Here is a 144,179-nt window from a genome sequence, read left to right on the forward strand (position 1 = left end):
GTATTGTCAACTCAGTAACCTATGCCGTGCCCTTGTGTTGCACCATTATGCATTTTTTTCCCCCCGCAGTAATTTTGTTGAAGACCATACAAAAAAAAACGCTTTTCATCTGAGCTCTCATGTCCCCACCGATGTGTAATACAAAGTGACGCCCTTGAAATCAAGAACATATTTCAGAAGATGTACCAACCCTGCATAGCTTTTGTGATGCATTTAAGTCTGAATCAGGGCTCGAGACAGAATCGCGCTCAATGGTTCCAAACAAAATGACAGTGAGCACAGTATCTGGTCTCCCTTCTGTTTGACGATGGTAACATCATGAAGCCTTGAGCCTCAGAGACACATTTTATATATTATCTCTATGCAGTGGGCCTTACACAAGAACACATGGACAAAAACCGACATAGGCAGAAAGACAGTGAGACAAAAATCATCCTGTTTCTAACCTTTTCTTAAAGCTCTCCAAATGGGTATTTAGGCATCACAAACATAGAAGAGAAGAGTGGGCAAACAGGGAGGCTGCCCTGGTCTGACCTCACAAGGAATGGGATGACTTTGATATTCCCTGGGCACACGACACAAGGTACTCAGATTAAAAGCCTTTTATTCACCATGACCTTTCCCTCCCCGTCTTTCCTGGGAGAAATCTTCCCTCCTTCTACTGCCATCTCAGTGACAGGCTATCCCCACCAAAACAAAAGGCCAAGTGGTGGGGTGACACAAAGTCAATATGGGTGACTTGTTCGCGTTTGAACACATTACACAGTAACCTCTGTGTTATTGTTGTTTATATACCACCAAACATATAGAGGAGAAAATGCAATCTGCGATGGGACATGTTGATTAATCGCCATTGTTCAGATGCCTGATGCATTTCTAACTAAATGTAGATTAACCTTATTCAGTAATGTCAGTTGTTTGTGTGCATTTGTTTTTTTGTTGTTTTTTTTTTATCTGAGCTTTCAAACTATGTATTGACATTTTCAGTCTTCAGTTTCTTGGTTTCGTTTTGATCATTTACATTAAACTATAGGTACTCTATCATCTAGTGTTCCAAGGTTGACAAGACCCAGCATGACACATTCCTGATTGAGTTCCAGTCTCCATCTTTGTCCCAAACACTGGCCATTATCACCTTCTCTATGTGGACGCGACCTCTCGCCCTCAATATGTCATGTCTACGGGCGAACATGAAACCGATGCGTTCCTTAATCTTATATTTGGCTGCTTTATGGTGCAACTACAGCTCCCATGAGGTTTTGACAGCCCACCAATGTCAAAGGTTTAGCTATTGACCACTGGACTAACAAATACAACAAAAATATAACAGAAAATCCTGCCGCAGCTTCTCAGAGTGATTGATTAAAACCAAAGTCAAATAAATTGATCTATAAAGTGGTAAGCGAGGGCGCTGGTTGACCTGTGGCACTGTATTTGGTCACAATTTGTACCTGTACTTGAAGTCCAACTGAAGTTAAATTGCTTGTCTTAAATTGCTGCTACACCAAATTGGTTCTGTAAATCACTTGTCCTGTTTTTCAGAAAAAACAAAAGGAAGAAATATATTTTTTATATTTTTTGGTTTCATGTTGGCACCCCCTAGTTTTGAAGGAGACCCATTATGCTTTTTTCGTTTTTTCCTTTTTCTTCAGTGTTTTATAGGTTCTTGTGCATGTGAAATATCTTGAAAGTTAAAAACACCAAAGTCTGCATCAACAAAAGCTCCTCTCTCCCACAGATAACACTGCTCCTGAAATGCCTCGTCTGTAGTCCCGCCTTTAATTCTGTAACTTTGTGACATCACACTACATCACCATGTCATACATTTGCATAATTTATGCCCTGGCATGTAAGAATTGATGCAGTACAGCTGTTCTGTTGTTGTAAGCCGGGCTGGGTCAGGTGTGTGTGAGCTGACCGATCAGAGCAGACTGGGGGCTCAAACAGGGCATTACAGGCAGAGGGGGAATACAGTGCTGCAGCCCCTGGCCAGTATAGAAGACAGATGTGTTTTTTTCGCATTAAATGTAAACCTTTTCTATGGGTAACCAAAATAAAATCACAAACCTGAAAATAAACATAATATTTCTCCTTTATAGTATACAGCTCTGTGATAAAAACACACAAAGAACTATTAACCATTTAGAGGCAAACTCATTTGCTAGCATAGAGGGCAGCCTATATAGCACTGCATCACATTTTCTTCACTGGAAGGGCACCATAGAGGGTACTTTGTTATGTTTTCTTGCACATTGGGCCACCATAGAGGGCAGTTTATCATGCTTTATCTGCCATAGGGGCATTCAAAATGGTGCTTTTGCTGTTTTTTTATCGAACAGGAAGGGCACCGGGGGCGGGGGGTTGCAGCCTGATACACAACACAAGAGTAACAGACTTGAACAACAGCAACAACCACATTAGCTCGCCCGCACACATCCAACACACATCGTGACCTGCACCTCAGCTTGTTGGACGTGCAACAACATAAACATTCACCGGGGAAAAGTGTACCGTTAACTTCAAATTGCAGACGAGATAGCTAATTAGCTGCTCAGCTTCAGCATATTAAACAGCGTGTACACTTACCTGCAAATGTCACTTTGGTCCGGTTAGATGCTGTTGTGGTTTTTTACTCTTCAATACCACTAACAACACGCTGAAGCACTAATTTGTTTACTTTGTTTCTCGTTCTCTTAGGTGTACAGTAACACCTGCACTCTGGCAGCTTGTTAGCTGCTGTCAATCAATCACAGACACCGATTATTTTTGACTACAAAAGGGGGAACAACAGATGTGATTTCAACCGTACTTTAAGGCACTGCTGTCTTCAAGGTGCACCAACAGAAATCCTTGGGTGTTTAATAGTTTAAAAGAGAGATGATGAATGGAGAGACCCAGGTAGACACATTCTTCTAATCATGTTTAGTCACACTGCTGCAAATGACGGTAATGTTTTGACAGCCCCCCTTCTTATGAAAGTTACTGAAGTCAAATATACTTAAGACGACCACAGCAACTCTGCCTTTTGAGGTCGGAAACAAAACGTAAAAAAGAACACTTGCATTATTTATGAATAAATCCCATTAAGTTGGCTTGCACTTGTGCTGATGACATCTTACTGTACGCTCACTCCTCGACCTTTTACCCGTGCTCAGAACACAACCATAACTATAATGGCAAACACATTCAAGCACATACTGAAGCAGTACAACTAAAACCTTACTCAGGAATACACTGTTGATAATAAGAAAATAGAGGTTTTATGATGCAGTCAAGTTAGGACAAAGTCCTCATCAATGCTAATGCAAGATTGATTGAAAATGCTGCCTGTAATAGGTCATTTTCATTTCATAATTTATCATTACAATGGCTTAAAATTATTATTATGAGCATCAGTCCATTCCTGTTTGCTGTTATGTTTAACATATATGGTAAAGTGCCACAGGATGAATATATTAGTCTGCAAAAATAAATCACAAATGCACAACCACAAACACACTTAAAGCCATCATATCTCTCTCTCTCTCGAACACACACACACATGCACGCTTCCTCTCTCTTTGGTGGAGAGATAAAACATGGAATATAATCATAATAATTCGATTTTCGCACATTAACATGTATGTTGTTCCCCTAAATTCATTACGGCTGCGCTTCTGGCTGACGGCTTTGTTTGTCATTGTCCAATTGGTCCATGCCACCCGCTAGTAACTTTATCTCTCAGTCCAGCTTTCCATCCACCACGGCCAATTCCTCTCTCCCTCCACCCACAAAAAACTGCCCTCTTTGCACAAGGCCCCCTCATTCATTCTAATTAAGCCAACTGAAACTAAATAGCAGAAGCTTTGTTTACAAGGGGCTCGCTGTGCTCAGCAGTCTGTGCACGGAGGCACTCGTCTTTACAGCCAGTCAGGGGTTTATCTAGAGCTACACTTACTGCTTACACTAATTTATATTTTTGTTTTCCTTTCTATTTACTTCCATATCTGCCACTGTGGGGCTGGGTTGCCTTCACAGAGGAAATTTATCAATCACATTAAAACTATAACCAATGTGGACTGTTCCAGCACACATTCAGTGAATGGTGATGCAGTAACATCATCACAAAGCAGGGAAAACAGTAACGCCAGGCAAAGTCATTAATGGAGTTGGTCTGAACAAGAATAAGCAAAATAACATTGCTATGAAAAACAGATTTTTAATTAAAGACTGCCAGGCAGGTTCAAAGAAAACATCAAATCCTGAAAATCTCCCTGACGACTTCACACGGTTGATAAGAGATCAAACACCAAAGAGTTCGGCGCAATCCGTTTCGTGCCACCCTTTGGTATTGAGATGAGTATGAAGACAATATCATCATATCATCATATCATTTCAGTTGACAAACAAGACACAAGAAGGTTTGTGAAAAACAGTGTATTCACCTAAATTGTGAAATTATGCTGAGGCTCAATTGCCTGGTTGCTAAATATAGTTATGCACTGTTAAGCCCTAAAAAACTTAAGTATTTTGCCATAGTTTACACAGAAGGACCTATTATGTGCAGGTCATTCATCAGGGGGTCATTTCTCTGGAAAATTTCAGTTTTAGACACTTTGTTTCCTGCTAAATGGTGACTTCTTAAGAATGTAAATCATGACAGAGCCTCCAACACATCTTGAGCTTTATCAATACCGAACTCTGAGTGGCTACGCTAGATAGCAATAACATTGCTTAGCTTTTCTAGCTAGTGCTAACTAACTAGTAATCAACAGGTTTTTGCAGGGCTCTGTCAGCATTATGAAGAAAGGTATGGCTGCACCAATTCTTATAAGGGGGGGACTTCATCACAAGTATGTCTTGATACATCTCACTCTGATGATACTCGCACTTGTTAAAGTACATTCTCTCTACCAGATACTCATTTCAGCTGAATCCTTGCTTCACCAGCTTGTGACGTATTGAAATGCTTTTATTAATGCTGCTGCCATTATTGTAACAAGTGGATATAAATTATATACAGAAAAATACAATACCTAATTGGTCATATAATATAGAAACGGTGCAATTTTCTTAGCTACCCATCATGTTAAATTAACTTGTTGATCTTTTATAATGTGCCATGTCTGAGTGAGTAAACTGTATGACTGTCCAGGATATTTGGTTCCTATCTAGGTACATTTATTCATCCTATGTGTTATGTAATTTTAAGAGATAAGCTTGAGGGCGCTGACTCCAAAAAGACCTTCCACCACGCAGCCAAAACACTGCACAGTGAAGGTTTTGCCAAACGTTAGTTACATCAAGTTTCATCAGGTTTGTTACATCGAGTTATGACATAAAGAAGCGATTAAGTCTGGCTCTGGCTCAGTCCATTTTCAGTAAAAGCAATAAACAAATAAAGTGCTCTGAGAGACCAGCATTAGCAGTTAAAAGAGAGCTCGGGGGACAAAGATGAGAAAACTATAATCTGTTGTGGCAGCATGCAGAGAGCCAACCCAGAAGAGAAACAAAATCCAATACCTGTAAAGCATTTAGCTTTTGGCCAATTACACATCAGCTTGATCACCAGGCGAGAAGCTCAAGAATAAAATGTTCAGTACCTACCGTCTTAACCCAACAGTTGCTTCTAAAAGCAAAAACATTACTCTTGTAGGTTACTGAAAACAAAGTGGGGTGGGTTGGGTTGGTGGATCAGCAGTGCACTTACTTATTCCGGCAGTGCAACGCAAAAATGATGCATTGCCCACATAAAATCCGAATACGAGGCAATACAAAGTAAGGATGATAAGTGGTGACACTTCCTGACATTATGTTGTTTACCATTTTTTCAGGAAGCAAATGTAAAAGGAACAGGTTGCAGTAAGTTCTTCTAAAATTAACCACAGATTAGGTGGTTAGTTGTGGCTAAATAGGAACAAATGCTGCCTTCAGGTGCACCTTTGGAACAAATTATACTGTATATATATAAGTTGTTACATGAATAAAAGTCAGAGCCATTTCCTATACTGCTCCTCCAGTCAAGACACTTATCAGTGATTCTTTTGCTCTTTCACGTTCAAATGTATGTCACAGCCTACCTTTATGGCAGTGAGAAACGCTCTGTTTTCAGACACCACTTTGGGGTATCTCATTTGAAAGATTGACTTGAAACATTCAGTTGGAGCACCCCTGACAACCTGGCAATTTAAGATGAGGAGACGAGGAAGGATATGTGGAAGTGAAACTGCTCCTGAAGTGGGACCTGTTGTCCTTTCCCATCCAGTTGAGTCTGTTCTTGGTGGGGTTCTCCATGGGTGGCAGTCTTTGGAGGTGTTCTCTGCACAAGTAAGGAGACCACGGGGAAGTCTGGGGACACGCTGGGTTGTTTACTTCTCTCAGCTGGTGTGGGAACAGTGATGGATCCCCAGTTGGGTAAATGGATGGATTGACGTGTGTGCAGGACTTATGGATAAGAAGTGATTTATCACAGTGATAAGGCATTTATGAAATACATAAAATCCTTTCAGAAAGTGCAACCACAAAAATATAAAAACTGACTGGGTTATAAGGGGAAGTATATTTTCCAAAATATCAAAAATGTATGGGCCTACCTGGTTTACATCCAAATATCCCTCTAGCACCTTGTTAATTTTAATGCAAGTGAAGCTAGCACTAAATCACAAAAAGGAAACAGGCAAGAAAACCATCTATTTTCTCTATCTATAATATCTGTAATTTTGGTCCAAGTTTAATTTTGTGAAAACTGAAAACTTGCCAACTTCTTCCTCCGCATATGAATCTGCATTTGTTGATGGTGTGATTTGTAAGAGGTGGCCAGAATACATATCCACTTACTGCTGCTCACTATGAACTCGCTACTCTTTCTACTCTTCGCTGCAGGGGAGGGGGGAACACGGCTGGACACCAGTCTGGGACCGAACACAGCCTTTAAGACCGACTGATGCCTGTTTGAACACTGGGGATAAAGTATGGAGACTTATTAGACTTAGTAGCGAACTCGCCACTTTTACATCTCCAAGCTGGAAACTACTTGCCTCTTGCTGTACAGGACTGGAGGGGCTAGCCTGTTAGCATGCTAACTTCAGTAGATATCTCTTCAACACGATACACTGTACATTTTATAAGTTGATTTCCTATAAAAAAGTCAGTGAACCGCTTACCTCAGAATTACCATGTTGACTGTTAGATTTAAGTTGTACGAGCTACAACATTTTAACAACTTACAATTATCTGTGTACTTTACTCTGTAAGTGTACTTACACCTCTTTGACATGACGTCAAGATTGCTGTTTCTTGTTAGTTATTTTTTTGAATGTTTTAAACCAAAATTCTGGCCATAGCTATCTTAGAAATTGCTCACTGAAAGCAACAAAATGAAACTTCATGGAGAACGATTTGATGAAGTTCATTGTCTCATATACATCAGTATTTGACAATGTGGGGATGAGACTCAACAATCAACTATCTTTCTCCATGTAGGTGCTTAAATGTAATTATATAGTAGGTCCTGTGTCGTTTTACATCACATTACAGTGAGCGGTCACATATCCAGCCTGCAAAAAGTAACAAGCAATTATTATAATGACAAGTCATTGCAGATTTTACATTTTTATTAAATGACACATGTTCAATAGTTATTGGCATGTAGGAGAGCAGGGAGTGGAGCACAAGGAGCAAGCATAAAAGAAGAAAAAGCTGTTATATCACCTCTGAGGTGTTTGGGCCACACTTCAGCTCCAGGGGTGTCTGCATTTTGAAGGAATGGGATTTGCTTGGAGCACACAGCGCTGCCTATAAGTTCAAGGATTACCCCTGTCCAGGCTGCGGATAGTCAGTGAGGTGTGGGCAAGTATATGGGTGCTTGTGAGAGAGCGGACGTCTCAGTGAGAGACGGGGGGAGAGGCTGAGCCTGTACACAGTCTAGGCGCGTGTAAACAACCCTGTGTGCAGCACAGCGCCTTAGGGTGTGAAAGTCTGAGGGAGAGGCGGCTTACTCCGACTAGCTTCAGTTATGCTCACATGTAGCTTCCCGAATTCAACATGCCCTCAAGGCTTTAAAGGCTTCCTGTCAGGATCAGTCACAGATTTGTTAACCTGATCCTAAGAAAGGTATTTAAATATAGCCAAATGGCAAAGTGAACAGAAAACAGTGTGTATAAATATTAATGTTTGGTCCAACTAACATCATTACGGTGGCACTCTTTATATCTGGCCCATGTATTTTCTAAAGGCTGCAGCATGATGGTGCAATGCAAGTTTCCCATGCTTCTACTCTGCATTACTGATTTCATACAATCATTTCTGAGCAAATTTGCTACTTTGCTTCACAATGAGGCTCATTGTCTTCTTCTGCTCATAGGCAAGTCAATCAGTGCATTCAGAGAAAATAAAAAATATAGCACCATCTGGTGGTGGCCATTGTTAATCCATTTATCAGAGTAATTAAATGTAATGGGACATTTCCCTGCAGCCATTCATTATGCAGTGTTACCACCAGCAAATCTCACATTATAATGAAAGCTATACCGGGATAGTTTATCTTTTTAATTTAATCATCATTGCCGGTCAACTCTACACAATCGACAGTTAGTGCAGTACTTATGCAGCGCTCAGGGACATACAATTAAACACTTGACCTTTACGGTATAAAATCATATAAGGGTCACCGTTAAACTGAAAATGTTAAGGCTCCTACGACTCACATTTTCCTCCCAATCACATATGCATCTTCTTTATGTGTTGTTGATGTATTTCTTATTTGCATTGCACATTTCCTGTTTTTTTCAGTTTTGTAAAGCGCTTTGTAAACTTTTGGTTTTGTGAAATGCTGTTTAAATTAAGGATATTGCAGCACAGGGATTTGAGAGATAGAGATTTAATCCATAGATCGATATTAATCCATAGGATTTAGGATGATTATTCTGCATCTCTATAGTTATTTTAATCAATGACTCACAGTCATGACCTTTCCTTCTTCTTCTTTATATGAGGGGAATTTTATTGAAGGTTACAGAACTCGACCGTGCCATTGCTCCCATTCACCTCCCAGTGATCTGTCTATTCATACCAGCTCAGCTCATCTCTCCTTGTCTAATCCCCCTTTTTCTACGGCCTCTTTTCTCTGTACTTCTTCTGTTGCAACCATCTTATATATTGCAGCATTGGTTGGTTCAAAATGAAATCTGCAAATTTATACATCTGTTGGATATCTTCAACAGCAAGAAGAATTTATTCAAATGATGTTGAAACTATAAAAAGTAGGCAGAACATACAGAGGGGATGTTGCCGCTTTGGCTACTGTTGAGCAAACTGGTGTTCTTGATATATGTTAGAAATGAAAACAGTTGTCAAGTAGACATATGACTCTTCACACAGTGTTCAGAGCATGTATGAACTCTAATTGGGTTCTTGTTCCGTACCAACACATCAACATACCGAATGACTGAATAGGTCGAGTGCCAGCAAGTCAAAAAACAACATATGTCACCGTTCCCAAAACAACATGAGTGTTGCAGCAGACCAGCAGCAGGCATACAGGCCTTTTGTCGCACACCACGCACCGTTTAACCCGACCTGCCACACCTCACCTCCTCCTTTGCAGCCATAATAATTACTACGGCCACTAGAGGTCGCTGCCTAACAAGAAACCTAAACATGGGTCATAACAAGGACGTGCTGTCCCATGCTACTATAATAACTGTTAACATTTTTAGAATATGTGATGGGTTGATATATAAAAAGCGACTTAATAAAGTATAGTCAAAGAAGTATGCATAATTCATTTTCTTGGATTTCTGTTACCAAGTTACCATGACTTAATGTGACATGTTCACACTCACATTTATTGTATCCATTTAATGATGAACATCAAGTCAGCTGGATTCCAGATACATAAAAGTTTATTTATGCAACTGTATCTCAGAATGTTTGTTTAATATGTAAATGTTTGCATCGTACAGCCAGTTTGAACAGGTACAGCTCTGCTTTCAGAGAGGCTGAGCAGATATATGGGTCTGAAATAGAGTTCTATAACTGGAATCTAGCGAATTTGGTCGAATATCAATTAATTGCGAAGCAATTGAAAGCATTCCTTAAATTAGAATCTATTAAGTTTGAACTTATCACAAATAGTGTGATCCAGTGTGATTTGATCATTTGACGAGCAACGGGAATTCATTATACATCTTGTCATGATTTAGTTCATGCTGAGTAAATTATCTGTTGTCTTATTATAAAGTGATACCTAAATGTGCTTGATTTGCGAGTGCTGTTGCTACATGTGGTGCAGTGTACATAATGTGGGAAACGAAAGAGCTACTCTCATTTGAAAAAAAAGCTCCAGAAAATTCTCAGAAAACATTGAGCCATTATATCTTTGGACAAACAATTCTAATTCTAATTGTTAGCCTACTTAGTGATTTCAATTAACATTCTTCATTATATCGTAGGTAAGGCTATGAGCTGACGAGCGCCATTAACAAATACAATCTACAGTAAATTGATTAAGATAATTAATTGAACTCATTTTAGGTGAGTGAACAAGAAGTTGTTTTTCTAATAGTCTGACTAATGTCTAACACTAATGTGCTACTGACTCTGCTGCCCTTGAGAGCCTAGCAACACACCATGATGTATATGGTCGGGAAGTAATTCCTTGGTAACAATAACACGGTACTTTTCTCCCCTTTGTTCTTCCAAAAAGTCTTGAACATTCGTTTTTTTGCAAAGACAGAATGTTTTTGGAAGAAATCACAGCTCCGTGCAATACCGCTGTCTGTTTATTCACATATAAACACACAGACTGTATGACACTGTCAAGAGAAAAGGAGAATCTGTCTCTCTTACCAACTCACACCTTAGTTTTTATAGAACAGAGCTGCGAGGACCGCTTCTGCCCTCAGGTCGTTGTTACATGCTTTATGCACAGATAACAAACACATTTCAGCAGGCACAATTTTGCAGAAAAGAACAGATTTGTCTGGAGAAGTAAACAACCTGAAGAGGCAAACAAGAAAGCACACACACAAAGAGAGAGACACACACATAATGCATTCATTGCAAGGCCAAATGTTTCCATGGTCATATTTGGAGGTGATGGCAGCCTATAAACATGTATTGTGTGCCTTGGCTCCAGTCATGAAAACACGATTGAATTTGTGTATAATAAAGGAAGACCCGAAAGGCCATAGATGGACAAAAACATTATTATTTTCATCATTTCGCCCCAACAATAAAGGTTATATATGACTCATAACACCATTATAGCGAGATGGTTCCTATTGTTTAAGATCATTGTGTTTCAGGTCACTCATGAGTCAAGGTCTGCTGAATCAGATGAAAAAAGAAAAAAGACAGACGGAGATTACTTTGCTGCATTATTTGGGGATTTGAATAAACACGTTTTCACAGGGAAGAACAGGTGCCGCGTTTAATTTTTTAAACACCAATCTGTGGGAGAAACTCAGAAAGTGACGACTTTAGAAAAAGATGATTAAAAAGAAATTGTGGTGTAATGTAAATAATTGTATTCTTCTTTTCCATCACACCTCTGAGTAAAATATTTTTACTGACTAGTAGTTATGCTATATATAATGTAATATGTACACAGTAGGCCACTGACAGGGTGACAGGGAGTCTAGTATGTACTATATATATAATTACCCAGTCATTTTACTGCTATAAAATAAAATGAACGGTAAGCAAGTATTTTGACATAGGGGGATTGCTACTTTGAGGATCTGATTACTTTTTTGAGACCTGACTATATGATAATGCTGTGTGAGCAAAGCTGCAGTCCGGGATTTGGGGGCTCGTTGTTCTCAAGGTCTTAAAATATCATCTTTGGAGTCAGAAACACTTTTGATCTTGGTTTTAATCTTGTGTCCCCTGGTGTGGGCTACACACTGACAGCAGGCTGCATGCCCATGATACACCACTACAATCTGGCTTTTATGTGTTCAAACTGTGGTAAACTGTGAGATCTCCTGTCATTATGCCAAGCCACACTGCACCAGGGTGTCCACAGGGTTGGGTAGTAACGGATTACATTTTATATAACTGTACTCTAATAACTATAATTGGACCAAATTACATTTGAAAAAATGTGCATTTACATTATAGTTACATTGTCAAGGAATACTTGATGACGCTTTTGATTATGTCTTTAAAATACGCCAATTTTAAAATTCTAGACGTTTTTTTAATAACTCATTAGTCCTCTCTTAATGATGATTTATGGATAATGGAGTTTTTTTTGTCTCTTTATTTACAAAAAAAAAGGGAAGATGAACATTTGAGTTAATGCTCCTTTTGCGTTACAAAAGCAAAGTCCTCCATGCTAAGACATTTTTAAAAAAGCTGCAACAGTTAGACAAAACAAGCAACACACAGTACACCTGAAGTATATTGTATATTATAATATTTTCAAAAATATTCAGATTAGAATTTGTTTTGTAATCCAGTGGATAACCTTTCTAATTATTTTTTTTCCATATAATTTGTATTTAGTAACTGACAACAGTTCATAGTAATCAGACCAGACCCTGCATGTACACTTCTTGGGTCCTAACAACATTTTCCTCTCTGATCTCTTTACGATGTCAGCTCTTACGCAGGCGTGTCATCAAATCAGGAACACAGTTCATCTCACCCACTGAGGATGTGACAAGTCAAGTGAAATATCGCAGCAATGGTAGAAGACAAGATTAGTGAAATAACTAAGCCTTTTCCAGCCTAATCTCCAGAATAAATGTTGGCAGTGAACATTTATGGAAACCACAGATGTGTTGAAACTTTCCTTATGTTGCAACTTTACGTTTGTTAAGGTCGAGTTTTCAAATTCATGTTTTTTTTTTATCCCAACGTCTCCTTCAAAATATCCAGGGGTGTCATGCTTACAAATGTTGAAAAGCAGTCTCGAACGCAGCCTTCTTGCATAGCATAACTCCACCACCATCCCCTCTGCCTCCTGATATGAAATTCAGGTCTAACACATGAACTTCATATGATAGAAATATACATATACATGGTATATATGACACGTACAGATGTCAACCTATCAGTGGTTTGCAGCAGTGTTAAAAAACAACATTTTATTCTGCCGACTGGGCTGGCTTTGTTCCACGACTTCAACATGAACAATATTTTATGAAACCTTAGGTCAAACACAGCTTAAATACAGTTTATCCTTCATTGTTCTTTTCCCCACTGTTCTTATTAATACGTTTTAGAGCGTGTTGTACTCTGGCTCTTTCTTCTGTGTCGTTGCTCTGCCAAGTGTGCCGCATTTTATTCTATGATGTTACTTGTCCTGGGAGATGGCTGGGTATCCTGGGAGTGTGATTTTTTCCCCCCATCAGTACATAATGCTAGAGGTTTAGCCACTGCAATGTCAGAAGGGTGGAAGAAAGACAGCAAAAAAACACCATGAATATTTGTCATATTGACTTTATTAAGATAATTTCAGACAAAACATATATTTCTTCAGAGACAACATAGACTTACATGACATCAGTTGAGTACAGTCTCAAGAAATAGACCCATTTTAAATGGTAAAAGGCTGCCAACTCCAGCACAAAAATAAGACTGCATTTTATAAAGCAGACATTCTGACATGTTGTTAAGGCTGCGGAGTTTGCGGTAAAAATTCAGAATTTGGAGATTATTAGGAGACTGGAGGAAGAATCCGCTCACGTAGGCACAGTTTTTATTGTACACCTACACACAGATGCACACACACACGCAGTGCAGTACATATACCGTGTACATGCACACACAGACACACACATTTCCTTGACCGTGTCTGTGGAGGAGGAGGAAGGATTTTGTCAGAGCGAGGGGATCTGCAGGGTTAACAAAGTGAATTAACTGACAGCCTGTCTGATTTTACTGTCAGCCCTCAGACAGAACCTGGTACTAACAGGGCTGGCATAACAAAGGTACAGAATACTTGATATGTGGGGAGGGAAATGTGTTATATTCTCACCATTTGCTAAAATTAAATTTTTTGAAAAAAATTCACACTAACTGCAGCATTTTCACAGTTTTAATTTGGAATCTTTGCTGCAAACAACAAGTGTCTGAGTGTTGAATATTTAACTGGGAGGCTTCCCTCCGGTGAGAAATTAGACAATACAATGTCAGGATGTCAGTATCGGATGAGATATGCTGTGTTTTTTGACAGCAGCGTGAATCTAGGGGAAAATGTCAAACGGGGTAAAACCAACAAACCAAATGTACTGTCTTTGACATGTGATGTGACACGTACTGTCTGTGGCTACAATGCTAGAATGAAAACAATCAATACTATACAGAACAAATCTTACGCATTGGATAAGTGCCATTATTAGGTATTGTCCTAGTTCTCCATATATGTAAAAGAGGTTAAGAAAATGGTTCAAAGTAAGAATATCATACAACACTTACAAAAAAAAACATGGTAAAAAAAAACTACATATAGACATTAAATACAAGTTTAACTCATCATATTGCACAAATACTCAAGTGGGAATTTGTACTGGCCCTCTTTGTTCTGTCTCGACACATTTACACAAAGAAAATCAGGAATGCACGGAAAAATGCACGCACACACGGAGTGAGAGAGGGGTAATACGCTACATGGCTCACATACAATGAGGACACATTTTACAAATGCAGAATGTTTTTGAGATTATATTCGAAGGTGAATAAATTATCTGAACAATCCAAATCAGAAGGTGAGTAACTATTGGGAGTGTGAATATATATGCTTCAGTGTGTCAAATGTATATGAAGAAAGGTTTTAACATCACAAGTTTGATGCTTGTGTCAAAGCTATGTGCTGTGGATACAAATCACCACAAGACTAGGCGAGTGAAGGGAATATTTTTAAAGAGGTAAAAGAATGGCAATAAAAAATATAAAATACATTTACATTTGTACATTGAAACAAACAGTGGGTTCACGGATCAACCGTCGCTCTGCAGGTGTAGCCCTCATGGAAGTCCCCATTATGCATCTATGCAGCTTTGTCTAGCATTAGCCCTGCAGTGGCTGATGCAGCCTATCCAATGTTGACAGCAGAAGTTAATCATTTTGACAATAAACTCAGTTCATCCCAAAATTAAAAACACATGTTTTTCTTCTTACCTGTAGTGTTATTTATCCATCTACAATTTTGGTGTGAGTTGCCAAGCTTTGGAGATATCGACCATAGAGATGTCTTTGTTCTCTCGAATATAATTGAACTAGATGGCCAAAAAAGTACATTTGAAAAACTCAACGTCTCTTTCCAGAAATCATGACCCGGTTACTCAAAATAATCCACAGACCTTGCTGTTAGCAGTTTCATGTAGGAGCTACTTTCTTTCCGTACCACGCACATGTGTGTGCATCTACTCACGGATAAGAGGCTAGCTTACTGAGCTTGCTATTGTTACAGCTCAGCTGAGGAGGACGTCATTAATGCTTACATCCCGTTCTGTTATGAGGTCATGAGTAGATGCACGCTTCCTTCTGCGACGTGAAACAAAAGAAATAGTTCCAGCATGAAACTGCTCATAAAAAACATCTGAGGATTATCATGAGCAACGAGGTCATGATTTCTGGCATCATTTGGCCTACATTTAAGAGGAAAAATATGTATTTTTGATTTTGGGGTGAACTGTCCCTTTAAACATGTCATGTGAGGCGGAAGTTGAATTTTTAAAGTAGTCATCATCAGGTTAAAGCGCAACTGATTGACCAGTGTTTAGTTGCAAACAGCATATACAAAATGTGGTCTACTACTATAAGCTGCTGTTGGTTATATTAAAGAGTGCAGATTGGCTGTATTCAGAGCTGGTGGCTTTTATGGGAAGTTAAGGAGGAGCTTGCAGGTGTTTTATGGGTTTAGACGTATAGAAAATGACCTTTAAAGAGTCAACATGTCTGAGCTTGCCAAATTTCACTTGAAATGGTCTTTTCTAGCCTGTTGGTTTAAAACAAACATTTGCCTTTAATCTCACTTGTTTAATTTCCGACTGTGTGAGAAATACTAATTAAATGGTCATTTCATTGTGGAATATTTTGGCTGATTGTTAGTAGCCCTACAACAAATTACAGTTTCTAGGAGGTGGCAACACTTCAGGGCGTAGCAGGAATCAAGGATTGCTTGTCATCAAAGCAAAGTCTCTGAATTCATTTGTGATCAATAACATTCATTAAAGGTCTAAAAATTCTGTTGCTTCGGGGCACTCATCTCAAATCACAAGATAGAGCTGAACCCTAGTGTCTGGCTACATTTTGAATGAAAAGAGGTTAATTATGAGCAGACAGGTTGGACAATTTATACTTGCTTCTTGGCCATCTTCATTTATAGGAAGAGGTATGGTTCACACACCATAAATAGCTGCTTCTAAGTCTGCTGATTGATGATTAAACTGGCCTGAAAACACTGAAATGCAATATATCAAATTGCTATGTATGAAATTGATGGTGAACACTGTGGTTACAACAAACTGTCACAGTGGTGGTGGACTTATTACAGATTCTGGAAGAAGGAAAAGTACTGGAATTCCACCTCCAGACAGACTATTTTGGGGAAACTCCACCCTGTAGGCGTTGCTGTATGAGTGGCGCTTAGTTCCATATTTAAGTCTGACGTCTGAAAACTGATGGCGCTAGCTTCCTCATTAGGGGCACATTACTCAGCTCTGAATACAGCCATGTGTCTCTGCACGCTCTACTGTACATTGCAAGAGTGATTACTTCTGAGCTGATATATATGAAAGCACTTTTTTTATTAATACTTCAGAATGTATTGCTACCTTTGGGTCATAAATGTGATTTGGTATTGATTTTGTTGTTATTAGGTCATCAAGTATATTTCTCTGTGGAGAAAAAACTTGAAGGCCCTGATACAGCTATTGGATAGCATTAAAAATGGCACTGTATCTTTGAGAGTCAGCTACAAGGTTCACCAAGTGACACAAGAATATAACAAAAATGGAAAAAGGCAGAAAAAAGATCAATTCACCAGAGAAATCCAGTGTTAAGCTTAAACTTAGCTCCAGACTTCAAAATAATAGGAGGTAGCTGTTAATCATCGACCTCGAACTCCAATTAAGACAAATACCCCTTGAAGTGAGCATTTAATTGACTGGTTTGAGATCCTTTTCAAACCCCGAGGGGTTGTTGATAACTTTTTGGACTGACCTAGCCAAAGGCCGTTGGTATTTTTGTAGCTTAGATGTGAATGCTAAAAAGCTTTTCATCTGTTTTATCAAAGTCGCTCTTTTGGCTGGTTTGTCTCCTGTCTAACTATTATTGTGCTGCCATCACACAAGCACAATTCATTGAAAGGAATGCAGTGAATTTCCTGTTAGCTCTTGGGGGATATGGTTTGTTTTTCCTGTTGCTGGGAGCCAATTTTTTTTTCCCTCTTGCCCTCTTTAACTTCCTGTCTAGGAGCTTGACTTTACAGAGAGGCTGCAGAGGTGAGCGTCAGAAGCCATTGATTAGACTTCTGTTATCCGTCACCCAGCGCCCTCCCACCCCCATCCACCGTTGCAAACTCCCAGATCACATCCATTTCAGGCTTGGTGTGTCAAAGACGTGGGTTGTGCTTTTTAATGAGAATCTGAAGGGGGGCAGGGAAGGGAGAAATGCTTCTTAAAAAGCATTACTAAAGAAGACAAAAGCACAAACCCCGTATAGGTGACTTTGAGGGGAGATGGTGGCCCTGCTGGTGGTGGAGATTAACATAATCTCATGCCATGCTGCTAGTCGGTGTGCTCTGGGTGCTTCCAATGCTCGCGTTGGCGCTGCTGTTCTCAGAGGGGGAAGGGTTGGTGGAAACAGGTTGTCGTTTTGTTCCTGAGCACGGACATCCTGTAGAAAGATGAGAGACAAGCCAATAACATGAAAAGAAGAAAAAGAAAACAATCAATTATAGGTGTCATTTACACTGGGGACACTGGGGACACCGGGGACATGTCCCCACCACTTTTTTCAATGGCCAATTTTGTTCCCAGAACTTTTAAACAGGGATGGGCATTTCACACTGATCCCCATATTACATTGCCTAAAATCACATGTGTTGAGGAACGTTTAAAATGTCTCTTCATCTCAGCCCTTAAATGCCCACCACTTTTAAACACAAAGTGTTGGAGCCATACAAAGAAAAGCAAAATTCCTTACCGGGAAGGTTTGCTGCAGTTGAGCTGATGTCAAGTCCTGTTGGGTACCCTGAATTAAGCAGAATGTGATCATTTCAAATCCAGGAAAACATCAATTCAGATATACAGTATATTTAACCAGGAACTTTAGAGTGTTAATTATACGCTTACCTGTTTTAATTTTGATAAACCACAGCGCACCAATAAGTAATACTCCAATCAGGAACCCTCCGAATGCAATGCCCAGAACACCAGGTAGGCCAAAATCAAAACACGGTGGGCCTGAAACATATACATGAAAAAAACATTGTATGCAAGCTTGATTTAAACAACAGCAATCACAACAACCCAAGTCAGAACTGATGATTAGAACTGAATGCAGACACAGCACAAAATCACATTCACAGAGACTTGATATGTTCTCGATACACAGTAGGTGGTCAATCATAGTAAACAGTCACAAGTTGTCGACGCAAGTGAGTTGAGATTTTATGATACAGTGGCACATCTTGCAGAGATATATAATATAATATGTTTCGGTTGGGTAACAGCAAAAAGTTCAAGGATTGGCTCTGATCCACTAATTTCTCCAGAGAAGCCAAGCAAGCAAGGAGTCAAAGTTTCGGTTGCCAGCAGCAAATTTTCTTGCAGTTTAACAAAACACCCAGACAGTTGTTGTACTGTGTGTCAAGTGAACACTGTGTTCAAGTGTACAAGATGTGGGAGTTTCCTGTCATGCAAAAAATAAAGGTGTGTGTGTGTGTGTAAATATCCCACTTTCAGCTACATAAATATGTAATGACTTTTAGACCAAAAAAAGGACGATTTAATTCAATCAATTTAATTGATGACACACTACAGTACAGTCCTTATACAACTCTTTCCCCTGTCCTAGTTATCGTGACAACACAAGCCCATGTAGTAAATAACAGTCATTACTTTAGCAGGGTTAGACCTCAGCCCAGCTGAAATAAAAAAGTTATTTTGCCCTATCATTATCGTTAGAAATTTTAATTTACAATCAAGTTTGGCATTGCTGATGTTCTTTGGGCATGCTGTGTGCTGGCTGGCCCCTCACAACGTGCTTCGCTGCTAACAAACTTAATAAAAAAAACATAAAATCTGACGCCAGCAGCAATAAAAAATAATTTTTCCCTCAATTCAGCTCTGAAAGAGTAAGAGTACAGGCGAACACTAAAGCTCGCTGAAGCCTCTGACATGCAGGGCTGTGGCACAGACATACTGCTGTAGCCCGGCAAGGCCATCGCACAGCTTTGCTTCACTCATTGTGGTCCGGCAAGGCCACGGAAGGATTACCTTGAGGCAGACTTCAATTCAAGAAGGCTGTATAATAGATCATTCACAGTTTCCCCTTCACTCAGACATCGCTTTAAGCTCTTCCAACATCATGATTGTACAAACTAACTACTCACTGGGCAGTTGGCCATCTTTGCTTCTGATTTTTAAAGCTGGAAAAACATGCCAGATATTATTAAATCCTTGTGATCCTGTTGTTCAGTTTGGAAAGTTATAATTATTATCTAAACTTTTATGTCTTCAATATGCTCTGTACCTGACCAGGCTGTTGTTGAACTGTTTCCAGACAGAGCCAGTGTGCGCGCTATGTGTTGCATATAAAAAAAAACTGTGCCAACGCAACATGGGTTTTCTTCTCCCCTTCTTCTGCTACCTGTAGAGATCCTCCCACAAGTATCCAGAACATTTGGAAGGAGCTAATCATCACCTTTGCACGAGTTTCTCTCACCTGCCTCTGCTGCCTCCTGCCTCCTGGTGGAATGTGCTTGGCTAAGAACTATACTGGTTTCATACAATACAGCTTTCCTTTTTCTGAAGTGCATTAAAGAGACGACATGAGGAACAGAAGACAGCATGTTTGTTTTGTAGAAACTTGCCACTGCTCTGTGTATTGTGTGTGTTTGAATAATTGTGTGTAGTGCAATTTAATGCTGAAATCAGAACACACATTTTACCTGAACTGCATGGACATTAAGAAAGCCTGATGTTGTACATGTGATTCCATGAAGTTGCTTTTTTTTTATTTTGTCAAAATGAAGACTACATGCAGTACTATCCTGCTGATAATTGATTAAACAACACCAAATATTAACTGAATTAAATATGAATCAGAGCACTGAAACAGTGACATCTTGTGGGCATTTGAACCGACTGCAATCCAGACGGCCGACCTCGTTTGTTGATCTCTCAGCAAGGAACATTCCTTGACCCCGAACGGGCCAGAAACATCACAGAAACTTGAGCAGGCTTTCTCTTGAGACGTTTTTTTTCTGTAATCAGTTGCTGCGTTGGTTTGTACCAAGTGAGGCTTTGACAGCAAAGCTGAGTAAACAGGAGCAGGAAGCAGAAGCTCCAGTGCAGGTGGAGAGGAGGATACAGACAGCAGGCCTGTGCTGTGACTCCCTGGAGCCCTCTGTACGAAAACTACAAAACAGGAATGATTGCTGAATGGAGCACTCAGCCCTTCCCAGTGAAGCCTTGTGACAGAATGCAGTCTGCTAGTCCTGCTGATATAACCCTTGTATCTCTGACGCTGGGCTAATGAAAGGAACCCTCATAAACAGACATACCAAACCACCATTGTTCCTTTACAGCTAGTTCGATTCCTGTATTTCAGTAGTCTCCAGAAAAAACATCTCTAATTACGTACGTTAAAGCATAACAGCAAAGAGGAGGACAAACAGGACACAGGAAAGCACGGATGAGTAGTTTAGTCAGCTTCCTCAACACTTGCAGTATGCCGCAACCTTCATCTCTGGAGGATAAAGGAAGCTTAAAAAAATAAACAAATCCATTATCAGCTTTACAAAACAATCCCAACTAACTCCAGGTGATCCCCTATTTAATCAACATCCACTTCCTTTTGTCTTTTTAGTCACAAACTAAATCATTAGAATGTTCCTGGAGATTAATCGTCTGGCTGGAGACTATTCTTTCTTTGAAGAAAGACATCTTTCCTCGTTTGAGTCTACTGTGTTGAATGGTCCAACAATAGCGCAGAGACCAGTGGCTGTGTTTGCACAGCGTACACAGTCAGACCCACTTGGAAACACAAAGGACTTCGCCCCCCTCCCCTGAGGGCCATTACTTCTGATTGTGGCCACAAGGTCAGCCTGCAGACCTTCCTAAAGGACGAGGCCCGGCCCCACAACCCCTTACTGGCTTCACTGCATATCCTGAGTTTACTGCTATGACAACCGACCGCGCAGCACTTGTCGTGCACTGAAAGCAACAATAGAAATGAAAATTATAGCAGCAAGTGGCAATTCAACGGCCGAGCACCAGACTAGCAATTAAGTCCTGAGGGCAAAAAAGGAAATTTCAAAAGTTGCACAATTTAAAATGATTCTGAAAGTTCAGACAGAGAATTACATTCATCTTCATGGTGAAGGTTTGTAAAGAGCGGACAGCATCTGGACAACTAGTCCTACAATTTTGTGTCGATCAGGACATTTTTGCATTCTGTATATTGATGTGTAAGGAATTGTTTTTCGGTTTGTTTGTTTGGGTTCTTTTTTAATTGTAATAAATAATAAAATCAGGACCAAGCTAACTGACAAAGGGATCACACACTTGATAGTGTTGTAAATGTCTGTATAGCTGTTGAGAAATTAAATGTTGTATTTGACTACTACGAACCAACAGACTGGGGCCCAGTTACCTAAGAACAATTTGAGATTTGTGCGTAGACACTGCAGAAATCAGTTGTTAAAAAAGACAAGACCAAGGTTGGGGAAGGCAACATTATAAATAATATGAATAAGGTTTGCTTGACTCAAAAAGTTTACTGATCCATATTTTGGAGTTTAAACTGAACTCACTTGGTGGTGGCAGACATGGCTGTGTAACCTCCAGATTCCTCTTCACTCTTCCTCCATCTCCACATTTCTAGTGAGGTGGTGAAAGAGCAGAAAAACTGATCAACCTCAATACACAAACCAACCAAAGGAAAATTGTTTCTCATGTTATGTTTTCTTAATGCAGAGGGGTTACATTTCTTTACTAATTTCTATGTAATGTTTTATTTATGAATAATAAACACTTTCATTTCACATGGTCTATTTCAAGTATGAGCAAGAAGTAGTTGATTAACTCCTACCTCACTGTAGCAAAGTTTGACGGCGCATTCCAGGTCCCACGTGGTAGACGTCAGCTCCTGGAGCTGATCCAAAGAGAAGCTGAGTCGGGTGCTGTTAGGACAAGAATTTGAGGAGCAGGCCTCTGGTATGAAGGGCAGCTCTTTGACTACAGGGCATGGGCTCTTGGAGTGCACAAAGCACTTGAAGACCTTGATGTTCAAGGCAATATCCCCTAGTGTGTGCCCTGAAATCTGCAGGAAACAGAGAAAAGATCAAATGAACTGCAACAATGAATCTTTCAAATGGGCATCAGCATTGAAATGTCTTGGACAGACTGACAATTTTATAAATTAGCTACATTATCCACCTTATCTTTAGCAAATTGTGAGCAGGATTTGAGTTAGGAGATGTGAAAAGGGGTAGAAAGGTTAGTTACCTCTGCATAAATCCTCTTGTCGCTCTGCACCTTGGTGCTAGGGTCCAGGGGAGAACGGTAGTCAGGGGAGGTGTACAGCTGCATCAACAGAGGCATCTGCTGAGGGGCATGAGTTGTATTGGGAATGACTGGCGTCGTTACTATTTCTGGAACTGAGAGAGAAATGGCTGAAATTAAAAAATAATCAACGAAAGATAAATCATATAATATTGATTTGAATTGCTTATTAGAATTAAAATAATTGGCCATGTTTAATGTAAGATTTGCTTTCAAGCGTGTTTTTTTGTATGGTACTTTTGATTGATGTGTGTTGTTAATCCTGTTAGTATTTGTGCTCAGTAGACTTGGAGTTGGCTCCTTAAAATGCAGCGTGCAAGCTCAGCTTTAACAGAGCAGAATGTGGAGTAACAATTTTTATGTCGGTAGACTATATTTTTTGTTTGTTTTGGTCATGTCCATGGAATAAACAGTTTTTTGCTCATTACCCTGTGTCTCGTCATTGTATATTTAACCAAGGGGAGTTATTAACCTCCAGAAGTGCTGAAGGAAAGTGGACATCGTAGACTACTCGAGTCAGAACTCTTTACAGAAGTGGCAGGGAAGGTTTTTAACAAGCTGCCAAGACACCTTGTATGTTTAATATGTTGGTTGGGTTAATGTTCTTTCTTTAATTTCTAGCACCCTTAATGCAGATAGCTGTCATTTACTGGTCACACTTTGCTATTCTACCTCTGTTTTGAGGTCTATCGCCCCCTCAGGACAAAATCAAAGTTTTTAGGATTTAGCAAAAACAGTTAAACTCAAACTGAGAACTTAAAGAAAACTAAAAAGGTTTCATTTACATTGCAGCAAAGCACGGCACATTGTGTATGTAAAAGATTAAACTGAATGTGATAATGATCATGATGATGATGTGATAATGATTACTGAAGCAGTCATTACTTTGTGACATGAATTGTGTATGGGCTATTGCTTTTTCCATCTCCTCTCTTTTTTAAAAAAAATGCCCTTGTCAAAACCAAATTTCGATCTCTTATCGTCTTACCTACTGGGTCTTCTTTTCCGAGAACCAGTAAAATCGTAGAGGCCTCTGGCATGAGTTCAGTATAGCTGGTGAAGGTATTGGCTTTAAAGTATATTAAAGCCTCCCTTTGTACACTCTCTGCAGTGTCATTGTTCACTGTAAGTTTTGGCTGCAGTCTATGTTCCATGGTGGGCAGCATGATGACATTGTTAGACTGTAGAAAGAGACGAGTTCAAATGAATCACTTAGAAACTGTCTTGTGCAGGTAGTCACTCAATAGAAAGCACATTTTAACAGGCATTGTTCGTGAGAAATCATTTAACTGTAATTTAGTCAGCTATATCACACTACAGACAACAATGTAAGCGCACAGACTGGAGTCTTTATCCTCTCAATAAATCGTATCTCACATGTGATTGTGGGACGATGAAAATGCTAACTTTAACAACTGGAGTGTGTGTAGGTGTAAGCTTACACCAAACTGGGTGTGTTGTAGGTTGACGAAGGTCCATGTGGTGCCCTGAGGGCCTCGCAGAAAGACGCTGGTCCTCTCACTGTCCACACGAACAAATACATTGCTGCAGAATGAAGAATCCGAAATTACAAGAGAAATTTCTTCAACAGCAATAGCAAAACAAAACATACGATGTGATTTCTTGTCAATCGCAAAGTTTACCAAATGTTGCCATTCTCTGGAATGTTTATGATGTGGAGCTCAGGTTCATTGCTGGGCATCTGTGGGGAGCAAGATTTGAAGGAGCCAGCCAAAGGCTTTGTTTCGATCTTCATAAAGTGTTTCTCGAGTGCATCTTCGCTTTCTAGGATGCAGTCCGGAGAGCCAGGTTTGGTTCCTGTAAAACCACAAACATTAATTTCCATCATTGTTCATTCATTGTTCGCAAAACAAAAATGACATTCCAGTGGAAATTATAAGCAATAAAATTACTTGTGCATGCATAATCCAATATAATAAAGAAGACAACAGCTCCAAAAAATTGACAGCCAGCACTTCTGTTTAAATACTTTATTGTGGCAGGGAGGTAGTGGCTGCAATAAGCAATAAGCCATTGCAATTGAAGCCTATTTTTTTCTATTTATTGAACAGGGTACTTTCACTGAGAGTGATGCTCTAAGAGTCCTGTCCAGCACGGCTGGTAACAGGACTGACAGTTTACAGCGTTTTACTCGGTAGCCAGCACTGGGGAGCCATAGGACAGTGTACAACAGGAGACCAAACTGCTAGGGCAGCCACATTAGCACCTTGTCTTCTCCAGTATGGAGGATGTTCCAAGAGCAGCCTCATGAGAGTGCATGATGCTCAGCCTTTGACCAAATAATGGTGACAGATGGTTTACGGGTGCACCCTGGTGCAGTGCTCAAATTGCTGCGCACATTTTGTTTCATAACACTATGCTGGAAATGGGGATGATACATGTTTCCCAAAGCACTCCATACAGTGCCATCACACCATTTGCAGCATTTTGAGCCCAAGTGCATGAGTGTTCGGAACATACTGAGCACATGGTGGTGGACACAGTGGAAGTGGATCATGTCCCAGGCCTGGTTTGAGACATTTTTCCACGATTGAGATTTGTTTCTATTAGAGTGCATCGAGAGGTGATTAAAGTTCAGTCATTAGTCATTATCTACTCATCCCCATGGTGATGGAAATGTTTGTTTCGTAGTCTGCAAAACATTTCTTGTGCTTCAAGGCAAGACAGCATTGCAGCACTCTCTTAAACAATTGAAGTAGATGTGTGGCTTTTAAAATGTAAAAAAACAACAACAAAAAAAACAAAAACAAAACATAAATGGCTCCATGCAGCTTGCTCGGGGTAATCCAAGTCTCCAGAGGCTCAGAGATCCCAAAGTGATTTGAAAAGACACCCACTTCTTGTATAAACCCACCCACTTCAGATTGAGTGCGAGCTTACGCTTTTAGCTTAGCACCTAAAGTGAAGATGGCGGCATCTTCTGAAATCAATATGGGATCTCTTGGCTTCAGGAGACTTGGATTACACCAGAGTCATTTTGTGTTTTTCTGCATCATAAAACAAGTCTCCAACTGCTTCAGGTGTTTAGGAGAATGCTGCGACACTGAATTTAAATTTTTGGGTGAACTCAACCTTTAACCTCACTGCTACTGTCCATAGAAAGAAACTACCAGCTCTTATCAACGTTCTTTGAAGCCTACAGACGTCTACAATAATTTTTACTTTTAGTTACTACATCCTGACTGGCTTGTAGCTGGACACCTCGAATTAAAAAGTAGTTTCCTTAACACTGCTAAACAAACCTCTTTTCCGCTGGCTATAAGATGACCTGAATTTCAAATCACAGACATCCAAGTAACCTTGAATATCAGGATTTTTTTCTTCAACGAGCCTTCAGCTTGGCAACATCCAGCTGTGTATTGCGCAGACTTTTTAAACGCCTACAACAAGGCCTACGCAAGTTCACCTAACACCCCATTACGGGCCAAGGGATACAACGAAATAGCGATGTACTGTAAACTGCTCCTCTGCTTGAGTAATTTGAATGCCCTTGTGGACTATGAGTCAGTGAAAACACGAGCTAAAATTAAGAGTGGCTGAAAACACAGCATTTCATCACAATTTAACCAGCACATTTAAAATGGGAAAAGAGCAGTATACAATTGCCAGACAGGAACGTTAACCTGTATCGCCCCACAGCTGATAGACCTGGAGAAGGACAGGCTTTCATAAAAACAAAGATTATAATATAACTCGTGCAAAATACTGTTAAAACAAAAAAAAAACCTTGGTCATAAAAGCAGCCACCACTATTCAGCATCACCACTGCTCACTTTTATCAAGACCCATGTCAAGAGCTCTGCTTTTGCTCAGACCGCCCTAAGGAGGCTTTGTTCGGAAATAATTGTGCTTGCATTGAGCATCCCACTGCTACTGCTGCTGGCAAAAGCAGCAAATAACATCCTTATTGTCCAGCCTTCACTCATGCCATGAAAGCTCACTTTAAATCATAGTGTTTCTGTGCCTCCATCTTCAGCATCATTGGTCATTTTTCCACCGCTTCCCATTGCACATTTTTTGTCACATGCAATGGCAGCATTGAGAATGTTAAGCTCAGTCCCCCAGAACTTTACCTTAAGAAGGCAAAGGATTTGCACTGACTACTTGAGATTTTTGTGAACAGGCGGATATTTGAGTTTCAAACATGCATCATTATAAGAGGTTTGCGTAGCTTTTAAATCAGCAGTAGAGCTGCTTATTTTGGAATTTACGGTACAAAATCAGTTTGGTTGCAAAGTCAACGCTCCACGTTGGTGCTTCATGTGCGTAAAATTGCTGCTGTTATTGCTCATGATGTTGCTTGGCTCACTGCTGTGTATGAAACAGGATTAGAGGATTAATTTTGAGAATTGTCATACATAGACCTGTGCTAATAAGTATCAACAGTCTTAGTACGTACATGTAAAATGTGATACGTGTGAGTATGGATACAACATGGATGGAAATATTAAGTGAGGAACTAATAGCCCCTAAATGATCAAATGCAAGTTGTCGATTTCTGGTCAGAAGGCATAGCTGGGCTGGAAAGTAGGAGTGCAACAGATCACAAAACTCACGGTTTGGAATATATCACTGTTGTGAGTCACAGATCAGATTAGTTTTAAATATGCAAAAGAACACATATATAACTTTGCTTTCCATCTGCTGACCATCTGTAAATGGTCTTTAATTAATTGACACCATTCAAGATGTCCAATGTTAAAATAAAATCTTAAATTACATAAAAATTAAATACTTAATTGTTAAATTAAAGTGGACAAATGACCCCATTGATTAGCCGGAGGTGTCATATCATGACTAAGTTATTGAATCTCAAGGTAAGGTATTCCTGTCACTTCACATTTTGCTGTTTTGGTAGTCTGTCCAACGTGACAATACTGTAAAGTAATTACATTATTATGTTTTGATAGCCGTTTGTGCTTATTACATGACCTTTTAACACGAGCCAAGGCAAATAGAAAAGAGGTTGGATTTTTTTTTTAGCCCTGCTTCCTTTGTTACTTTATGGTGTTTACAAGGTTCATTACTAGAAGGTAGGTCAGTTCAATTTATATGAATTATTAAAGTTGAAATACCCCCTGCCCCCGGAGGTCTTTCGAGTGGACAGCCTGTTAAACCAAACTCCATTCAAAAAGCAGGTGTTTTAAATTTTGCAATTAATCAGCAGTTCACACGCATGCTGAACCTTGGTGGTGGTGGTGGGCGGGGGCGTATGGGCCAAGGATCAACTATGTTCCATTACACCGCTTGGCAGCCCCAGATACAGTTTTAAGGTTTATTACATTATATTTTAAACAAGCAGAGGAGCTTAAAGGTGCACTATGTATTTTGGGGGAAGGAATTGTAATCAGAAGAGAAAGATCTTGATTGATTGATTTTTGTATGCCTAAACAAACTAAATAAACAAACTCTCTTCATTTTCATGACTAAATAAACAAACTGACCTTAAAGGAAAACAAAATTTCATACTGTTTTACCTTGTTTATATGTGGCGGACCCTGCCACCTTTCTAGCTTCAAACAGCGTTCTAGGGACCTTATTTTCCTCTAAGAACAGCTTGTTTATTCAGTTATGGAAAAAATAATTGTATTATTATTTAATTCATATTGTAAATATCAAAATCCTGAGTTTGAATTTCTTCTCCAAAACTACACAGTGCCCATTTAATTGAAGAGAGTGACAGTGTTTCTCCTCAGGTGTTATAAGAGGTTGCTTCCTCTTGGACATAATACATGGGATTTTTAGAATTATATATTTTATAGAAAAGTGAGACGGCAACATACTTCAACAGACTGTACATTCCCTCTTCCCTTTTGTAGGAGAGTGGACATATGGCAGCCGATGCTTGGCTAACACACGGATACCATATATCAAAACAGCATGGGGTCTGGTTCTGTATGTACAGCAACGTAGGGGGGCTGCCTTTGTTGTCACATCTCTCTGTCAACTCTGTAAATGTTCTGATGGACTGAGAAATATATTTTCTGGTTTAAAAAGAAAAATGTTAAAAGCAGCATATTTGATTTCTTCCGATTTACCCATCATTGGTTGAAAAAGCTGTTGTATATATTAAGACTTACTGAATAACAAGTATAGTTTTTCGGCCCTTTGGCTAAAACATAAAAACCCCAAAAGCCTGACAGAATATGCAGACATTGCTTTTTTAGACCAGCGTGGTCTTCATCACAGCACAGTGCTTTCTCAGTGATTTCATCAGAACACACTTAAGATAAGAGAAGAGGTTAGTAGGCAGAGAGAGCCCTGGAAACAACAGTGCATCCATCCTTGATTACAGACTCGCTGCTGAGTTATGTAAGCTGGAGCTGTATGTGTCGCCGACTGCAATTACTTTGCTCTTTTCAGCACCAGAAATATTGTCTCAGACCAAACAAAGATGCAGATAGCATATTCCAGATAAGCATAGTGTCAAGGTTGATAAATCTTAAATACTTTTAGGCGAGCAGGAAGTCCTTCTTTATGATGGAATCCTGTAATGCTCTCTCACTATGACCATACATTGTAACTGACTCCTTCCAAACTGGCGAACACAGCCCACAAGTAATAAAAAATATTTTGATAATATAAATAATTCTCACCATTTGTTCCTGTCAGTGTTACTTTCATCAGATTTCGGATTGTTGTGAATGAAGTCACACCCCCAAACTTCTGTTTGGCCCAGTCGACCAGCTCTACAACTTCAGCGGGCATCTCTTGCTTGTGGATGTTGTTAGGATGTTGATTAGCATGTATGCCAATTTGGGAGTTGTTGCTTACCTGAAAAGTAGAGGCCAAGTCAATAAGCTTCATTAAATACTACTTCCAGAAAGAGAACAGTCACAATCACCTACGTTCCAAAATGCACGAGTCTGTCTGTCACCCATTGCTACAACAACACAGAATTGAGTGAGTCAGCTTTATATTTATTTATATTTACCTCATGGCTGCTCACATTTTGTCATATCAAACATGTTTGCCCATCCCTCTCATTCTCCTCTATTACTCCACCCAACTCTCCCTCTATTCTCTGAGCAGGGTCCTGTTAAAAAGAAATGTTTATTATGGTTAAGTGTGCACGAGCCCAGTTGCACAACCCTGTTGGAGCCATGGTCTTTCCTTTGCTTCCTGAGTGGGGCCAGGAAATGGGACCTTTTTTAGCTTTGTGCGTCACCACAGTCGGCTGGAATCTGGCTCCATACAAGGTATAAATATATACATCCATCTCATCGACTGGACAACGCTGTTTCCTCGTCTGGGCCAATGGGAAATAATGGAGTTTACATTAAGCTCCACATGAATAAGAAGGCAGGGGAACAGAGGAGTGGATATTGTCTACAGTCGGCTTTTAGACAGTTAGACATATGTAAAAATGTGTTTTATTTCTGGCTCAACCTTCAATGTATCTTAATCTGTACTGATTTGTCCTTCTCTTCTTCAGCAGTCCAAAGGGCTTAAGTGGAAAATAAAGTGTTGTATAAGTACTGTGCCTCTTCATTTTGTAAACACTTAAACCCACTGACACAGTCCATTCTGCTGAAGGAAGCTCTTCAAACTTTTATAGGACAGTACAACGAGATCATTGGCCAGAAATACTTCTGGGAAATCTTCTATTTCAAGTGCAATTTTAAATTCAAATAAACAGAGGTGCAGACAGTATGATGGGCCTAGTATTTTGATACATGTTTGAATTATTTAATTGATTCATTTCATCAGCTTTAAAATCTACAATACATGGAGAGTGTGACACATAATTACTGGATTCTGACTCAACAATTATTCAGCTTCCTTTGTGTCATAGTCAATAGTGCAAGTGCTGTTGAGATGGACGTTTGAGGAAACACAGCTCATAGCATTTAACCAAAATGATGAAAATAGAAGCGTAGTGTATGCTGAGTAATTTTAGAAAGAACTGTATTTTCTATGAGTCATCCTGTTCATGTTTATAAAGTGTGAAATGCTTGTTGAAATAACAAAAATCTCCCTCCTGACCTGTCTGCTATGTGTGACTACTTGCGTGTGTGTCCTTGTGTCACAAAGCAAGACAGGAAAAAAAAATGTTGAAAGCCAAGTAAGCCCGAGGGAGTTATCAGCCTTTCTACATGAATATTTGATTGATGCAAGATCAAAAATAGTGTGAAGGGAAACTCCAAAAATAAAAGAGGGAAAACCAGTCACGATAGAACCAGGAAGACGGGGAAGGCCTGAGAGGACAGACGGGAAGAAAAAGGGAAACAATAGTCGTCATTTTAATGATAACAGTGGAATTGACCTTAGATTAGTCTCCATGAAATCAGTTCGATAAACTCAAAGATGTTTTCAGAGAAAAGCAAATCTCGGTCTGGAGGATATTACAGAAAGTTCTGATGATACTTTTTTTCCTGTAAGATTTCCTTGCAAAGGATGTATGAGTTATAGATGCTAAGCGGAAGGTGATTTATTTTGAAAATTTACCAGATGCTCTATGCTGTTCCTGCGTCTAACTTCCAGCCTGGCTTGATCCACTCTATTCGGCTTGACACGGGTGCACCCTATATGTTATACTAAATAGTGTGTTAAATACAGTAAAATACCTGTGACTAACAAATTGCTAATATACTGAACAATAAGTCAGAAGAGTCAGAAGACGTTATGTACAAAAATCTTGCTGTCCCCATGTTTTATTTTTTGTTTTGCTTTTTTTTTGACAACCCTGTGTACTGTGATTGTGACACTGTGCCAAGCTGTCAAGCCAGTGACGTACTTTCTCAGACGCAAAACAGATGCTGTTTCTCTTGCACTGCAATCTGCAGTAAAACACCATTATCCCCCAGTGATACTGCTCATCCCACGAAAACATCCTGCAGTCACAGGCGATGTTGTCCAGGCTCTCGACAGGACATGATACAGGATGTGGTGTCACGCTGCTGTCAGCGTATCACTAACTGATAACACTCCTATAAACATTTCATCATTGTGAATGATCTGCTGTGGTTTTTATTCTATTTATTTATGTCTATTTTTAGGTGTTAGTCCATCATTAATATCTGGATTTACAACACTGGTGACTGTTTTACAAGCATTTTCCAGCTTATTAAAGCTTCTTTCAGTGGTTTAAATCCGCATCAGTACAAAATAATTGACAAGTAGGTTATGAAGACACTAAGCATTAGTTTATCTTTGCTATTTTGTCACTGTGAAATTATTTTTGGGTGATAAAGTGGTAAAAAAGAGACAAGGCTTATGAAAAGTCTTCCAAGTGATGCATTTATGTGCGGGAGGAAAGCTCTGACATGTGAGAGTTAGCTGCCAAACAGCTTTGCACTCATGAGCTATTTAGTCATAAGCTCAAACATGGAAGACAAACAACAAGCTCTATCTTCATGATAGTGGCATGAATTAAGGAACCTCTTAGTTTTTAGAGGTTACCATTTGGCAGCAGACTGTCAAATCTCAAGTGTTCCCAGGACGACAATCCAAGACTGCGAAAGGATAAAATAAGTTTGCGGAAAGAAATAAAACTGATAAAATGTTCATTGTGATTCTTCCTCTTGAGGAAGTTTCAACTGTCATGATGTACTGATATGAAGTGACTGCCTGCAAGGTGAGAAAAACACATTAATCATTGCACAAAAGTGCAACTTTGACAAGGGAAAACCAAAATGTGAAACGAGGCAGACAATGGCTCAACAAAAGAGCACAGAAGGCTGAAACTGCTTACTTCATGAACCGGTAGGCTTTGGAAAATGTTAGTAATAATTTGGAATCAATTGTGTAGTAGGGTTCTTTCTTAAGTGGTTTAACCAATGTTATTATAACTTTACACAAGGTTAGGTAAGGTTCTTTGTCTGCAGAAGCTGTAGTCCCATGTCTTGATCACAACTGACTCTGATCAATGTTTTTCAGTAAGAAATTAGGTTTTTCATCATTAACACATTTAGAATTAATAGTACACTTTTAGGTGACCTCATTTATTTGGACACCTCAGTATTATTTCCTATTTAAGAGAGGCTATTTAGTTTGGTGATAAAAGACTGCAACATATTCTAAGAATGCCTTTATTTCAAAACCAAATTTAAGGACTTGGTGGTTTGTTTTAATAGCAATATCTTTTGTTTTATTCACCTTGTTAGGTTCACACCAATGCAAATTTAAATAGTCTGACACACTGCAATAACCAAACTCTGTCAACCACTGCAACACTTAACAGTATTATTTGTCTATTTAATTACACACTCAAGCGGGTGAATAAAAGTTGTTTTGTGGCCTCAATAGATTTAATTCACAGATACAATCTTAGAACACTGTGTTAAAGTCAGAAACTCTAATTTCATTGGAACATTAATTCTACAGCCGATTCCACCAGCCCATCTCGTTTCTGGCCACCCTTAAACTTCTCTCACCGATTTTATGGTGTGGATAATAAACACACAAAAACACACAAACTGCCTTGTGCACAGCAGCCACTTGGGAATATCTATGGAAAGCCAATACTGTCTCTTAACAGGCTCGGAGAGCTGCACAGCTGTGGCAGTTTGACTGTATGTTCAACAGCTGGCACTTGACAGAAGCTAAGTACAGCTGGAGAAAGCGCAAAATTATACAATACTGAAAAAAGAACCACTTAGACTGTTGTCCCCACAACCTGTTAATTTATTATGATTAGTTAGTACTCATAAAACAACCTTTTGTATCAATAGCAAGTTCAGTAATGGAATCACTTACAAAAGTGTAACATATCAAGCTAATTTATTCTCCCTCCTCTCCTCACACATCCGCCCATCTTGCATCCAGGAAAATGCCGGGTGTGAGCCTGAATGTTGTAGAAATGTAGAAACACAAAGAGGTATTACTTACGTAAATGTTAACACCGGCGTTGATGTTGCATAGAACATGGGCCTGGTTTGGAGATGTGAGGATGATGTTCATTGGCGTGGCATTAACCATCTCCAGAGAGAATATCATGTTCTGAGAGGAGACAAAAAAAATGACATATTCTAACTAAGTTACTTTAAAATAATCCCAATGTACTGTATTTAGTTAATGAGTTCACAACATCTAACTGTGTATGAAAGCCAGAGGGTCCAGAGTTTATGATTGTGTTGTAGGAGGTTGTAAGAAAGTTTGGCAGTGCTGTAAATCTCCAGGTGGAACACTGGGACTGATTAGGAACACAAAGAAATGGTGTGGCATAAATATCCACTCACCCCCATGAAGCCATCCATATTGGAACTACTGTGCTGCCTATAATGAGTTTTTGGTGAGTGTACCATGCTGTGTTTGCGCTGTGTTAGACAAACAAAGGGGTAAAATAAAAAAAACTAAGACTTTATGAAATGTTTTCAGTGGTTTAAACAATACATTTTGCCGTACTTACATAATTGTTAATTGTGCAGCACAGTGTAGGGATACATTATGCAGGATTTTTCCTACCATTATATGCACAGCACCAAGCTTTTTAAGGCATGACCTACGCGTGTATGTGTATCAATTTTGGAGTGCATCAAACTTAATAAATGACAGATTCATTTATTATTTGCACTAGCTTTTTCCCATTTTTGTACACGGATGTGGTAAAACACATGGAAAAAACATTATGTGAAATTTTCCACAAGCTTCCACAAGCTGTGCAGTCCACTCAAATGGAAACACATGTGACAGGCTTCGTTAACATAATATTTTACTTTACTGCCAAGATTAAAAATGAAAACGTTAGGATATAAACTTTACAAAATGTGAACTAAAGTGTGGGACTTTGGGAAATCAATGAGCCCTATATCACAAACAAATGTACAAAGTACTAATAATAATTATTATGCCTTTTTCGCACAGATTTCAAAATCTGCCAATATGCCAACTTCAAACCAGCATTCATTTTGTCTGTAAAATAGAATATAACAATTCCTCTACATGCAAACCTCCCCATCTGGCATGGAGTATCATTAAATGAACAGACCTCAAGCAGACGGAGCAGAGAGACATTTTGCTTGCAGCACTTAGTTTAAAAATAGTTCCAACTGCAATTTAAGTTTGATTCCATTTCTGCCCTATTGCAAAAATCAGTGGGGGGGATGTGACAATTATCCTTATTTTCACAACTGTGAAATGTCAACACATACACCTCTCCGGAAAAAGCAGTGCCTGTCATTTCAGGTGGGCTCGCAAAGACAGACAAGAAGCTGTCTTTGCTGTCTGCCTTCGTATTGACAGAGACATTAATGAGGTAATGCAGCTTGGTTCTATTCTTGAGTATCTATGCAGTCAACAAGAGGAAAAAGTCAAAAGCAGATCAAAAGGTATCAGAATCATATATTTACCTGATGTGCTGTGAGTTGCATGTTTTATGAATGTATGCTTTTTGTCTTGGTAGCATTTAAACTATGTGATAAATTACAATTTTGTGTATTTTTTTTTAAAAAAACATGCAGCCCAGTGTCCTCCACAAATAGCTGGTCCTGGTGGTATTTACATACTGTGTATAAGACCTAATTAACATAATTTAGCACATAATGTAATACCTCATTAACCATATTTCCAGCTGAGGGAAACACAATGGCGATGTGATTTGCTAATCACCACCACAGTCACTCTATGAATCAGCCTTAATTACCATGCTCCACATGTGCGTTGGGTAGTGCTGGTACCGCTGAGTTATGGATATAAGTGGTGGTGAGTAAACCTTTTCACTGAGGAATAATAAGTCTTTGAGTTTACAGACATTTTTTTCCAAGGTTGTCTTAATTCAAATAAATCCTAGTTCTAATTACTTTGACTCTCGTAATAGCCCTAAGATAATTGGGTTTAGAAAAGTAAAAGAGTCATGGATTTTATTTTTTTTAATTTTATGACTCAACGCATTAGAAATGAACAACAGCTTTAAAAAAAAAAAGAGCTTGGAAATCCAGTGTAATGCTTTTGTGGGAACTTAACATTCATAAATACAAATTTCTGCTTTCATCCATCTGTGATGCCTTTTGACACCAAATACTTTATTCTGTTTATGTGAAGGCGGATTGTTTTCAGAGCCAGGCCTGCTGGGTAGACAATGAGCATGCTGGGGAAACAGTGTGAATTCCTAATATTAAATTCATTTACTTGCTACCTGATGCTACCAGAGCTTGATCCAAGAGAATTATGATGAGCTCAGGCCTGTGCTATGGAAATTTTCAGACCAGTGCGGAACAAATTAGGTCTAAGGAGACCATCAACAAATTGCCTGTGAGCAAAGCACAGATGCATTGGAAAAAGACGCTTGCACGCCCAGTGCCATGGACAGAGATCTGTCATCACACACACACACACAGACACACACAAACCATATTAGCAATGCCTTGTACAGAGTGGGCTTTGCATAATGGCTGCTGCACCTCATAAATGTGTTCAGTCCTCTCCTTTAAAATATTGGCCAAAGGGAGCACTGCAATCCCAGGTGAATACATGGTGACATTTGTTACTGAAAAAACCAGGAGGCAGCATCATCAGTGAAAAAGACCTGCTCACTGGTGCCTCGCTTTTTGTTGTTGTTTCAACATTTCAACGAGACACTCGCTTTCCATCCCCAGTTCAGAATTTATAAAAAGACATAAAAAAACATAAGAGGGACCGAATTATAACCTCCAACAAGGAGGTTGCGTTTTTAAAGGTGATGGGGATCCTAAACCTGATGAGCTCAAATTACAGTTATAGTTGGTTTAAAATCTAGAGTGATACAGGGCTATTGAGTTTGTTATTGGATCAAATGGGTCTGTGGAAACTTGGCGGAGGTATGCGCTCTTCAGAATGCCATTCTAGTTGAAAACATGAGTCTCTATCTATCAAAGAAACTTTGCATTGTACTAACCCAATGTCTTCCCAGAAACACCACCTCAGTTTCACCTGAATCGTGTTGCATGACATGCAGTTAATGAATGAATGGCATTTCCTATGGAGTTCATTGTGCCTCACGCAGAGATAACTCAGTGGTGTTTTCCTTAAATACTCTTTCCTAATGAGCTTCATTGTCTTTGTAGTCTTGTTTCCCTCCCTTCATCCTTTTGTGACTTTCATTCTTTCATTTTGAACTCCCAGTCCTGACTGCCTCTGACCCTGATCACTCACCTTTGCTACTTTTGTTCCTGTGCTTTCAAGATACAATTGTTTTCCTCTTCAGACTTTTTTCTTTTTTCTCAAGAGCATTTTTTGAAGGGCCTTTGCTGATGCAGTTTCCAGTTATTCTTTTGGCTCTCTCCCTTAACTTGAATTGGCTCCGTTGGTCTAGTCTCGGCCTTGTGCCAAGAACCCGACTACCCAAGCCAGTGTGTGACATCAATGGGCCCTGTACAAGCAGCTCCTCCCTATGAATTCTCCTGGCCTGTGGCAGCCCCTTGATGCTCCCTTTATAATTCTCTGTGCGGTCAAACTGTGAGAGTAAACTGTCTCTGGCAGGTTGTAAATCAGTATAAAAAACAAAAGGGATGGGGAAGAAGGTGATAAGAAAAATTTAGAGGACAAAGGAGGGGGGAGGCGAGCGCAAACCTCCCGTCCGACTGGACAGTTTGGCAAGAGATGAAGACGTTCGCCTTCCTCTGTGTTTACAAGAAAAATCTGCTCTAAACAGACAGTCAAGAGCAGATAAGAGGTCTGTGTTAGGAGATCTCATGTCTACTTTCTTCTTTCGTTTGATAACACATCCACTCATGTGCCCACATGAGAACAGAATGTGTTAACTCTGTACAACATCCATTGCGTCACACGGATCCCGAGCCAAATTACTCCCACAAACCTCACGCCAGTTTACACTATTTTAGAAGATAACTTGAACAAACTCAAACATTTTGCAATGAAATGTCTCTTTCCCTCCTCTTCCACACAACATAATGTGTCTGGTTTTACTCTTCAGGCCTTATAAGATGACTGGGAGAAGCATTTCCCTCCTAATATGCTTTAAATCTGTTTAGTCATCAAACTGCTTTTTCTTCAAATTTCCAGTCCATTAAATATGCTGTAACACTGCAGTCCATTAAATGAGACTAAAGACTTGGCAAAAAGCAGCAATATTTATTCCAGTAACCCAGTCTGTGCGGGAAAAGCTCGACCTGCTTGCATAATGTTTGCACTTTTACTTAAAACTAAGTAAGGAAACACATCTCTTACAGACCCAGGTGCCAGACACTAAATGTGTCTTTCTGCAACATCGAAACTAAACTTCAGTATCCTAAAATGTCAAATTCAGAAGAATTAAATCTGAAAGAAAAGCCCTCATACTGTATAAATCAGCTTAACTTGCTGGTGAAAGTTTCCCTTAAGAGAAAAATGATGACAGGATTCTCGAAAGCTTTCCAAGAAGAAACCGAAGGATTTATAGAGGTGATGGATTCAGGCATTGTATTGCACTATCCTGTGCTGGTGCCTGAGCCTAGACTGCACATAGCACATCTGCTTCCCTCCTCATAATCACTACCAAATGAGAAAGAATGGCCAACAGAGTGAAAAATAAAAAGAGACAATAGACAAACAACAGTTGCTTAACACACGTTATGTGAAAGTACTACATAAAGAAGTCTAAGTGAGAACAAACAGAAGAAGCAAACAAACAGAGCACACTGATAAAGAGATGACTAATGTGAGCTGACCGACAATGTTGGACAGTGAAAAATGGAGTCTGGCACAACAATAACAACATATAGATTAAAAGTTTGCTGGAGTTACTTTCCGGTGTCATTCCCTAAAGCTAAAAGTTTCACAATCAAAAAGACCCAATACACTGTGTGCAATTATGGTCTGTGTTTGTTTAGCTGAAAAAGGAATTTCTTTAAACTCACAGACAAACTTGTGGAGCTGGGTTGCCACAGAAGCCTGTTTAGCGTATCAAAAAAAGCTGTGGCACGCTGACAAAGACCATAGTTCTGTTATGTCTGGCATCTGTTAAGGGTTAGTTAGTCATCCTGCTGATAAGGGTTGGACATGTTGTGTATGTGTTTACATTTCATAGTGTGTGAGGAAGGTTTTGAAGGGCTTATTTATTTAAAGGTTAGGGATAGAGTTTGTGCAACAACAATATTAGGTGTACAACAACAACATTAACCAAAATAACGTGAAAAGAGTGCAGATTTAGCAATGGACAGCTAGGAAAAAATTATTCAAAATTGACGCAGCAAAAAAATATTCTTTTTTTGATCAACAGATTCTTCTTCCTTGTCAAAACCTGGAGCCTACAGACCCAACAATGCATCTCAATGGATGACATTTCAGGCAGAGGTTCAGGTGTGTTATGCTAGCAGCAGCTAATTGAGCCTTGAACCAGTGTGCCACAGAGGTCCATAATCCAAGATTTTCATATTTTTTAACCTGTAGCTCAAACCGATGATGACTTAAGTGACATCACTTGAGGTGTTTTATTATATAGGACTCTCCCTGGAGCCACAGAAAGCTTTGTAAAATTTTGATAACATATACAGTAGTATTTCCTAATACCTATAAACAGATTTTAATGTGTAAAATTGGCTCCCGCATACCACCAAAATCATATTACATATATGTCGCTCCTTCCTCATCACCTCTTCTGACTCTAGTTTATCAGCTGACTCTACCATTGTGCACACTAACCTCTCATTAGGTCATTCTGAATCTGCCATATTTCTCCTGCCTGCCAACTAGCAGTGTTGAGTCAGCTCACCACATGATCCTCTCATCTGCCAGCTGCTCCTTGTTTGCGATTAGCCTCAGTATAGAAAGAGGAGAGCTATCAGTCAACCTCTGCCAGCTTATCCATGTTGTCTTAGCATTCAAGCCGTTATATGCCTTTCCACAGCAGAGATTTTGACTCATCATAGTTGGAAAACCACATAACTGTTCCATCTAAGTGTCCCAGTTGTCTACGACATTGTGATAGTGAGCCTAGGTGAACAATAGCAGGGCTGCAGTCAAATATTTTTTTTTTGCTTAGGCAGTTTCCTAACTGGGTAAAATGACCCAAACATATCTGACTGGCAGCCATGATAAGAGCTGGTCAAATTCTCTAAATGCTAAGGAAAGGTGCCACAGTGCTTCCTTTCATTTCTCCTGTAGCATAGATAACACTTGACGATAGTATTATGAAAGGAAAGGCGATAATACAGGCCTTGTGTACTTGCAGTGTGACTCTCTTGGCACCAGGGTTGTCTTTTCAAGTCCTTATGAATTCTCATTCACATCTTTCCTCGACCTCAAGACAAAGTATTCAGGAGGACATAGGATGTCTTTTTTTTTTTACCATTCGACAGCGGCCAATGACCCTGAAACCAAAGCAGCTAAATGCTTACAGCTTTTAGCACCTGTGCAAAAATGTGAACGACAAAATATCTCCTGTAAAAACAGCTGTTTCTGTTCAGCCTGTCCATGTTCTTCTGATAATTCCTTCAATCTATTTAAAAGGTTTACTTTTGTACCCTTGTCTCCACCATATTTCACCAGCTTCTCCAACTCCAGCTTTGATTGTAATGACATACTGCATGCAATGGGACAGAGCTCCCAGATGTGAACATAAAAAAAAATTGAATTCAAACATATTCCGCGTGTTTGTAACGATGAGTGACATGTTCTATTATCTGAGAAAGGTGTAAGATGCATAAAAGGGGAGCATGTGTTTAATGCATGAACTGACAGAAAGCTTCTTACGTGTGACTAGACTTGACATATTGTACCGTCGTCCACTGAAAAGGATGATTAATTAGCTGATGAGAACACACCCATGACAGACACTGGTATTGGATTTAAATGACAAGTGAGCTGAATTGTCAGCTTGACAGATAGCTGTGGCGTAGATTGTGCAGCATTTTAAATTTCTATGTTCGGTTGCGGTTCAGCTTTCCAATTATTATCTGGTCTGCTGAGAAGGTTTCATTTGCCTGCTGAATTTGACTGCTACCATGCATGTTAAGCAAGTAGTAAGGGTGCCGCATTTGTACTAAAAAAGTGACTTACATATTATCGTTCCCTGTCATGCAGATTTTTCACGTGTTCACATTTACATAATTAGCACTAGTAGCTCAGCGGCTCATTTGTATAACCTTGACATGCTTACCGCGGTGGCAAAGTTCAGGTTAAGGATGTGGACCTCTGCCTTGTCCTCGCTGATGAAGCTGCTCCAACAGCCAATTTGCATCTCACTCATGTAGACCCACGGGCTGCCATCAACTTTCTTTGGATCACATGTCTGATGTGAGGCTGAAAGAGATCAAGCAGAAATAGTTGAGCAGTGTCAGCAGCATAAAATCAAGTTACACTACATAGTCTCTTTCCTTGACCGCGCAAACTACTGCATAGATCCAACACTGTGACAGATTCCTTGTCTAAAAGAAGCTAAATTTGTTAGTAGTCATTGTGAAAGCTTGTCCCTGGTCTCAGTGTATGGATGTAAATGTGTGGGTAGGACTACATTGTTTAAAAACCAATCTGCCGGTTTAAGTTTATCAGACGTGTCAGGATACCGGGCTGCAGTCATCCATCAAGCCTGCTCACTCTGCTCTCTGCTGCGGGCCTGCTGTTTAACCTGGGGATCCGTGTCTCTAGAGGCTGAATTAATCGAGCCGAGGCTGTGCGGTCATGGATGAGGTTGGGTATAAATGCCTGGTGTTTGACCTGGGCTATGTGTGTCTGTGTATGTGTGTGTTCTATTGTGTTACATTGGAGTGAGTGTGCGCATGCACACGCTCAGGATAACCTGTCTGAAGTTGGCGGGGACAAAATATTCTTCTGCAAACTTCCTCTTTCCTCAAGGGGAACAGTGAAGAATACAGTGTGAAGGGTCAGATGTCTTTTCTAACTCAATCAGGAATCTCTTTCCCGGCCCACCTCCCACCTTTTGCTGATTAGACATGAAAGGGTCTGACTGGGGCATCCTGTGGTATTGCAGTCCTGTTGGCAACTAGGGATGGGTATCCAGTAAGGACCAGAACTAAATTGGTATCCCCTGAATCATCAGTACCAAAATATTGATAACCTTCAAGACAAACGCTGTTGCCATCCGTATTTATGTAACATTAATTCGTTCTAACATACCACAGCAGGCATTTTCAATTTCCTATATATAAACTGGAAATCGATTGAAATGAGCTGACAACTTCGATCATCAAAGAAAAATATCAACACTTGGCACAAAAAAATGGCACAGCTAGCTTATCGGTAGCCTGCAGCTGCACTTCCAGACACTTAACCTGAGTACACGAAGATGATCAACTGACTGGTACCAGAGGTACCAGAAAATACTTATTTGATTTGTTTAGAAAGAGGAATAGAGGAAACCAAACTTTCTAACAAACTGAATTTCTATCTTTTCCTGTTTTTTTGTTCAACCCCTGAAGGGTGGTATTTTTTTGATGAACTCTTGAATCTCTAGTTTTGATGAATATTATTTGAACTTGCTAAACTAACTAACTGGCAAAAAAGCCCCCAGGAAAAAGTCAAGCTGTTGTTTTAAAATATCCCTGTCTGTTTTCTGTTTTTTGTTGTTTTTTTTTAAAATGTAAATGACAGATCAACTGATCAGTTGATCTTAACAAATTCAGATGAGAAAGTCTAACAAAGGGCACAGCCATTAGTGCTAAAAATACATTGTGAATTGAAAATAGCATCAAATTGTGACCTTAATATCAGAACTCATATTGAATCTTGTATATTGACAATCGTGTGCCCCCCTACAATTTACTAAAACTGTAGTTGCACCCTAATGAAACAATATACAACAAATACGACATTCTATAAATCTCAAGCAGTGCAATGTGTTTAACTGCTTTAGCAGCACTGATGCTGATGGGCAAAACTAAAAAAGTGTCTCTCCTGACCTCGTCAAGTAAAGGTGACGCTCGTTATGGTTATAAAAATAAGTCTGTTGTTACGTAAGGAGACCATTATCTTCGGCTTCAAGCATTTCAAAATTATGTTCCTGAATTTGCTATGGATGTCAGTCAGCAGTCACTGTTTTGTCAGTGGATTGCACAAGTCAGACGCCAAAGTCCAACCCATTCTCCATTTCTAGAAGTAGTAAAATGACAGTGGAAAAAAACAGCAGAATGTATCAGGGCTGTCAAAGTTTAAGGTAAAGGATTTTACGACCCTTTACTACAGGGGAGTCCAGTTGGTTTAGGTATGCTCTGTAGTAAATAGCTGGATTTACTCCTCAGGATAAGGCCTTATAGCCACCCACCTCTCATGGGATCAGTCATAACCACTCTGTCCTGCGCCTGAATATTAGATAAGCCTATCTACAGTAAGATGTATATACGCAATATACGCTGAAGCATCCACCGTGCATGCCTCAATCACCCTCAAAACAGCTGGTCCTGAGGCACATAAGCGAGCAAGTGTGATATCATGACAGAAACAACTAATTTAGTAAGCAAATGCTGCATGACATACCGCTCCACTGACTTTTATGATGTATTTGGTCTGTTTACCCAGCAGGACGCAATCCCTCAGAGAGGAGATGTGGTGTAAAAGGAACTGATGAGAGAGAAAGAAAGAGGGACAGAGAGGGAAGAGTTAAAAGGAAATTGCAAAGTTTGGAAGGTCAACAGGATGTGCCTTATTTAGAAGCGGCACTAATCAAAGACCTTGGTTGAGGCAATGTCATCACTCGCCGTTGAGCAGAATGGACAGAGATAGAGATAAAATGGGATAGAAAGTGATGAATGCAATGAAAAACAGAAAAAAAAGGGAGCTTGAACATGTTACATAATCAGCTCTTTCTCCTGTTTTTGTTGTCCCCCACAATGAAATCTGGTTGGTGTTATGGACTCTTATTCATTTGTTCAATTCATAAAACCCCTGACCCATGATACCACTGATGGAAAATAAGTGCTAATGGGATATTATTTTAATTGGATCACTGTTGTGTAATTTTTTTAGAATTAGCTTTTATTAGCTTTATCTTTCGTGTGTATCCCCTTTTCTGTGGGAGTCAAACTGCCCTTTCGTACTATTTTACAGTCAAATCAAGGACACATTTGTCACTAATTAGGGGATTGAGGGGGCTGTAACATTCTTGGACCAGCTTCATGGCTTCTTTTTCTGCTGCAGCTTTTCTTGCAAATAAAGATGGAGAGCCATCCATGCTTCTTTGCCATCTCTTTTTCCCTCCCTCACCACAGAGGTCAAGGCTGGTTTCCTGTTATTCTGGCCCTCTCTGTTGATGTCTGTTGCTCAATATCCACATCCATAAAGTTGTTTCTCTCTTGTTCTGCTGTGACAGAGTCAACGGCCCATGACTGTCGCCCGAGAGGTCTCGATATAAATCAAACTGACTGCGTAAGACTGGGCGCGTGTGTGTGTGAGTGTGTGTGTACATGCATGTGTCACTGGTCTCCTCTTTACGAGTCACTAAAGGATATGAAGAACATTCATTTTGCCCTCTTGACCCCGGAAATGCCAATGGCCTCGCTAAGCGGTCTGCTGGTAAATGAGGTATAGAAGAACGATTCCATTCCCTGTCCTCTTTATCTACTTATATCAGTCCCCTGCATTTTCCATTCCATGAGAAGGCATGTTTATGGATGCTGGTGATTTCCATTTCGATGTTAGGTATAAGGGGGAGATGTGATAGAAAACATTAGGAGGCATAAGGGAGGGCAGAAAATGGCCTCAATTCATGAAAAGTGCATATAATCAGATTTGATCTTAAAGTCTGTGTTAATTCTTAATGCAAATTCCATTTCCGTAATTACACACATATTAAATTGGCATCAATGCCTAAGTAGACTCCTGCTAATTACCGTATTAACAACACTATATAGCCAAATTACCAGACTTAATAGGCACTTTGTTTTAACTGAAAACGTATTAAACATATTATAGCAAACTGATCAAATGCTTATGAAATTAAGACCAAAAGAGTGTGCAGCCAAAATCAATAATGGACAATTTGCTGTTAACGAAGCAGTCTTTAGAGAAAGCCCTTTTTTGTGGACCGTGCCAATACCTGGGAGTCATGAAATTACAGCATGGTGTGCTTCAAACTGCCCTCTGCAGTTCTGCTCGTCTGCAGCACCCTGGAGTCACAACTAACAAGGAGAGCTAGTGCTCCCATCTGGTGACTTCACATGTCCAGGGTCTGTCTGCTCTGTCTTTCCTGACCCTCCAGGGCATTCCTCAAAAAGATAGGAGACTAGTTCACCAAATCACAGACATCCGTTTTCCGCATGTGTTCAGTTGTGCATAGTACCATTAAGACAGAACCACTACTGTGACCATTTTAGGGCATATTAGGGTCAGCTTGACATTAACTATGCTCTGCTTCCATCAGTCAATTTTGCTAACGTCAGCATGTTAGCAAAAGTGTGAACTGCACTTCAGTCTTATTGATGTGGAGCTTACCCTTATAAAGTACAGCTTACATTGAGTCCAGTATAGAGCTAGTATTTACAGTAATATTGTTGTATTGTTGAGTCATTCCCATTCCCCCGATCAACAACATCCCTCTTAATGACTCTTGGTGTGCGCATCAAAGTGTGTCTCCATTGTCTCAAAATTTAAACCAAGACACTGAAAAAATGTAATTAATCCAGGTTGCCAACCTGAACATCCTAAATTAAGTTTCACTGCCCATAATTATGCACCATAGGTGCACTGAGGCCAGTATCTGTGCTTGGGCATTGCTGGAGTCTTGGTGATTAATCATTATTAGGGATCAAAGTAAACCTACACAGTGCTGACATCCTGTACTTCTCCTTCTTCTGCTGATTTTTGTCCCTGACAGAAACTGCTGTGACATGCTAATTGTTACAAATGCAGTACACAAAACTTCTCTGGAAAACTCCAAAAATGGGACAGACAAGAGGATTCCCAGACTGTCCAATAATCGCATAAACGAACATGTATATTTCAAAGTTGGGTGACCAGATGACGAGATGATGACGTGAGGCCAAGGTGTTATGTAGCTTATATGAGCAGTGTACTCACGTTTCCATCCCACAAAAATTACATTATGCTAACAGACCATAATTAAGGATTGCATTCACATTGTTACACACCATGTTAACATTATGGTGCTAAGAAAAATTGAATAGTGAGAAGTCACATCATAGTTCTTGGAAAGGATACACTGTGGCTCCTGACTGTCTATAACCTCACAAAAAGCAGAAGTTCCTAAATGTTAAGGCACGAATACTGTATATATAACTCACTATATTATCACTTCTCCTTTTAAAAATATATTCTGGAGTGTCAGCATCTCATTGGTCAGCAGAAATTAAAACGACCTCAACAAAATTTTTAAATGAAAGAACTAAACAAGAAGTGACTTCTTGGAATAGGCTCATTTTGTCAATAAAATAAAAGCACTTGGAAATTTGGACTTGCTGGATTGTAGATTGTTGGCTGCAATTTGCTGAGGTTACGTTTTCCACATTTACAGTGTTTTACAGCCTATGTGCAAATGATGTATTTGATAGAAGTGGTGTATGAGATTTGCTGTTAGCGCTACCGCCAGGACTGTTTATGTTAGCCTGCTACGTCTGCAAGTAAATTAAACATCTCGAGAGGTGCCAGCCTGTCTGTACCAATGCTGCCTCATCTTTGAGCATCGGTGCTGTGCCGACATCGCAGAGTACTGACAGGCAGTGGTGAGGCCTTGAATTTTAAATTTCTATCACACCTTAACTAAATGTTGATTTAGATTCAAGGGATTGACTACCTGCTGCCCAATAACTAGTGGCCTTTTTCACTCCCTAGGCGAGCAAGCAGGCCAGCTTGATTTCATACCCTGTCTTTCATGGCCTCCCTCATTGTAAGTCACGGTGGAAAGGAGCATCAGCTACTTGCCTACAGTTTAGATGCAAAATGAATTCCTGTACAACTTGAAGCTAGAAGGCATGGCTGCTTTAGAAAGAAAGAAAAAAAGGGAAAAAAAAAAAAAACAGAAGGGGAAACCCTGACAGCAGACAACGTCAAGACCAACTGTCTCCCTTGGTCCCCCGGGGTCGAGTAAACTGTTTGTGTCCAGGGTCGGACGACGGAGTCATGATGGGGAAGGGGGAGGGAGGGGTCAGCGGTCCTATCAGAGTTAGTCGGAGAGGGAAAGGGGAGCTTCAAGGCTGGCTCGAGTCTCTCTCTGGACTTCACATACACACACACATACACACACACACCTATTGTCCCTGCGTTTCCGCAACTGCAGATTGAGGCCTGACCATCCACAGGAAGGTAAACAAGCTCTTATCAGTGCTCTGCAGGGGCCTGCACTGTCCCCTGGCCTCTCACCCCTGCATACTACACATTACGCACACCATGCAACACACAAGCTTCCTGACCATCTCACCTCCCTCTCCCGAATCCCGAAATTCTATCAAAAAGAATTTTGCTGATTAGTCTTGTCAGTTTTAATGGCTTGAGACTTTTCGTGTGTGTGCCTGAGTGCCAAGTCCTGTGTCCAATGTTTGCTGGAGAGGAACTGAGGATGTGATAGCGGGTCTGGAGACAGCCTGTCTTCACACTAGCTCTGTTTACACCTCTGGGAGCCATTCGTCCGTCGTCTCATCATTGTCGGAAGCCAGCTGAACAACAAGTCCAACAGTGGCGTATGGAAGGTCTATGGCTCACTTCCGCCGTTATTCCCACACTGACTTTATGCCCAGTCTGCTGCTAGTAATTAGCCACTCCATATTGTTTGTCAAGCTGTACCGATTAGTCGGATAATCGATTAATCAGTCTTAAGAAAATTACTTGCCAACTACTTTCATAATTATTCGTTTCAGTCATTTTTCAATCAAAAATATCAAATGTTTGCTGCTTGTCTTTGTCATTAATGAGAGTAAATGAAGAAAGATTTTTGGACTGTTGGTTGGACAAAATAAAAACGGCAATTTTTTGGTATTTTATGGACTAAACGATTAATCATGAAAATAAACTGCAGATTAATTGACGATGAAAATAATTATTTGATGCAGATACATGTGATCATATGAGATGTGGTTCTTTGTAAGCAAGCAGCAGCTGCAGGCATGAAAAATAAACCATCATTTTTATGCGGATGCTCTTGGGTGATTTGTTTTATTCCAGACACCATCAGTTACTGGATAAAATGTGTCTTTTCCATTCACTTATGTGGTTACTTTTTCCTCCAATACGCTGACAGAGCACTAGCAAAACACAATTAATCATCTGAGTGTTAATTGGCGGATAGACAGACTAATTTAGCAAGTTTAATGCTAACTGCGAGCAAACCGCAGCAGATTGAAGCGTTAGAGATTCATTGCACAGTGGTTGCTCCCAATCATTCAAGATTAATGTAGCCTTGCACAACATATGCTTCATGTAGAACCAACACAGATTAGCCCGTTTTTCTCGACTGATTTTTGCCAGTAAATATTAATGCTTTCCGACATGAGGGCGGCATACTAATGAAGGCGCTGTTATTTTTTTATATACATATTTAAAGTGAGCGAAGTCAAAGGTAGGTGTTTCAAGTGTAAACAAGAGAGACGACACACCACCAAAGTGCACTACGTGGGATCAGAGAAGCTACGACTCCCACATCGATTGACAGGTCTTTTAAAACTCCCATGCCAGCCAGACAGCCAAATATTTGACTGATGCCGTTAGTTTGTTCACATCAGAAAAAAGAAGAATTTTCTATTATGACCGGTTGAGAAGCAAAAAAATTATATTATTAGTATGATTCCTCTGTAGTTCAAAGAGTACAATTTTATCCATAAAGACAACTTTAAATTTATATGGTCACATAAAACTTGCTGGGCTTCTACGAGCATAAACGTTTTTGATTTATCTCATTGAGAGATCTATGAGATGGCTTCAAGTTTATGATTTCATTTTCACTATTTAACTAATGGAAGTGTCACGACTAGGGAGAGTTGTTTGACAAGTGTAACTTTATTCCCTCCAGAGTCTGTGAAAAGATTATTAAGTACCCCGTGTCTGACTGTTGGATTTGTTGTAGTTATAGTGTATGAGCAGATTAAAATAATCTGTCAGATGTCTTGAGGCTTTTTTTTTCTTCAAGTCACATATTCCGCTTTCTGACATATCACAGATACACGAGCAAAATGAAAAATCCAATGTCCAAGGGTTTTTCTCATTGCATCAAACATACACACAACGTGCACACACAGACACACACAGAGACGCACACAGTCAGACATCAGAGAGTGATTTCAGCTCTCCGAATACAGATTGACCGGTGTGGCACCTGAATCAACAGGAAAACTACCCACCCAGTGCTTGAATCAAAAGGTTCTGCCATAATACAACACTGAGCTGCACACAGCACTGACCGTTTTAGAAATCAGGTTATGTCTAAGCAGAAAGATCGCATGTTGTCCTACATAAAAATGCCATGTAATTGCATTAACATTTACTATTATTGGTTTTGCAGGCATTTCTTAGGCCAACAGAAATGTTCAAAGCAAAGCCTCTTTCTTCATAAGTATAAAATCATGACATGAAGTATTTCACAACATTTTAGGTGAAGACATTTTGTTCATAGCTAGTCTGCCAGGGACTGATTAAGTGGGTGATTCTGCCCTGCATAACATTACCCTCATTAATCAAAGTCACTCGTGAATAACGTTTTTTAATAAAATGAAGACATACGATTTAAAACACTTTCCTGTTTTGCCAAAGATCCGAAACCCTCCCAGAAGTCTCTTTAACCCTGCACCTTTGACTTAAAGTCATAGGTGAGTCCGCTGACCCATCAAGAGTTTTCCCTCCGAGTTCTGTCCCAATGTACAGGTACATTTCCTGCGTTTGTGCAGACCCCAGCGTTGACCATTGGCAGACAGACCTTAAGATAAGAGTACATAATGCCATGCCTTATCTGCGCAGACAGCGGGCATGTTGACATGAGCACAAGTGGTCGCCATGCTGACGAGGCGTTTATCTTGCCCACGACTAATGAGCCATTCGGTGCTCGTGCAACTGCATAATGAAAAGCTCTGGACCAGAGGGCGCAAGAAGTTGTCGTCACACAGTGAAGATAGTCAGAGAGGAAATTCAACGGTAATTAAAATCAATTTTTGAATGTAGGTGATGTAGATTTCGATATATGGCATGATTAACCAGAATAAGGCTGGTTGGTTGGTTGGTTGGTTGGTTGGTTGGTTTTCAGCAGGATTATACATGGAGGAGACCCCATTCACTTTTGGTGCAGATCAAGATAAAGGGGTGAATCCAGAAATGTATTCGCACCTTTTTTTTGGGGCGGGGGGTTCTTTTTTGGATGTTTATCTCTGGGTAGTTGATCGCAGCAGCAATCATAAAGCTGGTCAACCTATTGGTGTGCATGATATAGCCTATAAATATGGGTGTGGTTTTTCAAATATTTTCTCCTGATGAAGATCAAAGTAAGATCAAACCGTTCAACTCTTGTGGCATGTAGTAAGTGTGCAGGCGTTAGCTTTTTCATTTCAGAAGCAGGAAAGATACAGTGAGGAGCCATAATCTGGAATTTGATCTATGATGGTGAACATTTTAGATTCCTGAACTTTTCACACATACTTCTGCACTGCTTTAAGAACCGACTATTAAAGCAGTGCTGGTGTGCCATTTAGAATAAGATAGGTCCAGTTATGTAACATGGAGGTGAAGATCAAACACTGTATAAGATATAAAAGAAAGGGTTATCGTTTTGAGATTTTAACCCCAGAAATTGTCTTTTCTGTTTTCTGCATGGAGACACTGTTTTTACACAATTTAACAGAAACCAGTGTTTTTGCAACGACAGCCAAAAATATGTTTCTGGTAATAGAAAGTGAAGAGAAAAATAGGGAGATATCACAAAAGAGCTGCTGAGTGTGCAGCAGATTAGCCAGAGTCCTTCTAAAAGAATAATACTGACACGAGAGATTGCAGGATTTATCTGTTTTTTCACCTATTTTCAATTATTCACAATATAAACTGAAAAAAAATCCCAGGTTTATTTCAATATTTAAAACAGAAAGAGAACTACCAATACTGAAACAAATCCCCCCCTTAGCATTATTTATCACCACTCAGAATTACATGCCATTCAACTGTGTTGCTTTTGGGATGCCACAAAAATCATTATGTATGTGGCATATATACGATAAACAGTCAAGTGTTAGCTAGTGAAAGTCATGTGGGAACACACAGAGAGGAACATAGTGTTAGTGAGGCTCTCTCGCACTGCATTCTGTATTCAAACAGAGGAAAAGCAAGGCAGTCAGAAATGGATTGTTATTTGGGAGGGGCATAACACTGGAGGAGATTGAAATCGGTCTGAGGCAGCGACAAGTGGTCGCGTCTCCCTGCCACCCAGTCTGACTGCAGGCTGAGCTGGCTCACTACAGTAAAACAGGGGAAGTGGACTGTTTTGACTCTCAACGCCATTTTTAACATGACGTTTTTTCTTTTTTTCTTTTGCTTTTGACTTATTCCACTACAGCATGCCTTCTGAGAAACCTTTGTCATTTCCTCCCATTTATTTTTGCTTTGTAAATCCCCCAGATATGTGGTGTTCTGTCAGTGTGATAAAGTCGTTTGTTAGTTAAGATAATGTATCATTCTCCTTTGTGTAATTACTCATAGTCTTTTATTTTCACTTTTTCTGACTTATAATTTAACTGGGTCTCCATATCTCCCCTGCTTTATCTCTGTCTTGTCCTTTTTCCTATCTCTCTGTTTTAATCCCCTATTTACTTCTCTCTCCCCACATCTTCCCTCTGAACTACTTATCTGCTCTTTGACAGTCACATAAATTTGACCCCCCACTCCCTTACTGTCTCCATGAATCAGTCTTTATGAATTCTGTTATCTCTGTTTGTCTGTCTGTCTGTCTCGCTCCCTTTCCCTCTCCAAGATTCATTTTCAGACGGCCCTCCCCTCCTTCTCCCGCGGCTCGCTAATCACTTTTGTGCTTTTCCTTCAGCCCGTGGAGGGAGACTCTGGGGTAGGCTGAAATGCAGCAGGAGGTCTGGCAGTTAACATCATGATGCCTGGCTCCCACTGGGAAAGTTGTTGCAGCAGGGGGCATATTCAACACTACTTCCCTGCCAGGAAATGCCAGGCACACAGTGGATAAAATCGCTGAATACAAAGACTGCAGCCAGACGCATAGATAATTGTTAATGTGTCCAACTGCTTCAGTCAGCTTAAGTGGTAGCGCTTATTGTGGTTGCCATTATAAAGTGGTCTGGATATCATATGAAAGTCTCTCCTATGGATGTACTATACAACCATCTTCCATATAATAAGCGGCACACACAGACGCTTAGAATTTCCATTTTGATTTCCTTTAAGACCCATCAGCACGGCAACGGTAGCTGAGAAAAATACATAAAGTATGCTAAAATTCTACCTCAAATGGACGCCCCACTGACTTTATGCATGAAGATCAGTTAACTCATCATGAGGAGCACTAATTAGCCTGTGAAAATGGTTACATAATGTCTTCTGTGTCTCTGGAGGGGCTTTGTCAAGTGTGAGAAAATAACTCTGATGATGTCATCGGAGTTATCTCGGCTCGGACTTGGAGACTATACATTTATAACGGAAAGCTTATGTATAATACACTGAGGATGTATGGTTTGTTTAACATGGGCATTTATCAGGCAGAGAGGGTCTGATAAAATACACTGTACAGTTGCATTATGGGAATGTTAGTTGTTTTAGAGCTTGAACTGTAAAACAAACTAAAAGTCTTGACTATTCTTTCTTAATCTGTCCCCCAACTATGGTTGAGGAAATCGCTGCAGTAACCCTTTCAGAGATGTCTGAATGTATTTGGAAGTAAATCATGTACATTGCCCTGCCTGAGGCAGATGTTATCACATCCATAAGGCACCAAATTAAATAAATGCCTTAAATGCCTTAAAACGGAATACAGTGCCAGGAAAGTGTTGCAACTGCCTAGGAGCCTTGAACAAATAGAGTGAAATAAACAAGATTTCGAAGAGTAACATCCAAGAAAAAGAAAAAAAGAAAACAGACAGAAGCCAAGGACAAAAGGTAATCCTTCAGCATGTTTTATTAAAAGGAAGGAGGAAGGAGAATGAATACCACTTTTTCCACAAAGGAATCAGCTCCTGTATGATCCTTGCACAAACAAATACCCCCAGTGAAATGACTAGAGGGATTTAGACAAACAGAGTAAACCTAAAGGCTGGACAGGTTTAAGGCCTTCAAAACAAACAGCAACATTTTAAACACAATTAACCTCACAGGGAGGCAGTGTGGTGGAACTAAGACCAATGTGATGTTGTCTGTCTTGCTGGAGCCTGACCGAAGCCTGTCCAGAGATTATGGACGAGCTGTAAACCAGAAAGACGAACCTGACTGATCCCAACGTAGAGGAAGCTTTAATAATCAAGGTGATGGGTGAAGCAGGGGTGATATCTTCTACGTTTGAAATGGAGCAAGAGCTGATGAAAACGGGATCTCGTTGTCAAATTAAGAGCTGTTTCTTGGTGATTGTTTGAACTGGCCTAACAACATAACCACAGTTTCATTCAAAGTTCACAGGAGAAGGCTGTTTAACATCCAGCATTTCCCATCGACCTTAAGAGTCTGTAAATGTTGCAGGATTGGTCAGATTTTTTGGAAGATCGTGGAAGTTTATCTCGGGCTGCATCAATACTAATATTTCCAACTATAGCCATGAAAATAATATATTACTGACAAACTATTGCCAAGTAATGTGATACTGTTGAAAATGCACAATAGCAGTTCCTCCATTAATCAGCCTGTCATCACTCTGCATCAGTCCAAAAATTAATAAATACATGACAAAAGCCATGTGGGTTGCTCCAAGGAAGAATCAAGTTTCCAGTTTCAGGAAATGAAGCAGATGAGTTCCAGATTTGGACTTAAACATCATCCTCTGGCTTTAATGAGTGTTTGTGGTTAGAATAATATTTAAATAATGCTTTTAGACATCACCAAAGGATTTCAAAGCTTGACATCAAGGGGGTGATGGAAGGTCAAACATATAAAAAGTTTCAGTAAAGCTAAAGCAAAACTGAGCTCGGTTAATACACAATATACCATGTCTGCAACTTGCCAAGAGTGTCATGGGATTTGCCACAGGCCTCAGGCAATTTACTTTTACTTTTTCTGTGTTTACTTCTTCTTTCGGAGAACTTTCACATCATTTCTGCTCCCCCAGCCGCACACAGCTGGCGAAGACCCTTTTAAACAAACAGACCTCGAATCACACTGAATATAATAATACATGGGAGCTGTAGTATTTCACAGCCCCTTATTTAGTCTGGGAATGTGCAAATTTGATTTCCTATAAAGTACACTGATGGCCTCAGTGTGTCACACCTAATGTTTGTGCTTCATTTGTTCCGACAACAAAGCAGGACTAAACCCAGGAGACAACATCAGAGAAAATGACAAATTAATATGACAATACTGGACTGCATAATGATGAATAAACAGCGGCTGAGACGGAGGAACTCATACATGTCACACCAATGTTTTGATTAATGCTTCAACATTCGGTACACAGGGTCAGAGTAACCATGCTGTCTGAGAACAGTGTCACAGCTCCCTCTGGGTCTAAACCTAAAGCTTGCAGTAGCAGATGCACAAATAAGAAGAAGAGAAAGTCTTTGCAACCTCTTTCAAGACAGAAAAAAAATGATAGCGGATTTAGGACTGTGTGTCACAGGGGCAATTAAAGCCGAGCTAAACAGCTCCTTACAGACTCCACCAGCAGACAGCGAGACTGGTCCCCTGCGGTGGAAGCTGCGTGAGGTCAACTCTACACAAGTCTGCCAGTTGGCCAAAAAATACCCCTGTATCCCTGCCACCAGCACCCCTGCTGAGAGGGTGTTTAGCACTTGTGGCAATACTGTGATTTGTCATATAGTAGGTCAACACAGAAGCCAGATTCAGCGACTGGGCTTGTTTTTCCGGCGCATACTCTTTTAACAGTGATGTATGCTCGCCAGGGACATTTCGCCGTATTTAAAAAGCAAGTTGGAAATGCCAACTTGCTTTTTCTGATGTATGTTTCTCGACACACAGTGTTAGTAAAAGGTTACTTGTTATTTGTTATTTTACCTTCAAGCGCAGCATTGAAAAAATGAACACAGACGACCTCATTTTGCTGACAGTTGATGTCAAATCTGTGTTACACAACAGCAGGGTGCATTCTGCTTTCCTGTATGGCATTTAGAGTCTGAGGGAAGTTGTACTTGTACATATGCACTCAGCTATCAAAATACTCTTGTAACAGAGTTTTCATATGTTATAATTTAGTGGGTGCATTTTGGGTGCAACAGATGTCAAACTAAATCTTCCTCCTGGAAAAAAAACTAAAATACTCCTCACTTTTGATACAGACATTTTTTAAACCATATCAGTACATTTGTAATATTACTCTGAAGATATCTGCACAAAATAATAAATAATTTAGCATTGTTTTATTACTTGAAAAACCATGTGGCCACCGCAAAGGCCAAATTGCTGCAGGGAAGTGAGAAGCAAACACCCCGAAGCAGCAGCAGCATTGGTAAGAGTGTGAGGCTGGATTACTGCCTGAGGGCATGGGGAGGGTCTCAGCTCCCTTTGCCACCTTGTATGGATTACAGGTTTGAGTTTGCTGTGGGCAGCCACAGGCAGTCGGTGGAGAGAGCGTCTGAGGGGGCCAGCAGAGGAAGATCACATATAAATCAGTCAGTGCCCCCACGTGTTTTTCTGGCTTCTTTTGCCTGGACTGTCTTCCAATAAATTATTCTTTATCGCTAAAATCTGAAGAGCTACATGAACAAATGCGTCCCAAAATGACTCAGTGGTTTCGTCTGAATGCCATTTGGAGCTATATATGTTTTGGATTCAGCTCTTGTGTTATGATATTTATTTCCCAACTCTACTGTTAAGATATTGCATGATGTATAATCATTGAGTTACTGTAAGAACAAACTAGTTTTCGAGCCAAAGAGATTTGCACATAACCTCTCTCTACAGACTGGTTGTAAAAATCCTGATTTAGTGTGCAAGAGGAAAACACCAGAGCATATATAATATTCTTTTATGTCTTGAGGATAAAATGATCTCAAAACCCAGGACAGGACAAGATAAACATCTGCCTTTGAACTTTACATTGACAGAAATATGCCCCGGGGGGCTCAAAATTCACTACATCTAATGACCTATGGTCTGTTGTCTTAGATCACACACTTCAATAAAAGCATGTTTTGGCATGAAATCCGGTAAATACTAGATATCTAAATTTCAAAACACTACATATCAGCAGAGTAGGCTTACCAGAGACTGCAGCAGTGATGCACAGAAGCAGGGCAAACCGCGCCATGTGACCCTCCATCTCTGTTAAGTTTGAGTCTTGAGGTGTTGGAAGAAGCTGAGTCTTGGTCTCTGGGGTGTGAAGTGCTGAAGGTTGAAGTGTCCTCGTCTAGTTGCAGAGCGGCGATGACTGTGACGGCGGAGGAGCAGACAATTCCAGTCTTTAAAGGTCGAAAAGGTGAGGAAGAAACAAGAGGAAAGGCAGGAATCAGTGAGGAGATGTGATGATGGCTGATAAGGATGTGATCAGCCGCCAGTCTCATACTAGAGAGTGTGTTGTCTGGCAAAACTACCTCCTGTGTCATGAAAAGGTTACAACACACATGTATTCTCGGATGAAGTAACTAAATAATTGAGAACACATGGGAGGTGTTGCTCAAATGTCTTAAATTCCTTCGGTGGGATGACAGGATTGTCCTCCTGAGACAAACCCCACAATATTTCTGCCTGTCTTCCTGGTGCACAATGAGGGTCTGGACCCAAAGGGTTATCTGGTGGTCACTAACTTCTGGCCCTGACTGTTTCAGGAAGCACTACGGCATCGCTTTCTTTAAATAATACCACAATGCCGAGATCAGATAAGAAGGAGACTGCTCTTGTTATATGATTCATATAGAGGGGAAAGGAAGAGCCTGTGTAAACTGTTTATGCACCTCCAAAGGAAAACAAAAAGTCACGTTATTTCCACCCAGACTTCTTACTGTAAGAGGGAAATGTCTCTAACTAGCAACAGAATAAATAAAAAACTGTACTTGGTAATAAATAAGACAGGCTTCATTTGTTAAACAAGTCCTCTAATAAACATGATAATGGAATTAATGATGCGTTCAAGACCGCCACCCCCTGCGATATCAAGCACCATTTACTGTCATTTAACCTTTGCATCAGCTAGTCAATTCAAAACGAGACATAAAACTGACTTGTCGGGGATTAAAAGAGTAACTTATGGGTAAGTTACTGCCCTCTGGTTTGACTATCAGGGAAATAAAACATCGCTCAGGCAATACGAAAGTGAAAACAAAGTTGTAAATCACAGCACGTACCTTTTTTAGATAGGGTGGCTTTCTCCAATAATGTAGGCTTTATAATCCGCGGGAGAGCATGTGGCTGCTTTCAGCGATGTAATGTGAACGATGTCAGGACTTTCCCAAGTTTTTGTGCTGGCTGGGCGGTGCAGATTTACTTTTGCACTCCCTCCCACCACCGGCCTTTTTTTCTCCTTTTTCCCTTGTCAATGCTGCCCCTGTCCAAGCATTGTCTCCTCTGGTCAACACAGAGTATATTAATAATACGTTTAAATATCGGGTTTTATATTAATAATATAACCGTTTAGCTGCAGTCTTTATCTATTGGTATAGTTTAATGTAGTTTCTTGAGGAAGGGATATGCAAACTAATAAAACAAGTGGTAATACATGATTGAAAATGCCAGAATTAGCCAAAAGGCTATTTTTCAAAGGCCTTTCAAAATATTTTTGGCTTTTTATTTTCATAGTCTTCAGTAGATGGCCTACCTCTGAGTTACCTGTCTTTGAGCTGGTTACATTAGCCGTCCGAGCAAAAATGGTAAACTCGTGACATAGCTAACGCTCTATATCCTTTTTGGAGAACACGCAAAGTAGCTAATAAAGAAATTTGACTTGTACATTTTACAAAATACGCTTTCTAGCTGAGTTGGCTAACGTTAATTCTAAGTGAGAAGATCAGTATCACTCCAATATCTGTCCGTTAGCTAAATAAAAAGCTATCTTACTCACAGTCAGGAGGCGGTTGACGTTAGCTTTTATGTTAGTTAGCTTTTGAGCTAGCTAGAAGCAGGGAGAATTTAAAAAAACAACTCAGCTACCCTGGCTCCGTCGAAAGATTAAAAAAATAATCCCAGGCCGACTTTAGTTACAAACTATTCTAACTTTAACTTTACAACTTGCACATTTATCAATTTATAGAAAACGTGTATAGTAATTGTGTAGTAGGACACTTAGTGGTGGCCTGGCTCTGTTCAAAGATTAAAAATAAAATAAAAATCCACTTACCGCTGCCTCAAAAGCTCACTTAATACCACGCTGTATGTCATTTGTTTGTATAAATGATTTAATGTCAGTTAGACAGTTTTAGAGGTGTTGGTAGATGATTTTTTAATTTTTTTTTTAACCTGGGGCAAGCTAGTCTAGGCCTACGAGAAGCTAAGCTAAGCTACCAGCTTGCAATTTTAGCATAGCCAAAGACATGAATGTGGTATTGGTCTAAAATAGGCTGAAGCATATTTTCTGAAACGCTAAACTATTTATTTAAATCGAGAGTAACAGTGTTGTCCCAAAGTGGAAAATAAAAAATTATCAAATAAGAAAAAAATAACTAATTAAATTTTGTTTTTTAAATTGCTGTAGGGCATATTTAGGGAAGTCATTACTTAAAAACCTTTTTTTATGTATGATAATTTGTGTTCTACGTGTTTTCACAAGCTATGTTAGTGTCACAATATCAGTCTGCCCCCACATACAGGAGCGATTGTAACAACTCATATAAAAGCGTCATATAAATACCAAGGACCACGATAAATTAATTAACTTAGCAATTTAATATTCATGACACACTATTCCCAGTTAGCCCAATAGCCCTAGTTGAAAATGTGCAAAATGAAATGGCTTTTAAATCTGAGCTTCAAGTGTGAGACATCACTTTTTTGCTCTGAATACATTCTTTTGTAGCAAATCATAGTTGTACTTTCCAAAGTGGACTAACATTAGGATTTTTTGAAAAAGGGTGGGTCTTACCATAAGAGACATGAATTTTGTGGAAGCACCTCATGAGTCATAACAGTTTAATTTGGCATCGGACTGCGACAGAACAACGGCGACCTGTAGCCTGTTAGTAATATCCTAACATTGTGGTCACAAACGTTCTGTCTGATTCTCTTCGAATCATCGGCCCGGCGAGATGGAAAGTCAGCAGGAAACGTGAGCAGGAAACGTCAAGGGAAACACCACCTCTTTCTTTTGGATTTGTTGTCTTCCTCTCTATTCTTGGCCGCTTCTGTGTCATTATTATCTGTTAAAATATAATTGTGATGTGTCATGTCTGTGTTTGATGTGTTACCTTGGGCAATAGTTATTATTTCTTTGTCAGAACTTGATTGTGAAGTGCATAAATACAATAATATCGTAAAATCCGACCCATTACAGCGTACATAATTGCATGTGCATGTTTCCAGAACCCTTACTGGCTTTCCACCTGCACATCACACGTGACACATCTGCTACAGAGCGCAGTGCAACACGTGTCTGTCTCTGTTGTGTTTGCAAATTAACTGACAGCAGCACTGATACTGAGGAGAGCAGTCACCTCGATGAGTGTTGTGATTAGTGTCGCCTCTCATGTTGCAACCTGAGAAGAAGGTTCAGATGTTGACTTGAATGTATTTCTTCTTTCCTTCAACAGCTCAGGACCAAAATTGTCCGGAGCTGTTGTCATGGTTTCATGATGCTTCACTGTGAAAGAAATCATTTTGTGGTACGTACTTTAATTTCCATTTGTCGACATAAATCCCATTCAACTACTACTGAGCTTTTGTGTGCCTCTGGGAGGCAGTCTCAGTGTAATTACGCTGCCAATAAGAAAATTATTCCCCTATTATCAGTTAAAGGTCAATGCTGCACTTTATGGTCTACTTACACAATGGATGCATTGTGTAATGCATAATTTGAAGATCATAGTAGGTCTGTTTTAATAGAAATTATTCACCTGTTTTCCGTTGCGGTTCTGTTCTTTGGTTATTAAAATAGAAGAAGACCATATTCTGCCCCAATTGCATTTTCAAGTGTAATTATGTTGGCGCTGCTGTGGCAAAGACAACTGGATCATTACTGTTTTCCGACTAACAACACAGTGTAAAACATGAGTAAATTCATTTGTTTAGTCTATAATGGAGATGTGAGAGCAGATAGAAATGGTGCCAGGCTCCCAGCCTGACTGGATCACTAGTCAGCCTTAATTTTCCCAGGAGATTTCGTGCCCGGTGGCAGACAAAATTGCATACTGAAAGCAGTGTTTATAGGAAACCAATCTAAATGTTGATGGTGTCATTTTTCTGTAGCTATTACATTGTGCAATAAACATTTACTTCCAAATGATTACATTAACAAAAAACCTGTCTATTGCCAGTATAATATGTAAATAAAGAGATTAATTTCCCTAGAAACGGGAGAAAAATGCTCAAAAGCCTGACTTTTTTTTCGTACTTCAGCACCTGTTTTCTGCCCGCACACAAACCTGCAATGTCTGAAACGTGCCTGACTTTGCACTGTGGAAACAACAAAGCTATTTAAACCACTTCATTATCATTTCCCTTAGTTTTTTTTTTTACCATTCATGCACAATTAATTGATGCATTTCTAAGATATCACCACATCTGCTGGAAACCAAATGAGTAAAAGTTGTCACCAGTGGAAAGAGTCTGATTTTTGTATGTGTTCAGTCAGGATTTCATTTAATAACAGTGTATTGATGTCTACAACAATTAAGCTATTATGGGCTGGTAGACATGGCTTTTATCTGAGGTCCTCTTTACACTTTTCACAGGAGTTTTCACTCATTCTGATTAGACCTCTGCCTAGGTTGAAGTTGGGTGGAGCTGTGAAGGGAATTACGTGACATTACCGAGACTGCCTTCCAAATCTCTCCTCGCGTACTCTTAGTGCATATAAATTCACCCTCTGCCATTCTGTGTCGCCGCCAGTGACGTCGTGAAACAATGATGATTCATAAGTGTCTGAAATCGTGATTTATCGCTCGTTATAGAGTAATGAAAAACGAGTGAGCGAGGGTGTGATTTCAGACACACTTCTTAGCAAATGATAAAGGTGTTAAGTGAGAAGTCGATAGAGGGTTTTTCACCGGAGGCATTTTGACTTGTCATAATAGGAAAACTCAGTCAGCAGTGACATTTAGGATGGCTCTGTTCTATTCAAGTGTCCCAGTAAGCCTTGACAGAGTGAGACTGAATGACAATGTAGCCAAATATCCATTGAAATTTAGCACAAATTTGAGCAGAATTTCAAGAAAGTCAGAAAATAAAATGCAGTTTGATGTGCGTTTCTGTCCGCTTCTGCTTTGCAAATATTAGACGTTCGGTGCACGAAAATTGGTTTAAGGTTGACGGTGCTAATTCTCAGTTCAGATGCTGTTAAACCACTGCAGAAGAAGGAGAAATGTGATGAAGCTTAATGTGTTATTTCATGTGTTAACCTGAGGAATTATGGTTAACGGCTACCATATGCACCCGTAGGTAAAGACAACAGCCAGAGAGAACAGGGGCCTAACATTAAGAGGTCTTCATCAATCCACAGCACGCAGATCTGATGTTTTCTTCTTTCATCATTTCTCTTCGTCTCAATTTTTCAAACTTTTCTGCCTCATCACAAACACTTTTCTGTGATATTTCAACTTTCAAGGTTTTTTATGCAGAAAATGTGAATGCTCGTGGAAACAGGTGAATGGAAACACACTTTGTAAGCCAATATGAACAATAGCGCTTTTCAGTGCAGACATTCTGACTTGTCATAGCAGACAAAGCACTGGTGACACAGTGTGTCCCAGTAAGCCATGCCAGTAAGTCAGCATGTATAATACCAAAGCGGTGGAACTGGCTCGGCTGAATGGAATGCAATAATTACCCGCCGGTGATGTTTTCATATTGTCAGTCTGTGTGCGTTTGTGTGTCATCCTGGAGCCACCTATTGTAGCATTTGCTTCCACAGGATAATTCAGATTATTTGGTGCAGTCATGAAACTCTACGGGTGTGGAGGTAAGATCAAGATGAAGGCCAGGTTCAATGATGGGTGTAGTCTGTCATCTCCATGAGTATTGAGTACTAATGTAGCAATGACTTTTGAGTACTCATGATTTGGAGCGTGAACATGTTGACAGACATCGCAAGATGCTCTCTAGTTTTTAACGTTATCATCCTGTCCTTTTCCCGATGACACGCCAAACTGTCTGGTGTGAAAAAAGGTATTCAGGAGCCTAAAGAGTGGAAATTAAGTATAATTCAGGCATCATTAATCTCATTATTTAGATCTGTGCTTTTGTGATATTGCTAAAATGTTTTACTTGAAGCCCACATTCCTGAGAGGAGGTAAATAAGTACAAACATCTGTGTGGGTGTAGCATGGTTATGTGGGACCACTGAAAGTCAGAACCATGAATAATTACAAAAGAGATTTGTGTATTTGCTTTGAACTCGCTGGATGGTGCTAGTAGTGTGTGCTGTGACCTGCATAATCTGCCTAACAACCTCCCAATCCTTTTACAAAAATGTTTCCTATCATAGTTTCATAATCATCTTTATTATCTGTCAATTAGTTCATCTTGATGAAAGCCACAAACGAGAAAAAGCAAAAGTTTGTCTTTGAGGTGCAGCGTTTATCTCCGGCTACGGCACCGATTGTAGTTTGTGTGGAAAAAATAGACCGGAGCAAAGAGTAGACACAACATCCTCTCTGCACCGAACAGACTCGGAGGAGTCATCATTCCGTCAAATCAACTCTCCACACAAAGTCTACTGGCAGAACAGAGCAGCGGCATAAAAGAAAAACACACATATGAACTATAACAATGCTACAAAAGAGTTTAGAGTTATTACAAAACACACACACTGCAGTCTTGCCATCTCTGTTTTGGCAGCATACTGTATTTGTGTGAACAGCAGCGCTGCACAACAGGAGGGCAGGAACAAGCTTTATCCTCTTCACTCGCTCTTCAGATAGAAAAGAGCTTTTTTTTCCAGTTAAATTTGTTCCTAATCCTGATTTTGAAAAATAAAAGTTGAAAGGAGTGTTTGAAGTGAATCAGAGCGTATCTGCTTTCCCATATACTGACTCTGCGATCCAGGAACACACTGTACCTGCAAATCACAGGAACGAAGTGCAGCTGCAAAACATGACAAAATGTGCCGTTACAAAATTCAATGCACGTGAGTCACAAATATGTCAAACAGCAGTCACAACTAGTGTGATCGCACTGATAAAAGCTCTTTATCGGCATCATCAGTAAACGGCTTAATTTAACTAATAATTCACGTGCACATGATGCTAAAATCGAGCTTGATGTGTACTTGAACTGTAAACACTCAACAAGCCTAATCTAGTTAATCCACAATTGCAGATCACAAGTGCTTAATGGCTAATTGGACTAATTGACGTGTTAGAGTGCTATAACATCCCACAGTGCTTTAACAACAGTCGTGCAGAAAGCCTTGTTTTGTCAGATTAGTTGATATTCTGCTCATTGACTCTGTGAACTTGCCTTGACCTCCTTCCTTCAGGCAGCGCGAACAAAGAAACACACATGGGATCGTACACTAAGTAGAGACAATTTCACTGTACTTGTACTCCGTGTTACTTAAATGATTGCAGTCCTCTAGTAGTTGACATGAGTTGGATTTAGAGGCAAATGTCACGGCTGGTATTCAACCGTGGCACTCCATCACATCTGAGGCTGGCCAAAGGACGCTTCTACAGTAGCACTCTCCTTCAATGGCTTTCCTTTTTATTGGAGCCTACCCGCAACTCTCCGACCCCCACCCATGAGTAGTGTTTCAATAACAGGAAACAATCGGCCATCGTCTTTCATCACAGGTTGACGCTGGTTCCCGCACGGTGCCACTGGGTCTCTGTGGTGCCAGCCAGCCAGTCCGCCACAGTAAAGAGAGAGAGAGAGAATCAAGTATGCGCCAGCTTTCTCGTTTCCTTATCGTCCTCCGAGGGGGGATCTGACGCATGGCCTTCCAGCGGTCATATCCGACACTGATACTCGATGAACAGAGGCCCTTCAACCTCACAGAGTCGTTGAATGTACATCTACAATCCCATAAGGCAGCTAATTAACAGGAATTTCATTATAGAAACATCCCATTTGCAAAATCATATCTCACTTTTGAATGTAATTCAAGGATTTTGCTGGAAGTGCACTTAGGTTTCAGATATTTGAGTGGTCCTGGTTAATTCTGCATGGGAGCCACAAAGCTGCATGTAATGTGACGGTCTAAAAAGAGGGTTATTTTCTCGGCAAGCTAGCCATGTTTAAAACTATGGGACTTTATTTCGGAAAAACTCTGTACGGTAATGTCAATGGTGAGACACAGGTACATTTTTGATCCAGTTTGAATTGCGCACATATGATGTTTGTCAATTTAAAAGATTCATTTGGAAGTAAAGAAAGTCACTGCTTTTCATACAGATGGTAAAATACCATTTAGCTTTTTGTGAAACTGCTTAGTGAACAACATTGTCTCGCTCAATGTATCACCAACACTAATATGGCCATCACCATAACACAGAAAAGGTCTTAAAGGGTAACTCTAAGGTCTTGGGGAGTACTACTGCATATGTGAAACAGTAGCGTAAAGCCTCTTGTGGCTCCAGAGGAAGCTGCATGTAATCTGATAAATTGCCTCCAGTGATGTCACCCAGTGGCTGAGTTGCATTGTGGGTAATGTAGGCGCTAGGTTTTGAAAAGCAGCCCACTACTCTAACATTACACTTCTATAACACCGTTGGAGTCATTATGGCATCTTGTATGAACAGGTTGGGTGGTCTACACTAACAGTAACATCCCTTCCCTCTTTAACTTGTCTCATAGTCATTTGACCTGTTCAAGTGATTGGCGAAGGCTCGAGGTCCCCCGTGCAAACACGGAATTTTGGGAAACTGCTTTTAGTTTTTGTTGTGCACACACTTGGAGCATTTTACAGCACATTCCACTCTTGAATACAACATTTTTCAGCTGTATTCTGTTGAGGTTTGTTTTCTCATCGATCATTGTTGTGTCTATTTATTCTTGACACTATTAAAAATGATGGTAATTCTTTGAAATTCAAAGCAACATTATGTAGAAATTGGCATTTTGTGATAATTTGGCACCCCCTGCAGTTTCTGAGTGCCACACCACTGTCATAAATACAAATCCCTGGTCTGTAACAATTTTTCAAACGTAATGTAGCTGTTATTTTATGGTAAAATATATATATATATATATATATATATATATATATATATATATATATATATATATATATATATATATATATATATATATATATATATATATATAATGTTGCTTTAAATGAAGCTTTAATAAATAAATGAATTGATGTATACATGTATCCATGAAGAGTGTGTGTAGACTGTACAGTATGTCTGTGACATGCTTTGATTTATTTATTCATTTATTTATTTATTGAGTTGCCTTATGCCACTGTACATTTTCCCCCTGATTTATCAGTATTACCTGCCTAATTGGAAAAATAGGTGCCAAACTGGTCTGTGTATGTGAAGGTATTACTCTCCTTTATAATAATGTGACACAGCAGCTACACAATGTGCACACACCTTTTAGGTTAGTCTTATCTGCCTTGGTGAAAGCCACATAGAAGGTTACATTTGCAGATTTGCATTTTTTTTTTAGCCCATTTCTATGATCGTTAAATATTTCAAGGATTTTAGGGGTGGAAATAAATTATTTTGTTGACCGTTGATGAATGGATCCTCCTCACATGATTGGAATTGTGCTTTTTTCACCCCCCATGTGGCTTGGTTTATTCCTTCGACCAAAAGTTAATTCATTTTTGGAGAGATCCAAAAATGAATTAGTCTTGCCGTTCCTTTATCGTGGGGCCTTTGCCTCGCTATTTTATTTTGATTTGATCATACAGGCTCGGTGACAAGATGTGGTGAGGATCGAGATGACAGTTTTACATCAAATTAAAACAGTTGTATAGCCCAGTGCTGTCTGCTTTACAACCACAGGAGGTCAGAAATGTTCAAATCCTAGAAATATGGACAGCAAGTAAATTGTCACTTATGAAATGGTGCTCAAATGTTCTGCACTTGGCAGCTCAAGGGGTTGTCCTCAGACTTCATTCCTAGAAGGTCAGCTAGTGTCCTCTTTCCCCCACATTCACAGACATGTGTCTCTTGACAGTATTTCTCTCTCCACTGTACGTGATAAATACCACTGCCACCTCCCTTCTTCCCCTTTGTTTTGCACCTTTATGAAGTAAGCGCAGCATTCCAAGCATTCAAGCAGCATCCTTGATGACTTTATGAAAGTGCTTACGGACGCCTCTTCTTGATTGACTTTCCGACAGACACATCCTGTCCCCCCTCTGAAGCCGTTTTCCTCTTCCTAATCCCTACAGCGCAGAGTCATGATCAGAGGTCTCCTTGGAGGGTTGTCCGGATACCTGTTGCAGTGTTTGCTTGGCCAGCTGGACGTGTGTGTGTGTGTGTTAGTGTATGTGTGTGTGTTAGGAAGGTGAGAGGTAAAGGAAGACCTGTTGGTCATGTCGGGGCTCAAAGGAAAAGTTATAATAACAGGAGTGAACTATGGCTACAGCCGCATGTCCTGTATCCTGTTGTGTCTACATGCTTCAGCACCTTGGCCATGTTTTCTGAACAGAGAAGCATTTCCTTTTTTAACTTTAAAGCACTGTAACTTATTTTTGTGTGTATACGTGGTTGTCCAGGAGTCCTCATAATGTATTATTAAATAGTAATACAGATTGCATGTCATCAGTTCGTAAATACACAGGAATCTGGATAGATGGTGCATTGTCCTTCTCTCACCATATCACCATGTTGCAGTCAAAGGTCAAAGCAATCTATTTATGCCTATATATCTATATGGCTTCCTATATAGATAATGTTTCTCTCTTACATTTACACATTTCCTATCTCCTATCTAATTCCATTACAGAAGTTCAATGTAAAGGGCCACATTTAATGCAGTTTTTCTACCACGTTGAATCCATGTGTATAAATAAAATAACTAGATTTGTGATTTATTACAGGAGACAGAATAACCAATTTGAAATGCATTACTTTTATGTATAGCACTTGAATAATAGACAGTTTAAAAGAACATTACGTTAATGTAGAAGGTGACCTTAACTGAAATAATTAAATAAGCACATGAGGTTTAAGTATAAGTCTGCATTAACTACATTTAATCAGACTAAGTTGTTTGATTTTTTTTTTTTTTTTCAGATTGACCTTCCTTAAATGTGACCCTTTACACTGAATAGAATTATATGGAACATTTACATGTAATTAAAAAAGTAAAAGTCAATGTTTTAGGCAAGAAAATAAAATGAGAGTTACATGCACTTATTTATAAAACTCTTCTTGGATACTCAAACCTCCCCATCGCAGCCAATATTGGTGGCCAAGTGCAATACAAAGTCTTCTCTTTACATAAAAGTAAAGGCCCCTAAATCCAACATATCCAGTGGTCTGTTGTCATTCCAGTCTGCTCTGCACTGGTGGTGGTATAATCCCACTAACCAATCAAAAAAAAAAAAAAAAAAAAAACGCAGCCAAAGTGCCTTCTTGGATGTCCCTTTGGCAGATAAAACAAGACAAAGTGCTGTCTAGGGTGCCCTTCCAGCAGAAAAAACAGAGCACTTCACCACATTTTGTCCTCGTGCCCTCTCGAGGGCACTTCACCACGTTTGGTCTGCCGGAAGGGTACTCCAGAGGGCACTTTAGAGGGCACTTTATCAACTATTGTAACTATTTCATTAAAAATGTATCACGACTTTCTGCACACTTGTGCCCCCTCCGTTTGCAGCTGGTGCCCTTTTTATTTTTATCGCCCCTGCCCCTCAAACATCCTAAGGAAAAAAAACCCACTAAAACCGGATACATTGATCTCAATCACTGCTATTAAGAGCCTACTTATGAATTCTTGTGAATGTTTTAATCCTGTTTGATTTGATTCATTAGTCAGTCTCTCGTCACTGCTTTTGTTTGTCATCTCCCCTTCCTTTCCTTGTACAAGGGACTTCTAACATCTCCCGGGCCGCCATTGTTAACGAGAAACTGTTTCTTAAAGGGGCCCCATGTAACAATTTATATGTATGAATCACTTTTTTATTGGCCATATGTGAGCGGACTGTATCATGATGTGAAAAATGAACCTTCTCGAGTGCCTCATCTCGGTGCCCCTCTCCGCTCACTGATAAAGAGTAACAGTAGCTAAGGTCAGTTTAGAAATGGAGCCTGCTAGCGTAGACTAACGACCAGTGTCCAGCACAACACAGAAGCTCAACAGAGCCCCTTTAATGTCCTGCCGAGTAAAGTAAAAATCACTTTTCCCTTATACTTTAATTTTCTTTTTGTCACATATACCACTTTATAGACAGCCATGTTACATATGTAAACCTTTATGAAAAAAATAGAACATTTCTGTGCTTTAAACATAGTCGTAAATGTATGAAGTGCATGATGATTGAGAAAAGCATGTTAAAAATTCTGGCCACAGTGAGTGATCTCTGCCATTGTTCAATGGCACAACCCATGAACTCTGGACTCGATATGACAGGTTAAAGGCGGGCGAAAAAAAAATGATTATGTAAAGTGCAGGTTTGCCCCAGAGTGAGCATGGTGCCTTAAAGGTTCAGAGATGGTTGACAGTACCATCTGGGATGCCACTTGGATGCATATACACACATGTCAAGCACAGAATGGGAGCTTGTACAAAGAAACAGATGGATTTCGAGATGCTGCTTTAAGCAGATTTGTTGTTGTGCGAGCTTCAAACTGTGGATTAATATTGCTGGAGTAGGAGTAGAGTTAAGGCATCTTTGAACCCAAATGGCCTTCAGTATTTTAAACCAAAATGAGTGGGAAGGGTGTTATATGTGTTGTTGTTCATGTTTTGTCCTTATGAAAATGATTCTGAGAAAATGATAAAAAAAATTAAAAAATAAATAAAACAACAACCAGACACAGCTCATCTAGTTACGTTGTTTTACTTCAGTGCATCAATAGCCTTGGAGACTTGGCCAAAGACCTCATCCACTGGCAGCTCAGAGTCAACCTAGGGAAAGCAAGATGACCACAAGTTATGTACAGTATATATTACAGTACATATATTTGATTTTCTCCATCACAGCCATCATACGCACCTTCCTGACAATGCCGCGGCCCTCATAAAAGGAGATGACTGGCTCGGTTGCTTTGTAATACAAGTCCAGACGCTTCTTGATGGTCTCCTCGTTGTCATCAGAACGGCCGCTGGTCTCGCCACGCTTCAAAAGCCTCTTGACCATGGTCTCTGATTTTGCGTCGACGTACAGCAGCAGGCAGGGTTTACCGATCTGGGGATCGAGACAGTTTTAGCTCGTAAAAGGTTGTTTCATTGCTGCTGCTGAGTTATAGACCAACATCTCACGCTCTGCCCTACCTTCTTCTCGAACTCCTCGCCCTGCTTCACCTCACGGGGGTAGCCATCAATAAGGTAGCCCTTGGACACATCAGCCTTGGCGATCATGGCGTCCTTAATCATGTCTAAGACTGTGTCCTGGAGGCAGACCCGAGACATTATGATCAACCTTGACAATGATATGGCACTTCTGGTAGAAAATACACCTGGTTGACAGTTTGTTATACTGACAGGTGTTCCTGTTATTTTGTCCTCTCCTTTTATATCAATGAGGGTAAGCTTGATGACAAAAACACCTCTCTGAATAAAGCAGTTCAATGCAAAACAGAACCACAAGCTACATCATCCAAAACTATGTTATTTCCTTCATATCTAAGCACATATTTTGTTTAGTATTGCACGAGTATACAAAGACGTATTGATACAAGTTGCAAATGATTAAAAACAATACTTTTTTGAATTAAATTACAGGTCCCAGTCTCTTACCAGGGGCACAAGCTCTCCCTTCTGCATGATGGCCTGGAGCTGCTTGCCCCTCTCAGAGCCAGAGGCCACCTCAGCACGGAGGAGGTCCCCGGATGACAGGTGGGTGTAGCCATACTTTGCGACTACCTTCTCACACTGGGTGCCCTTTCCAGAGCCGGGCCCACCTGAACAAAAAAAAAGACAGACAAAACGCATGTGAGGGAATGGCTGTTAGCATTGGGAAAAGTACACTAAAGTCATACTTGAGTAAAAATAAAAAATGTTGTGTGAAAATATTCCTTGAATTTTCCGAAAAGTACAAGTAAGGTCAGCCATTTTAACCAACGGCTTCGATACTCAGCTTTTTTTTTTTTTTTTTTTTAAAAAGCTGCTTTGGCTCTGATGCAGCATGCTATCTGATACGTAACTGGTAACTAAAGTTATCAAATAAACATAGTGGAGTAAGTGCAACATTTGCCTCCAAAATGTAGGGGAGTGGAAGTATAAAGTAACAGAAAATGGAAGTACTCGAGTAAAGGGAAAGTACCTCAAGTTGTATCTAAGTACAGTACTTAAGTTAATGTACTTAGTTACATGGATTCTGTGGTGCAAAATGAGACAAATTTGACGAAAGTGTACTCACCCACGACAAAGATGATCTTAGCATCTTTAATTTTGTCTGAAATGAGAAACAAAAGAGGTTACAAGTCCATAGAGGTGACAAAGCAAAGCATTCTTCTAATTAAATAAACAAAAAAGTAAAATGCACGAGTAAAATATGTTAGTAACAAACCATCTCGACAGTCACATGTAGAGGAAAGGCATTCAGAGCTACAGGTATTTTCCATTTTTCAGTTGCAGGGCACAGTGTCGCCTGGACAGCTTAGTGCTTTGACTGTTTTGTGCCATTACTCAAACAGTGTTGCCATGGCAACCATTGTCACCCAGTAATGTTATATAGCCAGGCATAATTGTTCACAGAGAACTACAGCTAAAGTCTGAGTTAATAATCTAACAAGAGAGTAACAAATACAAATAAAATACAAGATCTTAACTTGACATCTATGTTGTGTGGTAATGGGTGCAACTTTTAAATGAGATAATTGTATTATTATACAATGTTGCGTTGGTAATTAAATGGAACGTCATAGCAACCTATTAGTCTGTAAACAATGGAACATCATACCTAAGTGCAGTATCTTGTTTCTAAGCAATGTTACATGTAAAACTCAAAAACAACCAAAAGAGGGCGGTAGAGTCTGAGAAAACACAAGTCTGCTCCTGGTTGTTTTTTGCCTCCACAAGATTAATAATAAAAGTGTAAATGAACATTTCCCACATCAATAATCATCATCATCATCATCATCATCATCATCATCATTCTTGTGTGACATATTATTTACCTGCCATTGTGTTGGGTTGGATGAGGGTTTTCCTTCAACTGAAAGACAAAAAAGGAAAAAAGTTCACTACAGCAGGTATTTTGACCAAGACAGAAAGTCTAATAGAAGTCTACTGGGTTAGACTCTATTGAAAAGTGGATAATATGTGTAACAATACAAGGGTTAATTTTAATATCAACCCACCGCTCTTTGAAGAAACATCTTTAGAAGGAGCAACTGGTATTACAATCTCTGGTAGTGTTATTGTCATGTAAATATTAAAGAATACATTTTTAAATGTTTTGATCAATAGTGACTTTACAGTGAAGCCACACTTGAATGTAGCGTAGCGACACTACATAGCTTTTGTGGTATGTGTCATCCCTCATAATATGTTAGGATCATATTCAACAGTCTGTGGTTGCACCCTTTAATAGCAAATCAGTTATTGCAGCCATTTTAGAAAAAGACCACAACAGTTAGAGTCCTCGAACAGGAAATGACTTTTAGTTGTGTGTTCCTTGTACTGAGTGTATCTGAAGAAAACAACCATGGTATGGTTTCCTGTTTACACTTCTGTTGTAGCTGAGTTAAAGTCAGAAGAATGAGGAAGGAGCTTGGGGGAGTCAGTGGTGCCGGCATGTGTAAATAGATATCTACAAGTAGCTGCCTGCCCGTGTCATGTGAAAATGGGTGTGTTCTAACTTTAAATAACCCGGCTCTGCTCTGCAGGTTTTCAATTCCTTCAGCTCTACCTTTTAACATTGTTCATTTTACCGTGTTTCAGCCATGTAAACTTGCTTTATTGCTACCTCCTGGATTACTGTGATGATTTTAGCTGTGTCTGCTCTTATTGTACGTTTGTACCTCAGCACCATTGTATTTCTGGGGATATAAATACATAAAATGAAATGGAAAATAGTTTAACATCTGCTTTGGCTGTAGAGAAGCTGAATTTGAAGATCGGCTGAACTTCTGCTCTCTATTTTGCATGTATTCAAAATATATTTGTTATCATTATACTGATTTTTGCAATGCATATTGAGTCAGAATGCACAGTGTGTAGACCGTATACTGATTATACTAACTACTATGTAACAGTGATGTTCACCCTCCCGTACAGTTAGGCATACTCCATATTTGCTTGTCACCCAGTTGCTTACATCACACACGCACACATTCGCACTACGGTAATTAAGTAACCTTAGAGGCTGCTGGTATGAGTTTTGTGAAGCCAGATTTGTGACAAACGGCAAAGGGCTGATGTCTTAGGTTACCTGGTGAGGTCCAAGTTTGGCATGGTCACTATAGAAACAGGAACATTATAATTACAGATGTTTTTTAGGACCAGTATTGAATATTTTAAAGGGGCACTGCATAGTTTTGGGGAAGAAATTCAAACTCAGAGGTAATAATACAAACTCAGAAATATTTATTTTTCCTGCAACTGAATAAACAAGCTGTTCTCTGAGGAAAATAAGGTCCCCAGAACACTGTTTGAAGCTGAAGGGTGGCAGTGGCCGCCAAATATAAACAAAGTAAAGCAGTATGAAATTGTGTTGTCATTCAATGTCAGTTTATTCAGTCATGAAATGAATAGAGTTTGATTATTTAGTTTGTTTGGCCATAAAAAAATCATTCTCTTCTGATTAAAATGTATTCCCCAAAACTATATTGTGCACCTTTAAGTGTAATCATGGAATTTTGATTTCCACTAACAATAAAAAATAAAATACATAAATATAAGATATATTTGAATGTCTCCGACATATTTTTTTCTAAGCCCGAGCTGACAAGACATGCAAACAGGGGTGTGACATTAAATGATTCAATTTAACAACTTGAATTTGACCTTGTGACAACTTGGCTGTTTGCTCACTGGCACAGGCCTCCTTTTCAAACACTATAATACCAGATTGTTAAATAAACATTAAGGAATGTAGGGCATTAGAAAGGTTATATGAGTAGTTTCACTTAGGCGTAAAGAGAAAAAATATAGAATCACACCATGTTCATGCATGGTCCAGATGACAGATTTTTATATTTCTAGGGCTAACACGTTTCCTGGTTCAGTGCAACCGAGGCTGCATATGCTACTAGCTTGTTCTCTGGTTCTCACATGCGAAACCCCTCAGTACTGGTGGTGCTGCTTCTCAGGTGTCCAGTTTTATGTCAGTGGACATTAACCCTGTGCTCTTTCTAAATGTCACTTGGAGGCTGGCATCTGAGTCAGCACAGAGCCTGTTTGGGAATTCCTATCTGGCCTATTATGGTGTCATCGACAGTCTGGGTCCCCTGCTTCTTTGGCATGTCAGACGTGTCCTGGTTCTAATACGGTGCAAACCACATTACTTGGGAATTGTACTTGATACTGTGTGGAGTTATGGAACATAAACCTGCTGCGAAGTAAAACATTACATGGCTTCACTACAGTGTGATTACGCTGTTACATTTCCCAACAGAGGCTGTATCAGTGCTGGAAATGTAGCAAGATGTTTGAACTTCATGTGTGGACAAAGCCCTGTGAATGTGGCACTAAGATTGGATTGTTTCCCCTTTAAAATGGATGAATCTCAACAACATAAATAATGCAGTCCCATGTGACTGAGTGCAATGTAAAAGCTGAGTCTGCGAGTACAAGAACCTAATACATGGGGACACATTTTGACATTTGATTCTTTGTAATTCTATCCATGAATTGAAATATGGAGGTACTAGACTCTCCACGACCCCCCCACCAGAATCTGAGTCCACCTCGCCTGTCCAGCCCTCATGTCTTATTACTCTTTTTTAACATCTAAAAAAAGACTCAGTCGGTCTGCAGCTGTTAAGGGATAGCATGTCAACCATTCTCAAAAAGCACATGCATACTCCGAGTGCCCCTCGAAGCAACAGGAGTGAAAACAAAGTACCGGGCACATGATCTGTTAGAGCATTCTCCCTGTGTGCCGTTGGTAACCAAGGTGCACCGCAAATTAATTGAGCGTACTGTCCCTTTAAGGGAGAACAGGGGACCCTTTGACGTCAGTGCAGTGGGAGATATTCCATGATATTTGTGAAAGGATGGAGCGAGATAAATTCGGTGTTATCCGTGGCTGATGTGGACGTGTTTGTGTTCCAAATTGAAAGCTTTAAGCTCACTTCAATGTGCAGCATCTACTCACGGGAATCAATAGTACTCAGCCCCTAATCAGATGTTAATGACCATTACTGGGGCTGGAAGCATGGCAAGGGTATTAAAAGGCTAGAGCAGCTTGTATGAAAATGGCCTTGAAGGGGTGTAGGTGGAGGATACAGTGAACATGTTATCAGTGTGAAGACAAACCACCTGCAAAGAAATGTCAGAGCAAATGCATGGAAGAAGAAATAGGAATGGCAGTACATATTTTCTAGCAAAACCGTTATGACATCTATTGAGTGACACATAGGAGCTGCATGCCTCTGCACTATGCAGAAATGCCTGATCTTCTGACAGTGTCAACCATTTTCAACAGTGTGACTAACCAAAGTGACAGCTCCACATTACACTCTCTGTTACTCTCACCCTTCCATCCCATCAAATAGCCCTGCCCACTGCTCCTGCCAACACTCTTTCTCTCTGACATCTCTTTATTCGTCAGTCCCCTCTGACAAAGTCAGCCCCAGTCCCTGTCATTTCCTCTATGGAGCCTTTGTCCTCTGTACTGACCTCTCTTTCGCGCTGTGGCTCTAGATCCCAATGCAAGGGGGCTGCCTTCCCTGGATCCCCGTGTGTGTGTGTCTGCACAGTTCCTACTGCACGGCAGCCCTCCCTCCCCCATGCCATGCCTTTTTATAGCTCAGCTGAGCCTGCTCAGCCTGCGTTGCATTGTGGGTAAGAGGGAGGAAGAGCAGACAAGGAGAGGGAGGGAGAGAAGGATGATGGACAAGAGGAGGCAAGGGTGAAATTAGAGGCAGAAGGAGCCGAGGGGAGGGCGGGGGCAGAATGCTCGACTGTTGAGTCATTAGCTCAGATGACTTTGTTGCAAACTTAATTTAAAAAACGTGTTTTGTGAATATTGGAAAGTGGAAATATTCTTATTTTATTGCTCTCAGAAATATTTTTTATTGCTTTTTATTTTGTTTTATTTCTCAACCAATATTGTAATTTTTGTATCTTCTGAAGCCACTATAGAAATAAAGTTTATCATATCATATCATCTCTTGGCATGGCTGTAGGTTCATAATCATAATATTACTAGTGTTAAAACTTGAATTGAACAATTTACTCTCATTCCTGTGAGAGAATTGAGAGGTGTACCTGGAAAGTGTTGAATAAGTTGAATAAATATCTGCATGTGTTTTGAATAAATATTTGTACTGAATCTTTGTTATGCAAACCAAACTGGAAGTTAACCAACAGGTTTGGTCAGCCCTTTGTGCTTTGTTCCACCAAAGATTAGAGCTTGGGAAATTCAATCCATCGATTGTTTTGCTCTCAGTGGGTCTAGTACTCATTTTCCAGTTTACTGAATGTGACGACCTTTCCGTGCTATAGAGGTCAGTGTTATTCATGTTACTTTCCACAGCTGAAAAAGAGGAATTGGTGCGTACAAACTTTACAAACATGTTACATTATCAAACCGAAAGTGAAATAAAAAATAGAGCCCAAAGAAAACATCTGAAACGTTTTATTAAAAGCATGAGGGGACATATTCATGTCCTCAAATGGAACATAAATACAAAATATATTTATATGTACAAATTATGGCAGAGACAAATAGAAGCGTACCAGGTACTTTCTAAAAATGTTAATTCACAAAAAACAGAAAAAGACAGTATTAACTTTAACTCCCAAATGTGTTGTTTTTATCAAAGAGAGATGAATCAAACAGAACTGCTATGAACTTGGTACATGATCCATCCTGGTTCAGAATATCCCGAAGGTTCAGAAGCTTTGAGGTACAAAAATGAGGTATGCACTAGCAAGCCCATAGGTAAGGTCAAATAGTTTTTGTACAGTACCATTAAACAGATGCTCTGTACAGCAAAATGTTTCAAACTTGGAGTTTTCATAGCATCAAATGGATCAAAATGTACAGTGGGCTCTACCTGATTTTGATCACACACTAACTGAAAGGATTAGCAAAAATCTCCCCACTTATGCTTAAAGTTGGCAAAACTTTCCCTTTGAGAAGGAAATTCTCAGAGTCTACAAACCTACAAATATTCAAGAGTGGGAACAGACTGCACTCTGTATTTCACAGAGGTAATACAAAGTTTTGACCACAGGGAGGCAGCACATCTTAGATTAGACTCCTCAAAATATGACACATCCATCTCATCCATCGGCTTCTATTTCTATGTTAAGACAAAATAATAATAATAATGGCAGTAAGCAGTAGTCTGTTATCAGATGTTGAGAACATTATGGGCAGCGGACAGCATTACTTCTAAAGCTAAGCAGAAACACTAATTGGAGCTTGAATAATCACCCCGCGCTAATCTTCAACCTATAAAAGAAGCAGCTATTTGCGCAGTAACCACGGTTACTGCATAGAGATGCATTTTTATAAATGCATAAATGCACATTTGTCAATTTAAATTATTCATATTATTTTGTCTGAGTCAGAAAAAATGAATCAGTGGAAAGTTGAAACTGACCAAAGCAGTTTGTTTAACACTGGATGGACATCCCAAATACTGTTACTGCACAAATAACATCATTTTTCTATGAGCGGCGAGAACCACAAAAATTTAACGATAATGGCAGCGTTGATCATAACTGACCTGAAGACAGCTGGTTTAGACATTATCATTCATGTTTTTATAAAACTGGTTCAGATTTCAGTGCAAATCTGTCATTTCAACTCTGTTTTTATCATTAAATCTTTGTGATTTCCACGACTCATGCTGTAGGTCGTCCATATTACACGTTTTGCGCTTCTACAAAACACGTCTGACACCAGGAAATACAATCTTGAGTCTAAAAAATGCTGATTAAGGCATTAGATTGAGTACATAACTCTTGTTTGTTGTCATCCTGTTACCCAAAACTTATTTTCTTCTTCTCCCTCACCACCGAGCATCAATTCTGCTTGTTTTCCTGCTATATTTACACACATTTAGAACATAATACATCGAGCAACATTTGACAGGGCACCACCTATTGCACATGAAATTTGTCTTGTTATTAAAAATCTTGTTAGTTCACCCCTCAGTGCTGTCTTTAAATGTTGGCTCGCACGCTACTTTCACTTCTTCCACTTTTGTTTTCTTTGACATGAAGTTGTGCGGCATTCTCCACCAAGTCCTAGCTGGAGAACCCACCAGGCGGCTCTGGATCAGGGGATTCAGGGTCGTCCTGGTCATCTGAGGGCAGCTGGACGCGCTGCTCATCCATACGCTTGGCCTGCACTCTCTGGATCAGGCTGAAGAAGTCTTCATCAGGCACTGTGGGGGCGTGGGGGCCTGCCTCTGGTGGGGAGCACCGCTGATCATCAATCCTGGAGGACTACAATCAGAAAGATACATGAATTCAGACAAAACACCACTGAATCCATGTTTGATATTTGCTGTATTCCCTATACAACAATCCCCAAAGTCTATCAGACTTATAACTCAGAATCTGAGAGTTCTTGTCATATGTAAAATGTGGCTTTACCTGGCACTTGATAAGCATGTTGAAGAAGTCATCGCTCGGTTCTTGATGATCTCCCTCGCCCACCAGGTGTCCCAGATTGTTATGGGTGATCCTCAGGCCTGGAAGGTTACCAACATTAACCCGCTGGTCATCAAGACGGCGGCTCTGAGAGCTGGCAATCAAATCAAACAGCTCCTCAGTTTGGGGGGAAGTGGTAATTGCAGGATCTAGGAGAAGAGAGAAGAGCCCAATCAGTCCACATGAGTCTGATGTTCTCATGTTAAGTGGTTTTCAAAGAGCAAGGCTCAGCTCAACCAAACTGACGCCAGTAAAGACTGCTGGATACCAGACTGGGGTTGAACACAGCCTCTGAGATGGATGGATACCAGACGACTCACAGATGTGTGAGTATTTATTTTGTTTACTTATTAGACTTAGTAGCAAACTCGCCGTCTTTGCATTTCCAAGCTGAAACTACAGAGGGCAATCAGACTACCTCCTCCCACAGTAAAAAGTGGTATTAGGACACAGGAGAAGGATCGGGACTGGCTGGGTAGCATGCTGACTTCTGGCCATATCTTACAAACTGCCCCTTTAAACCAGCCGACAAAGGACTAAACAGGTATGTGAACGGTTTTTCTCAACCAACCTATCATCTCGTTCAGGGATGGCACGGAGTTGGCAGCACCTTCTCCGTTGTCTCCGTTCTGTGGCTCATCAAGATGGCAGCGCTGGTCATCCATGCGGCTGCTCTGGAACTTGCTGAGGAGGTCGAAGAAGCAGTCTTCATCGGAGGGGTCACGACCCAGCTTCTGAAAAAAAAATGTCAGCAGAAACACTTTTTTCAGCACAAATAGACAAAGACGGAACCACTTTTCTCTTCAATTACTTTCATTTTTTAGAAATTGAATCAAGATTTCGTTCCATCTTTAGATAATCAAATGTTCTCTATTAATAATATGAATATTGTAGGAGGAATTCTGCCCTGTTTACGATCAAATCTTTCTGAAAAGCTGAGACATGATACTGAGGCCAGTCCAGAACAACTGAAGTGTTCCAAGAAAATGTAGTTCACCTTTTTACTTGGCTACCTGATTAAGTTGAACTTTTCCTTGATCCAAGAAATATGACGTGCAGAATTAAACTTGATGCCAGTATGAGCTGGACGAGAATATTCACAATGGGCTAATCTGATTAAGTCACAAGGGATGGTCATCCTGTGGAGATTACCTTGGCCTAAATACTGAAGGTGCTACAATATCATGAAATGTCATGTAAAAATAAACAACCCATTTGTATTGAAGTAAAATGGCCCGCATAGTGGTACCCTGTAAAATCAGATGGAAATGTAACTTGCCTCTTTGTGCTGTTTTTGTTATATTTTAGGTTCATTTAGTTTCTAGACCTAAACAGACAAAACTGATAAGTACTTTTAAAAAAATGTTTTGTTGGTTTGAGCGGTGGATTGTTACACATGAGTGGTCCTCGGTTTTAAACTCAGTTGGCAGAGCTGGAAATGAGCTTATAGCTCCCATCAATGATTAGCCAATCAATTTTTCAATCCCTGATTGACTGAACGCTGTTTATGTCCTCTGACAGATCTGTTTGTTTGGAGAACAACAAAAGGTGCTCTCTCACATCATACTGAATGATGCTCCCTCTCCCGGAGTCACAGTCCAGTTAATGTGTTTAAGCTTTGCAAGTGAAATGAATAATTACTGCTTGATAAATGTTTTAGCTAAATTACACTGAGCGAGCAAAGCAGGTGTTTGACCAGTGATGCCAAATTATTCTGACAATCAAACTGCAATGTAATGAATGTCAAGTGAATCAACTATCAGATAAAAGCAAAAACAGTATCATAAAAAACAAGCTTTCATCTGTAAAGTGCAACAGACACAACTGTATTTCCTCTGACTTATCCAACAGATTTCACACGCTCTACTTACACACAGGCTCTACTTAGAAAAGTCTGGGCTCTGTTCCAAGAAGGTTTAGGAAAAGATATCTGAATAATTCTGCAGAGTAAAAGCCGGAACCCCCTCATATCTGGAACATGAACTGCTGTGACTTTTACTCACTAAACCAGATGAATAATTAAAACTGCCTCCTGGAACAGGATCTTGATCACATTTTGATTCGAGCTTTAAAACTGGGAAAATCAAGAGTTTTGTCTTTTGAAGCAGGGAGTTAAAACCTCCATAATATGGGCTGCGGCCAAAACCAATACAATCTAAAAATAAAATAAAAGCTTCCAATGCTGAAATTACTGGGAAAGGGCAGATTGTTTAACCCTGTGAACTCCAAGCTTCCTAGCAACATTAATTAACTAATTGATTCAATAGTTACCATAATATACAAGACATACATGTGATAAATATAATTTTAAAAAATCATCTGCAGAAATTAAAGCAGTAATTATACAACTAAACTGATCTATACATTCCTTTACTAAACTAACGATGGATTAGGACTCATTTTGACGGCGAGACGTCTCACACTAAAAAAGAACAACAATAACTACATTGTAAAAGCAATCTTCGATGCCTAAACATCAACCTCTCCCAAAGAAAGCAAATGTGAGACGAGGTAAAGGTAAGCATCACAGATGGGAAAACAGTCTGATAGTATCCCCATAATACATTCTTTTTGGCTATACTAACAAACTACCCCCAATAACAATGGGCCAATCAACACTCACGAAATAAAAAGTATTCCAACCGAGCCAAACTACGATACCACACCTTCAACTCCAACTAGTGGATGGAGTTTAAATCACTTTGCCTTACAGCGACATGTGAAGTAGGTCATCGTGAGCGGACACCTGATTTCACTCAACTCTACGCTGGGAATCTTCTATCGCAACTTTTGTTTTTTGAAAATCAAACTGCGCTTCAGACAAAACACAACTTTTTATGAAAGATCTTGAACAATTCTTAACTTACACCTGATCGACTCCCTGAGAGACTGAGTAATACATACATACATGCAGTGAAAACACACAAAGAAGTGTCAAAAATCTAAAGGAAAAACAAAGTTAACCTTTGGCGTTGTCTGCAGTCTGCTCTCATTCAAACTGTGAAACATAAATAAAACATCTTACCAGCAGCACTTCTTCTTTGTCCACTATCTATTCCACTTTCTCTCTCATGTCTCTCTGAGCTCTCTCGCTCTGTCCACACGCCTGGCTCACACCTCCTCCTCCCCTCCTTTCACCCATCGCTTTACATCACTCTCTCGGCCCTGCTGCACTCCCTCCCTCTAATTTCCTCTCCTCTTGTATCCCTCTATTCCAGCCGTCTTTGAATCTCGACCATCCACTCCCTCTTCCTCCTCCTCTCAGTCTCCCTCTCTTTCTGTCTCACTCCCTCTCTCTCTCACTCCCTCTCTCTCTCTCTGCGGCTCTCCTGCAGGCCATTTTTGTCCTGCTCACCCACTGTGGGAAAACAACTCATTATGGGAAGCAGGGGGGGTTGACCCTGTGGGGAGGGTAGCAGTTCTGTGATCAAGGTCACATTATCAGCAGGAGAGGGAGGGCTGGGAGGGGGGACAGAGAAGGGGGAGAGGAGAACGGGGGTTGGAAAGATGGGTGCAAGGGCACAGTTATGAGTAAATTGTATGCCAACAGTGGCAGGCAGCAGAGATCAACTACGTTCAAATGACAAGAACACCCCATGTCAGCATTCAAAACTAACATTACAAAGCTCCATTTTTTTCTAAAATGCACATTAAGAAAAAAACTTTCCATGTGACTGTAATTTACTACGATTATCAGCCGTGAGTTAAAGCGGTTTCTGTCCTCTGTCCTTGGCCTCGTGTCCTCTGAGCGGATCTCCTCACGTCCCTCTCTCTATTGTCCAATTAATCAAGTAGGCCAAAGGGACAGAACAAGAGAGAGGAGCACATGATGATGATGAGAGGGAAAGAAAAGAGGGAGACGAGAGAGTGAGAGGTAGGGAAATTAAGTTGTGTGTGTGTGGAAGAGAGAGAGAGGGGAGTGAGTTTGTGAATGGAGGAGGATAAAAGACAAAAGCAGTTCTTCCTGGATTATATCAACATCGTGCTTTCCAACTTCATGTTTTACATATGAGGGCTTAATTACAGATGAAGAGCAAGGGGGAAATAAAAAAGTTAAACCTAAAACACAATGATGATAAAAATCTGCTTGTAACTGTTGTTGTTTGATGACGTTTCATCAACTATATGCTGTATGCCATTACAGTCCCAGGACAGTTCAGTCAATACTCATGTACATGCACCAATCTATAAAATCAAAGAACTAACCTAAAGCAGATTGATTTTTCTTTTTGCATTGCATTGATGTTGCTGTTGACTAATAAGATGTTTGTATGTTGTTGATTTCATCTGGGTCATGAGAAATAACAATGCTAGAATGTGAACTTCATTCTGATAACTAATCTAATAATGTGATGGCATGACATCACAGGACATCTTTCTTTAAGATTTCTAGCTTTGAGGAAGTTCACAGACACACAAGTGTCTTTAAAAGAATGGCGGACTTGACAGAGGGTACGCCTCAATGTCATGAGAATTACCGACATTAAGCTCTAGATGCTATTTCCAGGCCCTTGTGATGAACTATCATCACGTAGCCCAGTAATTTTCACTTTTTTCTTACATGTCAGCTTGCTTATTACAACAATTAGCATTGTCACAGAAACACAGCATGATTGGGTGCTGTAGGAACACAGGCTTTTAAGGATACAACAGCTGCAAAACGGATTAAAAATCTAGTTCACGGCAAATGGAGCACTGTTGGTATTTAATGAGAAGACACCTTTTACACTGTATCTGACTTCTTACATCATACTATATCACCTCGTGGGAAATTAAGGGAAAATGTTCCCATTTTAATCTCTCTAATTTATCTCATTTTCTCTTTAAAGCAGAAGCCCTGAAGACATTTAAGACATAGGAGGTGGGGGTGAAAAGACAATAATGGAAAGTAGTTAAGTGAATTCAGCAGTCAGCAGTTCAGGCCCCCTTGATGCTTTCTCTGAGAGGAATTACACCCGTCTTTTCTCAGGTGGGCTCTCAGTGATTGAGTTAAAAGGTGGGTATATCATAGATTTACGGCCAGTGTGAACTAGGGGCTGATATTACATATTTTGGTGGGCTGCTTAACACTCTTTTCTAAAATTTAGAGCGTCAGAAGGCTTTTTTTCTGCCGTCAGCAAAAACATAAGAGAAAAATATCCAAATTAAATTCTGTATCCTCTGGCTTTTTATCAAATACAGCTGCAATAAGTAAGTATCTTACTTCTTTTGATACATACTTCACTGAAAACCAGACAATGTGTTATGACAGTAATGCAGTAATGTGTGGTGTTAGAGAGTGCAAAACTAATATTTCATAATCACAGTTTCCGTTCATTACTTGCACAATGTAGTGTGACGCATCCTCCACGCCTCAGTGATCACAGTGCTTTTTCATCCTTAAGTTAGCCGTCTTCACCTGCCACAGTTAGCTTTACATATCTGTTCACAGTATTTACCGCTTGTTTTTTTGTTTACTGCTCACTTCCGCACGACAGTGTACATCAGTCACTTTTGCTCTTCCAAGCACTGAGTGTAAAAAAGAGCCATAGAAATGTAACAGTAGCTAAGCGGAGTGACACTGAGGTGACTATCAAAATGATCAGAAATACTGTATACAACAACAAACAGGAAATACAAGATGTACAACGCTCAATTAACTTTGAAAAGTGAAGCAACTAACTCAACTGTTATCTAGAATGCTGACTGGCTCACCCCGCTAGTAAGGTGATTATCAAAACAATTCAGTATGTTAAAAACTCTATAAACAAAAGCAAACAGTTAATAGTGCTAACAATATGTAAAGCTCACTCTGACAGGTACAGTCAAGTAAAAAGCGCTGTCATCACTAAAGTTGGAGGCGTAGGTAGGGTTACTGTAGGGATGACACAGGAAGTAAACAGATGCGCAGCTTGTAAAATGGATATATGTTACACTAAAGAATTTCAGAACAGGTTAATACATAAAAAAAATATTAAAGCTTCAGCTAAAAACTGATGTTTCCAAGAATCTTTAAAGGAATAGTTCAAGGAAAACTTTCCTGCTGAGAAACAGATAAAAAGATTGATACCACTCTCATATTTGTAAGGTAGAGATGAAGCTATCACCAGCCAGTTAGCTTATCTTAGCATAAAGACTGGAAACAGTGGGAAACAGCTTGTCTGGCTCTGTCCAGAGTTAAGCTCATAACTGGCACCACACGAGGAACATAACTGGGTCAGAGCAGGAAGCTAATAAGAAAATAAGGTGACAGCTACTCACTGGCACTGGAGGCGGGACTTGCACAGTGATGTCATCGGTGTCTACAGGAGAGTCCAACCACGGCCTCTCATCTGATGACTGACTGTCAGGGTAGCCTTTTCTTTTGCCTGGCTGTGATTGCTGACTCTTGGATCTCCTGGGTATACTTTCCAATTCTTGGTTCTCACCATTCTGCAGTAAAAGAACACGCTGTTAGAGTGGGATTGATAACTCTTTGGGGAGAGATGTGTGAATGACTTTTACAGGCACATTTCTCTCTGGTGTGTCGTACTGACATGCGAGAAAGAGAAATTACCTTATCTGAAGAGTACTTCCACAGCTCTACACTGTCCATGCTGTTTCTCTTGGTGAATTTAGGTCTTGCACCTATGGAAAAAAATAAGCAAGTCAATAAACATTACTATATGTGTACAATCTCTCAAATCAAGCGTGCAAGGTGTTCTTTTCTTTTCCCTCCAGCTGCCTGTCATGTCAGCATTGGTCCCATGATGCCCGTTGTGGATATGTGGTGTAGGCAGACAACCAAGCAAACAATCTGAATAAGAGTCTGTTTACCAACTTTGCAGCAGAGAGGGAAATGTAGGACATGGGTGTGAGTTTCTGCCCAGAGGAGGGTTCATGAACGCAAACATCACACTAAAGCCAGGCTGACTGTACAGTGCTTCATTTAAAACGTTTCAAATACTCCTAAGCTCTAAAGTAAAAACTGTATCTTATGATTTGAGGATGTTGTCAAGGACAAAAGGACAAAAATCTTCAACTTTCCCCAAATATGTTCACTCCCTTTGCTTTCTCTCACATTTAGCCTCAGTTTAGACACAACACAGACAGTCGGTCTGTGATGTTTGTCTTACCCGAAGCTACTTTTACATTCAAATAGCTACCTTGTGTACATATGAAGTATTTCAGTTAGCTTACTCAAGCCCACGTGTTATTTATATCAAACACTGAAGTTGAAAGAGTAGAATCTACAAACTATTCAAATACATAAAGTCTGGTAGTTTTTTTCATTTTTCTCTACACTAATAACTGTAGTTTAAAAGGTGATTGATAAATGATTTGCGATTTACCAAACCCTTCAAACAAGTTTCTACTTTTGAAAACTGCTGATGCAAACAGTTTCACAGAGCTAAAGGCTTTCTGTGAGATGAGAGGGCAAGTACAGTTCCTAGACAGCTGCCCCTAACCGCAGTTTGCAGAGTGCAGACTGCAGACAGACAGGTCTCTGTTTTACATTCACATACAAATACAAGCACACGCACACAGAGTTGGACTTTTTCATCTGCCGCACCCTTTCCCTCGCCAGGACTAAAGGAAACGCAGTAACTTCTTTACACAAGGACAAAGAAACCGGGTTATATGAGTGCATGGTGGAGACGACAACAGTGGCCTCAAGTGAACCGAACTGAAGTCTTCGGTTCACTGAGTTGCTATTTCATTCCACTGTCAGTGAAGGCACCACAACATTCTTTTGTTTGTGTGTTTGTCAACGCAAACCTACGGTTGTATATCAATTTAGACATTCTTAGATATGTGGAATCTACAGGAGAATAAATCATAAGAGATGCCAACATGAATGCCATTACAGAATGTACAATAGACACCGGATTAAAGTCTAACTTAATTTTTACTTAATAAAAGGACATTGAACTTGTACAATGGTTTAGCAGACTGTATATTTCCCAGCTGAATAGCCAGTAGACCTGACTAATAGATTTAATTAATAGCCACTTTATCAAAGCTCTTCTGTTGAAAGCTCTTCACAATATGCAATAACAGCTCTTCAGCAACACTGAAGGACAGAGAGCAAAACTCTGTTCACACACCTCACATTATCATATTATCTGAACAGCTATAATTGGTGGGCACAGTAGCACTGTAATGTTTTAATGATACAGTAATAGGAGAGGCTTCCAGTGTTATTGCATTACCAACATTCAATAGAGGCTATATGACAAACAGATGAACAGAAATGAATGGCTCTCTTACTTAGACTCTCCCACTCTGTGAATTTGAATGCATACTTTTGTTTAAAGGAATAGTTCAACATTTTGGGAAATACATTTACTTGCTTTTTTGCCAAGAGTCAGATGAGGGGATCAATACCTCCTCATGTCTGTCTGTTAAATATGAAGCCAGCAGCCAGCTAGCTTAGCTTAGCATAACGACTGGAAACAAGGGGAAACCACTTACTTGGCACTTTGGGATGTCTGCCTACCAGACTGCATTATTTTTTTTTCCATAGACGGCTTTGCCTAGTTCAGCCTTACTGCACTGTGATTGGCTAGTGCTCGTTATTCTGCCAGTTGGCTTTCAATATATACCAGAATGTGAACGTATGTTTTTTTTATAGAAAGCTTTCTCGCAGAAAACCTTTAGGGGATCTATTATAAAGGTTGAGGTGGATGACTGGGTGACATAAGTACTCTCACCTGGAAAAACAGAGTTTGTTTCCTGTGTTATTCAAAATGTTTACTTATTATTTTTAGATTTACTAGTAGTTGATTTTCATTTTTGTTGACATTAGTTTCAGTTTTTAGTCACAGTTTGGTTAAGTTAAGGGCAAGAAAACTACTTGGCTAGGTTTAAGAAAAGATTTGAAAGCTTCATTTAGAGAGAGATACAGAACTGCAGAGTAGATCTCCTGGTCACGCTTGCGTAGAGGTTCAGTTAGGCGGGACTAAGCAAAACTTTCTTTATAGAAAAAACAGAATGACCAGCCCCTATTAGCTCACCAATGAACACATTATATCTCTTATGAAAGCGTAATAAGTTCTTTTTGTGTCACCTTGCATCTCAAACTCTGAACTGGAGGGTGACAGGTCACTCTCATTCACCCCCAGAGCCTCCATCAGCTGCTCCACATTCATTCTGGCCGTCAGTTCCCCATTTCTGTCTCCAATCTGAGGAAGAAATGAAGAGGCAACGACAAAGACACAAACAGGTGGAGTTGCGTTGCATGCAAGAGACAGTAACTTACCAAAGAAAGATTTTTAAATGGAAAATGTCTCACTTCTTTTGAGATGTCCAGGTGCTTTCGGGCATAGTGGAGAGCTTGTTTGTGGTTCGCCAAAGACACGTATGCATTTCCCAAACTCCAGCAGGCACGGCCCTCACCAACTCTAAGGAAACATGAACATTCAGACAAATGTTAAAAACTACTCCTTTGCTCATGCATGTTTGCATTAGATATTGCTCAGGCTCAGTCTACCTATCAGTAAGCTCCTGGGCTATATACAGGTGTTTCAGGTGGTAGTCGATGGCTCTCTCATACTGCTGCAAAAGAGTGTAGGTGTTCCCAAGGCTATAACAGGCCTGAGCCTCCATCACTTGGTCCCTCAGCTGCCGGGAGAGTTGCAAAGTTTTCCTTTAGGAAAAGAAACAGAGGGGTAAAATGAGAGAAGGAAACATCGAGGATGTGGCGCAGAAATTGGTTCACTTCACTTTTCGTCCACTAGATGTCAGACTCCACTCTTTCCTCACCTGTAGTACTCTGTGGCCGTGTTGAACTGGCCCAAGAATATCAGGGCATTGCCAAGGTTACTGTAGGCTCGTCGTTCTGCTGCTTTGTCCCCAAATTCTTTGGCTATGGATAATCGCTGTGAAAGACAGAACAGAAAGGTCAGGTCAAATCAAATAAATACAATCTGCCCCTTAATTTTAGCAGCTAAATGGTTTCAAATGTTAAATTCTCCTTTACTTTGCCCTATTATTTTCTTTTTAAGTCATGCACAAGCAGAGGCAATTACACCGGTTCAAGTCGCAAGCTCTGTTTGACACATGATTCTGTGAAAAGGTGTGCTGCTGCAGCAGCAGTGCATCAAATCAGCTCCTCTGATTACCTTTAAAAGCAGCGTGCGCCCCTACATGGCACACTGATAGATTTGTAATGGGAAGGAGAGGAGAGACCGGCTGCTCCCGCAAGGAGACAAGTGGTTGACAATGGAAAGTGACAGGAAACATGGGGAGACTGAGCCTGAATCCATGCTTGCCAGTGATTCACCAAGAAACCAATTTCCTCCATTTTTTTTCTACGAGAGACCATCAATCTCTGCACACTGTGTAATGGTGGATCGAGAATTCTCTGAACAACTCACCCAGGTGATATCTACTACTCTGCTGTTTGTGTTAAATCAGACTGTAATTATAGAAAAAAACATCACTTTCAACCTGGCTGTAAATTGGTGAGTCTTGCTAGTTTGCATGTAAAATTCCAGCCGGACTCAAGTCTGCACAAGGCGAACTAGCTGGGATCTTTTTTCCAACAAGAAGAAAATACTTGTAGCCTGTTTCTTCACTGAAATAAAGGGCAGTGTAGCCTTAAGGCCGCTATAAGCTAAAAGCTAAAAGCTCAAGTCATGCATTTTGTGGTAACCACTTGTTTGCTTCTGGGATGCACATGACGAGAGGCTGAACAAGATAATAACACACAGCATGACCACACAGCATGTTTTAATGTGTATGTTAATGGTTTGGAAGAGGCAAACCAAACATACTGTACATAAAACAGGAGGATGTGTTTAGATTTATGTTCATTATTTGTGAGACCTGACCTAAATAAGGGGAGATTAAAGAATACTCCCATAGCTCTACTCCCATCCACTGCATTCCAGTGCAATGTCACAGCAAGCCACCAAGTCACGATGCAGCTAACATGGTGAGTCACCTTGTGTTAGAAGCACAGTTCAGGCAGAATGTCACTGTTCTGTTCAAGCCACAACAACAATGCTGATAACTCTTATCTAAGCGCTAGTGCTGGTATATGATGTAGGTATATATGAGTTTCTCACCTGACGGTGAAACTTGATTGCTTCGACAAAGTTTCCCAGCAGATAGTGGGTATTGCCCAGGTTCCCATAGGCCCTCCCCTGAGCAGCTCGGTCACCTAGTTCTTTGACCAAACACAAGTTCATCCTGCGGAGACAAGAACACACCAATTTCACTGCAGTATATGAATTATAAAGTTTGTTTGGCTGATAAATCAGTTCATCTGAAATTCAAGTAAATGTTATAATCTGTATGACTGAATAAATCTTAGGGCAGTCAGTTTTGATGAGCCAAATCAAGTCTAGACTGCTTTTTGGTAAGAATTGTGAATGAACGGTGCGGCCAAAGAACAGTTTGTTATTTTTCCACAGATGCTCTCCATCCAAGTGAATTAAACTTGAGCAAACCTACCAGTAAAAACAACACATAAAAACAAATCCAGGTGTGCCAAGTGGATTTCAAGATGTATTCAAGAGTTGACAAAAAGGATAATAACTGCCAGAATCAAATCAAAGCTGTAATCAGTGAAACATGCCAATTTAAATGAAACTCCTGTTTGTAGTTTTGGAAAAGCAAAATAATCTGAATGTATCATCATTGCAGAGTTTTCTGCCTTAAATCAATTTTAACACCAAAAAACAGCAGTTTAACACTTTAAGTATTGACTGAGATTTCCCTGTTGTATATGTTCGTCAACAATACGTACTCATAAAAGCCGGTAGCCCTTTGCAGTGTGTCTCTGACATCAGGAGGCAGGTCCCCTGGTTCCTGGGTGCAGCCCCATAACTGCTGTTTTCCCTTCGCATGAAACACGTTCCCTATGTTATACAGTGCTCTGGCCTCTCCAACCTACAACCAGACAACAGAGAGAAATGAAAAAGATGGGTTACACAAAAAGGGAAAGGGATACAGTAAGATCTTTCTGCAGAGGTCTATTTATTTTTATTTTATTGATTTTGTTTTTTTCCCCGCGAAGATTGAGTGTATGGGTGCATTCTGGCATCCACACATGCCTACAGAAATATGCTCAAGTATCTGTTTTGATAACAATACATTTTATTTGTGCAACATCTTACATGATGCACAATGGATTCCCATATATTATTAAGCATAAGATTCAAGAACTTTTCAAAGACTTCCCAAGCCTCAACTCCCTCAAATTCAACAACACTGATAATGTTTATGATGAAAACTGGCTGGCTTTACATATGCAAACTTTTCAAACTTCTTTCCTCACACAAAGTATATACTGTAAATTCAAGCACTCTCAATGAGTCATGTCTACTTGTGCCTACTTTCAAAAACTTGATTTTTTTCTCCCCAAATTCACTGACTTTCAAGAATTTCAAGCCCCCGTGGGAACCATGAAACATAGAGTATATAAATGACTCAAAAATAATAGTCTATGGAGCAAATAAAGAATATGTGCAGAAAACTTCAGAATGTATTGTAGCTTTCTAACGTTTAAGGAGATGCTATAAATCAACATGTTTGTTACCTTGTCGCCCTGCTCTTGAGAAATATCCAGATGTCTTTGACAGCACACAACAGCCTCATCAAACCGTCCCAACACTTTTAATGTATTACCCAGGTTTCCACTGGCTTTTCCTTCTCCAATTCTGTCTCCTATTGTTCTGAGAAAGCAACAAAAAACACATTTTTAATGTTCAGCGGTGGAAGCACAGACTATAGTTTTTCCATGTTGATGTTGTTTAGTTAAGCGACAGCCATTAAGCTACTCTAACATGATTTAATTGCGAGATGCTGTGTAGTAAATTTTTAATTGGATGCTTACTTTCTAGGAGCAGGTCCCAGTGGCCCTGGTGAGACTAATGTAACAAGGTAAATCCCCCCGGGGCTTTGATCTGTTTCCTGCTGAAGTGCCAGCTGCACTCACTGCAGGGGACTGGATTACTCATATAAGCTAAATATCCAGCTGGTGGTAGTGGAGTGGTACTATATGAAAGTCCCCTCACTTTTCTTGGAATTTCCATTGTCTAACTCAGCGTCTGCATAATGAAATCCTTGATGCTCTTTATGCATCTGATAAAGTCAATTAAATCTGGATGGTAGCTAGAGTCCTTCCTGTCTGGGCCCGTCTTTAAACTGAATAGCAAAATCATCAGCATATCATTCCTCCTATACAGAGCCCTTATTGTATAAATGAGCAGACTGTACTGCAATGAATAACTATTATCCAGCTTCAACGCTTTCTGCATTAACCCAATTATAAACCATTATCAAAATAAAACGAACTGTAATTAAGTTTGACCAGAGCAGAATTTCTGTCTTTTCATTTGTTGTAAATTACATTGTTTCATCTCTTACAGTCATTGATGTATCAAACACTTGAATATAGTGAATATTTTTTTTCCAGCTATGCAGACTATCCTCAATTAAGCCAGATGATTTCACACTTTGTGATTATCGATATAAAGTCTGTTTTTTAAACAACAAAAAAATCATTAGAATCTTTAGTTTCCTTAGTATGACAAACTTGGGCCCTATGTTTACATATTCTGGTGTGTAAATTACTTTTTTAAACATTACATTACATAAAGGATCTCTATATATAGGCTTCTTTGTTAGTTAGACCCTTTTATAGTTTAACCAGACACAGGACATCAGAGAAGCAGCAGGAAAAAAAACACAACTTGTAGAGCCAGAATATTTTCACATCTAACGCAATGAATCAAGGGTTTATTTCAACCAAACTTGAGTTGGTGGTTGTTGGAACATTAGGAAGACGAACCAAGAACGTCTCGGTGAGTTTTATTTCGTTTCTCCTGAGTATTGTTTTTCACTATTGTAAAATGACTGTTTCTGTAAAAGGAGTCTAGTGGATTTGGAAACAGGGATGTAGCGTCTGTTTCTGGTTAAACAAAAAAGCCTATCTCTACAGAGATCCTTTCAGTAATGTTGTCCGAAACCTACAATAACAATCTGAACCTGTCAGCCACAAAAAAACAAGCTCTAATGGATAACGTTTACTTTTAAATGGTACAATGCTCACCTGGCCAAAGTAAGGTCATGTTTGTGGTATTCCAGGGCTTTGCCATACTCCTTGAGGTAGAAGTAGGCATTGCCCAGCTGGCTGTAGATGGCACTGAGGGTCTTTAGGTCTTCTGTGCCGACCTGCACGGCTGCCTCAAAAAACGCTGTTCCGCCTTTGAAGTCTCCAGCTTTGCACAGCCGCTCTCCTTCCAAGGCCAACTCCAGGCAGGAGGCCTCCATCCTGAATGGGGCACACCCAAGTTTACACATAACAGTATTAATATATGAGCGCTATCATACGGAGAACAATGCAGAGTGATGTGAACGCTTATTACATCTTATCATGGTGAGGAACAAATCCCCAATATTGCCATGACAACTAGGTCTGCGGCCATATCTGTGGACCGTTGCCCTAGCAACTGAGTCTAAAGCGCTAAGATGAGCACCTTGAAAAGGTGTTGCACTTTTTGCTCATTACTGCATCAGCCTGTTGTTTTCAGATTCTGGTTTATAAAGGCATTCAGTTATCTTGATTTATTGGTTGACTTTATCAAACCATGAAGCATATGAGATTATGGTCAAACTTGCATTTTGTGTATAGCAAAGCTTTATTTGAAAATATATTCATTTGCTGATATTGTTCATAGTCCCTGTGAACATGAGGCAAAACAGCAAATCAGTAATGCTGGTCATTTCTAAAGCATACTAGAGGCAACATGTTCCAGAAATAACAATCAAAAGATAAGTCAAGAGGAGTCTTCAGACCACTTCTACAATGCATTGGTTACCATGGAAACTACTGGATCAGTGACGCTGACTCAGTAAATGTAAAAGGAATATTAATTTGGCATTGATTGACAACTTCCTTTTCATTAAGGGGACATCTAATTAAAGTTTAAGATAAAAGTTGGAACATATTTTAATAATTTAATATGTAACTGTCACATACACATAGAACTATTATTTTTGAAGTGTTTGTGCAAAATAAATCAGACACCTGGGGTTATATAAGAGGACTTTCAAGAGATAAAAGACTCATGTATCAGAATATTGATGAATCAAGCCGAAAGCGTGTGTGTGTGTTTGTGTGTGTGCATGCGTGAGTGGTCTTAAGAGGCACAACAATGCCTCTTCAGAGAGTTGTATCCAGAAAGTACCCACCCCAGATTCATTGTATAATCCAGGATAAACTAAAGACCAGCCCATTTGGTTGCAGCTCTAAATTCCACATAAGGTACTAGAATGTAGAGTTAAGCTCAGGATTATCCTTGAATCTAATCTGTTTCACAATTGGCACCATTCAAAAGTATAGTAAAAAGAGATGTGTACCATATGTAGTTTCACCTTTAGGTTTAACAGAGAACTTAGAGCGCGATTCATCGGTTTCAGACCACACTAAAAAGAAACACTTCACATCCTACACTTCTTGACACTCCTCCTCTTTCATAAAGTATATCTTGCAATTATTTATTTTCTATTTACACTGATCAGGGTTTTTTTTCAAATCTCCATGTTCCACTTTTCTTCATATGGCCATTTTGCAATTCACTAACATACATGATTATGTGAGGGTTACATCATTTCACGTGCACTCAAACCACTACTTTGATTACTTGTGAAGACTATAGCAGTTTCCTCAGTACTTGTCCTGTTGTGTTCTGTAGCAATTTTGAAAACGGCACATTATAATGTCTCTTCTGTCTTGCTGCTGGCAAAAACATGACTGCAATTGTAATGGTAAGCACTTTTCAATCGCAAAAGGGTTATTGTAACAGTTAATTAACAATAATTGTCATTATCAACAACATGATCTTTAAGAGTGGTGGGAAAAATTGATACAGCAGAGTATCACAATATTTTGCATGGTAATATGTATCAATACACACAGAAGCCAAGTATCGCTCTTCAATTCTATGAATCATTAATACTGCAAATTATAATTCAACTTTTGATACTAGAATAATGAAATCAGTTCCTTTTTCAGTCCACTAGGGCTGGTGATTCCCGTACGATCTGATTCCGCTGTGTTGGTATTTATTCTGGGATATCATGATTAATGTTGCTCCACGAACATCATTAAACTGACCAATTACATTTTTTAAAAGGTCATAGCTTAGCGACTCAATGAAAAAATACCAGAAATATATGCACATGGATGAAGTTATCCTTTCAGACACGTTGTGAAACTGTATATTTAATCCTAATCTTTTCCTTAACCTAACTTACTTTGTTTCCTAAACCTAACCAAACAGCAACAGAAAAATGGAAAAAGAAATAGAAATTAAAAAATGAGGTTAGTGTAAGTGAACAGTATAATAATATGTTCCACATGGGAAATGACCGCCAGTCTCCTAAGTAAGAGTCCTGCACTTACAGCTTGCTAGAAATGCGGACTGTCACTTTTTGTTGAAATGATGTTCCTATAGCAACATAATCACGATGAAAGTTCTGGAACAGAATTAATTATGATGTTCTAGGAACAACACTGATACAGCAATATCAGGCATACATTGATTCCCCCACCTAGTGATCTTCTGGTTAACTTTTCTGAACTTGTCCTTATTTAGAACCAATATGCTCACCAAGGTGGTTTGGTGTGCAAAACCTTGCTTGCTTATTAATAGAGACATGACTAGAACTGGTCTTTTTACTGTTCTCACAGTACCTGTGTTTTTGCTTGTTTCGTGTTTTGTCCACAAACACCTGTAGCTCCAAGTGTAAAGGTTTTAGCATCGATTGAGGTCGGGGTCCGTGGTGGACCAGTCTACACATCGCTCTCTCAGCTCCAGTCAAAGGGCAAGGCTCAGATGCCATGAGGTCAAGGGTTGATAGACTAGCTGTGTCAATGAATTTGAGAAGTTAGCAACTCTTTACAATGAGACTGCAGTTCATTCAAACAACGCACTTATCACTAATGATGCAATGCTGAGCCTTTGTGTGAAATCAGCTGATACAGCTAATCGAGATGAGATTTCTACTTTCAGTCCATTAAATTACTCCATAAAGAGTCCACAATGTCAGCAATATTGCAGCAAACCTGGACAAAATCCAACTGGAATTTCTACAGAGAGTCCTGGAGCAGCCAAGAAACACATCTGCTTTGCTGGAGATTGTTCCAAAAAGTGAATGGTGAAACCTCTACTCACACAGTCAAACCAGTCAGGAGGGAATTTTAGAAAATTCCATGAAAAAGCAACTGCATTTCCTTGCAAAAACATGTTGATTTAAAAGTCTGCAGAGGGCATGTTTCACTAATCCAACTGAACTTAATCAAGAAAGTTGAGATTTCCGTTGCGGTCATGCCATTCAACTCTTACTATCCCCAACAGAAATGTGTCCTCTCCTTTGATCCTCTTCAACCTGTCCTCAGCTGTGACAGCCAGATCCATTGTTGTGCCTTGCCATTACAAGTCACGACTTAAAAGAGGGAGAGATGCAGTGTAGGGAGCATTCTGGGTAAGAGCAGGGGCACAGTCGATGACGACAGTACGAGTGCAGTACTTCTAAGAATGACCGCTGCCCCAATGAAAGCCAGAAAGGAAGGATATGAGAGAGACAGTTGCTAATCCAAGGACCTGCACCTCCTTGGTAGAAACAAAACAGTGCACTGATTGGCCCAGACTAATCCAACTATCTGCTGACCCTGGCAGAAACATTATTAGGTCAGCAGCCGGGACAAGTAAGGCTGTGAGTACAGACGAGGCAAAGGACCAATAAATGTCATGTGAGTCCACGTTTTCAATTATTTTCCCTGAAAAGAAACAAAGGCATGAATAAGAACTTCATGTTATTTTTGTTAGACTTAGTAATAATGTTATTCTTGGTGAAATTAAAAAAAAAAAAAAAGTTAAATGTTGTATTTTGATTCCAACTCCTTACAAAGCAAATAATAAAGCAACTACTACATGACGTCCATGAAAGTTTAAAGCAACAACATGTAACTTTCTGGCGATGACTTCCAATTCACCCCACTTAATTCAACAAATTAAATAAGTTTTATTGGGTGAATCCACAACTTCTAAAGCAAATTCAGTGAAATTTCCACTTAATAATGGATCTCACATTCAGCAATGTCCAGCAACAGGTAAGCATAACCCCAAGCATATTTTTGATGCTGCCAAAATGCAGATGACCTACACTCAATACTGTGCCAGAACGCATCCTGTGTAGACAAACAGAGCACTGAAGCTGCTGCTGCTGTACCATCCTGCTGCTCACGCAATGCCTCATTTTAATATGGACACAGTGTGAGACCGTGAAAACGCTAAACATGTATTGACACAGATTACATTAAAAATTGTTCTGTTCCGTTTGGGTATCAGTAAGCCATGACAGCATGCAGGATAACTTAGTCATTCAGCTGAAATAGCAATATGAAATGCAACCACAATTTATCAAATCTCAAAAAATGCCAATTTCTACATAATGTTAATGTTAAAATATTATTCAAACTGTAAGATGCGCCTACACAGGCGGGTTCACACCATGCATACGCTGTGATTTTATGATTTGAGAGGCTGTTTGTGTATTTTAATCATTTCCATGGACGCAGTAATGTCACTCTCCAATGGAAACATAATTAAACATTTGGCTTCTGAAATACATATGTTTAGACAGGATCTTAGGATTTATCAGGGCAGCTGCTTCACGGCAAAATATTTCACTGCATGAATCTGGACTGTGTGTGTGTGACCTTTCGATGTGTAGAAGAACACAGAACATTAATTAACATGAAATACTAACCGATCCTGTCGGTGTGTCAGGAGTTTTAAATAATCAATGAAGTAAATCAGCTGTTCCTCGTGCGCAAATGCGCATGGTAATCTAGAGACACACGCATTGTTTCCGCTGCAGGAGGATCACTGCAGGTAATGTCGTTAATATTTTACCTCATTAAAGACATGTTTCTCCCCTCTCATCCCACGAGTTATTGATCAGGATGATACTTTTTATGACCCATCCTGCCTGATCCATGGACTGAGAGCCACGCACACAAAGAGTTAAGCACAGCAGCGCTCCTCCTCATCCTCAGTTAAATATCAGTGTATTTTTTCATATGCAGTCAAACAGAGTTGTTGATGGGACAGATGATTGTGAAACGGGCGGGGCAGAGGGTCCAGGAGCCGAAGCTCACATTCCTGTCCCTCAGCGAAGAGGGTTTAATATGCTCCTGGTCCTGGAACACCTGGCTCGTAAAGAGAATGGGAGACAACACTCGGATTGGTTTAATGTTTGTTCCGCCCAAAACCAACCCATGACCAATTCCCTTTTGCGCCTTGCGCCACACTTTGTGCCCAGATTATCCGCCATTTAATGAGCAATATGGACTTGGACACGCGCTATACGCACTAGCACTTTCCACTTTTGACCATGCGTAGTCTGTCTACATAGGGCCCATACTGTCTTTCTGGTTATTTATTAAGGAGTAAGATTACAGATTACTCAGGTTTCAGCTGAAAGGACAGAGCTCATGCACCCAAGGTGAGTGTCTGAGGTCTGACACCAGGGGAGGTTCAGACTGCTACATTTATTCTCAGTTGAACAGAATGTCACGTTCAGTTTGTCACGTACATCAAAAGACAGAAAGAAAACAGAGTGAAAGACAAGCTTCAGATGTAGCTTGTGGTTTTTTTGTCTAACCCAATGGCAGAATGTAAAACCATCAGATACAGCACAGTGGAAGGTACCAAGTGTCATTAGGTCATATTCAGGTCAGCACATAGAGATACAGTTTGAGCATAACCATATATAGTTATATGATAAAATGACATTACAAATGAGGTATGACTGAAATACATCAACTTAAATGATGTGTTGATATTTTATTTTTAAATTAAATACAATTAACCAATGAGTAATAGTTTTGTAATAAAAGTTACATTGCATTAAATTTCCATGCATTGAAAATGTATCTTAAAATTAAATATATTGAATTGATGAGTAACAGTTTTATATTAAAAGTTAAATTGTATTTAATTTTCTTAGAATTATATTTTAATTAAAATAGAGTACTGGAGTAGTATATTCCTCCTAGGAGAAGCCACTATGTTGCCTGCTTCTAGACATATCATTGTGTCAGTTAGCTTTGTTGACCTTCTGGGAAAAAAACAAATTTGCTGACCTCCTCACAACAGATGCTGATACAGCAGGCTGAGATCATACCACCTTCTTTGATACAATAAAAGTGGTTTGACCTTGGGGGTAACTGACCGTGGCAGTGTCTACCAGATGGTCTCTTTTGTACCTTTTTTTCCCTTTACCTAACAAACACAAACATTAAAAATGAAAAAAAATCATAAATATACCACTACTAGAGCAAGTGAACTTTAACAATTGACCCATTTTAGGACAAGAATAAACATTAAACAGTCTTAGCCCTCATTCAAAGGGTGATCTGAGGTTACCAAACTGTCTTCATGGCTCATAACAAGTACATCTTGCTGTTGTTGGAGCAACATATCTAAGGCCTAGGGCAAAAACATTTTAGGTAAGCTGGCAATAACAGAAGAAAGTCACCACTATAACACATGGGAACTGGTTACCACTGTAGATAAGAGTCCTTTAAAAAAGGTGCAAGGTCATCTCTTTGGCATTAAACAAGAGGGACTTAAAATAGCTACATCTACATCTGCAGCTGTGGGGGAAACGCTCCAGCTCTGAAATCCTTCAGTGGGAAAAAGCCCAGAAATATTGATAATTCCAGTTGCCAGATATGAACAAGTCGCCAAAGAAGGGCCCAGAAAGTTGTAGAAGGCATCAAGGCCACTCTTCAGTGCAAACAGGAAAGTGGATCAGGCACTAATAGCAGTAGCCAGATGATAAAAGGTACTAGGTCAATGCAGTTACAAAGCATTACAGAGGAAATATGTTTATAATTGTATTATTCAACTTTAAGTTGTACTGATGCTGCACACAAAGGTTTCAGCATGTCCTTGGGAAGCTAACAGACCTACTAGAATGAAAGGAGATGTCATTTTCTTTTGTGTCCTTTTGCTTTTCATACTCGGTCTGACAAGAACAGGTAGATATGAACCAATGGCAGGAAATTTCATGGTTCAAGGACTATGTCTTGCAGTGTCAGATGGAAACAGTTCAGAACGGAGGAAGTATACCATAAAATAGAAGCGACTGAACTGTTTCCATCTGACAACAAGGTTTCAAGGAGGTAGGCTAGAAACCTTGCATCTGTCCAATCAAAGGTGGATGCACAAGCTTTGCAAGAACATCAGTGAACTAAGTGTTTTCTTGGGAGCATGATAGTGATGAGGAGTAAGACAAAGACTAGGCGAAAACCACGGCTACATTCCAAGTCTCTTTTTTGATATTTTCTCCTCACTCCTAACTTTGCCTGAATACAAATGTCCACCCTCTGGACTTTAGGACTGAGTCCTAAGGGGCTTCAGTTGTACGCACTGTGACGTGTTCACTGTCATCACGTCAAGTCTGCAAGGGCGTGAGACTGCCAGGCTAATAAAAGTCAACGATAGACAGGCCTTAAGACTACAATAATAAAATAAAAGTAATTTTTTAATAAAGTAATTGTTTTTACACATTTATAATACATTCTACAATGTCACACCCGTATTGCAATGAATTCTGGTGAAGTCAGCAAGTGGACTGTCTGGAAGTCTGCAGAAACTCTACTTGAGGGCCCTTGTGGACTGGATGGGTTTGGACAGCCCTCAGCACTTGTGGACTTCCCGCGAATGCTCCTGCAAAGTCTGGGAGTCTGCAACAGCAGCAAAGTCCAGCCTCTCAAGATGCAACCCTTGTTTTTTACTCTGAGGTCCGAGGAGAGATGAGGAATCTCTGACGAGTCATGTTCAAGGATACACAAGAGCAGCCTTCAGACTTCCAGTTGAACACTATGATGTACAATACTCCACCCCTACATCTGGCATGTTTGATGGAGATGTCAGACAAAGCTCCACATGACGCTTCAGAGGAAAGGACATCACATATATTTTCTTCTATCATTACATGGTTTCCTTGCATCTTCTTAGTGGAAGGGACTAAGATGCGAGGAAAAGATGCAAGTGAGGGAAACATGGATGCAATTTAAGAGACTTGGGATGTGCCCACCTAGCCTGGTGCAGATGGTGTAAGGCTAGGGGCCTTTGGAAACCAGGACAAAATTGTAAAACCTTAAGTTGTAAAACAGATTGTTGAAAGAGGGTGTAGTCTGTAGAATGCCTGGCAAATTGTTTAAATTACTTAAGCTGTTCAGTCACAAAGGTAGACGGTGTCATACATTAACCCTCATTTTGATCAAAGTCAGTAAACTAAAAGTCATGAATGAGAGCTAGCTTGAGGACTAACTGAAAGACAAAGCAGGATTAAAAATAAAAGAGACCAAGAGTGAGTAAAAGACATTTATGACAAAAAGACAACAACACAAAGACAAAAACAGGATTATTCTCCATGAGAGGATTTTCACAAAGTGACTTTCATTCTTGCCATCTTTGTGGTTGGCGTAAGAATGGATCTGAGCAGTACAGTCGGCCATTCTCTCCTCTGATTACCACTCTAATTGGTCTGTTTGGGAGACACTCATCCCATAATAGCCTGCCTGTGGTCTAAGAGAGACAGTCTCCCAGTGCTGTTACCATGGCAGCACAGAGTACAAGTAACATACTGGACAGGTTTCGGAGAGTAAGTTAAGCTGTTGTGTGTAAGCTGAACTGTGCCATGTTTGTTCTTTTGGTGGAGAACAGCATAATGTGAACAATGAACCATTGTCAAATCATGGATCACAATTCATTCATTGTTGATATAAATATGTGAGGATCATGTTCTGCTGCCACTGTTATGCTGCAAAAGATAAGAGGGAGAGAAACTTAAGGCTAGGGTTAAGTAAGTAAGTTCAGGCATGAGCACAGTAGCAGTACTGTAACTGCAGGCTAGATTAGCTGGACTAGGATATGGTCTGGCAGAAAAAGTCAAAGACCACAACCTATGACAGTCTGTCCATAAATGGTGTTGTGCTGTACCCATTTTCACATACTGCAGGTTATAGACAATACCGTATCTCTTCCTTTCTGAGAGACAATAAGATGTAAAACAAGATTTGGGGCTATGCTGCGTGCACTGAAACAGGTCATGTGCATTTCAAGCAGCTTGAAATATTCATGGGGGTGATCTTAATATAACAAATAAAGTAGAGTGATCAACCTATTCCATCTGATACAGCTAGAATTGGGACAATTAACTCATTCATTTGTCAATTGATGGAGACTTAATTTTGATGAGCAAACAATCTTTTGAGACATTCTTCAAGCCAAAAATGCCTCAAATTTGGGAGATCAAGCTCTTTAAATGTCAGGATTTGGTGGTATTCTTGGTCACATATGATAGAAAACTGAATATCGTTGGGTTTTGGACTGGTGGTTGAATAAAATAAGTTATCAAAATAGATCACCATGGGCTCTGGTCAATTTGAACAAGCCTTTCCCATATTGTCTGACACCTTACAGACAAAACCATTGATCCATCACTCGCGAATCCAATCGTCAGATTAATCAGTCATGAGAATTATCATTAGCTGCAGCCATACTCGCTTCACATCATTGGAAATTATAAAAATTGTAATCGTCAATTTTTACTATTTTCTGATGTCTTACTCAATAAAAAAAACAGCAGGTTAATTGATTATGGAAATAATCATTAGTTGCATCCATAGATAGAGCTTTTAAAACCTAAATACAATTCAACAAATTCTGCCATAGACCTATAATGAAATATATATATACCAAAATAAAATACCCCAGATTATCGTCAGACATCTTTAGCGGTGAGATACCCATAAAAGGTATATAAATAATTTTTAAAAATCCACTTTGAATGGTAATTAGTGTTCAGATATGCAACAAAAAACAGATTATGCGCTCTGAAACAAGTACATTTGGCTGATCTAATTTAATTAAATTCAATTTCTTCACAAAAATATTAATGAATCCTCACACCATAGTCAGGGCTCTGTATTACTGTCCCTATTATTCTTGGCCTAGCACAGAAACTCTGTGCTCGGAGTAGTAATCCAGCCATAATTACAGAGTGCAAAGGCTAGTTGTCAGGGAAACCTAAGAGAAACTCTCTAGGAATGTTTTTTCCTCTTGCAGTGCATGTCTCCTGCAGTTAGAGCAGCGCTGTCTTCTTCTTTCTTCTGTTGTCTGATTCTCTTGTAAAACAGCCTTTTTTTTATTTTGTGTGATTCAGTTGCTCTTAACCTTGTTGCCTGTGGCAAGTTTAATAGGGCAGTGACATCCTGTATCATGATATTGATATTTAACCAATTGTGCAGTTAATTGATAACACTGAATGTGTAAATGAGACAATGAAAGAGGTAATCTCCTGCAATGTAAGTAGAAGTTTAAGCTTTCAGGGTTGTGTCTATCCATAACCTCCATAAATCCTTACAAAATAAAAGCATTTTACAAGATTTTTTTGTTGAAAAAGACCACACAGATAATATCCATTTGTGGCTCATCTGTGTTTCGTCATAAACTACAAAAGCATACACAAACACTCACACACATCTCCAACCCTCATTGCAGAAAAGGTCATGTATTGACTTTATCTGTTTGTGAAATAGAGGAAACGCAATCAAAAGGGTAGACCTGGCCACGTGTGTGTGCATGTGTGTACATGTGGGTGAATGTGTTTTTGTTTGTTAGGGATATGACAACCTTGCTGCTCTTTATGTCCCCCCACAAAGAAAAGAACAAGCTATTAACTTACACCATATTACCTTGTTTTGACTTGCAGCGCTGCCCTCAAACAATTTCTTGGGAAAATGTTACCATGCAGTCATTTCCTTAAGTGTTTGCGTAATCCATGGGCAGTATATCTGATTAAGTCTACTTGACTAATTAACAAAGATGTGAGGGGATCCTGATAAAGTCGGTGTTGAAGAGATTAATAATGTTCAAAATGTCAAAATATAAAACAGAGACTCGTCATTCTCAGAAGTTCTCCCAAAATCTGATAAGTCGTGTGTAAGATACACCATGACTCGAGGGAAAACAACAGACATCTGTCCTATAGACTAATCAGAGCAACCGTCAAAGTTGGCCCGGCACAGAGGTTGAGTTGGCCTGCCAGACAATACAATTCACTGTTTATGCTAATTTTTTAGGTGAAAGGTGCAGGAGTACTAATTCATAATTATTTTTGAGAATCAGAGCATATCGACAGAGTGGGACTTTATGCTAAAATCCAGTTAATCAAGAGAACTTTGGAGCTTAGTGCCATTTTACATCTTAACAGTACAATTCAATACGTCCACTATTATCCAGTTATAGCCCTCTGAGGCAAAAAGTTTGGGCACCCCTGGTTGAGCTACAATAAATATGAATGCATTTTTGGTTAAAATTATAGTTAATAAGCTTCAGCTAATATTTATTGAACTGTTACGAAACAATGAAATGCTTTATAAACCATTTATGAAGCTATTGATTATCAAAGTTGCAACTGGTTCTTATAAACCTTTACAAATGTTTGATAAATGACTTAGAAAGCATTTCATTCTTGGTTAACGGTCAAATAAATATTAACTAAAATGTAAATACCTATAAATTCACCATTTATTAATGATGGTTACTAAATGTTGCCAACATTTGTTGCTTTTAACATCTCAAAAGTGAGAATTTGATGTTTTTGCGTGTCAGATATGACATTAAACTGAATGTATTTGGGTTTGGACTCTTGGTCTTAAAAAATAAAGATAAAATAAAATAAAGAATATGAATGCAGTTAGTAGTAATCGATTCATCGATATAAATACTGATAATGAAGCCCCAGTCAGAAAAACAATAAAAATATAGTACTTATGTTCATATCTACTGTATGTTTTATACGTGTTCAGTTCAAACTGTTTTATGGCATGCAAGCAGAAAAAAAAGCAAGATTTGCAAATGAGTGGGGACGTGGTTATCACGTACACACACCATGTATGGAAATAAGGGGGTTGAACTGTCAACATCTTGACACTGACACTGTATCACCCCACACACAATGTGTCTCATCCTGTCGGTGCACACACACGCCTTGACTCTGCACCTGCACCCACCTGTGGGCACGTTCAAACCAAAGCCATGTGTGCTGTCAGACCTGCACAGTGTACACACACAGATTCACTCCTTCACTACAGTATATTCTCCCCCCACCAAGTGTTCACATCATCATGAGGCTCCTCTCAGTCTGTACATTCCAGCCACAGCAGCTCGATGACCCGAGCCAGGAATGAGGCTTGGAACCGGGGCTCTGGCTGCGACTGTGGCGGGGTCTTGAGCTTTAAAAATCAGTGAAAGCTGGCTGGTCAAGTTCCTGCCTGCCTTGCCTTGCCTTGCCTTGCCTGGCTCCTCCTTAGTAAGCAAAAGCCCCGAGTCGAGCTGAGCTGAGCTGAGCTGGCAGCCTCTATTATTCTCCCTCGTTTCTGTCTCGTCAGCCGCTCCCTCTCGGCTCTTTCAAGGACAGGCTTAGGTTTTGAAGATGTACGTACCCCCTCACCACTTCTGGCTCCTTACCTTGAATGCAGCCTCTTGCTGGCCAGATCCTGGTCCACACCGTTAGCAGCCGACTGAGCCATAGCGCCGCTGCTAATCTGCCTGCCTCCCTCGGTTGCTTCCTCCCGCTACGAGGCCCCCTTTTCCTCCAGAGGCAGCTAACCCCTTTTTCTCCTTCTTCTTGAGCTTCTCTGTCACTCCCCACTCCCCCCGTTTTCTCTCTCGTTTCTTTCCCACTGTCTCCCTCTCTCACCCTCCCCTCGTCCCTCCTTCTCCACAGCAATGGCAGCTGGCTACTGAGGAAGTGAGGTATTGCGCAAATAAACCATAAAAACACACGGCCCCTCCCCCTAGGTGACGTCACGGGCTGAGGGGGAGCTTGCCTGAGTGTGTTCAACATGTGCAAACCGTGGAGCTCTAACACCTTTCATCCTCACTCCAGCCATGCGTTTTTATTTTCTCCAGCGTTACATGTTTCTCTCTCTTTATCTCGTTATAGAGTAACTTACAGAGAAAGGCAACATTTTACTGTCACCTCTGGTTCAATGTTTCCAAGCCTGCTTACACTCCACAGATGGGTGTGGTGGTTGGGTGTGGTCACAAGTGTGCTTTGTTTTTTACCTGGACTCACACCAAGCCCAGTGGCGGACTCAGAAAAAAACAAAGGGCAAGGACGTTATATTAAATCTGGGCACAGCGTTGGAGGCAAAATGGCTCGGCTTCCGTGTTGAGGGGCCCATAGAGCGTGCGCGCTAGAGACATCCGCCGACCGAGCCGGCTAACTTCCAGTTAAGTGCCAGGCTAACTTGAATGGGGATAAAATAATTGAATCGTGCGGCTCTTCTTGACTTTCCAGATTTTATTGGACCAAATGGCTAAAATTCTGACGGTGAAACGTGTCAATTCTCAGGGGATGTGACGCTCAGAACAAATTATCCACCGTTTCACAGACGCTTCTTTCACCTTGTTAGCTCACGGGAAAAGTCTTTTTGGACCCCAGTGCATCATGTGAGCGCTCATCCTGGGGGCTTGGTAGCGAGGCATCGGTGCACAGAAAGTTGATGCAGTTATAGAGAGCTGAGGTCACGCTCCTTCCAGTGGACCCTATGGGATCTCATTTCAGAAAGACTTTGTAGGGTTGTGAATGGAGAGAGACGGATCTTTTTTGATCCTGTTTGAACTGTGCCAGGTTGCACATGATGTTTGTCAATTTAAAAGATCATTTTCCAAGTTAAAAAAAGTAGCAGGTTGTCATTAAACTAATGAAATATAAGCGTAATTATAACTTGAAACATTGTAGAGCTGCTCACAAAACAAACTTTAATACTAATTTTCTTGAAAATTAGTAGTATAAAATGATGTCAGACCCCTTTGCTCATTGTAAGAAACTGTTTGAGAAATTACGGTTTTTAGGGTCTTGAAACACAAAGTGAATGTGTTGCTGGTACTGTTAATCCCACTGAGAATCAACCAACAAGTATTTAGCACAACACAGCTTTTACCTGCTCTACATTCACTGTTTTTAGCTTGTTTGAACTGTCTGAGTTAACCTTCCTCTCTCAGATTGAGTCCCTCGCCCCCACTGCCTGACTCTGGGCAAGCATCTCCCAGCTGAATGACACACATCAGTATACCTTACAATACCCGAGGGTGTGTTGTCTAGCAAGCAAAAATAAAAACAGGTTTCCTCTCAAGGCTCCTCCTTTCTGTTGGACATGATGTAGTGTAGCCTCAACCAGATGTTTGTATCTGGATCATCATCCCCCAGGAGATTCAGGTTCTCCTTCTCTCCCTAGTTTGCATGCGATCATGTTTCTCTCTCCCTCAGGGTGTTTGTTTGTCCCGAGTGTAAACCCACTGTGACGTCACCCATTGGTGCGTGGACTGCTGTCAGTATAGAGCTATACAGCTATGGTGATCTGATAGCAGAGTCAGGAGTCCCAAACTGCAAGCACAGCAACTTTTTTTTTGGGTGTCGTAGCTGCGGTCCACCTTGTTGCATCTTCACCCCACAACTCAATTTAATGCCTCAACAATTAGATACTTCCACTGTTCAACAAACAGCCAGCAATAATTTGCATCTCAAGATATTTTTTGAAACACATCTGAATATATTAAAAATAAGCTTAAAGTCAGCAGTACTCAACCTTTTAGGCTTGTAGCCCTGTAAAATGAAGTGTTGTCTACTTGCAGACAACCACATCTGACTATGTAATAAGTCAAATAATCAAAAAGTACTAAAGAAGTATTTAGAGGCCTAAAGATGTAAAAGGTGTAATTACAGCTACTCAAATTACTGTAATTAAGTCATTCTTTGGTTTGGTTTTGAGTAATTTTACTCGTACTTAAATGCATTACACCATGTAATCTATTTAGTTACTTTTAAAATCACAATTAAGTGCTGAGTACAGTTTGTATTCATGTCCAAACCTCTTATCTGTGTTTTTGTAGGCAATTTAAAGAGGTGACTGTGACCACTGAGCAGAACAGCGCAGGAGTTGGGACTCATTTAGACTGAAGATTTGGAGAAACAGAAACCCCTCTGATTGAACGCCTGCTGCACAACAGTTAAAAAGTAATTTATACTGTGAGTAGTGTTTGAGAAGAAAATTCTTTTACTTACATATCATCTTAATGCCAGCAGGCTTTACTTGTAACTGAGTAGTAGTTCAGTAATGTAACTGTATTAATATGTGAGTACAGATTTTCTTTTTACCACTGGTATTTCCAGTAATGTACAAGACAGAAAGCACACACTCGAGGAAGGTCTGATTAAATACATCATCATACATCGTCATTTTTCTGTTGCGAATTAGATTTATTCTGTGACTACTCAGATGGTCCCCACCCGAAGGTTGGGAACCACTTCCTCAGCTAAAGGTTAATTGGTTGTTATAAGCACATATCGACAATATAATGGAAACACGAACACAGGTCCATCCTTCTGCCTCTGCTTCAAAAGTAGATGTGGGATGCTTAACTGTTGTTATTTCACACTGTACATGCTACTTAGAGCAGAGTGTCTGGAAAGTTGCTCAGCATGCAGACATAGACTGTTCCCCGGGGCTCTAAGCCATTCTTTCTTAATATTTATGTCATTCAAATGAACTATTATCTATTACTGATGTTCATTTATGACACTGCCGTATGGAGTCAGTTGCTCACACGTTACTTGCCAAGTTTTACTTAGTTAGTTTTACTGTCAATGTGTTATAAAAGCTGTTGAGCCATGTTATTTTTGTTTCATCTAAATATATCAAAACGATTTCCCATCCACTCTGAGCTTCACATAATGTAGAGATGTCTGCAGTACCTGATGATCACCATAGGAGGGCAACATTGCACTACTGAATGACAAGCCAGGAGGGACAATTTGTTTCTGAACGCTGGAACTTCTACATATAAACTACAGAGGGTGGACACAACTACATGAACACCTAACAATACATTTGATGCCCAAATATTGTTTTTGCATTTCTTTTAATTTTAACTTTCGCAGAGGCCAAATTTAAATTATTTCCGATGCCTTCGTCCAAAATGATGCCACTTGCAAGTCTTGTCAGGGCTCTTTGGGTTTGGAACAATCTGATGAAGAAATTATGTCAACAGATAGGCACTATCACCTTTTCAAGTCTTTGATATTGCTTTAATAGTACGTTTTCCTTTCTGATATTTGAGTTTTTGGTGTTTTGTTTTATTTAATTCCAGCAGTAATTACAGGCCCCCCTTTTTTAAATTCATGACTGGACATATTTCAATAATTACATTTATTGTCTTCTATTACTACTGCTCCACATCGTCGACCTGTCACAATATTTGTTTGAAAATACCTCATTGCATTTCACATGTACGTGGACTAGTGCCGAGGCACATAAACATGGAGGTGTGTGTGTATATATATATATATATATATATATATATATATATATATATATATATATATATATATATATATATATATATATACATATATGGCAGCAGAATAGTAACTTGATCATATTTTATTTATTTAACTAATCCCTCTGTATTTAATGAATTATTTGACTGTATTTATACAAACAGGTTTGCATGTAATTTACATATTTTTTAAGATAATAACACATTCTTTATTTGGACTTGGACTGAGCTATACCACACATGCAGCCCTACAGTTAGTTTTGTTAGGTATATAGATGTTTTTTGTGCTGCAGGGTTGACAATGTTTTGGTTGCAGTCCATCAGGTCTTATAGCTTTCCACTATTCCTTAAAGCTCCTCTGGCAACATGACAATGTATAATGAGATTCAGATATGTGAAAATGCTGTTAAGGCATAGAGCCATGCATCCATGTACCAGACATCAAGTTCTTCCCACTAAATGGAGGATAAGACAGAATAATTAATCATGTGCTTAAAAGATCATCATTTATTAGTAAAATCAGGTCCTCTGTGAATTTTGTTATTTGATGCAAGAAAAGTCATAAAATAATGAGTGAAAGTTCTATATTTATCCCACTGTGCTAAACTAATCAATTTTCATTCAAATATATAAATATTATTGTGAAACTATTTACAATTTACATTTTAATATGTATTCATTAAACTAATGTCTTTTTAATCTTATGTCAGATTTCTTTATTATTCAGAAATGCACAGACAAACTAATAAGGAAAATGTCCCTAGAGGACAAATGGCCATGCAGCGACTAATCCTCAGAGTACTATATGTTTATACTGTATTTGTTGTTGTCTGCTATTATAATATTGCAATGGAGACCACTCGTTTTAATGAAATCCCACTTGTACATCGGAAATAATAAGCTCCTCAAAACAGCTACCGTACTTCATACTCTTAAAGTCTGCTGTTTTGCCGGCTCACTTGCTTTACGTTTTGTTGTGTTTTGGCTTTAATCCTCCAGCCGTATATCTGTAGGATCTTGTGCATGGCGACAGTAGCAGCAGCTCATTACAGACAGCAAGGAGCAACAAAATGAGATTGAGGTAAGCTGATTTCAGATTTAAACTGAGCAACTCAAATTTGTTTCTCTTTTGTGTGGCAGAGCATTTTACAATAACAAAACCATCTGCCTGCATCTATTAGGTACTCTAAATGTTGTATTGTTTTTCACAGGGTTATTGGAACTGCAGACATTACTTATGTATTAAAGGGGCCACCATTTTCCTTACTCCTTCATGATATTACTGTATATTTATGTGGGAAAAAATGTAATTTCGCCATTGTTCATTAATGAGTACATCACTGACCATGAGTCACAATGGTTACATTTATTTTCTCTCTTACTGACTTAATTTGTGATGCTATTTGATCCTGAAATGATGTCATATATGTTTTGTAAAGTACCTAGAGAAATAGAGGAAGCCCTGCTTGCAATAACTAGTTTCGTCTGTCCCAGGAATCAGGAATGCATTTTCCTACCTTTTACAAACATGAAAAAATTGAAATAAAGATTCTACATTTTTCTGAGTGACCACCTGAAAATATGCAACTGTCCAGAAGGGCTGACTAATTGCTGTGTTATGAAGTTTCATCACTGAAAAAAAAAACACCCACTGCACTCAGGAAATTAGTGTGGGCAGTAGATTGGTTAAATTAATCTGTGTTCCTCTTTCATATGGCGGCTTAAATTTTTCAGGATTTTGAGACATTTGTTTGTGGCAGCAATTGTGTGATTGTCACCATTAAGGAGCCATAGGTCATCTTGAGCATCTGGGGATTAGTTTGTGCCAGCTTCTCATCGCATAACACAGCTCAAACTGCATAAGTACGTGTTATACCAGCAACACACCAGGAGGATAAACAACCGGTACAGTGTTTTTAATGCTGCTGTTGTTGACGATGGCCTGAATACTCTTTGAATTAAAATGTCCAGAACATCTATCGGGCATCAGTGATGTCGGCGAGGTGAGGTGTCTGCACGAAGCCCAAAGGATCCTAAAAGACAACACCTGCCCCAGCAACAGTCTGTTCACCTTGTTGCCATCTGAGATACAGAAGTATCCGCTGCTGTACCACCAGACTATGGAGCAGCTTCTTTCCTCAGGTTGTGAGGCTTCTCAGAAAAAAACAAAAAACAAAGTCTTATGTAGCATAAAGGGACTACAACTTTATTTTATTTTATTTATCCATTTCATTTCTCAGGGACCGTGCATATTGAAAAAACATTGCTGTAAATATGCCAGAATGAGCCAAGAGGCTAGTTTTCATCCGTAATCCCTGGCGTGGTATAACATTGGTAAACTAAAATCAAGAAACAAGTTTAAAACAACGTGATATAATCATTCATGCATTAAAGAATATGTAATAGAATGACAAATAAATTATCCTTGGATGCCAACCTGAACCAGCATCAGTCAAGACTGGAGCTTCGGGACTCTGTAAAGCTTTTGTGGGTGCCAACCCTGATAATGAAATGTAAAAATGCATTTTGCCTGTTTTCACTGTTAAAAGAGACAGAAAGCAATATGATCTTTTTAAATGAATTCACTTGACTTCAGCTAGTTAGAACAGCAAACTTGGGTAAATTCATTCAACGGCTTATATCCAAACTGGTCCTCATATTTCCTCATATTTTGTAGTGACAGCAGGCAGTCTGATAGACATCTAGCATGAGTAAGTCGGCTTAACCTGATGATAGTGAGGGATAAGGTTAAAGACAGAAAAATAAGGTAACCAGTAAAGTAGAAGCCACCAGAATCTGTGCTTCCACTTGTAACTGGTGCTATGTGTTTTCTGTTGCGCTATACTACAAAAGAAAATGAAAGCCTTTGGGTTATTTTGGCTCATGAGAAATCAATAACCAGTGGGTTGGTGAATCATCTGGTAAGTTTTTTTGTCCAGAGAAAAAGAAGCCTGCTTTCGCCAGGCCGTCACAGGCCTACACTATGTGTATGAAAGAATGAAGTGAAGGTCAAAACCTTTTTAATGAATTAACGTAAGAATTGTTCACCTTTAAGACAACGAGCATGAATCACACAATAGCAGAAAAGTCCCCAGATATATAGTTAACAAGTTTTCCACCTATAAGACAGCAAGAGAACGCTGTAAACAGAGATACAAGTTAAAACCTGGGTGTGAAGAAGGAGTAACACATTTTTGGCTGCATGCTGTTAAAACAACACCTACATCATTTCCAAGCTCCGAATACATTACTCTAGATGGGTAACAACACGCAGAAAATAATTAATTGCATTTGACTTACAGTAGGTGTCAAGTGTAAAATATGCAGACTGTTAAATATGTAAAGCTTGGGCTTATATATGTATAGATTAAGCCAGTTTAAGACCATTTGACCTCTTATGTGAGGCAGTCTGAAGATTATTTAAATCTGTGCCCTCACTGATTTAATCAGTGGGATTTACAGTTTTCTAAAGACATGCATGTAAACCTTTTAACTTTGTATTATTTTTCAATTTTATTATGTCATTAATATTTCTTTTCTTTTTTTTTGCATTTCATATATTCAAAATCATGTACCCATGTAGTCAACTTTGAGTGTTTTTGGGATTAAATAAAGTAGTATATACACTTTAAATGTACCAAGTTTATTTCAGGGTTATATTAATTATCACACTTATCCAAGCACACAGTATGATTTTTGGCACACAATGACATCGATAAGAACTAAATAAATAAATGAAAATGGAACAAATATTTGTGGTTATAACATACTGCAATATGCAAAAGATATCCATGAACTGTAAAATCAAGATTAACCTCTGACCAACCGATGAATCTATAGCATCTTTTCTCTACCAGTGCTGTTTCACTTACAATTACCCATCAAACATCTGGGCTTTTTTCATGTCTAAAAGCAGGGCAGCAGGCCTGTGTGGTCCATTCTAATACACTACGTTAAAACCTGCCTATTTAATGTGCATTTTTGGCCCTAATGATAAAGCAATCTCTCAACAAAACTAAGTGATGACGGGGAGGCCGCAGGGAAGGAGAAAACAATTTGCATAATGGGAAAATCAGACCTAATCTTCACCGGAACCTCAGCCTGGGAGCTCGGAGAGAAGATGAAGGGAGGGAGAAAGGGAGGTGAGGATGGTGAGGGAAGGGAAGGGGAAAAGCAATGGATGGGCCTTTAAATCTGAGAGTCCAACTGCAGCTGAAGTCTCTCTTCTTTCCTTAAACCTCAGTGAATGTCCGTTATCTTGCAGCAGTCCCCAATGACAATGCCTCCAACAATCCCCTCAGTGTGTAGAGGCATAGTTGAGATTTCTATAGTGTTTAGCACGTTTACATCATGGCAAGTGTTATTTTTAGCAAATATATCTTGTGTGCATCAATTGCTGTGAATATAGAATTAATTGCAGTTCACAGATTACATGTAGCATACAGGTATCTTTCTTTTTATTTTAAAATTTTACATGCATTTGTCAGACACACTCTATTGAGCTTTACACAGTGTATTTTAACTATATTGTGCACTCAACATGTACAAGTAGATTTTCTTAAGATGACCAAAGGGTGGCAGTGTTGTTCATTCCTCTCTGGCATGAGTTTACTCAAGATGGACAATTGTTGAGGTGAGGATTGTAAAGTACAATAACAGCACACAGACATGGAGGAAATGGTAGCATGAAATTGAATCATGAATTGTGAAAACTTAAAAAAAAAACACTCACATGCATGTAAGTTACTGTATAATATTTTCTATCATTGCTCTTCCCATTCATGCTGGCACTACAAAACTGTTCCCAATGTGAATGTAATGTAAGTGATCACGAGGGACATAATTTAGTATCTCTGTTCTGCTAAATGTCCTCTTTGTGATCCAGACAATGCTGTGCTGGACACAAAGATGTACTTAAAAAAATGACTAACTTTGGATGATACACACTTAATTGTCTACCTCAGTGCTGAAGCCTCATACTGACTTTGTCTGACCCATGGCTGTAGCTACTACAACAACAACATCAATGCCCCCCCACCTCCCCACCCCTGACCTCGGCCCCCATCAAAAAAAATCAAACTAATTTCCTGCTATTCTAAAACTGTTTTAAAATTAACTAACAAATGGCTTTTTTTTTACATTAATGTATAATTAATTAATCCACTAAAGCATATCTGTATGTATATATATTTATGTGTAAAATATATGGATAGGGATGTGATGTGTCTCCTGCAATACACATGGAAATATCTACAAAATATTATCAATATCGAAACTCTCACTTCCCCTGGACAATTCAAGATAATTATCTGGAACCACTCACCACCTGAGTGTGCAACTGTGACTGTGCAAGTAAGTCTTTATTCCTGATTAAAGTTGAAGTTCAAAGAGACAGTTCACCCCCAAAACAAAAGAGTATATTTTTCCTCTTACTGTTGTGCTATTTATCCATCCAGATCGATTTGATATAAATTGCTGAGCTTAGAGATGTCTGTCTCCTCTCCAATATAATGGACCTAGTTGGCACTTGGCTTGGGTTGCTCAAATCATCAATTGAACTTTCATTTGAAAAACTCAACACTAATGTCTCTTTCCAGAAAGAATGACCCCGTTACTCAACATAATCCACAGATCTTGATGTGAGCAGTTTCAAGCAGGAACTATTATCTTCACTGCACTACAAACATATCAACGCACAGAAAGCTCACCTTGCCGTGGCGTTTTTCAAGTGTTTTGTTCTGAGCATCACAAGCTGAATACCATCTAGTTCCTTTATATTTAAGGGGAGATTTAAGTTAAATTCAGCACTTGATTTCAGCTACAATCTTTTAAACGGAGGGATCGCTTTCAACGACGTATTTCTGTCATCAAGGGCTACACCTGTCAATGTGGCAATATGACTTCCAATGTCGATAAATGTGCAAACACTTCTCACCTCCACTGAGTCATGTTCAAGTTGGCATTTCACGTGTTCTTCCACAGATTTTCGACCTAAGGTATTATCTGCTCCGGCTTACCTTACGGTTGCTGAAAACAGCATATGGGGACAAAAATTATTGATTTGTGTTCACAGATTACTCTCAGCCCCTCCTGCCATACTGAAAACAGGGATGTGTTAATCCGCTGTACAATCAAAGAAAGTTACTATCACATCAGGAGATACAGGGAATACACACACTGGGGTGAAGCTGATCTTTTTCAGTCAAACAGTAAAAGGTGGATGAACAGGAAATTAGTAAAGCTAAATACTGCAGCAGAGGGTGTGTGTGTGTGTGTGTGTGTGTGTGTGTGTGTGTGCGTGTGTGTGTGTGTTACTCAGCATTGTTTAAGGAGTGCAGGTAAGCATCTGTGTGTGTCAGCTTGTCGCATGTGTATCCATACCGTACTGTACATCAGCTTATACATCATCTGTCCATGCTGTCTGTCTGTCTGCACGTATGCGTGTGTCACTCTTGTCTGTCTGTCTGCCAGCGTGATAATGCTGAGCCCCTCGTGAAGCCGCTTGCATCTCTTGTTGTGGCTCCTTGTTCTTGGCCTACTTTGGGAGAGGTGAATTGAGGGCAATTCGAGTCTATGGGTAAGGGGATTAGGTCTCCAAACATGCTCCTCTCCAGTTTGGGATTTTGCCCTGATGCCAGACACTTAAAGTCTGCCAGGGATTAAGATAAAGAGAGAAGTAAGAGCGGCGTGTATTGTGGTGCGCGTGGGGAGATGTTTTCGACAACAAAAAAAAGGAAGAGGAGGGGCGGGTGGTGGTTAATAAAAAAAATAAGATACATGGTGGTGATATGATCTAATAAATCTATGCGGCATTTGTTGACCTATTTGGCTGCGGCGCGTGCCATGATGTCGGTCAGTATGTTTTCAAGGGATAAGACACAATAAACGAGAAGCTGTTCTTTTCATTTCCTTTGTATTAGTGGATGATCTCCGCTTAATTCAGAGGTTTAATTAGGAAATGGCTCGGATCTTAGCTCAATATTGTTGGTATCACAGTTTTCTGATTAAGGGGACAAAAGCAGAGTCTTTGCATCGCACATGAGCATCGGGTGTTAAGAAACATCCCAAGAGGAATCAGAGTCCATCTGACATGAAGGCCCAGCTTACGAAGTCGGCATGTGCCACCTTGTTTCACTCAATTTTGAATCGTGCAGTAAAATAGAACATCGTCTGCATAATATGACATTCTCGTTCGACAAAGGTTTGCTGGAAAACTGTTGAATCTAAAAGGACTCTCAACAGGTGCAATCAAGAATAAACAAACCTCCCCACTTACATATTTTGCACTGAGAACAAAGTGGCACATGAATTATTTATCACATAGGATGATAAGAGCATCAGGTTGAGGTATTAGGGCTCCTGAACCTCTTATAGGAGTCTTCGCAAGAGTCTGTCTTTTCCTTTGTCTTGACAGGGTACAGGGGGGTTCCTCCACCCCTCCACCCTGCGTCTGGAGGCTCCTCCTGGGTAAGAGGTCGCTGCTCCATCACGCTCCTCCAAGAAAGTGGGTCATGAGTCTGAGACTGTGGGATTACCGACCGTCAGGCAGGCGTGTGCCGGGCTGCCCTCTTATCCGTAATGTTTAGACCCCCCCCTCTCCTCCACAAACCCAACCCCTCCCTTCGGTGGAAAAGAAAGGCACACACACCCTCCACCACCCGCGGGTACACAAACATCCATAAGCCTGTTAGCCTAAGACAATTCAGAACTGACTCCCAATGCACCATCTCTGTTTGAGTTATTGAGGAAAAAGTGTCATGTTGCAACTCCTTAAAAGTCATGTAAATATATATTCACAACAATTACAACTTTGTATTGTTGTTAAAATATAAAACAAATAGCAAAATCTTTTGGTACGCCATCCTCAGATGTGTGATTTGTACACTGTTCCCAATAAACTGTTAAATAATTTACCAAACCCCAACCAGCTCAGCAATAATGACATCTAATAGCGACACGATGATAAATGCCAGCTTTTAAACAGCTGACCCCGTGATACTAATGGCAGCCTGGTTGTCCTGTATGCTCTGACATGGAGTATGATTAATCAGCAAATAAATTACTAATAATAAATACATTCATTTTGCAGCAGAATGATCACATCCATCATCCGAGGTCACTGTTGCCTTGTGCAGCCGCTAATCAGCGTCCCTCTCTAGACTTTCTACCTGCTGATGGCAAAAGAAAGCGATACACATGTAAGTGAGGGAATGTGGAGACTTTGAAAGGAGGATGTAAGAGTTGGGAAAAGAACGACGGGGCAGGTGTATTGGTGAACATATAATAGGAGTTTTAAATGAAGTAAAAAGGAAATAGTTTGTTGTGTTTCGGCTGTTTCGTGCCGAAGAGAGGGAACTATAATTCACTCACTCATCTCATTGTTTTGGTCCAGATTGGGGTCCAGCTCACTCTGTGTCTGGGAGGGTTGATTAGAGAGAGAGAGGGGCGAGACAGAGATTTCAATTAGAGTTCAATTATAAGCACTGGCTGCCACACATGACCTCCTTAAAGATCCTAACACGGCTCTAAATTGAGCCGTGGTGTCTCGTTCATCGGCTCATGTATTTTTTGTTATACTAGCGGGTTTTATAAAGGTATAGACATAGATAATTGAATTTGTATGTGTCCACAAAATTACATTATGACTCAGTTCCATACAGTAAGTGACAAGACAGTAATATTATTTTGTCAGTTTTGTCTGGAATGTATTCCTGTATTTTTGTAATGTATTTTTGCGAACAAGACATGTAATTTTGCATCTGTTAGTATATAACACAAATCTGTGTTTTGTGAGTAAATAATGACTGAATTTTCAATCATTTCTTGTCTTCCACTAAATCTATCCGTAATTTTACACAGCAAAGCAAAATAAAACCCTGAGTGTAACTTTTAGTTTTGGGAAATGTTTCTTTTGAGCCTTCTCACGCTGCTTAAAATGTGTCACTATTATCCCTCAGTCTAGGATAGTATTTGCTGCTGACTTGTTGTCTTCACAATATCAACTAAGGCTTTATAAGTTTGCATTACGAGTTGTGAATTACATTAATAATGGCTGCAATTGTTGGTTGGTTTGTGAGCAGGATTACACAAGAACTACTGAAGAGATTTCCACGGAACTCGGATGGAGGATGTGAACTTGAGGTGCGAATCCAGATAAAGAAACGGATGCAGGAATTTTTCCCTTACTTTCCTTAACATTGCTTGATAGGGCTTTTTTCCCCACTGTGTTTTCAGGGAATAAAGCATGAAAAAAATCAGGTGCATTTAGGTTGCTGCTATCTATGGTTGAGTACAAAAGGGGCCTGTTAAGCCTTGGTGGGGATGTGCACTCTACTTAGTGCCATTGTAGTTACAACTGTGCTTTTCCAGCTATGATGAGTCAAAATGTCCATCATTAGAGAGACCTGCTAAGATGTGGAATAATTACTCTTCATCTAGGATGTTGTTAGATCATATAATGAACATATTAATAATCAACGATCAGCATTCTTATGGTTTTGTAACATAAAAAATGTGGTCAAGATGCAGACATCAGATCCTTACGGTCTTATTTAAATGAGTGATTATTTCATTCATTTAGATAGCTTTTAAAAGTTATTAAAAAAATGTTTTCCCAAAGCCTGTTTTCAAAGACTTCTTGACTACTTTACAGGTGTTAGACAACATGTGTGGAAATATAAATTTGTGTTAGCTGAGAACTGGGTTACCTGGTCTTTTTAACAATTGCAGAAACCAACAAGATGAAAACTTACATTTTCTACAACAAAGAAACTTTAATTAGCACGGACTTCTATCAATAAAAATTCAGAATAATGCAGCAATTTTCATATATTTGATCCCATTAAATGGTCTAGCACAAACCAGTCCTTTGCTACACAGAAGCCTCTTTTTGATCAAAACATGGCACTCTGCAACACAATAAAAAATATCCTACCAAGCCTTCCAAAGCTGATTACGACTTGATAACTTACTTTAAACCAGTCCAAAGGTGTAAAGCTTGTATTACTGCTAAGCTCCTTAAAATCAAGTATTTTTACCAAAATACACCACCTGCAAACCAGACAGACCCCACAGCAGGCCAACATCTGTAATGACAAGCCGGGTCAAGCCTCAGCTCTGCCTGAAAGGTTTGAACTCTGACCTCGCAGGCATTATGGCTCTGGGGTGGCTTATCATTGCTCTAAAATGCTGATATTTCCCACCCTGGACAAAGACGGGTGAAACACAACGCAACCAGTCGTGTCCCCAGACGGTGCGTCGGAACTGAGTAACAGCATCCCCCCCATAGAAATGGATGGACAGTTGTTGGCCTTTATTGTCTGAGCATGAAACCAGGGACACATGTTGGGTGGTAAAAGTGTCAAGGCCTGACTGAAGGGCCATTGTATTGGTTTCCAGTGGTAGCAGTCAGCCTTTGTTCCCTGGGTTGTTCATCATTAGCATATCAATATTCAAAGGGGCTGATGCTGGGCAGAGGTGGCAGCCTTTTTAGCCTGGAGTAGACCCTCATGCACAAATAATACAACCTGTGTTTGACTCTTAAGGGCCAGCTGTTGAGTTAAGAAGAGTCATGAAGCATATCTGATCTGAACGATGAGCTCCATTTTTATCTTTTTATACAAATCAAAGAAGATCAATTCAGATGTCTTACAGTAGTCGTGAGACACTTCTTAACCATTTCTCCAGCTCTCTTTGGTGAATAACAAAGGGCTAAATGGTGTCACCCCTTCCACCCCACCTCCCTCCCCTTCCTCGACTCAGGCCAGCTGACCCCAGGACTGGCAGGCCGGGGGACAGTTAGCCCTCGTGTGTTACTGTGTGTGTGTGTGTGCGTGTGTGCGTGTGCGCGAGGGGCAAAGCCACCAGATAGTGTCGGTTACTCCGAGGGCCAAGCGGAAAAGCGGTTGGGCAGTTTAGCCAGCTGCTGGGGGAGCGAGCCATGGCTGGTCTGGTCAGTGAAACCTTGCCAGATGGAGCCATTTCAAAACAATGAGAGCTCCTACGCTATGGTTGAAAACTAGAGGCTGGTTGCTCAGGGGACGCAGAGGGTGGGCCTTTATCTACAGTAGATGGTGAGGTGGTTGGGTTTGGTAAAAAATCTAGAATTATTTTTTTTTGGATCAGCAACTTATTCCTGCAGGATTTTGGTTTCCTTAAAGTTGTAGCCCAACACTTTTAGTGACTGATTCAGACCCTAAAATGTATATACAACATCTAAATAATGTTAATAATTGGATAAGTTTCCCCCCTTCTTCCATTCTTTTGCATATCCCCCGTCAAGGTTTGCTTTTTCAGATTCAGATGTCATTCTCCTGCTACCTTCCCCATCCTCTCACTTACTATTTCTCCATCTCTATCTGCCTCTGCCTCCGTCCCTCCAGACAGCAACAGGCTGAGGTGTCCTGGGACTACTCCGCTTAGGAGTTACCAAGCCTGGGTAATGAGGCGTGTGATTGGTCCCCTCCCTCCCGAACAAGGCCAGTCTTTGGAGGACATGATTGATCATGACAGGGGCACAATGGCAGCCTGGTGTCAGAGGGGTGCCATGGGTGCACATGGACCCCCCGCGGTAACACTCAGTCACTCAACTCAGCTGTGCTTAAGCAGTTAGACACACACACGACACGTATGCACACACATGTACACAATGCGGGACAGCGCAGAACACAGAGGCACTCGTGGACACACGCAGGCATGTATAATGGCAAAGCAAGACTATGGGCTCCAACGTGTGCATGTGTAAATCTCCCTTGAGAGACGAGCAGTAGACTTTAGGCAAGGCCTTTTCCCATCCTGATCGATCCTGAATATTTACAATATTGATAAGGTAATAATACAAATGCATAAATATTTAGCTGTTCTTAGGGGAAAATAAGGTTCCCAGAACGCTGTTTGAGGCTAGAAAGGTGGCAGGGTCCGCCAAATATAAACAAAGTAAAACAGTATGAAATTAAGTTGTCCTTTAAGGTCAGTTTGTCTATTCAGTTTATTCAATCATGAAAACAAAGAAAGTTTGTTTATTTAGTTTGTTTAAGCACGAAAATCCGTCAGTGACAATTTTTTCTCTTCTGATTAAAATTGCTTCCCAAAAACAACATTGTGCATCTTTAGGTCTTCATCAGGATTATTGTCAGCAGCATTTTTTTTATCAAGCCTTTATTTCATTGATGCAGTGAGCCCTTCACAAGATGGAAAACGCTGAACAGTGCTCTTTAACTACATTACACACGGCTGTCTTAACAATTTGGCTAAATATAATTTATAGAATGTTATTGACAAAAATATACCATTAAGTTCAATCGTGTTTTAAGGGATTTTTCTTTTTCCTTTCTCTTAGAATATAGCTGGGATCAGACCAAATCACTTGCATGTTTTGTTTTTGTTGACACCTGCAAGAAAAAATGGATGGTTGGTTGTTTGAGTGGATGGGAATCCTCTGTCAGGGCTGCAACTGATGACTATTTTTATTATCGATTAATCTGCCGACTACTTTCCCACTAAATTGATTAACTGTTTAGTCTGTAAAAATTTCAAAAAATGGTGAAAAATGCTCAGAGGCCAAAGTGACATCTTCAAATTGCTTCTCATCTCCAACCAACAGCTCAAAACCCCAAAGGCTCTTTATATATTATCATAAATAAAGAATAAAAACAACAAATCCTTACATTCAAGAAGCTGGAACCAGCAAACGTTTAACATGCTGCTTGAAAAATGACTAAAACGATCAATCGATTATCTAAATTGTGCAATTAATTTCCTTTTGATCACTAATTGTTGCAGCGCTGTCCTTTTAACTGCAAAAACACAAATCTAAGCTTTTCTGTTATACATGAAACACAACAGATCTGAACAAACATTTGCATTCATAAAACTGTTCCATTCTGTTTTCAGGTAAAGTGCCCTCACTCGATGGGAAATGGAGGTTTCGCATGCAGCGCGCCGTTTGTTCTTTTGAAGTCTCATCTATTCTGATCCGCAGGGCACTTGTGAGCCTGTTGAACTGGCTCATATTCAAGGTCAAAAATCAAGTTCTAATATGTGCAAAAGGCCGAGTCTTTATGGAGGACCATTAGTGGCTGATTGCAGCTGCTTCCTCGAGTGGGGCCCAGGTGTGTTAACACTTTACCAATTTCCTGTGATGATGCTCTAGGTTTCACAGGGGACGAACAAAACAGGATAAAAGCCTTGGCATGTTTGAGGGGGCTGGCTCATTATGGTAAATATTCATGGGAGGGAGCCGAGGACACTAGAAATGTTTGTGGAAGAAAAGGTCTCTTTTTTTTTTCTGGATTGACTCAGACTCCTTATAAAACACACATTCATTTTGTTATAGTATATCAAAACGATAAATTACAGAATCACGATGCTTCATATTAACTCACTTATTTTTCCTAACTTGAGAGATCTTAAACATGCATAAGTCTCCGCATGACTTCACAATGCATCTGCAGAGACTCTTCTCGTAGTGCACGAGAGGAAAAGGAAAAGCAGCCCTGTTGTTGTGCTCGTAGTCTAAGCTCCTTTTGACGCTGCATTGGCTTTAGGTTACTGTGTACATCTTCCAGATTTACAAACAGTCCTCCCTTAATCTGCAGAAGATCCACACCAGAGATTATACTGGCCCATGAAAAAACAACAAAAAATTGTATTCGCTTCTCTTCCAGGAAAACAAACATCCTCTGGTTATTTACTTTACTTTATTTTTAAAAATCTTGACATCATGTGAAGGACATTATGTGACTTCCTGGATGAAGGGGAGAAGAGAGAGGGTGTGAAGTCAGTGAGACTAGTAGAAAGAGAGGAAAGATAAAAGTGGTGGGTTCCTGTGCAACTTTGGGAGGCTAATTGCCCTGAGTGGACTAATGAAGAGCGTAGGTCTAATTGGCTTACAGCACTTGTGAGCTGGCGTGCTGGGAGACTAAAATTGAATCAAAGCTGTAGGACTACGTCAGAGGAGCTGTGTGCTGCTGTGGTGGTTAATTGGCGCGGCGTCAAAGGCAGGAGGCATGGCACTCAGCCAAACAGCCAGCCGCACGGCCACCTCTGCGCAGGCGCGCGGCTTGGCTCGACATTTTTACAGGAAAGCATAAATTAGAAACGGTTTTTTTTATAAAGGAAGAACTGCTTTAAAGTCAAATTCAAGCAAAAATGTCTTTAATAATGACTATTAATCAGATGTTTTCTACATATGTGGTCATATGTCTGAATTTAGCAACAGAAAAATCAGTTTTCCTCCTTTTCCTATTTCAAACTTTTACGCGTCATTGATTGTAAACTAGGCCCAGCAGTGAAGACGTGTTTGGAAGAAACTATGAGCTGACATAACGGCCCGGACGCTCACTCCACTTGTGTCTATTTTTATCTGAACAAAAGAGAGACGCAGCGATGGAAAAAACGCACGACAACAATGCCCCGCAGAAATGCCCACTTGCCCCATTGTGCGCCTTGAAAGACGGACACGTGCACCACAACACCAGATCAGGAGAAAGAGGGGAGGGCAAGTGTGTGTGTGCGTGTGTGTGTGTGTGTGTTTGTGTGTGTGTGTGTGTGTGTGTGTGTACGCTTAAAGATAACCACGGGAGGAGGAGGGGGTGATATAGAAGCGGCGCACACGCCTCCAGCCGCCTGTTTAGAGAAACTCCCCTTTCAGCACCCTGGACAGAGGCAGCCGCTTTACTTTTTCTAGCTGAAGTGAAGTCTGCCGGGCTCACACACACTCTGACGCTCACACACACTCTGACGCTCACACACACACACCGTCTCCACCTCATCTCCAGCTCGGAATCAAAGAGCAACTTGATGAATATTCAAAGTTTCCGCTCTTCGGCGGCTGACGACAGGAGAAGAGAGATCGACGGTTTTGCAGGAATCGAGCTGCAGTCGAGCAGAGCTCAAGTCTCCCTCCAGAGGATAAATCTCCAGTAGCTTGTTACGCATCTGTTTTTTTATTTTTTTTTATTATTTTTTTTAAAGAAAAGTCGCAGGCGTGCGTCTTTCCTCGCTGCTTGGATCATCGGGACATCTTCAAAAATGTTGCTTGAACACCCGGGGTCAAGTTGTCAGAACGCCGGAAATTTCTCCCGGTACAGCTCGGGTCAAGGTAAGACTCTAATTTACCATAATGTCACTGTGAATTTGCTTTTTTTTTTTTTTTTAAGGAAGATAAAGGCAGTGCTGAGTTTTAATTGGTGTCCTGGGGTCCGTTAATGAGGTATAATTAGACGTGAGATGGCGGAGGAGACAGCAGATCAGCACAGCGGGACCTGTTTTGGCTTATTTAACTCTGACAAGCGTGAAATTGCGCTTGGGAAGTGTTTTAATTTATCGTGGAAAGCAACCACACATCTGTAGAAGGACACAGACTTCGTTGAAGTTCCCATCTCGTCAAAAAAAATATGCTTTGTGTCTCCGAGCTCGTCAAAATGTGACGCTTTGGGGATGCTGCCCTTCAATCCCAGTGCGTCATTATTTGACGAGTTGGGAATGAGACTCAAAAATCAACTTTTCCTTACAAATAGCAGCTTTAAATGTATTTCAAGGTTGGGAATTTGCGGCCCAAACAGGACGCAGACGTTAAAGAGCGACGCAAAGACGCAACAGTTGCAGAAACCCCGTCTATTATCCACCGACTCCTGACTGTTTAGAGGCGCTTCGTTGTGCGTTTGCGTGCGGGAGACGTTATGAATCTGTAATGAGCCCCTCATTGTTGGGAGAATCACACCAACAGATGTTACGCGCGTGCTGTCATGGCACACCGCCGCCTGCGGTGGTAACGGGAGCGCATGGAGGGCGCAGGAGGGAGCGGATACACGGAGGGAGAGGGAGAGAGGCCGCCGGTGGCGACAGGCAGCAGGCGCGGAGCTGCTGCTCTCCATCACGACGCAAAAAAAAAAATGCTCAACAGGTGTCACATTCCGGCCCCGACAGGTGGGACACCTGAGGGCGCGAGTGGAGAGAACAGTGGTCGGGTTCAAAGCTGAATTATTGGTGGATAGAGGGGGAAAGGTTTTTGTTTTTTAGTGGCAGGAATGGATGGAAGGTGGTGTGTGTGTGTGAGAGAGAGAGAGAGCAGAAAATACAAACCAGGTAATCTAATTGATTTCACCAAGAAAAAAAGAAAAATGAAACCAAAAACGCAATTTCATCCCATCATCCTCCCGACTTTTCTCTAACTCACTGACCATTACTCTGATGGTCATTTTATCGCTTTGTTGTCACATTACTGTCGGGCCGCAACCCCCCCTCAAAAAAGTGAGCGATCAATACGACATCAAAATTATTACAAAGCTGAAAAGTAAGAGGGGCACCCACGAGCCCCCTGCACCTTTCTCCAAAAGGCCTTTCATATACTCCAGAAATACAGGCAAATGGGACATTGATTTTAGATTCATCAGCGGCCCGCGCGCCCGGTGGCACTACCCGTGATTTCCCCAGGCGCTCTTTTGTGCCAAAGATCAGTGTCAATAAAATTCATTGGGGTGTTGGCCCGATCAACATGTTATTGAACAGCCAATCTCTCCCCTAAATAAACACTTGTCTTTGAGCACTCAACACGCGAGATGAAGAGTGTGTGCGCGTGTGTGTGTGTTTGTGTGTGTGTGTGTGTGTGTGTGTGTGTGTGTGTGTGTGTGTGTGTGTGTGTGTGTGTGTGTGTAAGATGTTTAAAAACACTTGACAATTGATACAAAGCTTATGGCACACATGGCTCCACGAGCAAGTGCATTAAATCCATTTAAAATGCCCCTTTTGCCCAATAATGATGATAAGAATGTGGTGGAGTATTGATAGTAATAGCAACAAAGTGTGACAGTGCTTGCACCTGTTCAGCGGTTATTTAATTATTTATGAAAAAATAATAGCTGAGCCAGTGCTGCTTTTATTTTGTCTAAGAAAACAATGTTCTGTCTGCTACAAAAAGTAATGAATTAAAGGTGCACTCTGTAGTTTTGGGGAAGAAATTTAAATCAATCTTCCTGATTTTTTTTTTTTAAGCCTAAACAAACTAAATAAACAAACTCTCTTTGTTTCCATAACTGAATAAACAAACTGACCTTAAAGTGACAACACAGTTTCATACTGTTTTACTTTGTTTATATTTGGCGGACCCTGCCACCTTTCTAGCCTCTGAGAACGGCTTGTTTATTCAGTTATGGAAAAAAAAAATTCTGAGTTTGAATTATTGCCTCATTAATGTTGTAAATAATAAAGAGTTAGAATATCTTCTCCAAAAACTACAAAAGAAATAAAGAAAAGTAGCCACAAGATTGTAGTATCCCTGAGCACCCTACCTTTTTTTCTTCCTTTACGCCTGCCACTACGTGAATCTGAAATAAAAATTGATTGACATGGTGAATTCTCGCGAGAATCTATTTTGGTCATTTACATTAAAAAAAAAAAAAAATCAACATTACTGTGTCAACTTTTCTTGTTTTTCTTGCCCACTTCTATTTTTTTTCTGTTGTTTTTTCTGTGTATTATTGTCGTTATGGTTTTGCAACTTGCAAGCCACGCAGAGATCATTAACATTTCAGGTAATTCTAGCTCAAAACAGTGGAGAGGATATTTGTCCTTAACTCGATGGAGAAATATTAAAACTGTTATCAGGATTAGTTGCAGAATATTTGACTGTACACCTCATCTTAGCTTTTTTGTGTAGATTTTGAGCAGAAACTCAGTTAAAACAAAAACAAAACAAAACAAAAAATGTCTCTCACATAAAAAAAGTAGATTTTATGGAATTAAAATTTAGTATAAAGTAAAGTGAAAGAGGATGTTTTCTTTTTCATGTTAGTAATGTAACAGGAACATCTCCTCTGACTAACGTTCCCACCCATCAGTAAAACTCCATTGGCTCGTCCCCCCTCGCCTCCTGCTCCTTCTCCTTCCGGGTAAAGGTGCTCACTCAGTAGGTGATGTTAATCTATCTCCCTGTCGCCCGGGAGACGGCGCAGCTGTAATCCTGCACAGGCTCCAACACAGTGAAGCGTTACCAGCCAAAACTCCACCGCACGCCTGTGTTCCGCATTGGGCCTATACGCACATTTGGCTGCTTTTTCGCGCATGAACGGGGACAGATGACACACAGGACACGATTTGCGTTGATGTGAGCGTAAATCATGAGCAATGGATGGAAGTGGTGAGTCTCCAAAAGAGGCGGCGAGTAACGCGGAGATGCTTCTCGCTCTGCTGTCTCACAGCGAGGAGCTGCGGAAAGGTAACCGCAACACAAAGTGATCATTTATTCGTTTTTTTGCGGTGTTTGTGTTGTGAGATTGTTTGTGTACAGTGAATATAGGCTGTCACTACTGTAAGGATGATGGATGCTGCAGATGTGCTGTCGTTTTAACTCGGCCAGACTGTCCTGGGAGTTTTTACAGCTGTTGACACGAGGGACAAAGTGCCATTTCGGTTGCTCCAAATCTCGACAATGCAACTTTTACGCACCAGGCTTTAACCTTTGGTTCATCCCGAATTCTCGTTCACATTTTTTATATATATTTTATTGTATATTTTACGCACTGTTTCTGAGGGTGAATCAGGCGTAACACGTTTGTTATGACCATTCAGAGGGGTTTACAGGTTGAGGAACACAGTTTCAAGCGTGGACAGTAAATTGAAGGATTTCTAGATGGATTTTTGTGAAGTGGCTGCATGCTTACTGTCTCCTACAGTTTTAATTTCCATTTGGACTGAGCTCCAAAGTTTGATTAAAAAAAAGAGGAGACTTTCGATTGGGATTTGAATGCATCTACTCATATTAGTAATACAGTTCGGACACCTCGTCTGCTCGTACAGTCGTGAGAGCGCAGGGCCGCAGCTTTCTAGTTTTACAGAGCGCGTTGAATTAATGATGAGCTGCGTACACCTGTTCTCGACGCGGCTCCGGGCGCACTTGTGCAGCGCTCCAGAGGAACCGCTTCGTTAATGTTGCATGAATTGTCCACAGCAGAACAATAGCAACGCGATTCCTTGCACGGATGGAATATGAAGTGGTTGAGCCTCCTTCAATTAGTAATAACCAGGCCTGATAACGTCCCTCTTGACATTTTGGTTGTCCTTATTTTTAACTTTGTTGTGTGTGTGTGTGTGTTTTTTTTTTTTTTTTTAAATATCAAAATATCTGACAAAGCTGCTGTTCTTAACACATCGTTGCTGCGTAAAGAAGGCCCTCCTCAGATGGGGGTTTGTGCTGTTACACGCTGGATCTGCTTAAAAATTGTGTAAACGTGGCTGCTTCCTCTGAAAGATTTTTGCATGTGACAAAACAATAACCAGCCGAGCAATGTTCGATTAATGACATATTGATGCTTTAATTTATACCCTGTTTAGTGATTTGAAATACCTCCCATAATTATGTTTTATAAAGGATCTTGCTGCAATATTTTTGCTTTTATGCTCAGAATGGCCTCCGTATATATATCAGTCTAATATAAAAGCAGAAATAAGTGGACGAATGCTCATTTTTATCATGAATGTTTGAAAAAGTAATTTATTGTCTGTTTATTGCACCGATATCCAAATGTATTATATATTTATAATTCTAAAACATCTTTTTATAAATTCATCACCTTTTAAAAAATGTGACTTATTTACTTATCCACGCTTCAATGGTGAAAATGTGAGTTTGGACAATCTGCTCATGTTTTTATTTAACTGGGGATGGATTTACTGTACTAATTATCTTAAGCTGCATTGATATGATTGAAAATGATAGAAAACACGGGATAAGTGCACGCTTCCAAACATCCATCTTCATTTTGATTTGCTTTGTGTTTGTCTGTGTGTTCATATTACGCTATGTGCTTATTTTTATCTGCTTTAGTGGCATTTAGCTCCGGCCTGCTGCTGTAAAGCGGATAATATAGCCTTTGTGCTTCATTCACTTTCCCGATTTCATCAAAGATCTGTGGATTTAGCAGCAATTTAGCTAAGTTTAGTTAATTCTAAGTGAAAGGAAAGGAGTGATGGTGATGATGTAGTGATTATGGCAAACGCAGAAAAGAGGTATGATTTTCTGTTTGTTTGTTTTTGTTTTTGTTTTGTTTGGGTTTTTTTTTTTTTTTTTTTTGCATTTTAGACCGTTTCATTAATCCATACATGGAAGATAAATTGAATAATAAACTAAAATGCAAAGAAAGAGGAACAAAAATGGAACAGTGGATCCGCTCCAGATAAAATACGGGACATTCTGTAGAATAAATTACAGACAGAAGCACAATAAAAGACCATGGTTTAAAAAAAAGAAGAAGAAACAGTATAGGCCTATAAACAAAAGTTGAGCTTCAGATGGGATTAGCAGCGTGTTGTCCTAAATGGTAACTGTGCGCATATTACGCACAATACGCAGGTTCACTTGCCATGCGCGTCCCTGACAGTTTTTTTCCTCCCACGCCATCTAACATATCGATGTATCGTGAATGGACCACACTGACTGAAGTGATCCCATCGTGTCTCCTCCCGCAGAAATCCCAGTGTGCGCGGGCTGCAATCAACACATCGTGGACCGCTTCATCCTCAAAGTGCTGGATCGCCACTGGCACAGCAAGTGCCTGAAGTGCAGCGACTGCCAGGCGCAGCTGGCGGAGAAGTGCTTCAGCAGGGGCGACAGCGTCTACTGCAAAGAGGATTTCTTCAAGTGAGTAGCTTTTGAAACATTTTGCGTCATTTATTTGTTTTTATCTGCTTTAAATTCTCACGATTAAAACGTGTTTTGTTTTTTTATATGAATTGATTGTAATCGTCTAATTTCCAAAAAGGAGATTCGGGACCAAATGCGCGGCCTGTCAGCAGGGCATCCCGCCCACACAGGTGGTGAGGAGAGCGCAGGACTTCGTCTATCACCTGCACTGCTTTGCCTGCATCGTGTGCAAGAGGCAGCTGGCCACAGGGGACGAGTACTACCTGATGGAGGACAGCAGGCTGGTGTGCAAGGCCGACTACGAGACCGCCAAGCAGAGAGGTGAGGAGGGGGGTGCACCTGGCCACCAATCAAAGTGATTGTTATTAGTTGGATGATTGCGACACGATGCAGTGTTTTTGCGTCATTTGCAGGCCTTAATCTCTAGGTTTATGTGATAGTAAGCGTTGTCTGTGGTTCTGACGTGACAATGAGGTCACCCATAAAATGCTGACCCACCTGTGCTAATTGCGTCATTGCCCGCGGATCAATCGATGGATAGCTGCGTAAAGCCGGAGGCCTGGGAGGCTTACACTTGCACTCTGGTGGCGTTGGAAGGAATCAGCTCTCAATAACAATTATTATTGTTCCTGAGTAGAGACACAGAGGGAGAGGAGAGAGACAAGATGAATGTTCATGTGTTAGAATCTCTGTGGCATCATATGCATTGGTCGCTTAATTCATAACATGGACAAAAGCATCTATAAGGCCTTATGTTTAATACTTTGATACATGCAAGAACTGGTTCAAATACCTAAATGTGTCGCAATCTGGAATTAAATTAAATGACACACAGTTGTAATGTGTTTTTTTATTGTTTTTTACAAGCAGCAGTTTCCCACTTTTTAGGCAGCAGCAAATTAAGTCTAAACATAAACAGAGGATTTTCATGAAAAAGTTTTTTTTTTTTTTTCATTTTTACAATTTAAACTGCTTTGAGAAAGGAGAGACACACAAGACCGACACATGATTAAAAACCCCATTCACAAGAAAAATATGGAAACAACCGGCACCTCTGAAGATCTTTAGTTAACGTGTCTGGGTTTTGTTACATCCAACTCTCGGCAAGAAAGAAAACAGGCCAAGCGTATTTCCAAAAGTGTCAAATAATCCCTTCAGAGGCCCAGTCTCTCTGCACCTTACCACTTTGAGTCATGCATATTAGGAAGTTTAATTAGTTGTCCTTAAATTTGCATTATTGTAATTTAAAAAAAGGTTTTGCTTTGAGAGAGAAAGCTTAAAGGGAGATGGAGAAGTCAGACACATGATAAAAGTCCAATAATGAGAAAAAGAAACAAGTCAAACCAATGGAAATGCATGCTAAATAAAAAAACACATGTTACAATCTGCAATAACTGTTCAAAGTGTGCAGAACGTGCAAATCGGAAAACATTTTCTTAAAGGGACATTACACAAATATTTTAAGTTGTTAACAAACAGGTTGTAAAAAGTTTAATTAAGCCATATTTTAAGAAAAAAAAACATATTAACACCAAAAACATAATTCATGGACCTGCCTACCTTACAGTAATGGTAAGTTTTTGCTCAATGACAAAATATTTTACAACTAGACCGTTATTATAATACACAATTTAAGCTGAATTGCTTTAAAATAATCAATTTAATCAATAAACTTTAAAATCTGTTGTCAGGAAATATTTAAAACACTGTTTATATGCCCCAAAACAATTTCATTAGATACGCTGATTACATTAGCCGGCGCCACATTCACTTTCACTGAAAAACCCCAGCAGGCTGTGTTCCTCATAGGGCAGACTGGCCACGCTTAAGTTTTATCTCCCCATCTGTTTGTTTGAATTTACTGCCCGACACCAAGTGTGGATTTATGCAGCGAGTTAACGCAAGTTTTCACTAAAAACACACACGTTTATTTTACTAATGAGAGGGCGCAATTACTTGGGCAGCATCCATTTGGATGATGGTTTTTGTATTTTGCTGTGCTGGCCAACAGATGTGCAGACATGATGCAATTATGCGCAGGATGCCAGATTTTGGTTTATAGGCAGAGGGGGAATTTATCCATTCATGTTAAATTAGAAAGTTGTATATTATACAGGCTGGTTTATGCTATCAGTTGCTCTGAATATGTGTTCCTATCACAGATTTTTAAATATCAGACCATAATCTTTAGGTTATGTGACTCTATATGGGAAGATCTCTTATGATTATTGTAATTATCATATGTATTTTTGGTATCATGTTCTTAGAGACAGCAATGAATTGAAACACTGTACACTGACGTATAATACCAACCACTATTAGATAGTGAATATTACTATGTTCATTATCTAAATTACTTTATTTCTTGTTGATTAAATTATTGCAAAATTGAACCATTTTTCTCGCGATCTCGGGCCTGAAAACATAAACACTGACAATGTTGAGGTGCAGCATTGGCTCATAGCGTGTGTTGTCCATTCATTTTTTTCAGAAGCAGACTCGACTGCAAAAAGACCACGAACAACCATCACCGCTAAACAGCTGGAAACGCTGAAGAACGCCTACAATAACTCTCCCAAACCTGCCCGTCACGTCCGGGAGCAGCTATCATCGGAGACGGGCCTGGATATGCGGGTTGTGCAGGTATATTATTATCCATTAAGGGCTATTCCATTAGTGTCTTGACTGCATTATTATCAGGGGACAATTGTGGGCGAACTGGCACAAGCCTACTGTACTACTAAGTGCATGCGCGCGTGTGTGTTGGGGGGGAATTTACGGCTAGATGGAGTAAAATGAAGTCCACATGAAAGTCAGCACGGTTTAAGTGCAGGCTCGTTAACAATGCTAAGAGGGCCCCTCGCATATTGTCTGCCGCTGAGGAGCCTCACGCCGGTTGCTAGGTGGTGGTCATATATATTGTTTTATTTGCAAGGACAAAAGTAGGGACGGAAGCCACTAAAATGCTCCTCATTATTCAGTGAAAGGGAAGGGGTGAAGAGGGTTCACCCAGGGCGGAATATCATTAAAGGGAATGTAAAACTACTTTTTTGTGCTCGTGACTGAAATGAATTAATTTTTGCGTGTAAGATAAAATTAATAAGACATGTGGCATTTATTCAGTTTGCATCAGATTTCATGGACAGGCAGCGAGGTTACAGGCTGGTTAAGTTTAATGTTTTCTAAAGTGTGAGATAAAATTTATAGATCGGATCAAACGTGGATAGAGAAAAATTTTAATGAATTAAATCAGTGGCTCGCTAACCTGTCTGCTCCCCGGGGTGAGGACAACTTGTAGCTGTCGGGAAGTTAATTAAATGCGCGATAAATCTGGTGAAGGGGACGCTGATCTCAGGATTACTGGTCAGTGTCACCGTTTCAAGTCTCACACTTGGACTTACAAAGGCAGTCCTTGAAAGTGAATTCTGTTTTAATTTGTATGAGAGCGTATGAGAGGCACGATGACTACAAAACATGGTAGGGTATTTGTAGAGTTATGGTCCTCAAGACTGAGAAGGATTGTGTACATTTCATGGGAGAAATGTTTTAATTTGCTTTACAAAAATTAAACTAAATTGAATTCGCTCATAGAAATTTTAGACATTGTTCTAGATTTGATTCTAATAAGTCACCAGAACCTTTGCCAAATAATATATCTTGTCTTTTCCCCCGGCCCCCCAGGTTTGGTTTCAGAACAGGCGAGCTAAAGAGAAAAGGCTGAAGAAAGACGCCGGTCGGCAGAGGTGGGGGCAATACTTCCGCAACATGAAGAGGTCGCGAGGAAGCTCCAAATCCGACAAGGACAGCATCCAGGAGGAGGGCATGGACAGCGATGCCGAGGTGTCTTTTACAGGTAGAGTCAAGCGCTCGAAAAAGAGACAGCTTTTTTCATAGCGACGATGGCTCTTGTTTGATTCAAGTGGCCATGACAGTGTGACAGTGAGCCAGCATGAGCAATACCAGCTAAATTGAATTCAGCCATCATTCGTTTCTTGTTTACACCGGTGCTTTTCATACTGTGTCAGAATGGCTGCCATGTTGGTAGGTAGAAAAAATAAAACCCTTGTAAGAATGTGATAATGGGCTTTAGGACATTGATAGGAAATTAATAACCAGTTACAAAAACACCGTATATCTGCATACTACTAGATTGTAGTGTGTTATAAACAATTTATTAGATGCTAAACAGGGGGTTTAAAATAAAGTGGCAGGAAGCAGAAATTAGACTTGGCTTTTAATAAAGGGCTGTATCTCCTAATGCAAACACACATTTAACATTTTTCCAGATGAATAATTTGCAAACAAAACTTTAAAAAAAAATTTCATTTTCTATCCAATAACACTTCATAATAACCATCATTAACAAATGGTAAATTTATAGTTAATTGAACTTTAGATAACAGCTATTTCATCATTAAGAAATGCTTTATAAACAATTTATTAAGCAACTTTAAAGGTCTATAAACATCAGTCGCAACTCCACATTGGCCATCTACAGTACATATTGTTGTTTATAGATGAACTACACAGTATTTATTAATCATTTATTTAAAGTATTATAAACATCAGTTGCAACTGTATGATAAGAAGTGGTCTAATAGATGATTTACAAAGCTTTTCATTGTCTGTTATCTATACAGTTTAATTAACTATAAATGTACCTGTTTTTATAGTATTGCCTTCCATCCATCCATTCCTGCTAATCCTTTGAAGGGTTTTCATTTAAAATTGTTAGGAAATTGAGTTTATTTTATATATTAAAGCTGCATTAAGGGATATATTTTTGTTAAAATAAGTGTTAAATAACTCTATTTTCCAATCACAGTAATCACTGTGATAGAGTGTTTGGTCAGTAACCCATGGCTCTCTTCCCCACGCTCATTCAGTAATAGAGAAAATACATTTTATGGTATCCCTGCCCACTTTATCCAATCAGGACAGAGAACTCCATAAAGAGGCGGTCCTGTCTTATTTATTTATTTATAAGTGAATGTCAAAAGGCCTGGCCTACTTTAGCTAGCAAATTAACTGCTAGTGCTATAAAGTCAGTCTGCAGAGCTGCCCAACCTTCCTTCAGTTTTGCCTCTACAGTGTCATTTGTCCATTATTTTATTCAATAAAAGTGCTATTGAAGAGTTCACTTAAATGTTGTACCATCAAGCGCTACAAATACTGGCTTGTATGAGAGAAATGTACAAGAAATAGTGTTTTTCATTGTGGAAAATTGAATTTTTAGTAAATGCAATCCAGTCACAATAACAAATATCACCTTTTTATCCTTGCTGCACAGATGAACCACCCATGTCAGAGCTTGGCCTCACTAACGGCATCTACAGCAGCCTGAGCGAGTCCTCTCCAGCCATGGGGGGCCGCCAAGGGGGCAACAACCACGGCTCCTTCCCCCTGGAGCACGGCGTCCTTCCCTCTCAGGACCAGTTCCACGACATCCGCTCCAACAGCCCCTACGGCCTTCCTCAGTCGCCGGGGTCACTTCAGGCGCTACCCAGACACCAGCCTCTCATCTCAAGCTTGGTCTACCCCGACTCCGGCCTTTCAATCATGACCCAGGGCAGCGGACCTGGGATCAACCCTGCTGTAAGAGCCTCCATGGGGGGCGCCAACGGCCCCAGTTCAGACCTCTCCACCGGCAGCAGCGGAGGATACCCAGACTTTCCTGCCAGTCCTGCCTCCTGGTTAGATGAGGTGGACCACGGGCAGTTTTGAAGAGAAATTTGACTCTCTTTTTTTTTTTTTTTTTTGGTTTTCTGTGTCTTCTGTTGGATTTTAGAAACTGGAAATTAGTCACGCAGGACAGTGTTTGTTTAAAGGACTAGACTGCTGTCCTTGGATCTCTCACCAATATCTGATTAGCAGGTTCTCTCTATATCTGTGATTTGGATGGCAGGAAGGAGGAAAATGTCCTACGCTTAAAGCACTTGGCCTAACAACAATATTTAAAGCAAGAAATCTGTCAAAAATGTTCAGTTTTCAGATACCACTATAAGCTTTTTCTTGAACAATGAAGAGACCACAAACAGAGAAATTGATCATTTGGATTTTTCACCAAACCCCCCACCCCCCCACCCCCCTCTTTATTCTCATCAGCTCTGTGTTCAGGTGCAGAAATCAGTTCAACGTTCAGAGTCTTTAAATGTCTGGTTGTTGCCAAATGTCTATACATATATATATAAATATACTATATATATTGGTTTATCATTGTGGAGACTTTATTTTTATACAAACCCCGTCTTGGACATGAATAAGAACCCAGATATGAGGACTTTGTACATTCTTAAACAGGGATATAGGCAAAAATGATGTAGATGTTGTCTTAAATGGTACCTAGGGGTCCAATTACTTCTATGCATTTGTGTGTTCTCAGATGTATCTCGTTCGTTTTGTTCAACAACCCCGAAGGAAGAACTGCTTTGACACCCGGGGTCTGATGTATATGTTTGTTTATGTGGAAAATGTTTTATGTCTTATTTATTCCTTCTGGTAATGATGATGATGATGATGATTCCTGATTAAATGACAGGACTTTAATAAATTTGTCACCAAAATCAATATGGAGTTCTATCCTTTTTGATTGGACCGGAAAATTGTCATGAACTTGAAGGAACTTCGACGTATTTTAAAGGAAATTAAAATATAAAATATAAATTAGAATAATATAAAAGCCTTTGCACAATATGTAGCCAAGAAACATGAGCTTACAAACTAGCTGGAGTCAACCTTCACATTCATCTTAAATCTTTCACGCAGCATCTATCTTATGTATTTATCTTGCATATCTACAGCACATCACAGCGCTGATCGTGAAACCAGAGCGAGCCCGCAGTTCTGCCTGTGTCTGCAAATTGAGCATCTGGCTAACTACCAACACTGTATCAGGGGTTCAACAGCTCTTTAGTGGAGAAATTTGATGCAGACAGAGTCAACTCATCAATTCAAAGATTACTGGGTCTTGTTTGCCCAAATGCCCCTATGGGAAAGGAATCTCCAATCCATTAGCCGAGAAGGGATCAAGTGCCCCTTGTGAATTTCCTCATTTGTTTAGTTATTCAAAGTCAGGTTCAATTAAGTAGATTAAACAGTATATGCGGAGGTGGGAGCGTGCATGTGAGTGTTTGTGTGTGTGTGTGTATGTGTGTGTATGTGTGCAGTTGCATGTTTATGTATTTGCTTCTATAATGGCTGGTGATGTGTGTGCGTGCAAACACCCTGGCATGATTGTTGGTGAAGTGATGCAGAAACTTTTTCTCTTACATTATTTGTCACGTTTCTGCTTTCTTGTTTCTTTCTTTGTTTGTGAAGTCTTTCATCTGAATCGTCATAAATATGTAGGCCTAGATCAAATTTGTTTATTTTGGACAACATTTTGGAATGAAACTAAGAACATTTACTTAAGTACTGTAGCACTTAAGTGCACTTTCGAAGTATTAATACTTACACAGAGTCAGTATTTCAGTTTTATGCTGTTATTCAAGGGTTCAAGGTATACAGCCAGCAGTAGCCTCATGACAATCAGGGAGCAATAACCAAAGCATCTTATCGTGACGTAAAGGACCAGTGGTTGCAGGGACAAGTGAGTTCTTTACTCAGTTGGTCCTGCATCTTGACAAAATGTTTCTGCAGCCAGATGGAAGCAACTTTACTGCATTTCCAGGGAAAATATTGTTCTTTTTACCCAACTTCATTTATCTGACAGCTGCCCAGTCACCAGAATAAAATGTTGCCATCGTACATTTCTGCAAACGACAGATCCTTTAAATATCTATGCTTCATAAGTATCTTTACAATACTGTCATATTACGTTCAGATTACATGTATATGGGCTGGCGAGACTGCTGCCAAATGAGAGACCACTGTTCGCTTTCCGTTTCGCCCAGCAAATTTTAGAAACTGTTGGAACATTTCAGAACCGAGAATTTTCAATGAGACGTCGGGGCATTTTCCAGCCGTGTTTGTGGGGACAAAACTATTATTTTTAATAAGTATTGAGTATTTTTTAACTGATGTTCTTGTCAGTGTTGTGAAGCTAGGTGAGAGACCACTATTCAAGACCACTTCAAGACCACCCTTAGCTTCCCGACCGACAGAACCGGGTGATTTTAGCGACTGTCAGAACATGTTGGCTCCAGTTTTTTTTCGTGGTGTCAGCATATTTGTGGCAACAAAAATGGGCATTTAAGCCAAAACATGGTCTTTTCCTGACCCTAACAAAGACAGTTTTTGTGCCTAAACCTAACCAGACCTTACACAGAGCCCTGTCACAACATTAAATTGAAAACTGTAATATTCTCTAAAATAATTTTCACATTAATACAGTGTCATATTAAGCCACACTTTATTCATGCAAAAGACGATCGCAAACAAAATAATGGATGGTTTAGAACAAAGCTTTCAAAGTAAACACTGCTGTGTGCTTGTAGTCTTCCTGCCTGGGTGTCTGCCTACATCATCGTACCGCTTTGTGTGCGCAGATATCTAAAGTATGACATGCACGACGGTGATCAGCTGTCCTCCAACCTTTTGTTTTGGAGTGCAACCTCCGACTTCCTCCGCCATTAATGCCCACCCGCTCTGCTCCTCAGGTTCCCACAACAAGAAAAGGAACACCAGACAGGATATTCAGCTGAATCCGTCCAGCTGAGTGGCAGGTATCACTGTTGCCTCTCAGAAGCGACAGGTGTGTAACTTGACCCAAAGAGTGTTTGGCAAAGACAGAGAGGCGGTGAGAGTGAAGTGTGAAAGGCTCTCTTAATCTCCTAGATACCCGGTTTGGTCACTTTACGAGACTGTTTGTATTTGGGGTTAGACAGGCTGATATGTCGCGGAGTAAACAGGAAGTACTTTGTTCAAAAGCCTGATCTGGTGATTGTGGTTCATGTTTAGCTCAGTGAAGACGAGGCTTGAGAAACATGCCACTTATGCGAAAGCTTCAAGCGCTTTTCAGTAGTCGTTGAAATTTTTTTTTAAGAACAAATTATCTCTCAGTGAATGATCCCACTCACAGGTGTGAGATTTTGGTGACCATGTGATGAACTCCTCTAAACAAATAGCTGGGATTATCCCGCCCCACTCTTTCGGATTGAGTTTTCTGAGTAAAGAATTAGATTAAGTTGGGTATGCAATTTGTCAGATGGGTTGTATGAGACTGGCCGAAGGTGAGGAAAGCAGCTGTCAACGAGGTGTTAACAACACAGAGGTAGGTGGCTTCACAATAGTTGAGGCAATGGTGGGAAAAAAAAAAAGAAATGGTGGGAAATAGAGGTTGAGGGCTTGTGTGCACATAAGTGAATGCATGACTGGTGTGACAGTTAATTGATACATGTTCTTTGGCAGACAAAGGCGGGCTGTAATAACCTGGCTTCCTGTTGATAAGGGATGAGGATGCTGAGAGATAATATATACAATGGTGTCGGTTATCTTGTATATCTTATGACATGTACAAAGGTAATCGAAAGCTATTACATGTACAGGGAAAGAAACAAACTTTGAGAAAGAAATACAAAATTAAGCAAAGAAACAAAAACTGTAACTGATGACAAATGTCTCCTGACTTTAAATATGGCATGATCTCTATGAAGAGCACAGCAGATTTGAGATGCTCAGTATTAACATTTTAATTAACATTTCCGATTTAACAGTAGTTCCCATTGTACACATAATTGTGAGATAAACAGATGCAAGATTCTTCAGAAAGTCCACACAAACCAAAATCTTTTAAAAGTATTCTATCCAAACCTGTTACCCATTACAATAACTTCATTTTCAGTGAGAAACGCTGAAAGAAAGAGGCACTATGTAGTTTCAAACTCAAAAATGTTTGACGACAAAAACGTGGTTACTTAGAGGTCTCCTGCAAATATAAACAATGTAAACACATAACACTTGCAATGACAGCAAGTTAAATTAAAGAAATTGTTAATATTCTAACAAACTTCGACCACTTCCTTTCCAATCCTGAGCTATTAAAACAATTTACAGAGCAACATTTACAAATTCACATTAACCCCCAGAGCAGTGTGTCACTACAAGCCTGGGCGCTTTTTACTTACCCCAAATTAACTTGACCTCGATGTTCTGCACATATTTTTGTCTGAGACTCACGGGACACTGTGCTTGACAGCTTATACAAGGATGAAAAGGGTGATTTTGTCTTTTGTTTTGTCTTTGTCTAAAGTACTCTAACCACATCTCTACTCTCTCTACTCTTTGGAGGTATGTCATTTGTCTTATGGATCATTTAATCACCATTTAATTGATTTGATGTGTTTGCTGAAAAGTTAGTGTCTTTAATCTGCACAAAAAATAGAACATAGGTTCATGAAATCACTTGTACTTGAAGACTTGTTGTTGCTGCACCATAATCTATTAGATATCTCATAATTTTGAGTCTTAGATGACATAAGCAGCACCTTAGATTAAATGATTTTGATTGGTCTGCACTGGGACAAGATTGTGATTGGATTAGCAAAAAAAAGTCTAACGTGCAATTTGAGTGAAAGAGCTTTTTATTTTGATATTTAATCTCTAAATGATTTAAGAGTTAACTTAACATTAATTCTTTAACCATACAAACCTCACAAAGATAAGAGCTCTGCTTAAATGCAATATGGAATAAGATTTAATAAGTAATATATTATGAAATGAGATTGCTTTTAAAAAAAGGATTCATTCATTTGTCTTTGGGTGTAAGAAGAGTGTATTTATAAAATGCTTAAATTGATCGCAGTAACGACAATTTTTCAGTTTTCCGAATGACAACGCCGAAATAAAAGCACATTCCTCACAAAGTCAAGAGTGCTGGCAGTAAAACAATTATGAAATATAAACTACAAGGTGTAAATCATAAAATATATTGTGTATTTATATCCCAATGACTTTTAAGGTTGCCTATTGCTCTGCAGCTACAGTTAAACTGTTGCTTTTGACTGTCCTTTCTGTAAAGGACTCTAAAGCCTGGCAGTTCGCCTGTTGTCTCTCATACACACACACACACACAGACACACACACACACATGCATACACGCACACACACACACACACACACACACACACACACACACACACACACACACACACACAGACACACAAGCCCCCCAGCCCCGTGTCAGATGGTGCTGAGTAAATCAGGTCTGACAATAACACCTCCCTTGGGTCCCACACATCACAGCTACAATTCAGACCTAATGGAGCAGCAACGGAGGGGAGGCCGCTTGGTGCGTGCATGTGTGTGTGTGTGTGTGTGTGTGTGTGCAAATGTATGCATGGATGCATGGTAGCAGCGGCGTGCTCTTTTTCTCTTTTTCATTTTGGGACCTCTGGAGGAGAGGAGGGATGAGGGGGTGTGGGGGGGAGGAGGAGGAGGAGGAGGAGGAGGAGCACAGTGGATTATCTGTGGTACAGATATCAATCAATTAAAGCAGCGTGTTAATGAATAAGATCCTGCAGTGGTTATTGGGGGTTTTGTGGCTATTTGGAGGAAGATATGGGAGAGGAGAAGGTGCAAGGATGTGGAAAACTAAGAGGAAGATTACCACGCATTACTAGAGGATATGATTTGGGATTTATTTATTTTCAAGAAATAATCATAAAAAATAGTTTTATTTTTTTTATTAAACATATTTTATACAGACAAATGAGTGTGTTTTGTTTAAATATTCCTATTTCCATATCTTAAAATGGAAAAAACTGCGTATGAAAGTTGATTTTAACTTAATATAAAGTGTCTCCATGATGGTGCACACGCACACACAGAGGGAAACAAAGTGCCAACACAGCACTGACCAACAAGATACTTTTGTTTATGCTGTAGATTAATGGCGGCAGCCGCATTAAAGCAATCTAACTAATCAACATGGTCATTAGCGTGTGTTTTTACTGACAACTTTAATCAAATCTATCACGGCTCCACCTCTCCATTACCCGCCGGCTGCATAATTATCTCTTCATTTCATTCTCAGACGGGAATGCAATATCTGGTAATCTGTCTGCAATGGTTGACTGAAATGCATTCGGGAACATTCATATTAGGAATGTATCGGCTAATGCATCACTCAGCGCTTCTTCTCACCGCCCGGCATTTGGATGTTTGTCATTTTTTATGCAATCTTCAAAGCACTTCATGGAGGCATTAACCCAGGAGTGTGTACATGAGAAGCATGCTGATTTTCAGTCAGCGTGTTTGGTCACCATTAACGACTGCCTTACGGGTCCATTTGAGCTGTATGTGAACCCATGAGATAAACCAAACTGCATGAAAAGTTTATATAATTTTACCAGTGTATGGACGAGTGTTTGAAATGTCCAGAACAGTGTGAAATTTTACAAGTTATCACAGTTCAAAATGTTTTCTAATGATGACATTTCTCTATTTATTCTGACTGAGGCTGCACAGTTTAATTGAAATATTATCAAGAATGCAATTTGGCCAAGTGCAAAATCCAAATCAATAAAGTTAAACTGTGTGACAAAACCAATGTAAGAAAACAAATCATCAGGATTTTAAGAGTTTTTTCGGTGAAAAATGGAAATGAAAATGAAAATTGTGATGCAAAAATGATCATTTCCACTCATCGTGAATCACAATCGTAATGTATGTAAGAATAATCGCTATTTGATTTTTCTTAAACGTATCGTGCAGCCCTGATTCTTACCAGCGTTCAAAAAAGGATCCAACTTTTAATGATAGAAAACAAAGAAAAGTAAGCTGCTCTTTTTGCATTTCCAAGCTGTTTTGATAAATGACTAAAACAGAAAGGATTATCGAATCAGGATTTAATTAATTTCCCATGGATCAACTGAATAAATGAGCCATCATTTCAGCATTAATTGTTTTTTTTATAGGTAATAAATCTTCCATCTACAATTCTGTTTGCAAACAAATTCCCTGGGAGAGTAGAACAGAAATGATTTAGCAAGATGCTGTTTGGGAGACATTTTTAGAAATGTTTTTTTATCCACTTTATCCACATTTCAGCTAGATTTTGTCTTCTTATTGCTGTTGTCAGGATTCATAACAGCACATGTTTATATTTGCCTCACGCTGGGATAATCACCTTTTTTCTCATTAGGAGCTTTGGCTCCGCAAAGAGCCATCTCGGGGCCTTTTGGCTTCTATGAGGTGTTAACAGCTCCCCACGGGAGGCTGTCTGGCTCTCACATAACCCTCGACCTCCCCGCCCACGAATGCAACACTCACCAAACCACTCAGACTCACAGATGGTCGCTATACCAGCAGCCAGCCATCGCGCTTTTCAATTATCGCTACGGGCCGGGAAGGGCCATTGCTCAGCTGTCAGCTCCCTGTGACACAGGGGATCTGAGGGAGGAGCAGCACAGGGACGGGAGGCGGAGAATTCCTGCACCCAAAACTTGGAAAACCCAAAGATCAGACTCCTGTACAACCAGCAATACACTGCACGACCGTAAAGCAGCTGTAAGCATCAAAGAGGGTCTTCCTGGTACAGTGTCTGCTCTGATCTCTGGCTGAAGGAGGCGATAAATCACTTAGTATAATTGTTGTTTTTCAAGCCAGCAGTTCAAGTGGCAAAGGAAGGAGAGGGCTCACTTTGGTTGCCTGCATGAAATGGAGGGATGGGAGGAGAGTCAAGGAGGGTAAGCCCTCCGTGTTTGCCTGTTAGTGTTTTAATTTGAATATTGCTTCATGGGGGGTGGGGGGATCTTGAGTGATGCTTCCTGTTGGCTGACAAGAATATAAACGTCTGTGCATTCAGACATGGAGCCCAGTTGTCCTGACTTTCTGTTGTAATTGGCCAGAAGTTTTTTTCTCATGATGAAGCACTTTTCTTTAATTTCATCATACCTGTAATCTAACAATTTATCATCCACAATCAACAGAAAAAGCAATATCGGATTTCTATCTGAGGCAAATTTATTCTCATGAATCTGTCAAATCTACTGGAACCTAATCACTTGGTATCTGTTTGATATGAAGCTAATGCCAAGAGATGTTGAACTTACTGGAAACACAGGAAACAACCCCATAAAAAACACAACTCGCCATTTTTACACAACTGCGAAGCTAAGCTAATCCAACGAAGGCCTGTTGAATTATCAATAATGCACTCTCGGTGATGCTGTACCTTGAAAAACTGGAAGTGGTGTATCATTTACTTAATGTTATTACAGTTTACAGTGACAGAGTAAATCAAGAGTCCAGCCTCCAGCCACTCCTCACTTCCCGTCATCCTGCCATTCTCCACCTGTCCACCAGATGCCCCTCCTACTTCCCCCCCTACCACCAACCCAGGTCACCTGACTCCCATGTCCACCTGCTCGCCTGCTGACACACCTGCCTCTCATTATCTCATCAGTCCCTCAGCATACATAACCAGCTCACCAGCCATTTCTCTGTGCCACTTTGTCATGTTTTGCTCGTGTGTTTCTTACCATCTGTCTCTGTTCCTGAGTCGCAGCCCGATTGCCAGAATAAAATGTTGGTGTTTTAAATTTATTCATTTGTGGCGACAAAACCTGTTATTTTAAGCCGGGACATGATCTTATCCTAACCCTTGCAATTGAAATGTAAAGAATGTAGAGCTGAAACATAAAGAAAGGTCTCAACATATTAATGGTTTGCAGAAATGTACAACGCCAACATTTATTCTGACGATTAGGTTGTCATTTCCTGATTTTCTCCGTCATATCTCCTTCTTATGCTCTGACCAACTTCCTGATTATGACCTGCCTACTACAAGCCTGCTAATTTGCGCAGATTTAATAAAATCCTCTGTCTTTGACCTGCTCTGCCTCTGTGTCTGCATTTCCGTCCTCAATCCTTTTTATAAATTTTATCCACAAATTTAGAGCTCACCTTATTCCCCCTACTGCTGATCCCGGGCTTGGTGCTGCGTCTGTGGGGGGGGCAACAGGTAATCGATGAGGCCAGAAGCATGTGGCAGGAGCCGGGTCTTTTCTCATTCTAACAAAACGAAGAAGACATCTGTCACATGATAAAGCAACAACAGTTTACCGGTGCGATTATGCAGGTCAAGGTTTATGGATTTCTCTGTCAGTTCTGTGGTGATTTTAACATTTCTTAGACGGAGAGTGTGTTCGTTTTTAGTGATCTTATACACACACGCGGTTCTACTTCATGTCTATTTAATTGGTTATTATATACAGTATGGTTGTATTTTGAATAAGGTGCTGGTGTAATATGTTCTAACTTTCAAATTCTAATCAATTTCTGATATATGAGCATGCTGTAACCGTCTGAAAAATAGCACGTCTGTAAATTCATTAATTGTACCCACCCTGAACATGAGTGCTCAGGTTTCTATTTCACTGTGTTTCCAGCCATGCTATTCGTCTTTTCCCAGAGAGAAGTAATCCCGCTTCAGCCCGAGGGCCCCCCAAGGTCGCCGCCATCAGTCGCAAGCGCACAATCCAGGTTGGAACATTTGTT

The 144,179-nt window shown here is 39.9% G+C and overlaps 4 protein-coding genes across 5 annotated transcripts; 1 reads left to right on the forward strand and 3 right to left on the reverse strand.

The window, feature by feature from the left end:
* Nucleotides 1-13,412: 13,412 nt before the first annotated feature.
* eng (endoglin) lies at nt 13,413-57,083 on the reverse strand. Its single transcript, XM_073478691.1, has 14 exons — nt 56,999-57,083; nt 55,920-56,116; nt 40,759-40,901; nt 33,576-33,686; nt 29,342-29,519; nt 24,368-24,542; nt 24,167-24,269; nt 23,713-23,905; nt 22,668-22,819; nt 22,252-22,482; nt 21,974-22,040; nt 18,288-18,398; nt 18,139-18,186; nt 13,413-17,829 (listed from the first exon to the last, which is right to left on the reverse strand). The coding sequence occupies exons 2-14, from the start codon at nt 55,975-55,977 to the stop codon at nt 17,708-17,710; spliced, it is 1,692 nt and encodes a 563-aa protein (XP_073334792.1). The 5' UTR covers nt 55,978-56,116; nt 56,999-57,083; the 3' UTR covers nt 13,413-17,707.
* Nucleotides 57,084-68,747: 11,664 nt separating this feature from the next.
* Nucleotides 68,748-74,810, reverse strand: ak1 (adenylate kinase 1). Its single transcript, XM_073477710.1, has 7 exons — nt 74,712-74,810; nt 71,045-71,082; nt 70,285-70,320; nt 69,663-69,826; nt 69,198-69,314; nt 68,920-69,111; nt 68,748-68,831 (listed from the first exon to the last, which is right to left on the reverse strand). Exons 2-7 carry the CDS (start codon nt 71,049-71,051, stop codon nt 68,763-68,765), a joined length of 585 nt encoding a protein of 194 aa, XP_073333811.1. The 5' UTR covers nt 71,052-71,082; nt 74,712-74,810; the 3' UTR covers nt 68,748-68,762.
* An 847-nt stretch (nt 74,811-75,657) lies between these two features.
* On the reverse strand, nt 75,658-104,418 carry gpsm1b (G protein signaling modulator 1b). The gene is made up of 14 exons (XM_073478244.1): nt 104,228-104,418; nt 91,723-91,944; nt 90,208-90,343; nt 89,416-89,558; nt 88,733-88,856; nt 87,426-87,541; nt 87,154-87,309; nt 86,956-87,064; nt 86,731-86,845; nt 84,238-84,308; nt 83,943-84,113; nt 78,274-78,436; nt 77,646-77,851; nt 75,658-77,495 (listed from the first exon to the last, which is right to left on the reverse strand). Exons 1-14 carry the CDS (start codon nt 104,287-104,289, stop codon nt 77,295-77,297), a joined length of 1,995 nt encoding a protein of 664 aa, XP_073334345.1. The 5' UTR covers nt 104,290-104,418; the 3' UTR covers nt 75,658-77,294.
* Nucleotides 104,419-123,133: 18,715 nt separating this feature from the next.
* On the forward strand, nt 123,134-134,465 carry lhx3 (LIM homeobox 3). 2 transcript variants are annotated; one of them, XM_073478282.1, is made up of 6 exons: nt 123,134-123,203; nt 128,567-128,738; nt 128,860-129,062; nt 131,233-131,384; nt 132,423-132,594; nt 134,032-134,465. In XM_073478282.1, the coding sequence occupies exons 1-6, from the start codon at nt 123,134-123,136 to the stop codon at nt 134,463-134,465; spliced, it is 1,203 nt and encodes a 400-aa protein (XP_073334383.1). The 2 variants fall into 2 exon arrangements, with proteins under 2 accessions (XP_073334383.1, XP_073334382.1); XM_073478281.1 differs by lacking the exon at nt 123,134-123,203 and adding an exon at nt 126,227-126,317.
* Nucleotides 134,466-144,179: the final 9,714 nt, after the last annotated feature.

Source organism: Pagrus major, chromosome 12 (genome assembly GCF_040436345.1).
Source record: "Pagrus major chromosome 12, Pma_NU_1.0".
Classification (NCBI taxonomy): domain Eukaryota; kingdom Metazoa; phylum Chordata; class Actinopteri; order Spariformes; family Sparidae; genus Pagrus; species Pagrus major.

Excerpts from the sequence above, each read along its gene's own strand:
- eng (XM_073478691.1), bottom strand. The coding sequence starts at position 55,977 with ATGGAGGGTCACATGGCGCGGTTTGCCCTGCTTCTGTGCATCACTGCT. Across the intron at positions 40,902-55,919 it reads CATCACTGCTGCAGTCTCTG|CCTCACATCAGACATGTGAT; the intron begins GTAAGCCTACTC and ends GATCTCTTTCAG. Across the intron at positions 24,543-29,341 it reads AACACTGACAGGAACAAATG|GAACCAAACCTGGCTCTCCG; the intron begins GTGAGAATTATT and ends GTGGTTTTACAG.
- ak1 (XM_073477710.1), bottom strand. Across the intron at positions 69,827-70,284 it reads TAAGATCATCTTTGTCGTGG|GTGGGCCCGGCTCTGGAAAG; the intron begins GTGAGTACACTT and ends TTTTTTGTTCAG. Across the intron at positions 69,315-69,662 it reads AGGGAGAGCTTGTGCCCCTG|GACACAGTCTTAGACATGAT; the intron begins GTAAGAGACTGG and ends GTCTGCCTCCAG.
- gpsm1b (XM_073478244.1), bottom strand. The coding sequence starts at position 104,289 with ATGGCTCAGTCGGCTGCTAACGGTGTGGACCAGGATCTGGCCAGCAAG. Across the intron at positions 88,857-89,415 it reads AGGGCTACCGGCTTTTATGA|GATGAACTTGTGTTTGGTCA; the intron begins GTACGTATTGTT and ends TTGTCTCCGCAG. Across the intron at positions 78,437-83,942 it reads AAGTCCCGCCTCCAGTGCCA|AAGCTGGGTCGTGACCCCTC; the intron begins GTGAGTAGCTGT and ends TTTTTTTTTCAG.
- lhx3 (XM_073478281.1), top strand. The coding sequence starts at position 126,227 with ATGGATGGAAGTGGTGAGTCTCCAAAAGAGGCGGCGAGTAACGCGGAG. Across the intron at positions 128,739-128,859 it reads TGCAAAGAGGATTTCTTCAA|GAGATTCGGGACCAAATGCG; the intron begins GTGAGTAGCTTT and ends ATTTCCAAAAAG. Across the intron at positions 132,595-134,031 it reads TGCCGAGGTGTCTTTTACAG|ATGAACCACCCATGTCAGAG; the intron begins GTAGAGTCAAGC and ends CTTGCTGCACAG.